Source organism: Lissotriton helveticus, chromosome 9 (assembly GCF_964261635.1).
Source record: "Lissotriton helveticus chromosome 9, aLisHel1.1, whole genome shotgun sequence".
Taxonomy (NCBI): Eukaryota; Metazoa; Chordata; class Amphibia; order Caudata; family Salamandridae; genus Lissotriton; species Lissotriton helveticus.
The window spans coordinates 111,865,053-112,009,231 of NC_136070.1; the positions used below are offsets into that span (position 1 = coordinate 111,865,053).

Here is a 144,179-nt window from a genome sequence, read left to right on the forward strand (position 1 = left end):
AACCAAGGGACACTCAGTTGCACGTAAGTGGCATTTTAAAATAGAAATTCTTTTCAGAAACAGCGTGATTTTGTTTGCAGTAGGAAATCACATTACTTTATAGTAATACTGAAAATACTTTGTGGTGTCAATCCATTTAGCAGAAACTTAGCAAATGAAAAAGATAGACACTTGATGCAATGTTAAGAAAGGCAGTCTATTCCTATGGGAGGAAATTAGTTGTATGCATTTGCAGGTAAGTACTCCACTTACACATCCAGTTTTCAGGGATTTGGGCCAAAACTTGGCAAGGGTCAGATCAAGGTAGGTACTGCACCACCAGCAGCATTGGGACGGAAGGATGCATACATCACTGGGACCAATGTTAGTCAATTGAGCCTGTGGGCACCCACAGGAGGTGCTGGATGCATGTAAGTATATGTGATTTCAGGGCACAGTCCCAGGAGGGGGGAGGGGCCACAAGGCAGCATCAACTAAACACCACCAGCAGCAGTGGGGTGGCTGGGTGCAGGGTGCAAATGTAAGTAAAGGGGAATCTCGGTCGCACAAAGAGCCTGCAGACTCGGATCAGGAGGGGGACCCTTCGTCATGAGGCTGAAGGCATCTCATGGAGTCCAGGAGAGGTCAGCCACCGATTGTGTTGAGGTCAAGATCGCTGGGTAGACTTCACTGAACAGGAGAGCAAACTCGGACTCAGGCCGTGGGCGTCGGATGCAGAGTGGGCAGGAACCACGGTTCCAGCTGGATCGGGAGTCCTTGTAGTTGGATTCTTCTGGACAGGGCTACTGTCCTTGGGAGATCTGGTATTTGTTGAAGAGCAGGCAGTCTTCCTCGGGGATCTGGCCACAGGGCAGGTCTGGTCTTCTTTGCAGGGTCTTTATTGCTGGAGACAGGCAGGTAGGGCTGGGGCTAAGTTAGTCATCGTCTGCAGGCTTTGTTGAATGGCATCTTATTTGTCCTTCTTCTTTGTAGGTTGCAGGAATCTAAGGATCAAGGTTCGGGGGTGCCCATAAGTACTTGAATTCAGGGCATTACAGGTACTGGCAGATGGTAGCAGATGGTAGCAAATGGGCTACTTGCCTTTAGGGTGACTACACACTTTGTATGCCCCCCCTTTGAGGAGGGAGCATCCCCTAACATGTTTGGCTAAAATCCTTCCATTCAAGATGGAAGATTTTCTAAGAGGGGGGTCACCTCGGTCCAGGGCACCTTTGGGATGGTCCTGGCAGAGAGGGGACACACCTCTACTGTTTACTCATTTTCCACCGGCCTTGCCACCAAAAGTGGGGCTTGGTCAAGGGGGTGAACATAACTACTAGCTAGAGAGGCCCTGGTCAACATAACAAAGGGCAGGAAGCCTTGCAGGCTCACCGCCCTGAATGCTGTTCCTGTTTGGGGGTAGGTGAGAGGCTCCTCCACACCAAGTAGACTTTTCTGACCCACAAGAGCACAAGGGCTCCCACCTCAGCAGGTCAGAAACATGTCTAGGGTGGCAGGCTGGTGCAGACCTGTCAGCTCTACGCTAGAGAGTTGGTAATTTTTCAGGGGGTCTCTCTAAGATGCCCTCTGAGTGCATTTTGTAATAAATCCAGCACTGGCACCAGTGTGGGTTTATTATGCTGAGATGTTTGATACCAAACTTCTTAGCATTCAGTAAAGCCATACTGGAGCTGTGAAGTTTGTAATGACAAACTCCCAAACCATGTACTCAATATGGCTTCACTGCACTTGCAATGTCTAAGAATGGACTTAGACACTGTAGGGGCATATCGCTCATGCATCTATGCCCTCACCTGTGGTATAGTGCACCCTGTCTTAGGGCCAGAAGGCCTGCCAGAGGGGTGACTTACCTACGCCACAGGCAGCGTTTATGGGCATCTCACACACAGAGGTATGCCATGTGGACTCTTAGGTTTTGTCTGCACCAAACGACAGAGGTTGCAATGGCAGGGTGTATGTGTTAGGTGAGGGGTCTTTGAGAGTGGCCCTTAGAGATCCTCTCTGGCAAAAGGCCCTTGGTACCAGTGGTAATTTTTACAAGGGTCTTATTTGTGGGCCAGAGGTGTGTCAAGTGTGGAAACAAAGGTAGAGTTTTGGGAATGAGCACAGGCACTGGAAACCTGATTGGCAAGGATCCAGTGCACATTCAGTCAAAGTGCATCAGATATCAGGCACAAAGTGGGGGATAACCATGCAAAAAGGGACACTTTCCTACACTAGAGTCCTGCAAAACAATATGGAGGATTCTCAAAGGAGAGGGTCACTTCAGCTCATGGCACTTTAGGGCCTGGCTAAGAGGGGACACACCTCTCATGCTTACTAATTTCCCAGATGACCATGCTGCCAAAATGGGGCTTGGTCAGAGGGCAAGCATCTCCACTAGCTGAAGATGCCTTGGTCAGCATAACAAATGATGGGAACCCTTTGAAGCTCACTTCCTTTCTCTTCTGTTCCTGTTTTGGGGTAGGTGTGCAGCACCTCCACCCAGTCCAGGCTTTGCTTCTGACCCACTAGAGCAAAAGCCTCTCACCAAAGCTGGTCAAGGCCAGTCAGGCACACACTAGCAAGTTGGTAGTATTTCAGAGGGCACCTCCAAGGTGCCCTCTGGGTGCATTTCTTAATAGATCACAAACTGGCATCAGTATGGGTTAACTAAGCTGAGGTGTTTGGTACCAGTGAAGCCTTCATGGAGCTGTGGAACTTGTGGTGACAAGCGCCCATCCCATGTACTCAGTATGGCTTCACTGTGCACTTACAATGTCTAAGAATGGACTTAGAAACGATGGTGGCATATCTGCTGATGCTGTTATGCCCTCACATGAGGCATAGTGCACCCTGCCTTAGTATTGTACCATTCACAGGCACACCTACGTCCAGCACATGTGCACAACCCATGCACTATGCAGAACTACACAGCAAATCGAAGTAGGCCAAGGGTGAGTTCAGCACATAGCAGGCTGCTTAAAAAATAAATAAAGAAAAATTGAATTTACCATGTCCCCGCTGGATCCCGCATCTTCTCTCCTGCTCACGTGTGTCCGAATCCAGGTCAGCACAGGAAGCAGGCAGCCATGCTCCCACCCCTAAGCCAATCACAACACCCCAATGGAGCGTTGTGATTGGTCTGAGTGCCTGACATGGCACTCAGCCAGGGGCCGGTGGGGTGGGCATGTTCTCCATGCAGGCTGTAATGCAGCCTGCATGGAGAACAGGGAAGTGCGCATGACTATTTTGGGCAGCCGGAGAGAGCCAACCAAACAGTCATTGCACACAGGAGTGTTCTACCAATCCTCCCCTACAGCTCCACCCCGCCCCATCACGCACCACCGTAACAGGAGGAAAAAATAAAATGATAATAACATTCCGTTATTATGATTTTATTTTCTCCCTTCTTTGCTGCTCCTGGTAGTGGGGTGATGCTCCTCCACCTTAGCGGAGGAGCCGCCACTGCTATGGAGTACATTATAAATCGTGCCACCACTGAAGAAGGCATTCAATACAAAAAAACTTAATTTAATAACCTGAATGTCTCTGAAAGAGCACAATCGTCCCAAAAAGTCTCACATGGGAAAATTAAAAAAAAAACTCAGTGTAGAGTTGCTTCTTAACATATTTGCAGCCTACCAGTGAGACAAGCAGACAGCTAGTTCCTCACTTAAACTCTGAGCAAAATGGCCGCATAAATTATGGAAAGGAAGGCGCGAGTGCTATCGCTGCATCTCTGAAATGTCACAGGAGCGAGCTCGTTACTGTCTAAATTGTCCATGAATAATTGAATTTTCTCCTGTGTGAATAAATTTGAGTATCCGATCTGATAATTCACAGAGAATGGTTTGAAACGGAAGACTTTTGAAAGACCATTTCCCCTAAGTAATCCGGACAGGTACCCTGACCTGGCATTGACAGCTCTAGTCCTTACCCTGTCCTTGAAGCCTGGAGGGTATGGGAGGGCCAGGTCCAATGCATTGTCATGTAGAATAAAGCAGAGAAGTGCCTATTTCAAGCTTGCCTCTGGTCCTTTGCAGTTTATTGTGGAAACATCCGTGAAGTGCTTAAAATAAAGTTACTCAATTCAACTTGTTCAGGAACAGAGTGTATCTAACTGCCAAGCCCTTTTTTTAAAAATAAGAGGCCTTTTTTTTTTTAAACCAAGTTTTTCATTGTAGCACCTCACACTTGATAGGATTTTAACTAAGGGTGGGCGTAGTGTGCGTAGTGGGGCTACGCGAAGCTACGCAAAGTGGGCGAGAAACTACGCCCATCTGCGCACTGCGCACTGCGGGTGGCCGCGCATGCACATTGGTTAGAAGTTGGCGTCGTGAACGAGCAGAGGGAGCCCCGGGACGCCGCGGACAAGGTAAGTGTATTTTATTTATTAAATGGGCCCATTTCATTAAATTTAGCTATGTTCGGGAGGGCGGGAGGGAGGCGGGTGGCGGGCAACTTCGCTACGCCCAAGGAGGGGGCATAGTGTTGCCTACTTCGCCTACTTTGCAAAGGGCGAAGTAGGCGACACTACGCCCACTTCGTGGGCGTAGCGAAGTTGCCCGCCAGGGTTAATTTTAACAGAATTTCCACAAATTCCCTGAATCTGCACAGAACGGCTTTATATTCAGGGGTGCATAGCTGAGCGCATTTAAAGTGAGGGCTTCCGCTCAGGTCTAGGCTGTTACTCAAATAAACAGGTATTCATAATTGCTCTGAGGGACCTACTTTTGAGCCGATATGCACCACACAACGTGGTGCACGCTATAAAGCTAAACATGTGACCTTACATGTGATTTATGAAGCTACTCAAGGCCACTTTGAGTGGCCCTGAGTTGCTCAATACATCTAGAGTAGGGCAATGCAGGGCCAATGGCTGTGTTGTCTTACTCTGCCATGGAAAGGCATTCCATGGCTGTTGCATGAGTGTTCCCATGCAACTCGCATTGTTCTTGACAGATTCCCAGATTTACCAGAACTGCTAAACCTGGGAATACGCCAAAGAGGTATGCCTTCCCAGGAGAGGCTTAACAAAGAGAGATATCCTTATTTCTCCTTGTTGCTTCCTCTTTCTATGTGTTCTGCATTCCGCTGGGCACATAGAAGGAGGATTATGCCTCTAGGATTATTTTTGAGCAGGCTTCATAAATCTTGAGTAATGTAATGCAGTGGAATTCACTGTGTTGCATTACTTTTCTCCAGGGAGGCATTTCCATGGGTGTTGCATGGGTGTTCAATTGCAACATACATGGATTTTGATGCATTCCTAGATTTACAAGAGCAGGTAAACCTGGGATTGCGCCAAAAAGATATGCCTCCCCAGGAGTGTTGTAATGAGGAGAAATATTTCTACTCATGTTTTCTCTATGTGTGCTGCATTCTGCTGCACACATAGAAATAGAAAAATACCTCTCAGGATCGTTTTTGTGCTGGAAGTTGCCCCTTCTGCACAAAAACAATCCTGCCTACAACACAAACACCCTTGCACCATGGTGCAAGTGTGCCTGCATTGGCACTAGGCCGCTAAAACTTCTGCAGAGCAATGGAAAAGGAAAGGAATGCACTGTATTTGATAAATACTGTCCATTCCTGCCCTTTCTCTGTGATGCAGGGTAGCTCAGCAAGGTGACTTAATCGGCTCCTTTTTGTGCCAGAAGGTGTCCCTTCCTGCACAAATCAATCCTGCCTGCAACGCAGGCATCCTTACAGCACGGTGCAAGGCTGCCTGCAAATGGCTATAGGCTACCGAAAGAGCACCAGTGAAGAGGAAATGGCTGGAATGCACCATGTTTCCTTAAATACAACTCATTGCTGCCCTTTCCCTGTCAAACAGTGCAGCACAGTAAGGTAATTTACTGCACTACGTGACAAGTTCGTAAACAGGCCCCCAATTGTTTTTGCCTGTGGGCATGGTTTAACAATACAGACCATGTTGTGCACTGAACAGGCATTCACCAACCTGGCATTTGGTAAAACCTGTTTTGGGCTTGAAATTTGCAAATGCAGAATCTGTGTTTGCAGATTCTGGGCTTGGGGACACTGGGCAAGCTGGAATGATAAGGAGCGCCTGCATCTGGGCTACTGCTCTAGGACACTAGCAAAGAGGAGGGAAGAGCTCATGCAATCTGTAGTCTGTTTTAGAAGCTTGTGGAGTCCTGGTGATTGACTGCTCTTTCTTGCTAATGAGAAACATGTATTAGATGGAACAGCCACACTTTAAAAAAATTATTAATCACAGAGTGTCTAGATTCTGCTGTCTTTGCTTTTCTTTGTCCCTGTGCCATGTAGAAAGTGTTCCAGATACAAAACTGGATGAATTATTCACTTTCATGCACTTTGGTGAATGCAGTGGGTCCGGAATATGGGTTGTGTGAAAGGACCACTTTTTAGGTACATTGTTTGAAGGGGGGTAAGAATAATATTTTGCAGATCAATTTCTAAGGACCTCAGGTGTTCAATTGTGTACTGTACAGACTTTTAGATGGCAACTTTTCTTACCCTACCATAATTTGTAACCAAATTCATGGAGTGACAGAAGGGTCTGGGTGACCCCCACTTCCCACCGTAACCTGTTGATGTGTCGGTACTTTCCATCCCTTACACCCTGTTACGGTTAAAAAATCCTTTATCGTTATACACTTGTTCTACGCTAAATTAGGTTAGCAGTGTGTGGCTAAATTAGGCATCAGTCATATTTATTTTATGCAACCCACTGAGTTATCCCTGCAATGTGTAGTAGCGCTTGTGAGTCCATTTTGTATTTCGTAATCACTATTAGGCTATGTCTGAACAAGGCCTCATTATTTGTATTGCTTGCCTCAGCAGAAGACTCTATTCAGTTATTATTTGCCCTTTCTGTTCAAGGTTGGATTCTGACTTACTAATGAATTGGCCTTTCTGCCCTCGCATGCCTATTCATGTGCGAACCCCAGCAAGGCAGCCTTGAGATAGTGATATTGTGTACCCATCTAGCAGGTGGTAGCCCATCGTTCTGTGCCTCCTTTGTTCATGTTCGGCCTGAGCCGGTAATTTTCCATTGTGGGCGTGGTTGGGGGTTCTTCGGAGGAATGATTATGCATTGCAGACTGTTAGAGGGCCAGTCCCTCGGCAGACATCTTAGGGTGCAGGTCAGATAGGACTCCTCTGCAGAGTAATACTAATAAATAACTGTTTGTATTCTCTACTGTCTGCCTGACTCTTCATTTATTTGGAAGGCGATTAGATGGTTCTAAATAACCCGTGTGACCTTTTTCGGGTCACTTCCTTCAGATGGCGCCCGAACAGGTACTCCACAAGGTGACCCAACTCGCCGGTAATCAGGTTGTGGGGTCGGGGTTGCGTCCAGTTGGGTGGATGGATCGGGAATCCACACACAATATGAGCCTGGTTCTCTTGGCTGCCCCGCCTTTCTGAACGGGTGGCTCCTCAGCTAGTGGCCACCGGCTGGGGTACTGAGAAGGCGAAACCTTGGAGTTGACCGTTTGAGTCAGCATTGGAGAACAACTTGACTCGACCTGAGTGCACCAGGTGGGTGATTTGATTCTTGGAAAAATGTGGCACAATGCTTGAACGGCATGAGCCTACGGGCTGTGTCTTGGTACAGTCTCCAGACTGTCGTGATGCAGTCTTCGGACTGCCTTGAAGGGCACAAACCTACAGGCTGTTTCTTGGTACAGGGTCTTAGTTTGAATTTGGTGGGTTTGCGGACCCTTAAAAAAGAAACAGAGTGTTTGCGAACAATCTACCAGGCCAACTGGAAATTCCGCTTACTCTTAAAAATGTCTGGGGCTGGAGCCTGTCTTCTTGTCTTGGTGCAGTCTTTGGACTGTCTTGTCTTGGTGCAGTCTCAGGACTGACTTGTTTTGGTTCAGGCTAGAGCTTGACTTGTTTTGGTTCAGTCTGAGGACTGACTTGCCATGGCGCAGTCTGAGGACTGCTCTTGAGAACTCTTCTGTCTGTGAGTGTGTTGTGTGAATATGGTGCACCATCAGTTTGTTTTTGGTACGGTCTGACGACTGACGTTTTTTTGTTTTTTTTTAAAAGAAAGCACTTGCTTTACCAGGCAAAATAATGAATTTGGCTCCTTTTTGAACATGCCTGGAATGAGTTTCTTGTTGTCATTGTTGTTCTGCAGATGCATGATTGGAAGAGGAGCAGCTGGCGCAAATAGTAGTAATAATATATATATATTTTTGCATAGGATGAATGGTTTGAGAAAGGAATAAGGAATCCATAAGGGGGGGAGAATGTGAAATAAGACAGTTAAAAAGCATGCTGTGATGATAGAAATATAATAGAGAAAGGCAGGGGTGCGCTGTTTTGAGCTTCAGACATGAAGTTCCATTTGAAAAGTGGCATGCAAGTAAAACAAAAAATGAATGAATGAGCCCTGCTCAGATGCTGATGTTTTTTCTGTCTGATGGGAAGAGTTAGGATTGCTCAAGTAATTAGTTCATGATCGATTTGAGTATGTTGAATTTAGTTTTGACCTCATTATAGAATGTGCATTCAATTTGAAAAATGGGTTGTGAACATTCAAGGTAGTGTATATTTGTGCTGAACAGACACGCATTTAAAATGTGCAGTAGGAGAGATTCAGTTTGGTTTGGCAGGCTTACTGCGGCCTTCAAGATAAGAAAGGAATTCCCAAGGAGGGGGCTCATTGGACAGGGAGCCACAGATTTAGAAGGAAAAAACATGATGGTATAGAGAGGGTTTGCTCAGAAAAGTTGCCTGCAGGGATTGAAAGTAAGTTACAATATGTTGTTTCACAAGCAGAAAAGGTGGTATGGGGTTTTCAAGCTCAGATGCTCCCTCAAAATATGGAGAATGCTAAAATTAATGAATAAGTTGTCCAAGGCAAGTTTAAATGCTTTTCAGAAAGTAAAAAAGAACACGTTACAACAGGTTGCTGTATTTGAAGTTGATGTTTTTATCTCTTTACATTTCCGGCATTGCCAAGTCCATTGTGGCAGTGTTGAAAGGTCCAGATTTCCCCACTTAGGAAAGAATAGCAAAGTTGTAAGAGTTTAAAAAGAGAAAATACAAAGTCAGTTTGAGAGTGGGTTGCAGCAACAATAGGTTAATTTGGAAAAGGTTACCAATTTATTATTTGTAACTTAGGCCTGACATGAAAAGGTTGTTTTTTTGTAAAAAAAAAAAAAAAAAAGAGAGAGCACATTACTGTACACCAGATGGTGTTCAATATCAGATTCCTGATGAGTATGTACAGTTTAAAAGGGCCCAGCAAGACACAGCCGTAGTATTGTTTCAGAAATGACAGTTTGGAGACTGGATGCAAATGGAGGAACGAGCATGACCTGAGGTGGGAAATGCAGAAAAGAGGGAACAAGCTATTTTAGTTACTGCTGCTAGGAGACAGAGGAGATAGTGAAGGTGTTTTTTAGATTCTAGTGGGCAGGATTTGTGTCTTAGAAGGGGGGGTTTGATTGTTTGTTTGTAGATTAGTTTTCCTGTGTTTTTGCAATAGCGATCTGGTTGTAGACATTTGGAAGTATTTGGTCTACTTTGCCTCTTTCTGTTACGTATTTAACATAGCATGATGCATTTAGTGTTTTGATGAGTGTTTCAGGCACATTAGTTGTAACGTATGTCTTGCTCTGATTATTAGTCCTATTTACAGTGCATTTTCCATTGCAGTTCATGTCTAGTTGTGGTGAGCATGTGATGGGTGTGGCATCCTACTATTACTGCTCTCAGGCAGGTGAATGTCTGATGATGTACCCTAATGTAAGTATTGAATAGTGTTTGCCACCCCACCCCCCTGAGTTTTGCAGATGTGCCATCCAATTTGTGGGCAACAGGTGATATAGAGCTGGGATTCCTACAGATTTCATGAGCCTTGTTGTGTATGATACAGGATTTGGTTGAGAAAGCTGTTGGAGAGGAGATGGAGGGTAAATTACAATATTTCCAATTATTTTGATTGCGTTTATAATTTTGTGACTGATTGGTGTGAAGTCCATGGAAATGTGGTTTTCCAACATCCTGCTGTTCTAGCCATTGCTATGCTTCTTCTAATGGTTCTTTTTGCTGCTCAATATTTTTCTTTCACTGATCTAAAATACATTCTTTGGCAGTACTATTTATTTCAATAGTAGGTCTTTGTCCGGATTCACATTGACTGATGGGAGTCATAGGCTCTGCAATGCTTCTTAGGACTATGCAGAAAGACAGAGCATCCATAAAAATCTTCAAAAGGGGTAGTTAATTGCTCATCGTTTCAGACACACAGCAAAGTTGTAGGGACAGTAAAGTTAAATAGTGTTGGACATGCATCCTTGGTGTGGTTTTCCCTGACTTTTTGCCTCTACCATCTATGTTTTTGATGCTGTGCTGGATTTCGTTTTTGCTGGCGTAGATGCTTTGGGCATTTTGCCGCTGCTGGTCAGTGTCACAGTGCAAGTGCTTCCTGTGTAACATGATATTGTGCTTGGTTCTCACTGAATTGGGAAACATCCTTTACAACGCAACTTTTACCACGCAGTGCCTTTATGACGCAACTTTTACAACGCAAACCATTACAACGCATTGCGCTGGGGGGCGCTCTAGGATAGGGAATAGGTTTAATGTACTATCCAACACCTTCCCTACTATCCACGGGGACTGGAGTTGGAATAGTAAATTAAACTATTCACTATCCAGCGCCCCAAAGCACTATGCGTTGTAAAGGCATGCGTTGTAAAAACAGCGTTGTAAAGGCATGCGATGTAAAAGCATGCGTTGTAATGTCATACATCCACTGAATTGCATATTTTGTTTTGCCTGTAGATCCCTAGTGACGTGCACCGGGTGTGCAAGGGCTGGTGGATCGGGTGCAACTGGTGGTCTTGCGGTGTTGATTGTGCCGCCCACATGAGTAGCCCAGAAAAGATGTCTCAGGCCTGCCACGCAGTGCCTGTGTGTAGTTTGTGCATAGGGCACCCTTAGGTGAGCCCAAGGTAACTCCTCTGGGCAGGGTGCAGGGTGCCACCGAAGTCATCTGCGGTGTACCACAAGGATCATCACTCAGCCCCACCCTGTTCAACGTATACATGAGCCCCCTCGCAGCCATCGCACGCCAACATAGCCTCAACATCATCTCCTATGCCGAGGACACCCAGCTGATCCTCTCCCTCACCAACGACCCCGCCACCGCCAGAACCAACCTACACGAATGGATGAAAGATGTAGCTGAATGGATGAAGAACAGCCGCTTGAAACTGAACTCAGACAAGACGGAAGTCCTCATCCTTGGATCATCAGCCTCCGCCTGGGACGACTCCTGGTGGCCCCCGGCCCTAGGCAGCACACCCAAACCAACGGACCACGCGCGCAACCTGGGCTTCATCCTGGACTCCTCCCTATCGATGACCAGACAAGTCAACGCCGTCTCTTCATCGTGCTTCAACATCCTACGCATGCTCCGTAAGATCTTCCGATGGATCCCCAGCGAAACCAGTAAGACGGTCACCCAGGCACTTGTCACCAGCCGACTGGACTACGGAAACACCCTCTACACCGGAACCACAGCAAAACTGCAGAAAAAACTCCAACGAATTTAGAACGCCTCAGCACGACTCATCCTGGACATCCCCTGTCGCAGCCACATCTCCGGACACCTGAAAGACCTGCACTGGCTCCCCATCAGCAAAAGAATCACGTTCCGCCTTCTCACCCACGCACACAAAGCCATCCACGACATAGGCCCCAGGTACCTCAACAGCCGCCTTACCTTCTACACTCTCACCCGCCAACTACGATCGACCAGCCACGCCCTTGCTGCCGTTCCACGCATTCGAAGAGCCACCATGGGGGGAAGATCTTTCTCCTACCTGGCAGCCAAGACCTGGGACTCCCTCCCCATCCACCTCCGTCGTACCCAAGACCACCTCTCCTTCAGGAAGCAACTCAAGACCTGGCTGTTCGAGCAGTAGCGGACCCCCCCCCTAAGCGCCTTGAGACCCTCCGGGTGAGTAGCGCGCTATTCAAATTTCTTGATTGATTGATTGATTGTGAGGTGTGGGATGTGTGCTGGTGTTTGTGGCGTGATCTGGTGATGAAATGTTGCCAGTTTCATTTTCTTTCACTATTGAAAGGCTATTTTGCCCATAGGACAGATTAGGGAACGCTTTGTAACATTTTACAAGAATATCTTCCCAAAGGTATACGATGGAAAATTGGGGTCTGGTATCCCTGAACTCAGAAGTTAATCATACATCTTTTAGTAAGAAGGTTTTTTAAAGTCTGTGTTTGAAAATAGCATTTTTAGGAAGTGGCTATTTTCTTTTTGTCTGTTTGTGGATTGACTGTTTGTTTTCAGTGTGACAGAGACTAAGGATGTGCATTTGGTGTGGTGTGCTTTGTGGTGTTTCCACTGTGTTGCTGTGAGTGTTGGTGCAAATGCTTTGCAAATTGCCTTTGTCTGTTCGTGCCAAGCTACTTAGGGGGGTGAGTAGGGGTTATCTAAAGTGTGTATCCCCCTTACCCTGACTGGAGGGAAGGGCCCCTGTTTGGACAAAGGTACCTACCTCTGCTAACTAGAGACCCCCATTTCTAACAAATTGTTCTTGTGTTTAGCTTTGAATGGACAGGGAGTCTGCTTTTAAAAGGGGTAAGTATTGTCAACAGGAGGTCACATGCTTAGGTCACCTACTGTCGAAGGAGGTGTAGGAGATTAGCTCCTTGGCGAACTAACACATTAAATTAGGCGCAGGAGGTGCATGAAACAGTCCTTTGGGCAACTACCAAATGGCGCTTTTCTTTGACTTCTATGCTTGGTACATATATTGTTGTGTGCTGTTTTGTGTTGTAAGTACACAGGACAGTTTGACGTGGGCACTTTCTGTCTTTGACGCTACCACAAGAACCCTCCCGAGCAGTCTAGGAATGGTCATCACAGTGGCCATCTCCATAAGACTGTGGTTCCCAAAGTGTGCGCCGCGGCACCCTGGTGCGCCGTGAAAGGAAGCCAGGGGCGCCGCGCCGCTGCGCAGGATGTGGGTCTGAGAAAAAAATATAATTATCCTCAAAATGCAGTGAAACTGCGAGCTGACAATTTTGGAGCTGGGGAACCGGATTCGACCCTCGACGTCAGCTCAGAATCCTATGTCATTCTGGGCAAATCACTTAATCTCCCTGCGCCTACCAAAACAGAATAAATGAATGTATCCTTGTGTAACGTGACTAGTGCTCTTCGGGTCTCCTAGTAACATGGAAATAAAAATAGTAATATCAGCTTTTCTGCAAATGACTTGAGATTTTCAGCTCAGAACTCCTGCTGAGTACAACTTCACTATAATAGTTAATCATTTTCGGTAAACTCCTTCAAACCTAGTTTTGTTGGTACGCATATGTCATTCCGTAAATAGAACAAGCACTAATGTTTTCTCTAGCAGTGCGTATTTGCTACATTGTCTGGGACCGTTGCAGGTATTGTTGTAAATAATGGTTTAAGTGTTCATGGAACCAAACACAATATTACCTGTTTTTTTTGCTAGGCAAAATAGCCGTAAGTGTTTTCATTACAGCACTGAACTTTTTATTTTTTTTCCGTATCAAAACATGAGGCAAAATTAAACCTGACGCCTTATACTTAAAGAATGCAGTAGGAGGAGCAGGGGGCCATGTGTTAAGCAGTAAAATAGAATGTATTACCTTCGTATTGTTGCTGCAATAGCGTCAGTCTCCACTCCATGGTAATTCATGGTTATGCTCATCTATTCAATTATGTCTATGTGGGACCTGGGTGCTTCATCCTACAGTGCATAAGCATACTTCAGATTCTGAGTTGAGAATGATTATTTCTTTGGATGAACTAACTGTTATCTGATTAACTCTGTGTGGCAACTTGTTTGAAACTGGACTCTAACTAGTAAGAGACTAGTAAGTTTAGTAAGGTTATTATTGGATGTATTTCATTTTTTTCTGGCTATGTGCATTCAACTTAATCGCTTTGGATATTTATTTTGAAGACTTGCTGTTGTATTTGATGTATTGGGTGGGTGCATGGTCAGGGGCCTGGTGGAGAGCGTTGGGTGGGTGCAGGGTAAGGTCCTGGTGGAGAGCATTGGGTGGGTGGGTGCAGGGTAAGGGGCCTGGTGGAGAGCGTTGGGTGGGTGCATGGTCAGGGGCCTGGTGGAGAGCGTTGAATGGGTGGGTGCAGGGTCAGATCCTAGTGGAGAGCATTGGGTGGTGGGTGCAGGGTCAGGGGCCTGGTGGAGAGCGTTGGGTGGGTGGGTGCAGGGTGAGAGGCCTGGTGGGGAGCGTTGGGTGGGTGGGTGCAGGGTCAGGGCCTGCTGGAGAGCGTAAGGTGAGTGGGTGCAGGGTCGGGGGCCTGGTGGAGAGCTTTGGGTGGGTGGGTGCAGGGTCAGGGGTCTGGTGGAGAGCGTTGGGTGGGTGCAGGGTCAGGGGCCTGGTGGAGAGCGTTGGGTGGGTGCAGGGTCAGGGGCCTGGTGGAGAGCATTGGGTGGGTAGACGGTCAGAGGCCTGGTGGAGAGCGTTGGGTGGGCGCCTTATGCCCTGATGCAGCCGCACTCTGCCAGCTTCTGTCTTTGCCTCACTCCTCGTTGAGGGGTCGTCACTCGTGACTGCTGCATGTTGGAGAGTATGGTGTGTTGTCTTTCAGTTTTGTGTTCCTGCTCTGCTCCCTCTAGGAAATCCTCCTGTGAATTACTTGTGTGGCCTCGTCGTCCTACATATATGGTCCTGGGCGAGGGCCTCAATCTGGTCTCATAAATTCCTCCCAATCTCCACTGTTTCATGTAGGCACACTGCGCACCGCGGACCACACACCGCTTCATATATAGCGCTGTATAAAGCGCCTACTGGTTATACGTCTTCAGAGGCTGTTTATGAATTTATGGTGATGTGAAAAGCCTCTTGCGCCGTGCTCTTTGTAATTTTACTACGTCATCTGATTCATTGCTCCCAAAAAGCAGCACAAGGCCCCCTACCAAGTATTTTTTTGCAGTTTTATATGGCGCAAACTCCACCCGAAGGCATCAGAGCGCTTTACATTAGCACCAGTTGCGTTACAGACGGACACATTCATTTTTAGGCATGGGGAGTCCATCGTGCGTTTGAAATGGTGCCATTGTTCCAGGTGGCAGCCCATTCCATTGGGTGGGAAGGGTGCAAGGGGGTGGCCGAGAAGGGTGCAAGGCAGAGGGGAAAAGGGTGCAAGGCAGAGAGGAGAAGGGTGCATGGTAGAGAGGAGAAGGGTGCATGGTAGAGAGGAGAAGGGTGCAAGGCAGAGAGGAGAAGGGTGCAAGGCAGAGGGGAGAAGGGTGCAAGGAGGAGGGGAGAAGGGTGCACGGCAGAGGGGAGAAGGGTGCAAGGTAGAGAAGGGTGCAAGGCAGAGAGGAGAAGGGTGCAAGGCAGAGGGGAGAAGGGTGCAAGGTAGAGAAGGGTGCAAGGCTGAGAGGAGAAGGGTGCAAGGCTGAGAGGAGAAGGGTGCAAGGCAGAGGGGAGAAGGGTGCAAGGCAGAGGGGAGAAGGGTGCAAGGTAGAAAAGAGTGCAAGGCGGAGGTGGAGTAGGGTACAAGGGGGAGGGGGAGAAGGGTGTAAGGCAGAGGGGAAAAGGGTGCAAGGGGGATGGTGATGAAGTTAAAAATCCCCCCCAAAACATTTCTGCGGATGCCCATGATCAGAGCCCACCTCACGTAAACTTCCTCATGTAAACTTCTTGTAACGCCACAGAGCTCCTTGAGCCTTTCTCTAGCCTGGTTACTTTTAGTGGGAGTGCTTTATGCATTGAGATGTACATTATAACATCTTTGTGATTGCAAATAAAGTTTTATGACAGTGATGGCTACTCTCTGAATCCTTCATCACGTCTAGACTTGATTCTTCATGTAGACCAGTGGTTCCCAAAGGATGCGCCGCGGCACCCCGGTGCGTGGGTAAAAAAATGGTGGGGAGCCACGGCCAACTGCCAATTAGGTCAAGGGAGCCACGGGTCAAAAAAGTTTGGGAACCACTGCCATAAGACAATCAGTTGGAATCGCTTTAGCCACTATTTTCACAACAGATGGTACTCCATGCTGTGAACATGCCCTTAAGAAAAAGAGACACAGCACCTCACCAGTGCACGTCTAATTGGCTATAAAAAAATACAGTTGGGGAAAATTGTCATGATAAAAAAATGTGTCACCTTGAAGCCATCCAAGTTACTGTCCCTCCTTTCTGTAAATTGATGGAATTTGAATTGAAAAGGAGATGAAAGGACGGGTAGACTAGACCTATGTTCCCTTATCTGATCCTTAAGGGGAACTATAGGTTGATGGCTCTTGTTTAAATTCCCAGATAGCACCACCACTTTTGCTCACGTTACTGCAGCATTACATATAATGGGTGAGACATCACGATTCCCTTATCAGTTAGCCCAAGTGACTGTGTTGTGAATTGTAAGTAAGTGTAGTGCCCACAAGAAAGTAACTGATGTTGTGGGAAGTTATAACGTTTGCAGATCAGGTATTTCTTTCCCTTGCATGTCAAGTTTCTCAATAGTAGCCAACTGTTTGAGGAGCAGCTAGCTCTACAAGAGCTTGTTTGGAAAAATACATTTTTCTGGGGAACTAATGTATTTGCTGTATTATGCTTTTTATGCTTAATTTGTCAGTTATTTATATAATAAGAATGTCTTGGCTACAAATGCAATATTTATGTTGGCTTCTTGGACACATAATTCTAGAGGTGTCTACAGACCTGCACAGCAGTGAAGTATCACAAAGTAGAAGATGTGTCTTGATCTCTATGATTTATTGAACACAAACTTGCTAAGACAAGAAATACAAAAAAGACATTGCTTTGAAATTCCATTTTTGAGGTTCTTCAGATGAATAAACTAGGAATGGACAGATGCAATGACTTAAAGTATGTCCGGATTGTTCTTTCAGAGCTCAGTAAATGAATGAAGGCTTACTCCACTACTTGGTGTTGGGACGGAAAAAACATTGTATATAGTTTTATCCTTGTTGTGAAAGTTTGAATTGTATTCACTAATAGGTCTGGGAAGCCCTCCAGTCACGGTAGAGGGGCCCGGACGTGATGCACAGCCTAGCTGCACGTTATGGACCATCCATAACGAATATGACTGGGGCGGAGTTGCAGAGCAAAGAAGTGCTAGACGAGGCAGGACCACCGAAAAAAAAGGAAGAGGAGCTATCCAGGAGCCCTAGTATGTTGATCTACCTGTGTTTGAGTCACAGCCCATTGAGCCCAACCTGTGGGCTCACCTGTGTTTGAGCCTCTGCCCCTGTTCCTCTTGAGTCTGACCCCATGTTTTCCTTTACCCCCCTGTGCCCAGAGTATTGATGCACAATTTGCGCCCCAACGGAACGACAGTGCACCAGAGGGAAAGATGAATGAGTAGGGCTGGACTTCATTGATGAAGATATTAGGGATGGACTTCATGGCTGAAGTATAGGGTACAAGTGCCCTACCTAAGGTGCCAGCGACAGAGCAGGGTAGGGGAGATTGATGCACTGGCCTGGACACCTGACGGATTAGTTGCGGGTGTCCTCCCAGGAGGGAGGGTGCCCTATCCTGAGTGAAGAGGATTTTTTCAGAAAGAGCTAGACAAGTAGCTCCACTGCCGGTGCTCAACAGCGCCTACACCAAATGAACAATAGGCGCCTGCCAGTGATGGCTCTTTGAGAGACACTGGAAAGAAGAGTTTTGCCCATCTTCTTGTTCCCTGGTTACCAATTCCATTGTTTTGCATTTCTCTCCCAATCACTATGTATTGGTTTGGTCACCCAACTGATGAGGATAATAGCCCTTTGCACCTCCCTGTCCAGAGGGGGGTTGGTACACAGAAAGTGCAATTTGCATCCATAGTTGTTACTGCACTAATAATAGTATAAGCTAGGCGTGTGCCTAGCTTCATTGAATGCTCGGACTACCTAGAGCCAAATCAAGCTGGGTTCCGTCCGGCGCATTCAACGGAGGCGGTGATCCGTGCAGTCCTGGATACCCTTAGAGCAAATGCTGACAGGGGCGACCATCAATCACTAGTGCTCCTTGATTTGTCGACACGGTCGACCATACCATCTTGTTGAACCGTGTCGAGCAAGCAGGCCTGCGTGGACCCGCACTTGGATGGATTAAATCCTTCCTTGTTGACCGCACTCAAGCAGTAAGGCTTGGGAATTTTACTGCCCCCAAGAAGCTCTCCTCCACCTGTGGGGTCCCACAGGGTTCTTCCTTGTCCCCCCCCTGCTTTTTAATTTATATCTGAGACAGCTGATTCACTCACTTAAAAACATTAACATCACTGTCTTTAACTATGCCACGATCTCCAGATCATATTTCCACTTGGCTCCCCCAATGCCGTAATTGAGTTCCAATCTACCATGCTCCACATCCAGTGCTGGATGGATGTGAACCATTTGAAACTCAACCTGGGCACTATGGAGCTGGTGTTACCTGGGAACAGCAAGAAAAGCTGGGGCATGCACTTTTGGCCGTTAGAACTTGGGCCTCCCCCCACCCCCTCTCCCTCCGTGAAAAGCCTAGGGGTCATAATCAACGCCGACCTCTCGCTTCACGGACAGGTGGGTGCAGTGATCTCCTCCAGTGTCCACCAACTTCGTAAAATCAGGAAAATTGCACACCTGCTGACATATTTAGCTTTAATACAGGTGGTGCTAGCCCTCATACTCTCACGGCTCGACTTCTCTAACTCTATCTATCTCGGCCTACCTGTTGGTCTACAAAAAAGACTTCAAATGGTCCAGAATCAGGCAGTCAGACTGATTCATAAACAACCCAAGTGGCTGTCAGCCAGACCTGGCCTGGCACAACTCCACTGGCTCCCGATATCCCTACGAGTAGCCTTTAAGACCTGCTGCCTAGCCTTTAAGGCTTTGCATGGCAAAAGCCCCAGATTCATCAGCAGTATGATTACCAAATATAACCCTCGGCGCAGCCTCCGCTCAGCCCACCACTTCCTGCTTACTACTTTGTCTTTCAGACGGAAACAACAGGGAGGCTGCTGCTTTTCTCACTTGGCCCCCAGACTCTGGAACTCTCTTCCCTTGGTGCTCAGAAGCTGCGATAACCTTCTCAGCTTCAGGAAGGTTTTAAAAAAATGGCTATTTGAGCAAGCCTATGCCTAGTATCTCGGCTGCAATAGTCTTCAGTTTGAGCGCCATGAAACCCTAGGGTGTAAGCGCGCTTTACAAGTGCTTGTTAACATAACATAACATAACATAGGGATATCCTACTCCCTGAATGAGAAGTATTCTATGTACTCCCAAGTTTGTACAGCACCTGCTTCCCTTATGAACGTGTTTCTTACTTTGGCTCCTCGCACAGTGGAACACTGGAAGACATAAACTGATAATACAAGTGCTCAGATTGGTGCATCTTCAATTCTGTTCTCCTATTCTAGATATGACATTTATAGATTTCCGCAATGCAAATGAATGTGTATTCAGCTATTCAGAAGTTATATAGAATTGCATCCGATATTCATCAAGACAATGGTTCATGGTCCTTGATAGTGTGGTTTTGCGGCCTGATATCATCCTGGGGTTGGAAGATACTTCTTTTTCTAGTGGCCATCGCAGGTGTCTTCTTCATGTGTTGTCTATGTGTTAATTGCCTTCCAGCATGTTGCAACTATTGCTTGAGTAAAATCACCCCTTCCCCTAAATAGCCAGAATATGATGATTATGGATCTGTTATGATGATGCAAGAAATACAGGACATGATGCAAATTGAGATGGGTTTTTTGAATATTAGATACATTTTGCTAAACATGAGATGATTCATTTCCCTCCTGCTTAGAATTATAAAGACCCTTACCTGATAGCGTCTATATAGTAATTTAGCCTCCACTGCTAAAAGGAGGGTTTGTTAGGTTTGGAAAATACTTTATCGTTATACACTTGTTCTATGCTATATTAGGTTAGCAGTGTGCAGCTAAATTTCAAACAAATATTCCCCTTCCTGTTCCCTTCAATTCATTTAATTTACTAATTATTCTCCTTCCACAGCATCACCTTTCTACCAGCACCATCACTCAGAGCATCAAACACCTGCTGCATTGTTTACAGCGAGTCTCCCATGACTGGACTCTGCATCTGCACTGGCTGCCTTTATGAAATTTGGTCACTAGTTGGGTGTGGGAAACCCTACTCAAACAGGAACCACAATCCGTGTCAGGATGAAGCCACAAGCAACTAGTTAACCTGTGCTCAAACCCTCTGGCAGCTTGGCACAGAGCAGTCATGCTTAACTTAAAGGCAATTTGTAATGTATGTTTGGAGCCCTTCAAACAGTAATGACGTGAAAACTCAACTGTAAAAATATCCCACACTATTTGGAAAAAAGTTCCTTCTGTTGGGGAAGTCCATACAGCAGAGGCGATGCATCAGCTCAGCTCAGGGTTGCGCCGCACAGCAGAGGAGATGCGTTGGTTCTGTAGGATCCACAGATGAGCTGGCAGGGCACCTTCAGGCCCTTTTCCAATAGTCCAGCACTGGAGTGGCACCACTTTGTAGGTTAGGACTCACAGATGGCAGAGGCCAGGTGCTGGGTTCAAGGTTGTCAGAGCCTTCTGTCCCTGAGGCTTCTGATCAGGAGGCCAGCCAACTAGCCCTTGGAGGCACTCTGGGGTCCTTAGTTCAACAGATGCAGGTGTTGTCCTTCTCAAATAGGCAAGAGGGCAGCAGATAGCAGATCAGCACAGTGGTGCAGCAGTACCATTGAGCAGCAGTTTTCAGCCAGGCAAAAGGTTTATTATTTTGCCAGGTAAAATTGGAAATTTAAAAACTGTGCACACAAGCTACATTGGCAGGCCTGAGACAAGTTTAAACTGATTATTTAAGGGGGTTGCACAATCTGTGCTGCAGGCCCAACGTAGCATTTCATTTACAGTCGCTGAGTATGGACATTGCCATATTACTAGAGACGTACAGGTAAATTAAATGCGCCAATTGGGTGTAAGCCAATTCTACCTTGTTTTATTGAGATGACACAAGCACTTTAGCTCTGTTTAGGATTGGTATAGTGCATAGAGTCCTAAAACTATCAGATCCTATGTCATCAAAACAGGAGTATTGAAAGCAAAATGTTAGGGGAGAAGCACTCCAAGGATGCCAGCCCTAACATTGCCTATACCCAAGTCATGCCAGGTACGGCTATTCTGTCATTTCTGGGTTAGCATTTTACTCTGACTGCTGCTTTTGGTGAGATGATCCACTGCACTCATGGATGGACTTTATGCAACAACTACATTGACTGCCCCTAACATTGTGTTCTGTGAACTGGAATTATATAACTTCTTGGAGCATTTGTAGACTGGCTGACTCTAACCAGTGCATTCCTATGAGTTACACTCCTTTCTTTCCTGCGTGGACACCATTAGAAAATCTATACTGTCTGCAGTGAGCAGGTAACTTCCAGTGTGTGTGTGATCCTTCTGCCTTTATCTAATATAGAATAAATATTATATTAGATAGTACACACTCATCTTGGGGGCCATGCTGTGAGGCTGTGTGTTGTGTAACGCACCCTATTTGTGTACCAGCAAAGAGGATGAACTGCAACAAACTAATGGATGGTATGCTTACATTATTGTCAGTCACTGGCAATCACACGGGGCTGCATCACAGTTCATTGTTTTTTGTCTACCATGTCACCTCAGTTTGGACCCAGCCACATGCAAATCAGTACTGACCCTGCTTCAATAGAAGCAGTCTAGCGCAAACTTCCAGGCCAGGCCAACCTTGAACAGGTTTTCCCTGATTAGGGTTCATCAATCAGTAATAGCTTGCTTCCAATGGCACAGTGAAAACAGGACCCATGTCTGGGCATGCACGTCGAACCTAGGGTTTCATCTGCTACAGCAAGATGATGATGGATGGAATGCTTTTCAGAATTGGGAGTAAAAATCCAACTTTACAATTAGAGAGGTCTTTTATTTACAATTCTTTAGGCACCAAATTTGTTCTGTCGACCCGGTCCTAATTAGAAGTTACAGCTTATTAAATGTAATAAAGTATCCACAATGTTATCCTACGGGAGAGGTGGGCCTTGAGTAGGGAAAACAACTACAGGAGTTTTTAACTACAAGGACAGGTAAAACTTAAAGCTGCATGTCCTACTTTTTAAATACACTGCACCATGCCCTCAAGGCTGTTCGCGGCCTACCCTAGGGGTGACTTATAGGTATTACAAAGGAAGGTTTGGCCTGGAAAGAGGTTCGTTTTTGCCACGATGAAATGGCAGTTGTAAGAGGCTAGGTATATGGTGCATACTTATTCAAGTGATGCACCTTGCACTAATCGAGAAAACACTTTTGGTGATTTTAGTGGTCTTTGATAACCCTGGAAAATTCTAAAAGTGGTAGCTGTGGAGAACAGCCTTCAGGCTTATTTTGAAGGACTGTAAAGCAGCTTGTTTTACCACATTCAATCGACAGTGTAGATTAGATGAAAAAGAACGACACAGTGTTTATATCAAAATAAATTTATTACACAACACTAACACGTTGGTATATCTCCTACCCGGAGATATCAACACAATACAACAAATACTTTGCAATAATCAGGTAAGTAGCACAAATATACACTGGTCTCCAGGGGGAACCAAGCCATATATTAAGAAAGTTGAATGCAAACTGCATAGGAGAACAGAAACAAAACGATCAGCACCCACTATTTTTTGATTATCTCAAATAATACATCAACATTGAGGCAGATTATTTCAATATTGATTTGGAAGAGTAGATTATGTCTCAAAAGGATTCAAATTCACATTCAGTAGATCTCAATCAAATTTATGGAGGCGCGTTTGTTGATTGAGAAATCCTTTAGTCTTGTTTTTACAAAAAATTATTCATCTAAAAGTAGCCAAGTGCGGTATTTAAGGTCTGGGTCTCCTTTGTAAATCGCTTGCATAGGAGAACAGGACTTGGACCAGAAGACCCAGAGGTGCAGGGGACAAAAGGAACCAACAAAGGTAAGTACCCAGGAACCCCACGGAGGGTGTGTGCAGAGTGGCAACACAGTCACATGCTTAATTGAGGTCAATGGAAAAGTTGTGGTTGCAGTTTTAAAGAAGAAGGGCCCTTCCCGGAGGATCCTGAGGAAACCCTTTGGAAGACAGAAGGTTGGAGAGCCACCCCACCAGTGGATGTCCCAGAAACTAAGCATGGGCGGCAAACTCCGCTCCTCCAGTGGAGATCACAGAGTTTTTGTCACTCTGCACTCCGCTTGAGGCGGAGTTTGGCAAAAGCTCCGCCTATGCCACATAGTGGAGTTGCACCCACCGCCAGTTATAACAAACCTGTGAAATAATGCACATTTAATAAAATCTTGGTAAATAGTGACTCATCAATGAGTAAGTCCTTACACTATGGGGGCGATAATGAAGGTGGGTGGATCGCCACCGCCCGGACGGGGGTTGTGATCCATCCGCCATCACATCACAATTTACCCCTGCCAAGTCCGTCCGCCGCTTTTCCGTTGGTTGACATTCGTCGCGATTGCCAGCCCGGTGTAAAAAGCCCACAATATGGTGGTGGTGCCTTGCAGGCACTGCCATCCATATTATGAAGACTGCGGTGGGCATGCCTTTCCATGGAGGAGACTCTGCCATTGAAAGGCATGCAGAGAATGACTTTTTGTGGGCCGTTGGGGCACCCGGGGGATGTGGGGGGTGGGTGGCTGCACTGGGGGGTACCTATGGTACCCCCCTCACTCCCCTTCATTACCATGCATAGGGTGGCAGGCACCGCATGGTGCCTGTCACATTGTGCATGACAATGCACAACATGCCTCTTTGGCATTGCCAATGATAGGTAAAGAGTGCCTACAAGGGATTTTGTTTCAAAGAAATTCAATGAGTAACTGTTCTCAATTTATTCTGGAGGTGGGTCTCATAAAAACATCCACCCAAGTGTCCTATGACAACAACAACGACAAATGCAATTCCAGAGCACAAAAACATGGGAATATGTTATTTGTTTGAAAATATAGATTTGTTTATAAATCAGTAGTTCATTTAAAAAGGGTACAAATGGACAATCAAATCAGCAAATAAACATGAAAAGAGGTAAAATTAAATTAATCCAACAATTCATGAAAAACATCTATTCCAATGAAATCGATAATGACATATCCCCTGATAAGAATAATGGTCATTAGAGATCAAACAAATATCTCAGAAATAGATGGTGGAGTCGACGTTTCGGTCTCCGTGGCGTCAGTCCGTCAGACCATCTACAGGACAGTAGATATTGCATATACAAAGGACCTTTCTATAATCAATATAGTAAGCATGGGCGTAAAATCCGTTACGCTCGCGGATTTTTCGTATTTTCGGGGAATCCGCAATCCGCGAACTCTCGCGGATGCGGCGAGAATACGCAAATCCGCACGAAGCGGATTTTTTGTTTGTGTTCGCACTGCTCGCGCTGCTCGCGGTCCGCGGCGCGGGCAGGAACAATCTCGCACTAGCGAAAGTACAAAAATTACTTAGTAAAGGAAGTGGCCCAGTCTCCAACTTCCTGTTCCTGTCCAGCAAGCTCCTCCCATAGGGGTGGGGTGAAGGAAGTGCCCCAGTCTCCAACTTCCTGTTCCTGTCCAGCAAGCTCCTCCATTTCCTGGCCACTTTTCGATCATTCTTGACTGGGAAGGATTACTTTTTGTGGTTGCTGCTGGATATTTGGATTTGAGGCCTTTTGGATTACTTTTGGATTCGAATTTTGATTTCACAAAGAAGTAAGTTGATGTTGTTTGTTTGTGGTGATTTTTGTGTGTGTTGTTTTTTTTCCGACTTTTTTGGGGGGAAAATCTGCAAGTTCGCGAGCTGAGGATGTTTTTGCTTGTGTTCGCACTGCTCGTGTCCCGCGCAGCAACAATCTCGCACTCGCGAAATTGTAAAAATTACAATTCTGCTGCACATGAATTGAAAACCACCAGGCTTATTTATGGGTGCATGGATGATACAACTGTTTTGTTGAAATTATTTTTGTTAACATGATTCTGGCCAGGGCATGGATGACATTGGATTGTGCTGATTTTTGTGTGTTTTAGGACTTTTTGGGGTGGTGTTGGGGGCTTGCTATGGGGGTGGGGGCCATTTTATTGTCTGGTCCCGTGTGGGTGGGGGTCTAGGGGCCATTTGTAAGTTGTGTGCTTTGTGCCATAGGCCTGCACCCACTGTGCTCTGATGTCATCCATTATGCCCAGGGGGGCCCAGAATCGGTCTGTTCGCGGATTTTGCGGGTTTTTGCCACGTTCGCGCCGTGAAGCAACAATCTCGCACTCGCGAAATTGTAAAAACTGCAATTTTGCACCGGAAAACCACCAGCAGGCAGCATAAGCCTTCTGAAAATGGATGGATGGCATTGGATTGTGGTGATTTGATTTGTGTTGTGTGTTTTCACTTTTTGGAGTAGGGGTTGGGTGTTGGCTATGTTGGTGGTGGCCATTTTGAGGCATGGTCCTGGCCATGTGGATGGGGGGGTCAAGCGGCCATTTTGAAGGCAGGCAGTGAGCTTTGAGACATAGGCCTGCACCCATTGTGCCTTGCTTTCACCCATTGTGCCCAGGCGGAGTCAGGGGTACATGAAAGCACAACCCTCTGTGTGTGTGCTCTCTTGGATCAATGTTAAATTCCTGTTTCCCAAAAATTTAGCAAATCCTAATTTTGAAAATTCCATATTGTGTGGTGTGCACGTGTGTATTCATAAATGCCTACTTGCTAACTGTTTATTCAAGCGCTACATATGCAACATTTATATTTACTGATGTTCCTCTGTCTTCGTTTGCGTTTAGGTGCACAAAACTACGCATCATCGTTGAGCATCAGTGCCAGGAAGAAGTGCTGCTGCGGCCTGTTGTTCCGACATCTGAAGAAGATGGCTCCAAAAAGAGGTGCCCGTAGGTCCTCTTCCAAGAAAGATGTCTCTACTAAGGAGAAGAAGAAGCAAGTGGCACCACTTACCAAGGCGACTGGTTGCTCAACCAAGACATTTTTTGGGCAACAACAACAAAAAAAACAAAGGCCCACCATGAGTGCTGCACAGGTAGCCTGTTTAGTTGTTGAATCACCAACGACCAGTGATGTTGGATCATCGCAAGAAAGTAGCAGCACGCCATCAACACAGGTTTTAACTCATCTCACAAGTACTATTCAACAACCAAAGCCGCAACAACAACTGCATGGGCTACTAGTACAAGCAGAAGTACATGCGCAAGGAGCTGTCCAAGAAGGAGCTGTCCGAGAAGGAGCTGTCCGAGAAGGAGCTGTCCGAGAAGGAGCTGTCCGAGAAGGAGCTGTCCGAGAAGGAGCTGTCCGAGAAGGAGCTGTCCGAGAAGGAGAAGGCCGAGAAGGAGAAGGCCGAGAAGGAGAAGGCCGAGAAGGAGAGGTCCATGGAGACTTGCAAGTAGAGGTCAGTGAAGATGGCCATGGAGCGGTGCAAGTGCCCACAATGGTTGTTCTTCCAGAAGTAGGGGCACAGGAGGAAATTGACTTTGGAGCCGGGGTATCATGTCAGGAAGACGAAGCCACTCCTCCTGATGATTCATTTTCTCCCATCTCCCCAGCAAGGAAAAGATCAAGGAGGGTGTGTAGAAGTTCCTCTTCAAGCCCCGCTCCATCAGATGATGATGTGGATCTAGATTGGCAACCATCTCTGACGTCTGAGAGGGAGGCACACCATGAGCTGCGAAAGGTATCACATGGTAAAAGGAAGGGCCCCGGAAAGCTCATACTTATGGATCCGAACGTCGGACTTGATGAAGTGGTGCATTCTGATGTTGTTGAAGAGGATGACAGCAATGACCTAGTCATCACACATGTCAGTCCAGCCACACCGGCCATGCAGCAGACAGACATTTACACCCTATCCCGACGTCATGCTGAGCGTGACCCTGGCGACGTGCCACTGGTAGCACCACCAACGCAGTCAAGTAGTACCACAAGTTCAACAAAACCTACAGCTCCCATATTTTCTCCCCAGAGGGGGACTCCATCCAGCTCGACTCCCTCAAGTAAGGTTGCTGCAATAATTGCACAACCCAGTAGATGTCTGCAAGGCTCATCCACCACTGCTTCATCTGGCATTGGCAGCAGTATCACCTCGTGCGGCAAAACCAGAAGTTTCCAGTCCCCAGTTTGGAACTTTTTTAGTGTCCATGAAAAATATGATAACATAGCCGTTTGTTGCATTTGTAAGACTAGCGTTAGCCGTGGTAAGACTGGTACCAACTATGGAACCGGAGGCCAGATAGGTCATCTTGAAAGAAAGCACGCTGTCGAATGGTTTCCGCGCCTAGCAAACGTCAAGGGAAAGCGATCCCAAAGGGCAAGTGGCCAAAATATACCCATAGTAGGTGTTTCATCTGAAGATGATGGGGAGGTAGAAGAAGCGTCAGACATGTGTCCGGTTGCACCCAGTACCCCTTGCAGCACCACACCCTCCGTAACACATAGCAGGCACACTGAGAGTCTGGGAGACACACCAATGCGGAAAATGTCAACACTGATCAGAAGTGGGTCGAAGAAGGCATCAGCATCATCCCGTAAATTTGTCCAGCGCACCATTTCAGCCATGTTCTCCTCAGATGCGCAATTTCAACGCAACCACCCAACTGTACGCCTCTATAACACTAAGCTGGCAAAAATGCTAGCAGTGGACCTTCTCCCTTTTTCGTTTGTCGAAGGTGTGGGTTTCCTTGAACTCGTGGCAACATTGGCCCCTAAATGGAAGGTTCCTAGCCGGTACTATTTTGCCAGGGTTGCTGTTCCAGCACTACACAAAGAGGTGCTTGAGTTGGTGGGGGCAGCTTTGCAGAAGAGTGCTGTTCACACTATACACCTGACAACAGACATGTGGACCAGTTGCCAAGCCCTTGATTACATGTGCATCACTGCACACTGGGTCTCTTTTTCAGGGGTTATTAAACAGATAAATGCAGGTGGTGACTTGGTCGAGATTTTTAAGGGTGCTCGTAAACATGCACCATTAGCCATGTTTGGCATGGAGAAAAGTCATACTGCAGTCAACATTTTGGCTGACTTTAACAAAAAGGTCTTGAAATGGCTGCGCCCAAGACATTGCAAGGTTGGTTATGTTTCTACAGATAATGGCAGGAATGTAGTTAAGGCCATGGAGGACGGTTTCTATTTCAGAGTGCCGTGTTTGGCGCACTGTATCAACCTTGTTGTGCAAAATTTTTTTAAAAAAGAACTTGCAGTCGACAAAACACTGACCATCTGCAGAAGAATATGCACACATTTCAACCATTCTTTTAAGGCCCGGAAGGAGCTGAGGCGCAAGCAAAATGAACGTAGAATGCCAGTGAAAGCACTTATCCAGGAGGTGGCAACACGTTGGAACTCAACCTTCTACATGCTTGAGCGTCTGCATGAGCTGTTTCCAGTAGTCAATGAGTATTTCTACAACCTGGGTGGTGATACGACAGGAATGATGCTAGCGGTGGAGCAATGGCAGCTAGTTAAAAGCCTGACAGACATGCTTCGGCCTTTTGAGGTCTTCACGCGTGACGTGAGCAGGGAGGACTGTTCTTTGAGCAAAGCTATCCCACTGTTGCTGAAGCTCGAGCACCAAGTCAAGGTGGTGTCTTCACAATTAAGGGACGTTGGAAAGAACGAAGCACATGAGTTGGCGCAGAGATTATTACAACGCCTAGATAGCAATGAACGGCTTGTAAATATCAAGAAACAACAGCACTACATTTGTGCTACTATTCTGGATCCACGTTACAAAAAGCCATTGTTTGGCAAAGTAATAATTCCTTTTGAAACATCGGATGTTACAGAGTACAAAGGTTGGCTAGCTCAGTCAGCCATTCGTTTTGAAATAGAGCGGAAGGAAACTGTAGGAGAAGACAGTACTACTAGTGAATCAGCAGGCGATCAGGCGTCCCAAAAAAGCACTTCACCATCTGTGCCTGTGGCAGAAGTGAGTGACTTTCCCTCTGAGCCGTTAAGCACACCAGCAACCGTATCATCTGCACCAGGCGCATGCGATATGTCTGAAGCGAGTTGGCTAACTCAGCTAGGGTTTCCTGGTCCTAGAAAGGACACAGAAGTGCAAAGTACAGGAATCCGGGAGGACATTCTTTCAATGGTGCAGGCCTATCTGGATGACTCAACAGAGGTCAATATTACAGAGGACCCATTGGCGTATTGGCATGGGAAAAGAAAAATATGGCGAGAGCTCACCAACCTGGCTATCAATTACTTGTCTTGCCCACTCGCAAGCGTGTCTTCAGAACGTGTTTTTAGTTCTGCTGGTGGCATTGTGACTTCCAAAAGGTCCCGCCTCTTGCCCGCAAATGTGGAGCGGCTCACCTTGATAAAGATGAACCAGCACTTCATACCACCAGATTACAGAGTACGAGAATGCACGCAGGAAGAAGAGGACACCGCCCTACCCGAGGAAAGTTCTCCTCAGTTACCAGAAGTAACCCCGACTGATGATTTAGCAGAGTATGAGGACGAGTTCTGCTTCCCTGACAGCGAGTTCTGAAAATGACTCAATCATTCATTCATTAATTGTAAATAGTCCTCCTTATTCACTTTTATTCCTGTGTGTCTGTCTTTCTTTAGCAAGTGCTTCATCACATTCCCAACAAAACTGTAATCAAATCAACCAATAAAACAACAAGCCCATCAACAGAACTGTCTTGATTTTGATGCCGCAGCATTCCTCAGGTTCACAACAGTTAGTTGACACGAACTCAGTCCTGGTCGTCTATCCTGAGTCCTCCTCCTCCAGACTCACCCTATCCATTACCCATAATGCTGATGCCTGGATTCTGCACAATGAAGAAACTTACTTAACGTTGACGAGTCCCCCACTGTGAATTCCAGGTGGAGCCAGCCCTCAAACACAAATTACAGGTAAGATAAGCGTTTGGATGGGAGGTAGTATAATGGAGTATTTGGAGAGGCGAGAGAGTGACAGTGGTACTAGCAGCAAAGTCCTAGGGCTCATGAATTAACAAACTCTGTGACAGGCATTTACTTAGGAAAACATTTGGCCTATTGCACGTGAACCAACACGATGACAGTGTTCAGTTAAATGAAATTACTGCAAAACCACCACCCACCCAGCTCAAAAGTAGTAAAAAAACAGGTATGCTCAGATAAAGTTTGAAAAAGTATATTTATATCCCTAACAAAATAATCTCCCGCAAGACCCTCCCTAACCCCAACAAATAAATAGTCCTCAAAAGTCCCCAAAAAACCCAACTCCCAATTCCCACCCCCCAAAAGTCTCAAAAACAGGGGCAAGGGACACTCTATGGATGCAAGCTGTTAAGTTTGGCCTCCAGGGCATCATGCTTTAGGGCCAGGGCATCATATTTTTCTTGGAGGATGGCTTGATCTAGGCGGAGGCCCTCCACCACATTCTGATATTTGGTCCATTTCTGGACCTCCGCCTCTAGGTCGGACACTCTGCGGAGTGCACGGCGCAAGCGACCTTTAACAGTGCTGCGAGGTGCAGCTTTTGCTGCTCGGCGGTGGCGTCTTCCGGCACGGCTCCGGTTTGCTGGAGCACTGTGCTTACCGGTAGAACGTGGGGTAACAGAGGAGGATGTAGATGTTGTTAGGTTTGATGCACTGGAGTGCGTGTCGTCCCCCTCTAGTTCCACCAGTCGCCGATATTCAGCAACAGTTGCTTCCAGCCTCCGTTGCCGGGCCAGTACAGCCAGCATACTCCTCGTTGGTTTGGAGGTTTTAGTATTGCCAACTACATGAAGAAAGAAAGACATAATCTGTAACCAATGCTCTTTAAGAATATGATTAACACAAAATGATTCAGCAGGAAGTTGTGTCACAGTACAACTAGCAACTAGCCAGGGCAGTACAAAACTATTCAGGCCAGTATCATGGGCGTCCGCAGGGAGGGGCGCTTGAATCACCATTTCCCTTCCCACAACTCACTTGTATCCTTGGTTTGGTGCTCTTTCATATGAAAGAGATCTGGCAGAAGTGAGTGATTTTTCCTCTGAGCCGTTAACCACACCAGCAACCGTATCATCTGCACCAGGCCCAGGCGATATGTCTGTTTCCCTCCCTCTCTCTCTCTCTCTCTCTCTCTCTCTCTCTCTCTGTCTCACTCTTTCTGTCTCCCTTTGTCTCCCTCTACCTCGCTGTCTCTCTCTCTCTGTTTCCCTCCCTCACCCTCCCTCTGGCTCCCTCCCTCTCTCTCTCTCTCCTTCTGTCTTCCTCTCTCTCTGTCTCTGCCTCCATCTGTCTGTCGGTCCCAGCCTGCTGTAATTACCATATTGTAATTTGTCACTGGGCCACCACTGAATACACATCATATCCTATCTAAGAGTCAGATAGTACCTCCATGATCCAGCTTACCTGTACTCGCCACCGCCACCGTCTCCTTCCTCACAGTCTGTACTTCTTGCTCTTGATCCGACTCCTCTAGCGCCGCCTCCTCCCCAGATTGACCCTCGGACTCCGAGTCACTGATGACCACCACATCTGAGCTGGCCCCGCCACCAGATGTTCCACCTACAAAGTAGATTTAAGAATGTTAGATTACACCACTCCACTAGTATTTGGTCTATGAATGAAAAAATGTGAAAACAACAAAAAAATTAATTGACTGTCTACTCTAGTCTAAAGTAAAAATGTCCCTCCTTCCAGGGAAAGCTGTTGTCTTGCTTCATTTTTTTTGTCACAATTGTTGAATGCTTGCTTAATTTTAACACACACTATTTTTCTCTGAACAGACAGAAACTGGACTTCTAAGGACAAGAGGAACATCAACTTCAAACCAGGTGAAAGCTCGGCTCGACCACAAGAAATGTGTACCAATCCAGTACTCATCAACTCAGCACCAAGCACTTTTCCATTTCCAACTAACTTTATTTTCATATATGTGTTTACTTAAACTTTTAATAAAGCTTTTAAACTTGAATTGACTCTGTGGTTTTTAGTCCTCCAGAGAGTCCAGACTAGAGTGACTGAGCGAAAAGTTTTGCAATTTTTGCAAGGAGGAGTCTGTGCTGCTGACACTACCAGGTTTATTTATACAGTGTGCCAAACACGCCACTCTGAAATATTATTACTCTGGTCTTTGCTGTCCATAGTTCGGTTTGTGGAGAATTGTCCCTGCAACAGTTGGATTATTGATTTTGCTCCTATCTAAACCCTATTTTGAAACAATTAAATTAGGAATGCTTGGACAACAATAGGTCCTCTATATTTAAATGAAAACTTACTGGGGCCAGCAAAGGAGCACTCGCCGCCCTGGCCTGCATCCTCCTCCTTTGGAGCCACTGCTGCATCAGATTTTTCGGTCCGCTTGCCCCTGGGCGGACCTGACGTACAACATGAAAGAAATAACAGAAAACATTGATGATTGCTGCTTGCCGATGTCCTTGTCAACCAAATCAAACATTTAGAAAGAACAAGAACCTACTATTTCATCCAAAAAGAGGGCTACAAAGGAAGGACTGCACCTGAGCCTCTACTCTAGGGGCAGATTTACAAGCCCCTTGCAGCTCTTTTGCTCCATTCTTGCGTCAATTTTGTGACGCAGCGCCACAAGAGAGGCGCCATGGTGTGGCGTATATTAACAACGTGACGCATATGGGAGATGCATCCCATTCTAAAACCCTGCGCCATTAGGGAGCATTCCATCGCAAGGGAGGGCGTTCCTGCGCAGGAACGCATGCTAAAAGTGGCTATGGGGAATATATAAAATTTCAATCAGTCATTTAGGACAATGATGCGTCACTGAAACCCTGCGCCTGCATGAAGCAGACTTACGGCTTGACGCAGCATTGCTGGAGCTGCGCCATCGTTGCAACGCAACTCCATCAAAGAGCCGCCTTTACGGCACCGATGCGTAACGCTTCGGTGACGTTTTGGGACCATGGTGTGCCGTATTGTAAATACGGCGCACCATGGGTGGTGCTGCCGTGCCACACACTTTGCAGGGATGCGCAGGTAATTGCTAATCTGACACTTACGGGCATACTTACGAGTTCTGAGCTGGACACCTCCAGATGTGCACCAGAACAAATACGTAACGCAAAACTAACCTTGCGTCACGGCAGATGCGCCGCTATTACAATGCGGCAAACCCTGGCGCAAGGGTAGGCAGATGCGTGACGCATCTCGTGACGAAATAGGGGCGCATCTCTAGAGTCGCGTCGCGGGCGCAATGCAACTATAGCAGTGCTCAGGGCTGCCCAATACTCTACATACCGCATCAGTCCTTACGCCTGCTTCAAGCAAGCAGGCATAAAGAATTGACATAGCAGCGTCGCGGAAGTGCCTGCGTTAAATCTTGTAGATTTCACGCAGGCACTTTTGCGAGGCACACATCTGCCTGACCGGCACCCCCCACCCCCCACTCCCCCCCTGCGTGGGAACGCACCCATTGAGGCGCAGGCCCAGGCATTCACGTGGCGCATCTCCTTAGATGCATCACGTTGTACATGACTCGCAGGGATGCGCCACGTTTACGTCGCTGTGCGTCAGGTAAGGCAGTGTAAACGTGGAACAAGGGGCTTGTAAATCTGCCCCTTTGTGTCTAGCATTACCCAGTTCTGTAAAATACACTCATACTCAGCCCAATTAAATGAACACAAAATAGATAACAAATAAGCAGTGGCACCGGCACAGAGAAGGAGAACAGTGCACCTGAAATGCACAGAAGATTTTGAAATATTAATGAAAAAATTGCTACTACTACTCACCAAGACCGGGGACCTCCACTCCCAGCACGTCTAGCAGGTCACGCTCTCGGTCAAGGATGTCGGTCCAGCGGTGGGTGACCTGATTGTAGGTGCGCTGGACCCCCGTGATCTTAAAAAGGGCCCGGCACACCTGCCCCCACCGCTTCCGTCGCTCCTGGCTGTTGGTGTAACCAGCAGCAATCCTGCCGCCTGCCGCGATGGTCCTGGGGAGACGGCGCTGCACGTAAAAAACAAGTGCGCCCACCTCCTCAGGGCTGAAAATCTCCCGGGGCACCACCATTTCCGCCCTCAATCGACCACACGGGAGCCGGGCACGGGCTGCGGTGCCCGTCTTGGGCAGCTTCACAGCTGTCTTTACCATGTTCTGGGCAGGTGTGAGCAGTAAAGAAGAGACAAAATGAAAAAGAATAAGAGTAGGGAAGAAGGAAAGTAAAAGTTTAAAAAAGTAGTTCAAAAGTAAACAAAAGTATCTTAAAACACAAAAATATAGATCTAGAAAAATACAGGGATAGAAAATAAGTTAAATAGATCAAAAAAATATTAAAACAAGCAAAGGATGGCAGAGATATAGAGAGGATAGAAACACCATACCCAGACACATAGGAATGAATGAAAAACAAGATGGCGGCCCGATCACGTGCGCGTAAGTAAGTTCGCACGCGATTTCTCTCGCGAACTCGTGCGAACTTGTATTCGCAAGGCGCGAGTCGCGCGAGATTACACTTAGCGGGCGGAAACGGAAATACGTCACGCAAACAAAATGGCGGCGCCCATACTCAACCTTGAGGTAACTCGCACGAGTTCGCGGCCTCCACGGGCCAGTTCGCACTACGACGCGCCCCGCGAATAGGGCGAAATTACCGAAAAACGAGTTTTGCAAAAGCAAAACGAACGAGCAGGTGCAAAAGTTCGAGCTCATCATTTGTAACCATTTACCTGTAGTGCTTCCTGAAGGGGCCCTCCAGAATCCGGTTGCCTACTTGCAACTATTGTGTGACCCTGCTCTGACAGTCACAGAATAGTTACAAGTATGCCATTGCATCCTGTTAAAAAAAATTATTTACATTGCATTTGCTACAAAAAGGAAAGGGAGCAGACAAGCAGGTGCCAGCCTTCATTAATGTCAGTTGGGGCAGGGCAGGTGTTGTTGTTTGCAAAACTTAAAGCACTTAGCAGGTGTTTGTTCACTCAGTGGTCAATCAGAGGGTGTTGTGATGACACTGAGGGTGGCATGGGTGTGCCAGCCAGAGGGTGGCATGGGTGAACCAGAGTGCCAGTGTTGACAGAGGATGGCAGTGCTTTGCTTTGCCCCAATAATGTACACTGGTGAACTAGAGGGTGATGTGATGACACAGAGGGTGACATGGGTGAGCCAGAGGGTGGCATGGGTGACCAAAGAGAGTGCCAGTGGTGACAGAGGGTGGCAGTGATGAAGAAAGCTTAGCAAACAGGCTGGGCACGTAGAAACAACAAGTTCGCTAAACTGGCGACCCGACAAGTAAGTTCGCAATTTGCGAAATAGTACAAAACCCTCGCGAACTTGCAGAAACCTGTGCGAACACACACACCCCCCAAAAATCCGCTAATCCGCGAGAATTCGCGGATTTCGCGTATTTTCGCAATCCGCGAATACGCAAATCCGCAAATTCGCGGATTGCGAATCCGCAAAATCCGCCCATGCTTAATGGTTAGTCCTTATCGTGAGTGTATGGTCAAATCCGCGTACATTGATGGTGAGATTATCACTGATCCACAAATCAAGAGAGTCAGATTGATGACGATGATTGAAAGTATCAGTGGCGTTAGTTTCGGGGGAAAGTGAAACAATCTTCGAGTCACCACTTATGAGTAATGTTTCTTTCAATCAAAATGTTGCACAGAGGCTAGCGTCAGTCAGAGAGTCCAGCGTAACAAACTCTTTGGCATTGCGGAGGGTGCTGCTTCAAGCATCGCCCACCGTGAGGTCAACAGGGTGCTCCAGGTCCCTGAGGAGCACTAACTCCCTTGTCCTAATCCCTCCTAGACTCAAATGTAAAAAGACCCAATCCCGGGCATTTTCTGGTAACGTTCCTACGATTTGGAACTCTCTCCCCAAAGATCTTCGCTGCAACCCCTCTTACCCTCTCTTCAAAAGGAACTCAAAGTACTTCTTCTCAACAAATATTGGTGTACCTAATGCCTTTGATCCTGAACTTGCTCACTCTTTACTCTTCCCCTACCCACTCCTTCCCCACACACTCTCCCCCTTTCATTCTCCCTCCCCTCCACTGCACCCCCTTCTTTCTCCGATCTTTAAAACTTCATCTTCCCCTTTAATGTTATCTTTGTTTTCTTTGCTCTCATTGCTCCTCTAAATGCATTGCTACATCCCTTGTAAATTCTCTGCACATTGTTGTTTGTTTATTTTCTATTATTATGTTTTACCTTCCCTGTAAAGCGCTCTGATACTCTTGGGTCCAGCAGCGCTATATAAAACCTTTGAAATAAATAAATAAATAAATATATTAAAAAAAGATGCGGGGTGCCACCGCCACCGCGGCGGTCGCATCCCGCATCTTTGACATCGCAGCGGGCGTTCCCAGCACCGCTAGGGAGGCGGGCGGACCCGCCATCCTAATGGGGGCTTATGTGTCCAAAGTGAGAGCCCTGGAGTGAGTGCAAGTGTGTAGAACTGGAGCCAAGGCTTAACTTACCCTTGTGAGTCTTATGATCATCCTTCCCATTTGATTACATTTGATTGCAGAGCCAATGATGAGGTAATACCCCGGACCACTCTGTCGCAAGCTCTCCTCCCTTCTTCCACTTCCCTCCCAACCCAGCCTCCCTCCTCTCAGGCCTAGCGGTGCTGCTAGTGAAGTCATTATCATCTAAAAATGGCAGGGCTGCAGCGAGGAGGCTTTGATGTAACCAAACAGCCCTATGTCAAGTTCCAGATGGACGTGTGGACCTGACGCGGTGAGTCACCCATGAAGACAGGTAAACATCAGACAAGGAAACAGAGCCGCCTCCATGAGGGCCCGCACAGCTGTCTGAGAGTTCAGAACAAAGTAAGTAAACAACATGCTCAACTGTCCTAGTAATGCATGGTGGAAATTTCCTCTTTGCGCCTCCTAAGGGCGTCATTGCCGTGCCCGGGGCAGCTTGTTCTCCCACTGATTTGGCTGTACACCGCCTGCCTGTCCTTGGGAGAGCTACCAATGCTGACGTGAAAATGCCAGAGGGAAGGAGAGATGGGTCCTGGATTGATTAGTCAGGGCCTGTAACTGATTTGTTTAGAACCAATCTCGAGCTGTTCTCGGTTTTGCCTTGTTAGCAGGACAAAAGGTAGTCAGAGGTAAAGGAAGGATAGATATGGTTGTGCACAGCTCAGCCTGAGAGTCAGAAAGACGGCCGGGTAGGTATGAGCAATTTAATGTTGTTTCTGCTCTCGATTAGGTTAAACTTTTTGTCTCCAGCCTGTGAGACAGTCTGTAGTTTTCCTTCTGACCCGAGAGCAGTAGCATGTGTTCAAAATAAAATGTGAGGAGTATTTAGAAAGGAATGCAGAGTGCTGTCTCAGAACGAAAATGGGCTTCTTTAGAGTCTCTGCTGAACCGGCCTCCATCCTCAACGGGAGACACAAATATCTCTGTTCAGGACCCTGCACATTTCTTCTCATTTTGAGTGTCAGCCATCTGACTGCTTTGTTTCTTTGATGGCCAGTTCCTGTAAGTCAGTGACTAAAAATGCCCTTTTAGGTGAACACAACAAGGTCTGGCAGAACATCGTGATCAAAAAATTTCTAATTCATTCATATAACTAAAACCCCAGGTTCTCATCTTGAAGAAGAGTGACTGCACCCTTTTTAAATTCATGACTATCAGGAAATTAAGAAGATTCCTCTGTGTTATGCCCCACCATTTATTTTCATCAACAATACATTCCCTTCAATGTTAGATTATTGTAACACATTGTCAAAAGTAGAGGTGGGCGAGTGGAGCAACTCAGCCTTCTTGCGGAACTCCACAGAATTCCACTGAGCTTTTTGGCAACTTGACAGAATTCCGCATAGTGCAACTCCACAAACTCTGCCCATCCTTACCAGAAATCAGCTTACCTGCACGAGGGTGAAGTGACATCGGAACCTGCTGTGGACAACAATGGGGGACTTCAAAGAAGAAGCCTCAGGAGAAGACTTCAAAGGAGTCCTGTGGAATCCAAAGGTGGATGCTGGAAGTAGAGAACCTGCAAGCGGGGGGGACAGAGTGTATGCCACTCGGAGGTGACCAGGAGGCACGGAAGCACAATGCCCACCGATGTCAGAAGGTTCAGAGGAGACAAAGGTGAACTTGTCGCTGCAGCTGCGAGGACCAGGTGGCACTGACAAAGCAGGAGCTGTACACAAGATGTCCCACATCAGATGTTTGTGTCTAGGTGGTCAGTGTCCAGTGGGAGCACCAAAAAGCCTTGGTAGCCGCAACTGGCATGGAGAACAAAAAGGAGCAAACGTTGGGACCAACCAGATCCAAGGGACTCACCAAATACAGGAGAGTCAGAGCAGACCCTGAGCAAACAGGGGAGCCCACTGAAGCAAAGGGAGACCGTCGATAGGACCCATAGGCTAGAGGCACAGGAGTCCCAAGAGGACCTCAAGCTGCTCATCAAAGTCAGAGGTCCACGATGCAGGAGATGCAGGGAGGACTCTGTTCTTCAGGAAGTGAGGTGTTGGAGGCCGGAGTTTCTTGTAGCCTGAAGATCTCTGGAGTGTAGAGCTAACACACCTTGGCAACGGCAAGTCAATGTAGTGCACAGGGGATTGGTCCCAGCGGACCCGACGAGGGATACTGTCCTCCAAATTGCTGAGAAGACAGGTCAAGCCTCTTTAGAGTTGAAGAACCACCTCCTGTGTTGCTGGGCCTCAGGAAGGGTGTAGAACGAGATGAGCAGCAGACCGGTCATCTTTGTTGTGGTGCCTACAGATGCAGGGGAGTGACTCCTTCACTCCAAGTGAGATTTCCTTGGATGTCCATTATGACCACAGGTCTTCTGGAGAACCTGGATGAAACACAGACAATGCAGCAGACTTGAAGAACAGCGAGACCAGGAGCAGCAGGAGTCTTCCTTGATGCAGTCTCAGATTCAGCCAACGTCCAAGTGTCCAAGAGATTGAAGAGCGATGTAGTTTCAGGGTTGAGTCTGCCCCAAGATGAATCTGAGGACCCACCCTAAGAGGATCCCTTTACTACCCTAAGGAAAGGGCTGGGATGACTTGGGGTTCCACCAGGAGGAGGCGTTGGACAGAGGGGAGGATAGTCCCATGTCCTCCGTCCAGTTTCACACCAGAGGAGGAACCAAGGGTTCCTGAACTGGTTCAAACAGGAGTGTGTGAGGAGGGCACCAAATGTGCCCTCCAAAGCAGCCTGGTAGCGCTGGCAAGTGCCCCCACCCCAGCCCAATACTCTAAGTCCTGTCTGTGACAGGAAACCTATTGTTCTACCTTCCTCTCCTTGAGCTTGGCTCAGCAGTAGGAGGGCAGAATTGCATATGTGGTCGGCAGCAGAATTTGTTTGCTGACAGACTCTAAAATGCTGTTCCCCTAAGATGCACCCCAGTACATGGGATCATAGTTCCAACACTGGAATCAGCATCAGGGTATGATTCCAACATGTTTGATGCCAAACATGACTGAGTTCAGTGCAGTCATTAAATAGTTAGACATCTCCTAATGACTGATGTCCACTATATGTCTTTAAATGGCTGACTGCACATACAAAGACTGGAGAATCAACTCCAGGGTTTGTATTGGGTTTTCTGTTTATGCAAGGGCACCCTCACCTTTGTAACTAAGCACCCTACCCTCAGCACTGAAGAGCCTGCCGTGTCAATTTAAGGGAAAAGCACATTTGCTGGGGTCCTGATTAACAGGATCCCAGCAGACTAGAGGAAAAACACACTGACACCAGGGAAAGAGTAGGGGTAACCATGCTAGAAGGATACTACCTTCCTACAGCAGTTTTAAAACTGCACAGTAGCAGGCCTGAGACATTTTTAAAAGGGCTGCTTAAGTGGGTGGCACAATCAGTGCTGCAGGCCCACTAGTAGCATTTCATTTACTGGCCCTGGGTACAGACAGTACCACTTTACTAGAGATTTACAGGTAAATTAAACGTGAAAATTGGGTGTAAGCCACTTTTACCAGGATGGAGAGAGCACAAGTACTTTGCCACTGGTTAGCAGTGGTAAAATGTGCAGAGTCCTAAAGCCAAACATAAACTAAGTCAGCAAAACATGAGCATTGAAGGTAAAAAAGTTTGACGAGAACAACACCAAGGATGCCAAGTCTAACACTGCCTTTACCCAAGGCATGTCATTAGTTGTTATTCTATCACTACTGGGAGAGCATTTTACCCTGGCTGCTTGTAACTTGTGCCTTTTGGTGGGTTGACCCCCTGCACTCCTGGATGAACATTATGAAATAATTGCATTGGCTGCCCCTGACATATGTGTGCTGTGGACTGGTATTATGTAACTTCGTAGGACATTTAAGTCTTTTCACTTGAAGATTATGGTTCCAGTATAAATCTTACACTAGACAGCACACACTGGGTTGTATGTGGGAACAACGATTTCCACAACCACGACTTCCCTAGTCAGCGCTCACACTAGTATCTTGTTCTAAATAGATATCAACTTCTCGGTGGCCGCGGACGGTATTACAATAATTGTGACAGTATGGAGTTTTGTGGAGGGTTTACACAACATGCTGAGAGCACATACCCAGGAGACAATGTTTAGTGTCGGGGTCTTGCTTCAAATCACTGCATCACATACATCCACACTGCGATGAACTCTGCCCTGCCCGAACACTAGACTGACCCAGCTGGCTGAGTCGTTGTTCGGGCAAGTCGTTGCTCAGCTTTCGTGACTCCGGAACTCGTTGTTACGGGAGTTGTTGTTCAGGATGTTTGCCTGCACACTCATCTTGGTGCCATGATGTGAAGCTTGTGTTGTGCAAGGCATCCTGTCTGTGAGACAACTGCAACAACAAGGTGATGGATGAATTAATCTCAGCCACTGGCAATCACTTGGGGCTGCCATCCCAGTCCATTGTTTTTCATACATCATGCCACCTCAGTTTGGAACCATCAATATGCAAATCAGTCTGGACCCTTCTCCAGTAGGAACATTCCAGAATGAACTGCCAGGCCAGGTTCTCCCTGAACCATTTTTTCCCTGATTAGGGCACATCAGTCAGGCATAGCGTAGTTCCAGTCGCACAGTGAGCACGGGAACCACATCTGGGCATATCTTTTGCACTTATGATGTCAACTGCACCAACAGCAAGTTGTGAATGGAATGCTTGAATTAATCTCAGCCACTGTCAATTGTTCAGGGCTGCATCTCAGTCCATTGCTTTTCACCTTCCAGGCCACCTCGGTTTAGACCTAGCCATGTGAAAATCAGTCTTTTGATCCTGCTCCAATGGGAACAGTCCAGTCCGAACTGGCAGGTCAGGTCCTCCGTCAACCTGAACACAAGCAACCCAAGACCAATTCAACCCTGATTAGAGCTTGGTTACAGTGGGCATGGGACCAACATCAGGAAATGACTGTAGCACTTAGGGTGTCAAATGCAGCAGCAACAATATGATGGATTGAATGCTTGAATTAATCTCAGCCACTGGCAAATTTTTGGGGCCGCATCACAGTCCATCAATGTTTGCCAGCCATGCAACCTAAGGTTGGACCCAGCCATATGCACATCAGTCTTGAGCCTCCTCCAAAAGGAACAGTCCAGCCTGAACAGCCAGGCTAGTGGCTCCCACCCCAGCACAAGCAACCAAAGACCAATTTCTCCTGATTAGGGCTCATCAGTCGGGTATAGCTTGCTTCTAATGGCACAGGTAGCACGGGGCCCATCTCTGAGCATACCTGTGGTACCTAGAGCATTAACTGCAACAAGGTGTGAATGGAATGCTAGAATTGGTCTCCATCACTAGCAATCGCTCACGGCGGCATCCCAGTCTATCCTTTTTCACCCACCATGGCACCTCAGTTGGTACCCAGTCATACGCCATTCAGTCTGGACCCTGCTCCAATAGGAACAGTCCAGTATGAACCGCCTAGCCAGGTACTCCCTGAACTAGAACACAAGCCACCCCAGTCCGGTTTCGCACTGATTACAGCTCATCCAATGGGAATAGCTTGGTTCCAGTGGCACATTGAGCACAGGACCAATGTCTGAGCATTCCTGTCTCACTGTCTCCCCAAGGATGTCAACTGCAACAACAACAAAAACAAGGTGATGGAGGGAATGCTTGAATTTATTTCAACCACTTTAAATCGCTCGAGCCACACATGGGATGACAGCAGCAGACTGATCTTACTAAGTATGACTATGTGCTGTATTTGTTGCTGCACTCCATTTAATTAAACATTAGTAATTTAAAAACGAATATGTGTTCTTACAACGAATTGCGTTGCAACGCATGCCTTTACCACGCATGCGTTACAACGGAATGCTTTTTCTTCGCATAGGCTTTTCCTCTAATACTTCTGTGGTGACGTCGTACGTCGTTAAGAGGAAACGGAAGTTTCTTACCGTTTCCTCTTAAAGGATGCCGTTTGCCTGCACATCTCGACGTTTTTTGAGGTGAGTTTCATTTTATGGGGGGGAGATCCCCCCAAGCCCCCATTTTTTTGTTACCCTTTACCACATATGCCATTACTACGTACCTCGTAGTAATGGTATGCGTGGTAAAGGCTTTAGTGGTAACCACGCATGCGTTGTAATGCATGCGTGGTTAATGTTTCCGTGGAAACGGCCGCGTTGTAGTGGCCGTTTTCCTTTAAAAACATTAAGAGGTGCACCCATCCTTGTAGTTCTCCAAGCCAACACATATTATAAAGGGCTATCAGCACTCTGGCTGTGACTAAGGGGGTGGAATTTGGGGTGTTATCACAGCAAAGTGGGCATGCTTCAGTAGTGATGGAATAGGTTTCAGTGCCATGGTGGATGACTTTGCTGCCGTGCTTGGCATGAGGCTAGATGATGGAAAACATAGTGGTGTTATGTTATTTGTATATGAATGGGCAGATATCACCCAGGGAGTTATCCCAGCAGCTTAAGAAAGAAAGGAGTTGCCCCGACAGGGCCTTATTAAATAGCTAGGTTTTCGTTTTCCAGTGGAATTCTATGATATTGCTGGCATCTCTGATGTGGACGTTGTGCCAGGTATTGTGAGCTAGGTGCAAAAAGGCACTGCCACCAGCTCTGGCTCTTCAGATGTGAGGGACGTGGGCGAGCAGGAGGCCAGCTGACCAGAGTTATCTGGGGCCGTAGACATAGTGCCCTGGGGTTGCAACAGGCATGTGTGCCAACTTTTTGTACCCTCTAGACACTATGGTATTATAGACGAGGCTGCAGCCACTTGTACAGCCCCTTTTGTAATAATGATAGTGCACATGCAGCGCCAGCCCACTCTTCACCTGTGCTATGGGCGTGTGCGCAGAGGCTAAAGGGACCTAAATAAGCGCACTGAGGCCAGTCCTCTGGAGGTGGCAAATGAGATCTCATGGTCCCCCAGGTAACTCTCTGCAGGCAGGTGCAGTTACTCACTGCACTAGGCAGCCAGTGGATCTCTTTCCCCTCTTAAAGTGTAGGCACCACTGCAGCTGCACTGTGAAACATGGCTAGTGTGTAAACAGCTGCTCAATATTTTATTGAATGAACTGCCCCAATGGCAGGTGTGGGTTCACAGCTGCCCTGATGGCAGTACAATAATTGCAATAGGGTGCACTGTCCTTGTTTGTGCCTGGTACACCTGCAGAAAAGTTCACCATGGCGCAAACAAAAACAGTGGGTCCAATCTCTAAAATGGGCCCCAGTCAGTGTGTGAAAGTTGAGACTGTTCTATGGGTGAAACATATTACAACAGCAACCAATCACACAGAGGGTGGCCAAGAAGACATGAAGTCATAAACCAAACATCTATTTGAATTCACTATGTCGGCAAAGGTCTTTGTAGCTTTGCCCCCCATTTTGAGAAACAATAAGTTGAGGAGGAAAAATTGAGTTTACAGGGAAAGGATCAACAGTTTGTGATGTCTCTGGGAGCTTCATTGCCAGATGCCATTTACCCCCTGAAGTGATCTTTGACATGGTTGTAGACTAGGAGCACAAGCTTGATACCCCTCCAGCGCACTCTCAGACCATACCAGGCCATGTCAAAAGACCGCCTTCATTCAATTTTCTTGCCGCTGGGTTTTTGTAAAGTTGTAGCATAATCATCTCATGGGTAAGACAATCTCAAAGTTTACACCAGTTACTGAGATGCAACAACAGCAGAGTGCACAGGTTTATCACCATACCACTTGCACTGGGCGAAGGGTGTCAAGGACATGTTATGCCTATGCCCACTAACCTTTAGCAACCTCCCACAGAAAACAACTTCTCTTCAATTGACACTGCTGACACCAAGCTGTCTGCAATGCCAGGGCCTGCTTCACTGAAATGTACACTGCCTATCACGTAAGGATCATTACATCTATCGTTTGGAGCTGGGGTTACATTAAGCTCTTTACCTGCTGCTGCTCACAATCATGAGACACTGCATAAACGTTTACTAGATACTGCATAAAACCTGAAAAGGTGTCCCTTTTCTGTCACGTTTTCTTTCTTATTAGATTTTGGAATCTTCAAACTTTGTGAAGCATGTGAAGTTTAAAAAAAATATGTACAAAGTTGCAAGATTCATGTCCCACTTGTCACAAACGCACTCAAGATATCTCAACCTATTCAGTCCTAAATAGGGGAAATGCCCACTAGTCTCTTAAGAGTTTTCCCTGTAAGAAGCATGCCGAGTCCATTTTTCGGTCCCAGTAAAAACAGTGAAATGTGAGACCTTACAAATGAGGTGACGTCATTGCAGATGTAATAACAGATATGTCAACAAAGCGCTGGCAGGCAGGTACCAGTTAAAAATTCTTGAAGTTTTTTTTATACCTTCCTAGAGATGTCAGGCCTCTGTGCAGGGTAAAGTTTGGGTCCCATTTAGATAGCTGGGTGCTGTTCATTTAATTTAGTAAAAAAATAGACGGTGGTCTTTACAGACACAGGCTCATACACACACATAAAAATGACTGCATTTAGAATGTAAATTATTTCAGTTTCCTGTTCTTCTTTATGTCAACGTGACCATTAAATGTTTCGCACCAACCAAGTCATATATCAATTCCCTGGCAGTCACACTGTCAGGGGAAATGATGTGACAATAGAAACCCTGCAGTACTTCACCAACACACAGAGGAAAAGCTTTTTAATGCTAATGTAATTACATTTCAAGAGATTTACTGCCAAGGACAGGCAGGAGGAGACATGTCTGATGACAGACTGTCCCGCCCCACAGAATGAGAGCTTGAAGATGCGCCTTTGAGTACTGTAAGGCTGACCTGCGAGTTACTACACCCCACAGAGACATCATTTGAAATGCTCTTCAGTGCCATTCTGAAAGTTAAAGAAGCAACTCTTCTGCATCTAGGCATTTACTGGGAGCTGTGGACATGATCCTTCAAGACGGATCAATTTACATGCCAAAGGGGGACTCTTCTCAATATATAATGCTCATTGTATATCATGCATTTAGTGCATTTTGCAAGGGACCGTCAGTAAAACCTCACTGGAAAGAAGATGTTGCCAAGGAAGTAGATTCATCAAAATGGCACGGGTTTCAGATTCTACGACCACCATCATGACATTTGAGACAAGGGCTCAGATTTGCATTGTCTGGTGCGTCACGCAAGACAACGCAAGTTCTTAAGTCAGATTTACTAAACCATGAAAAGCCACCGTGTGTGGCTCTGCAGGGATCAGTTAATCTAGAGTATCGCAAAGCATTGCAACTCGTTGCCTTACATTACTCTAGATTGGGAAGGAGTTCCCTGGATGAAGTGTGGGAGTTGCCATGCATCCATGGATTTAGGCATACTCCCACATATACTAGGAATAGAGAACCTGGGAAAGTGTCAAAATGCTATGCTATCCCAGCTGAGGTGTAACACTGAGAAATGTGTTCATTTCTTCTTGTTATTTCATCTTTACACACAGAAAGAGAAAAATGCCTCCGAGGAATGTTTTTGTGATGGAAGATGTACCTTCCTGCACTCAGAAAATCCTGTCTATAATGAAGGCACGCATGCACCATCGCACAAGAGTGCCTGTGTTTGCAGGTGGCAGCACTCAACGCGTCAGCACATAGACAAAGCCAGGATGCGATATGCCTTAGTAAATATGGTGCATTCCTCCTCTCTTCATGTGATGCATTACAGCGCAGCAAGTCTCTTGCTGCATTGCTCCAAATGTTAGTAAATCTGTGCCCAGGTGCATAAATGTCTGTTCTGCAGACTCCAACTGAGGTCCACATGTGTTGCTGACTACCAGTGCCCACACCAAAACATGCTGATGCGTTGTGACATTCTAAAATACTTGGATGCTCACAGCAGTGATCTCAACAAGTGAACTAATGAAGTCATTGGAATTAGGATAGATCACTCAACCTCAGTGTGGTGTGAGTGAATCAACTTCATAGGCCAGGAATGTGGGATTTAGACCATAAAGAACATGGGGCACATGATGTGCTGAAGAGCATATACAGGAATAGTTTTTAGGACTGGAAAGCCATTTTGGTTCATTTAAATTTGAGGTAGAGTTGATGAAGAATTGTAGACTCCATTATATACCATGTTACTTTTGAGTACGTAGTGTGTATCATAAACCTAATTGTGTCTAGGTGTTCAAAATAAGTGCTATCATCCCTCAACTCAATGGAACTCATAATATCTATTTCAGAAGCATGAACGAGGGTTTACATGATACCCAGGTAACGAAGCTTTTATTTTTTAATTTCTCATCAATTACTGAACGGATTTACACTATTTTAAAAAAGGTCACGTTCTGATCCAAGCACTACCTTTTTGCCAAATGTGGAGTAATTCCATTCAGAAGTTTCCGCTGTAGCGTTGCCCAAAGTTTCATATGGGAAATTGATATTTCGACTCCTATTTTTTTAATTTCTCAAAAACTACTGAACGGATGTACACCATTTAAAAGAAACATTGCTTTCTGAACCAAGCTCTATCTTTTTGCCAAATTTGGGGTAATTCCGTTCAGCAGTTCGGGCTGTAGCCCGTCTCAATATTTCCTATGGAAATGAACATGGGGAAAACGCATTTTGGGACCCCCTTTGTTTCTCAGGCCCCGCTTGACGAATCACCCCCAAACTTTCAGGATAGCAGCTGACCTGGATAGACTTTTTAAGGGAGAATTTCATGAAGATTCGTCAAACGGTGCATAAGTTATTATCAAATCAAAAAATGCTTTTCCTATGAAAGCTAGGTTCTAACTATAACTACCTACTGGTAGTCACACAGTCACAGGTAAGCCTAAAGCGAAGAGAAGCCACCAGAAGTTCGTAGGCATTTCACATTATTTATTTCAACTTTTGCCAGCAGACAAAAAGAAGAAAGGCGCACTACGAGGCCCACAAGTCCTAGCTGAATGCCACGCCCACTGAGGGAGGTGCTGTTAATTTATAAACGCGGGCGCCATGAAACTGCTCCAAATGCCTCTGTTGGACTATGCCTCTGATGAAAGGATTGTGATTTCCTGAAACGCGTCAGGCTGACTTTCAATTGCTGAAGATAGCAAAGGCTTTTTGTCTGTTGGCAAAAGGTGAAATAAATAATGTGAAATGCCTACGAACTTCTGGTGGCTTCTCTTCGCTTTAGGCTTACCTGTGACTGTGATATATATATATATATATATATATATATATATATATAATATATATATATATATATATATATATATATATATATATATATGTTAATATATATATATATATTCACTGAAAAAACCATAGGTTATAGACCATATATAGTTAGGAATTAGCATTTAAAAAACCTTATTTTACTCACACAAAACCATTGAAATTCCATATATAGTTAGTTGCACTAACTATATATCGCGCACCCGCAATCCACTGCTGATGATGTCACATATTACATCATTCATGACATGGTCAGTGACATCACTGATGACATCACTGATGACATCTCAAATGACATCACTGATGACAACATCCAGTGACTGTATGTTTCTGTAAAGTTAAAATATGTCTTACATATTGAAGAATAAGTGGATGTATAAGTGTCTGGATGAAGGATTTAGTAGGTGCATGACTGACTGTATGAGTGAGTGATTAAATGTGTCTCACTGAGTGGATGGGTTAGTGACTAAACTGTTTTAATTTGTGCATCATTGTGTCTGTTGTTCTGTAATCTGCTGCATGTGTTGATCATTAGCTATATGACTAACTATATGGGTTATTGATTGGTTGCCCAAGTATTTGTATGGGAGACTGAGTGTGTGTGTGGGTGGCTGGGAGGTGTATGACTCTGTGCATAGATGTGTGAGCAGTTGATTCACTAGATGTATGGGTTCAAAAGTGCACGTGGAAACAGCTGTATGGGCGGTTGACTGTGTGCATGAGTGTATTGGTGAGTGAATGGATATCTCAGTGCTACATGTCAAAGTAAGTACATATGTAAAACACAGTACATGTGAGAGTTGACATATATAAATAACTGTGCATAAGAGCCAGTGAATGTGTGAGTGGCTGTATGGATCATTGTGAACTTGTATCAGGGATTGTATAAGAGAGTAAATATGTGTTAGTATATGTTTCAATAAGTAAGGTGAGTATAACTATATAGTTGAGGAAATGGAGGTGTGATTGATTCTTTGCAAGACTGACTAGGTGTGTGAGTAACTCCATGGATGAGTGACAGTCTGTGAGTGTCTGTTTACACTGAGTGTATCTAAGGTTATATTAGAGTCTGAAGAGGTTCATCGTATCATCACATGAATGATGTCATCAGTGATGTGATCAGTAATGTCAAATGAGATGTCATCAGTGATGTCATCAGTGATGTCATTTGAGATGTCATCAGTGATGTCATTTGAGATGTCATCAGTGATGTCACTGACCATGTCATGAATGATGTAATATGTGACATCATCAGCAGTGGATTGCGGGTGCGCGATATATAGTTAGTGCAACTAACTATATATGGAATTTCAATGGTTTTGTGTGAGTAAAATAAGGTTTTTTAAATGCTAATTCCTAACTATATATGGTCTATAACCTATGGTTTTTTCAGTGAATTTTCAAGGTTTTGTAAATGCTAATTCCTAACTATATATGGTCTATAACCTATGGTTTTTTCAGTGAATTTCAATGGTTTTTTAATAGCAAATATCATAAGCTGTCGAATGTCAAGTACGTGGTAAGTGAAAACATTTTCATGTTTATGCACACTGATCTGCTTTGAATGGTGCCCCCCCCCCCTCATTTCTATTAGGAGTACTCTCTCTTTGCAGATAGTGAAAGGTAGTTAACGCAGGCCTTTGCCCCCGTTGTAATACGTCGTGCCTGCTTCTCTCTCCATTTGATTGATTGTTATCCAAGCATTTACTGTTTTAGAATTGGTTCTCTTTGGTTCATTCTCTATTTACAAACAAACACAGAGTCGCAATACTCTGTTTAGTCTTTGCAGATAACGAAAAATCGTGTAAAAAAAAAGAAAAGGAATCGAGCAAAATCAGTAGGCCACTAATGGGATCTCTTTTTGACCTCGCTAAAATAGAAACATTAGGAACAACCCCTCATGACAAATACAAAACTAGTGAGATGAACTGAACTCCACACAATGATGGCTGCAAAACAGCTCGGCTCCGCCACCAACCCCGCCCAAAATAACGATAAAGAGCGGCTGCCATGATTGGTTGCGGAATGGCCACGACGGAGCTACGAAATGGTGGTGCTCTCATGCTAACCCCAGCTTCAGTCTGAAACATCCAGAAACACTGTAGACTACCAATTCGATCAGTTCCAGTAGCGCCCCAATGTAACCCGGTAGAGAAGAACTAGCCCTCCCCTCTTTGACTGATGGTTCTTGTTGCCTGTCCCTTCTGTTGCCATTTAACAGAACTATTTAGCCTGCTGAAAGGGGTTGTGTTCCGACCGCTGGTTGGTGGAGACATTTTGACTATATTCTGGACCTGCGTTGTCGCGTAATGCGTCATATGACGCGCCGCGTTAGCGCATCCGGAAGTCATCCGGGGCGCGACGCGCAGCGCGTAACGTAAGCATAACAAGTCATGTGACTTGTTAATAAAACTTTTCATTGGTTCATTTTACTTTTCTTATTCTAATGATGAAAGGCTTGGTCATATGACCTAAAAATTACACTTTTTATTACTTCCGAACATTATTTTTTCTTAAATATATGTTATAATGTTCCAGGCTAATGTACTTTCCCGGAAAATTTACAACTGTCCTGCAAGTAAAATATTTTCTTTTTTCGAGAAAAAGAGCGTTTCTTCGTCCCATGACGGAGCCGTTGAGCAAAAGAGGGTCGACCTGCTGTCTTAGTCGCCGATACGCCTGAATATGAGATTCTTATCGATCACTTTATGTTGCAGGAGTAGAAAACACAACAGCCCTTGACCATTTATCTTTACTGCGTTCCTGCGTATTATACCTTTTACCCTTCATGTAATTGGTCTGCTTTATTTCACTTGCCTTTTAATGATTCTAAAACAGTGACTATTATTAAAAACTTTACCAATGTATATACTACTACCCTGTTTTCTTTTAAAAACCTTTATTGTGAAAATTTCATTATACAAATACGAGCCTATAACCACGTGGGCCGGCCACGGAGCAAACTGTAATCGTATATGATGAGTAGACATTTACACTGTAGAGGAACGTAACGGGCGGGCCATTAGGTTTCAAGAACTAAGGTGTCTAACAGTTGCGGAATCGGTGGACGTACATTTTATAATTAAAATACGACAGGGCCAGTTACAATAAAATTATCTAGATATACATTTGCGGGCAAGTACCATGGGTGACGTTAATTCGAACTTTCAATAGTACAGTAATCAATAACACATCAGAACTTAATATCAATAGGGATGTCGAAATATTCAATCAATTCTCGTCCCCGCCCGCCATATGCTTCAAAACTGCATACGTATCTCGTGATTTCAAGGTTCTGCAACCAGTACACAACAAGGAGTTACGAGTCCCATTTATTCCGGTGCCATTTTGGGCGAGGACGGGCAGGTCCAGGATATAGTCAAAATGTCTCTACCAACCATCGACTATGATGATGTTCATATGCTGTATTTATTAGAGTAACACTCATCTGTCCACATGAAATTAATTTGCCACAATCTAAACATGTCATTTTAATCTTTCCAAAGTTCTAAATATTTGGGACCATTTCCCTTGCCTCTGATGCTGTCAGTGCCACTTCTTTGATGAATGTACTGGCAGGTCGGGGGTTCTCCTCCAAATCTCTCTTTCATGCAGCACTATAATTAATTGGTGCCACCTCTCCATATGACGATGCATGGTATAGTTACCATAACTATATATTTTTTCGGTTCCTCTGGAGAGTACATCGTGGCAGATGAAGCGTGTAACGTACCGGGAATTTACCTTTTTTTGCATGTACAGGAAAGGAAAAAAAAAAATCGAGCGTCCGAGTTCTAAAGTGTCCCAGGGCCATTTTAGTACACCAGGCCCAAATCCAAAGAACAGGCCGCCATTTTGAGAGTCCTGTTGCAGCCGCCTGTCGCTGTAGCATCAAGAGCGGCCGAAACTCAGCTGAATGGCAACTGAAACGGTAAAGGGGTGCCCCACTACAGCAGACGAGCCTCCACCTAGGAAGGCCCGTTCACGCCGCCTCCCCCCTTCCCCCTTCGGGCACCCCACGCCGTTATTCGGAGCAGTATTGTAGGATGGCCACACCAGTGCGGCAACTTGCTAGACATCACCTCGGTGGTAACCGAATCTCAGCGCCTTCTGGTGTCTTCTCTTCAGAAAATATTCTTGCGCTACCTTTGCCCCATTCGCACATCGGTCCGCTACTGACGCCATCTCACAGGCTAATGGGGCGCCCCACGCCGAGTTTCAGCATTGTAGGATGACCACACCAGTACAGCAACTTGCTAGACATCACCTCGGTGCCATCCGGATCTCGGCGCCCCACTGCAGATGAAGTGCCTCTCAACTATGAAACCACCACGGTGCCATCCGGATCTTGGCGCCTTCTGCTGGTTCCGGCCTATTCACACATCGGTCCGCTACTGACGCCATCTCACAGGCCAACGGGGCGCCCCACTCCGACTTTCAGCATTGTAGGATGGCCACACCAGTGCGGCAACTTGCTAGACATCACCTCGGTGCCATCCGGATCTTGGCATCTCAACGCCTAGTGGTATCTTCCATACAGAAAATATTGTTGCGCTGCCTTTGGCCCCATTCGCACATCGGTCCGCTACTGACGCCATCTCACAGGCCAACAGGGCGCCCCACGCCGACTTTTACCATTGTAGGATGGCCACACCAGTGCCACAACTTGCTAGACACCACCTCGGTGCCATCCGGATCTTGGCATCTCAGCGCCTTGTGGTGTCTTCTATTCAGAAAACATTGTTGCGCTGCCTTTGGCCCTATTCGCACATCGGTCCGCTACTGACGCCATCTCACAGGCCAACGGGGCCCCCCACGCCGACTTTCAACATTGTAGGATGGCCACCCCAGTGCACCTTACTAGACACCACCTCGGTGCCATCCGGATCTTGGCGCGTTGTGCTGCCTTCGGCCTATTCGCACATCGGTCCGCTACTGACGCGAACTCACAGGCCAACAGGGCGCCCCAAGCCGACTTTCAGCATTGTAGGATGGCCACACCAGTGCTGCAACTTGCTGGACACCACCTCGGTGCCATCCGGATCTTGGCGCGTTGTGTTGCCTTCGGCCTATTCGCACATCGGTCCGCTACTGACGCCGCCTCACGTGCCAACGTATTTTCTCCGCATTTTATACCCTATGCCGCATAACAGGTCATGTGACTTGTTTATAAAACTTTTCATTGGTTCATTTTACTTTTGGTTTCCTAATGATGGAAGGCTTGATCATATGACCTAAAAACAACACTTTTCATTGGATGAAAACTTTTTTTTTTCCCCAAACGATGAAAGCCCCACCTTGTTTCTGGATGTTTCAGACTGAAGCTGGCGTCACCATGAAAGCACCACCATCTCGTGGCTCCGTCGTAGTCATTCCGCGAGCAATCATGGCAGCCGCTCCCCACCAGAAGCCTGCAGGAGTCGGGGGCCCCCAAAACTTTTGATGAATCCTCAAGGCGGAGGGAACGCTTTCGAGAATGGGGTCCAAGACCTAGCAGACAAGCGTCCGATTTCCAAGGTGTCCCAGGGCCATTTCAGTGGACCAGGCCCAAAAAGGAAACAGCCTGCCGCCATTTTGAGAGTCCTGTGACAGCCGCCTATCGCTGCACCGCAAGAGTGGGCGCAACTCAGCTGAATTGCGGCTTTTGACACAGTGGACCAAAAGCGGACGGAATGGCAACTGAAACGGTAAAGGGGCGCCCCACTACAACAGACGAGACTCCACCTGGAGAGGCCCGTTCACGCCGCCTCCCCCGGGGCGCCCCACGCCGTTATTCGGAGCAGCATTGTAGGATACCAAAACCAGTGCGGCAACTTACTGGACATCACCTTGGTGCCATCGTTCTGCTGCCTTGGAACTATTCGCACAACAGTTTGCTACTGATGACCCACCCCCCGCGACGCCCCACGCCGGATTCCGAAATCAGTGAAATCTGGACGTTGTGCTGCGTTGGGACTATTCGCACAGCCGACCGCTACTTCGTTGTTTTTCCCTATAAATGTTTATATGTTATTACTGTTTTTGTTTTCTTGTATATATTTATAAGTTATTAAAGTTTTATAATCTTACTACTTTGTTGGAGTGCTATATATTTTTAATGTGACACATAATTGTAAAAACTTTGATGTACAAAGAGTCATCCCTGGAATCTTCCGCTTCAGGCTCGGTCCCCTCCCCAATCACAATACAGGATGGTTTTCAGATAAGAGGAACGCGTCTGCTGTGACGGATCTCATCGAGTGTGGGCCTTGATCTACTATAACTCCTTTGAAGAGGGGTGATTCTTTACAGCTGGGGCCATAAACTACATCTGCAGGGCTAGCTGATAGCCTAGGACCGGCCTGGACAATCGGACACAGAGGAAAAGGAGTGTCAGAGGGTGCGGTAGTGAATAGGGCGAAAGGGAGGTGTCGGGCGGGCACAGGGTGTGATTCTCAGGGAAGAGCAGCGCAGATGGGGGGTGGTTTATTACCCATGCATAAGACAGAGAGCGGGGGTGACCACTGCCTGGGGGAGATGCTTGCGAGGGTGGGGAGCCATGCTATGGATCGACAGCGTGCAGAGAGTGCGTCTGGTCAAGGCATCTAAAATGACTGCCGTGCACGACAAAAGTGTGGCATTTGAAAAAAGGCAAGATGGCGCAGACAATGTTTTTCAACACTTCCTGATTTCCTTCCACTCGAACGTTAACAGACGTTGGGGCATATTACCAAAGTTAAGCGATATTTATCCCTAACGATGCTTAGCAACGAATTTTTTACCGCTAAGCATCTTCAGAAATTATCGCAGATAAACCTTGCTATTATCAAGGTTTATCGCAAATACGATAAAAAACGACCGCAATGCATTAATATCGCTGAAAACTCAGCGATATTCATGCATTACCGAGCTAATGCTCTTAGCCATGTTATCCACCTCCCATTTGATAACATGGCTAAGAACTGCTCAGGGCAGGTGGTAGCTTTTGGAGATATTCGCGCTTATCGCGAATATTTCCAAAAGTTGGTAATAGGAGATAGCGATGTTAGCGACTGTTTCCAGTCGCTAACATCTTGGCATGCCCACTTTGCATGTCATTAGTGATAAATATCACTCACATGCAAAGTGGGGCCCAAGATGGTCACTATCTCCTACTAGCCGTCGCTAACTGGTGTTAGCAACAGCTAGGTAATACAGAAATAATTTTATCTCCGCGAAGCGGAGCGCTGTTACAGATATATATCTTGTTTTTGAACGTTAATTTCTCAAAATCCACTAAAGCACATATATTGAGACCTAGCAAAGGCACATCGAGCTACCAGTCCCTACAATTTTGCCAAGTTTCGTGCAAATCCATTCAGCCGTTCGATTATTATTATTATTTTTTTTTTTGCCCCGCGGGGCCCTTTTAAAACCTCCACATCAAACCTAAGAGGTCAAGGAGGATCTACTATGCCCCCTTATGGTCATTTGCCCCTTCGCTTTGGCCTCCTCTTGTCTCTCGATCCTACCGAGAGACAAGATGGCGGCCGCTACGGACTGTTTGCAATGTTTACAGACGCCGGAGAACCAATCAGCTTCGCAAACCTCCGTTACGCGAAGCGGAGCGCTGTTACAGATATATATCTTTTTTTGAACGTTAATTTCTCAAAATCCACTGGAGCACATATATTGAGACCTAGCAAAGGCACATCGGGCTACCAGTCCCTAATATTTTACCAAGTTTCGTGCAAATCCATTCAGCCGTTCGATTATTATTATTATTTTTTTTTTTTGCCCCGCGGGGCCCTTTTAAAACCTCCACATCAAACCTAGAGGGTCAGGGAGGATCTACTATGCCCCCTTATGGTCATTTGCCCCCTCGCTTTGGCCTCCGCTTGTCTCTCGATCCTACCGAGAGACAAGATGGCGGCCGCTACGGACTGTTTGGAATGTTCACAGACGCCAGAGAACCAATCAGCTTCGCTTCACAAAGCTCCGTAACGCGTAAAGTCCGCGAACCGGAGCGCTGCCCGGTCCGCTGTTACAGATATATATCTTTTTTGAACGTTAATTTCTCAAAATCCACTGAAGCACATATATTGAGACCTAGCAAAGGCACATCGGCTACCAGTCCCTACAATTTTGCCAAGTTTCGTGCAAATCCATTCAACCGTTCGGGCTAAAAGTGAGGCCAACCGCCCTATGGAAAACTCAATGTTAAAAACACGTTTTGGGACCCCCCTTTTTTCTCGGCCCCCCCTTGACGAACCCCCCCCAAATTTTTAAGGGCTGCTCAGAATCAAAATGTGCCATTTTCCTGAAAATTTCAGCCAATTCCGTCCACAAACGCCAAAGTTATTAGACATAGAATTTTCAAAAATCCCATAGAGAAAAAATCCTAACTATATATACCTACTAGCGACCGCCAGTAGGTAATATATACACATATATATACACATATGTATATGTATATGTGTATATATATATATATGTGTGTATATATATATATATATATATATATATATATATATGAATAAAGGTTGCCGTTTTCGTGAGAAGCACTCGCTGGTTGAAATACAGCTGACAAGCGAAAAGCCTCTGGTTGTGACTTCAATCACCTCACTATAATGCCGACGGGTTTCAAGCTGGATGCTCTTCTTCCTGGGCAGAGTGAGCAAAGAAGGACTCGCGTTAGCCACTGGAACATCCCCTTTATTTCAGATTCCAATAGCTTTCAGGTGAGTTGTCTCACTAGGAATTCTGGGACTAGTAGGCAAATGAGTAATTCCCAACCAGGGTGAATTAAAAAGTCCCGCACAGTTCTTTTCCATATGGCAGCATCAACTTGCTCCGTGAAGTGATGCCTTCGTAGGCTGCCACAGACCCACTGAGATATCGTGGCGATGCTACCTCATGGCCCAGGCAAGACCACATTGAATGAATAAAGGCGGCCGTTTTTGGCATATATATAATATAACATTTAAAAAAACTAAAGATCACAGGAATTTTATAGGAGAGACTTCGAATTTAAAAAAAAAAAACCTTTGAAATTCACGGAAAAAAACAAAGGTTACAGCAGGGATGTTATACTTAGGCTCACATTTCATTTGTACAAAACCAATGGAATTCAGCAGTTGTAGTTACCTGAGCTAACTGTAACTTATGCTCCTCAAATGCACTGCTTGTGACCTCACATATTACATCACTCATAACATGGTCAATGACATCACTGATGACATCTCAAATCAGTGACTTCAGTGACCATGATTGTTGTAATATGTGATTTCATAAGCAGTGCATTGTGGGGATGCGAGGTATTTTTAGCTCCCATAACTATAACTGTTGAAATTCATTGGCTTTGTATGAGCAAAATGTGAGCCACCTAAAACGTACCGGTAACCTTTCCTTTCTTCAGTCAATTTCTAAGTTTTTTTAAATTCTACGTTCTAACTATAATGTCCCTGTAACTTTTGTTTTTCTCAGTGAATTTCTAAGGTTTCAAGCTTTCTGTCGTATTTGGTGTAATTCCGTTCAGTGGTTTGGGCTGCAGTGGTGTCTATGGGAATTAACATGGGAAACACACTTTTTTTACAAGCCCTTGTACGCAGTCCCCGGTTGTCGGATCACCCCAAAACTTTCCATTCAGAACAAGATTCACTAGGGTCTTTATTTGGAAAGTTTTGTGAAAAATACTTTTCCTATGGAGACATGGTCCTAACTATAATGTCCTACTGGCGACCGCCAGTTAGTAATTTATCAATTCAGTTTGAATAACCTATTTTCAACATATTTAGTCATAAAAGTAATTGTAAAATAAAAATAAATAGTAATTCATTAAGCCACAATAAAAATAATAAACTGCATGTGCAAATTGAGTGGTAGCCATAGTGACACAGCCTATTAACATGATAAAATATTTAAAATACAGTGTTTCATAGTAGATTATTAAAAAGCAAGTGGGGGAGGAATAAGCCATAGCAAAAAGGAGAAAGACCCAGATGTAGAAGCAATTTGTTTAAGAAGCTGGTCAGCCAGGATAGGGGTTGGTGAAACACAATTAATTGTTAATTTGTTTAAGAAGCTGGTCAGCCAGGATAGGGGTTGGTAAAACACAATTAATTGTTATTCACAATTGTAACCAATTTAAAAATCCTATGATTAAGACAGATAAGTTCATTCAGGCAGTTTTTTCTCTAATCACCCACATCCACCCCAGAAACTTTGCAATGGCACAGACATAAGTTAAGCTTGGGTCTTATCTCAGGATCCTCAATGCAGTCCTCAATGCAGTCCAGCTACTGCGTTTGCGCCATCTCTGATGTGGCACAAAATATCCTGGACATGCAAACTGATGTGTAAGGGCAATTTAATAGAAACGTTTTTAAAGGAAAGGTTACATCCCTGAATTGGAAGTAAGCGTCCGATTCAGGGGAACTGTGATAGCATCCCAAAAGGACTCCAGAAGACTATTTGATTTAAACTCAAAAAAATGTCCAGTTAAGGAAGAGTTGGCAACTGAAGTAATGACCGATTGTCTAACCCAGAGCCAGTAGTGTATCTTTACGGAAACTGCTGTGATGGATTTGGCAGATGGAGGATTGTGCAAAACCAAAGGGGATGATGGACGGAGTGTTGAACATTGCAAGCAGTCACCCCCAGTCAACTGATCTGGGTTTAATCCATCATCATTGTTTAGCTCACTCAGCCTCCCCAGTTCAGACATGGCCATATGCAAATCAGTCTGACCCTGTGCCTCATGGGAACAGTCCTGCTCAAACTGCCAAGCCATGTCTTCCCTGGACCGGAAACAAGCATCCTGGGACCAGTTTCTGGCTAATCAGCGGTCATCAGCCAGGCTAGCTTGAATCCAGTGGCAAAGTGAGCAAGGGACCCCGTCTGGACGATTGTCCCATAATGTATGTAAGCCAATGGATGTAAGTATTTTTTTAATCTGGCGAAGCCATGGGATTTTATTTAAGTATGGGCGAAATTTGCAAATTCACGGTCCGCGAATTCACGTGAAATCGAATTCGCGATCCTGCAAAATTCGCGAATTCGTGCGAATTTGCGGAATTTTTTTGGGCGAGTTCGCAGGGTTTTTTGCGTATTCGCGGGCCGCTTGCAGCGCACCTACCGCGAAATTACCCATGCGGTCATACAAGGGCGCAGCCATCTTGTGTGCGTTGCGTATTTCCGTTTCCGGGTGCTATTGGCAATCTCGCGTTGAGTGCGGCACGCTATTACGAGTTCGCGTGTGTTTGTGCGTGCTCGCGGGGGAAATATCTCGCGAACTTACCCACGCGGTCTTCAATGGGTGCAGCCATCTTGTTTTTCATTCATTGGTATGGTTCCGGGCATGCTTTTCCTATCCTCTCCTAATCTCTCCAATCCTTTGTTTCTTTGAACTTTTTTTTGATCTTTTTTACTCATTATCTATCCCTCTATTTTTCTACATCTATATTTTGTGTTTTTTTCACCTTTTGTTACTTTTAAAGCTACTTTTTTAAACTCTTTTCTTTCCTTTTCTTTACTTTTTCCCTATTCTTTTCTATTTTTTTTTCTTCAGCTGTCCAGACCATGCCAAAGGGAGCCGGGAAGAGCAAGGGGAAGGGTCCCGCACCCCGCACCCGTCTCCCATGCGGAAGATTGAGGGGGGAGCAAGTCGTGGCCCGGGAGATCTTTAGCGTGGAGGAGGTGGCCGCACTGATTTTTTATGTCCAGCGCCACCTACCCAAGACCATCGCGGCAGGCGGCAGGATCGCTGGCGGGTACGGGTTCCGGGAGCGTCGGCAGCTGTGGGGGAAGGTGTGCCGGGCCATGTATCGGCAGTCTCAGTTCCTGCGCACCTACAGCCAGGCCACGCACCGGTGGTCCGATATCCTGGACCGTGAACATGACCTGCTAGGCATCGAGATCCCTAGGCTTGGTGAGTAGTAGTAGCTATTTAATCACTACTCTGTTTTCTCCTGCTCTATGTTATCATATTGCAAATGTTTGTTTTTTCCGAAGAGCAATAATGCTGCCGATTACATTGTAGGTAAATTATGTTTCAAAATCTTCTGTGATTGCATTGCAGGTGCACTGCTCGCCTGCTCAGTGGCGGTGCTACTATGCTTACTTGTTTTCGATTTTGTGCTCATTTCATTGGCCTGAGTGATTATGTATGAGTGTACTTTACAGAACTGCGTAATGCTAGACACTAAGGGGCAGATTTACAATTACTGGCGCATCCCTGCAAATTAGCAGGGATGCTCCAGTAATTGTGCGCCACGCCTCCACCACCCATGGTGCGCCACATTTACAATGCGGTGCACCATGGGGTAAAAACGACACAGATGCGTCACGCATCTGTGCCATAAAGGTGGCGCATAGCTGGAGTTGCGTCGCAAGCACGACGCAGCTCCAGCAATGCTCTGGGGTGCCCTATCTCCCCAATGCTGCGTCAAGCCGTACGTCTGCTTCAAGCAGGCGCAGAGTTTTGACGCAACATTGGCCTAAAAGTGACTGAGTGAAATCTTGTACGTTTCACTCAGCCACTTTTAGGAGGCGTTCCTGCGCAGGAACGCCCTCCCTTGTGCCAGAACGCCCCATGATGGTGCAGGGCTTTACAATGTGATGCATCTCCCAGATGCATCACGTTGTTAATATACCCCGCACCATGGCGCCTCTTTTGCGCTACCGCTGCGTCACAAAAGTCACGCAACAACGAGGCAAAAGAGCCGCAAGGGGCTTGTAAATCTGCCCCTAGAGACTCCAGTCCAGTCCTTCCTTTGTACTCCTGCCACTAAGAAGAGATAGTGTTGGTGGATTGATAGTTTGAGTATATTATGATTGGTTATTTATTAGGAAACTTTTTAGTGTTCAACTTCTCACTGATCTGCAATCACGATGGACTGTGTCTGTCACTTCGCGTGCTGCGGAGTGCTGCCTGCCAGTCCTAGTCGAACCTTTTTGTAGTTGGTTTAGTGAGTTACATAACTTTCCAAGTAGACGGTCCGCGAATCCAGCAATACTAATATCCTAGTAGACCACATCAGATAGGTCAATAAATTTAGTGCAATTGTTGTCTATTTCCAAGAAATAATTTGTTATTGTTTTTTTGAAATGTTTGATTTGGTTGACAACAATCATCCATGTTTGTGTCTTTCTTTCATGTTGTACATCAGCAGTGGCACCCCCCAGAGGCAAGGGGACACAGGGGTAGCAGTGCCGGCAGAGAAGGGACAAGATCAGGAAGGCCAGGATCGGTCCGGGGAGGGCTCCTCTGCTGGCCCCAGTAAGTTTTCCTGTTAATATTAATAATTATACTTCCCTATCTTTTACAGCACCTATTTTTTCCTAACGTTCCTCATTCGATTTTTTCTAAATTGGCTTTGATCTTCTTGTAGACTGTTTCTAAATTCTTATCCTGCCTCTACTATGACTCCCTGTGGTACTACTAGATTATTATTAGTCTGTCTGTGTAGCTAACTAAGCTTGTACAGTTGGCAAAAGGTGTTATCCAAAACTCCCATTCTATTTAGCAATAGCTCTATGCACTGAGTGCAGTCCTCTGGGTTGTCCATAATGTCTTTGGAAGTCTTCTAAATGTTTATGTTTTGACAATTCCCAACAATAAAATGTCAATGGCCACCAAGAAAGAATAAGATACTAGTTTACTTTTTGATTGGATAGGAGGACAATCCATACTACTACTGTTGCAGGGACTATTCTGCACAAACAGAACTATGGACACGAAATAGTGCATTGTTTATCAATTATAATAGGCGCAGTTAGACTTTCCACATACCTCAGTCATAACAGAATTTAAACCCCCAATCTCCTTACTGACTAGCTAGTGTGTCAGAGTCATTAACTCCCGAATTAATCGATGATTGATCCCCAATGATTATACAACCCAGGACATAAGACTACGAAGTCAGAGTCCCGACCTCTCAGAGCCACGGACTCATGCTTGCAAATTGCAAACCCTTTCGCTCACTCACTCATGACCAAAAACCACAAAGTCTATGTAAGTTTTAAAGCTTTATTAAAAGTAAAAACATTTATTAAAATCAAGTTCATCATACAACATAAACGGTGGATTGAAAAATGAAAAGTGCTTAGTGATTTCACACATTAATTGTGGGCGAGCCCTCACCAGGTTGGAACTTCAAGGGTTCTTTGTGGTGCTGAATCGTTGCTGACTACGTCCAAGTGATGATGATCTCATCTTGCTCTTGTTCTTAGAAGGGAAGCTTCTGTCTGTTATGAGAAAAATGGTGCGTGTTAAAAAGCAAGCATTCATCAGTTGTGCCAAAAAGTGTAGCAAGACATGTTACGGCTAAGCATAACTAAAAAACACCCTTCCCTGAAAAAAGGGCGATTTATAGTTTAGACTAGAGAGTAACAAATTATTAAATTTGTTTGTGTAGCCATAGTAACATTTTTTCATTCCTAGACAAAATACTAGGGAGTGGTGTATATGGCACCTAAGAATCTGAAATATATTTTCTGGGCGGAACATCGGCACAGCCATCCAGTGCCCACCAGCGCGGAGGTGGGCACTCCTGGGGCGGAGGCGGTGCAACAGCCAGCAGGAACTGCTGTGGGGGATGCCACGGGAGTGGCGGGCAGTGGTAAGCTATTATATTCCTTACTTATTGAGATTGCAGACTGTAGAGTGTGCTCTCTGCACGGGTGTATATGTTGTACAGTACAAGTATACTTTACTGTTAAGAAGACTTACAAATTTAGAACTAAGTTTTTATCAACCAGGTAGTAGCCTCCTCTAAATTGACTTCAACTCAGCTGTGAAAGTTTTATCAAGAAGCCGAGTCAGATCAGAGATGAACTTGATGGATGGGATGAACGAAAAGGGAAAGAAGGGTGTAAGTGTGGAAGGACGAGCGAGTTACAAGTAATGATGACTGGCAAAGAATGATACGTGTTTTTGAATGCTGCCCTAGGTGGCTGGGAATATGATGCATGGCCGGTTGAAGGATGAAGCAAGGATGGGTGAAAGGAGAAAGGGAAGAGGACTGCCTGGGTGGGTGAAACAGAAACAGTATGTGTGTGCAATATATCCTTTGGTTCAAATTCAAATGCAAGTCAAGTACGGATGCATGGCTTGCGGTTTCCAAAATAAAATGAAAATGTTGTTTTTCCATGAGAAAAACTAAGGTTTGTCCAGTTGAGACATTAAGAAGAATGATTGACATTTTCTTCGAATGGATGGATGCCTGGATCATGGTACTATCTGACTCATAGATAGCATATGTGTATGTAGACAGAGTAGACAGTCACTGGATGAAGTAAGTGTTACTTTGAAGAGCATGTAACACCGCACCCGCACGTCCGTTCCAGTGTAGCAAGGGCAAGGAAAAGAAGTTGAAATTGTTCCGAATCCTACCATGAATAGTAGCAGTTGTTTGTATTGCAAGCACAGCATATATCCAGCGATTACCGGGGCCACTCACTACCTCTGTTAATAATTTTAGTACAACTCTGTCATTCATGTGTGGCCTATCAGTGTTTACTCAATAAAAAACAAAGCACCTAAAGGTCTCCCATATGTAAGCAAATATCCTGTGAAGGGATAGATAATCCTATTGTTTATCTTCGTCATTTTCCTTTTCTAGTAGTCATTGGCACTGTAGGGTGATAGTCAAATTCATTAAGCAGTAGCCCTTGTACCAGAGTATTCTCAGTGCCACCCGTAATAGAAAATTAAGAGCTTAACCACCTGCATGTACTGGACTGGTACAGTAACGCAAGTCTGTGTCATCATGGCTTGCGTCTGTTTTTCTCGGATGCAATTTGACTGCGCTGGCATTATGCCGGCTTCCAAAAGTTTACGTACCAATTTCGCTAAACAAGAGAGAAGAAAAAGAAGAAGACTGGTGTACTGTCATAGTCGAATGTAGTGAGTCCATATAGTGCTCGTAGAACTGATTCCTGAAACTCCCACTAATGTTAGAGCAGAGGCTGACGAAGTAGGAGGTTAGATAGATACAGGCCACAAATGTTATGTACAGTGCTTGCAAGTTGCTAGTTCTACTGTGACACAACTTTCTGCTGATTTATTTTGTGTTAATCTTAAAGAGCATTGGTTGCAGTATGTTTTTCTTTCTTCATATAGATGCTCCTTCCAAACTGACTTGGAAGGAGCTGGCTAGACGGGCCCGGCAAAGGAAGCTGGAGGCGATTGTCACCAAATATCGGCGGCTGGTGGCCCAGGAGGAGGAGGACACGCAGTCGCAGTCCACTACAACATCCACCACAACAGCTGCATCCTCCTCCGCGCTCCCTGGGTCAGCCAGTAAGCGCAAGCCTCCAGTGGTACGGACCCGTGGTACCGCAGCCACCCGCCACCGCCAAGCAGCCAAACAATCAGCTGCCCCCCACAGCAGGTGCAAGGCCTGCATCCACCGCCTAACCCTCAGGGTGTCCAACCTTGAGCAGGAGATGGAGAGAATGAAGAGCCTGATCAAGAACCTCCGCAGGGAGCAACGGACCAACCTGGCCAAAGGACACCGCCGGCGGAAGTAGAGGAGGAGAGACTGCCCCTTGCCCCTTTTTTAAAGACTTTTGGGGGGGTGGGAATTGGGAGTTGGGTTTTTTCTTGGACTATGAAGACTTTTTCATGGACATTCTGTGGGGTTAGGGAGGGGGGGGGGTCGGGTCTTGCGGGATAGTTTATTTTTGTTAAGGATTTAAATAATTATTTACTTGCAACTTAAACATTGCATATGCGTTTTTACTGTTTTGCAGGGGAGGCGGGGGGGGTTACCTGTTTGTTTGTTTTCCTGAAACTTAACTGGCTGCTTGATTCAAATTGTCTAATAATTCGCCCAAATGTTTACAAAAGTAAGTGCCACTCACAGAGTTAGTGAATTCAATTGTCCTTCTACTTTAGTAGTACTACCGTCAGTCTCTCTTCTCTCCCCCTACTCCACCATTCTTCCTCCCCCCAAACGCTTATCTTACCTGTGATTCGTGTTTGAGAATAGGGCTAGGCACAGGGCTGGCTGCATGGAAACTGGCAATGAAGGTTGGCAATCCTGGGTGGATGAAATGGTATTGTTGTGGTGGTAGTAGTGGTGGTACACAGTGGCAGCATATGAAAAAAAAGAAAATGAAACCTTGAGTGGCCTGAGCGGATCGTTACAACAGTACGATAGATAGCATAGTACACAAGAACAGTGCCATAATTTAGCCTAACAAATGCTAGTTTCCTAAGTATACTAGTTGCGTGGAGTTTGGCTATGGCTACTACAAGAAATAGTACTGAAGGTGAAGGACACAGCAGCATAATCATTCGCCACGTGTAGTAGTAGGATGTTCTTGATGATCAATACAAATCAAATCAAATCAAAATATTCTTTATTCGGTTGCCATACTTTTTTCGGAAACCATAAAAGTACATAAAAAACATTTCACCATATAAAATAATTATTTAAAAACTTGTATAAAATGAAAGCGGAATTAGTATTACATACAATCATTATAACAGTGCTGGGAGTTCGGAAACACAAATCTGGTTAAAGTGCTTGTGCGTCCGAAATTATTCATAATTATGAGGATATTTAATACAGGCCTTCAAAAAGCAAGCAATAGATTTAGTACGGAATTCTGTGTCTAAAAATTGTAGTGCAAGGAAAGCAGGGTGACAACATCGCCGGCCCAAGTGTCTCAGTAGAGGAATAATCCATCTCCTACGTGGAAACTCATAGTATCTGCAAAATAGAACTATATGGATTGTAGATTGCACTGAGATTCCATCACACGGACACACTATAAGGGTTTTTGACCAATCATTCTTCTTCGGGAAGGATATGAGGCGGTGATAGATGTTGAAGCGGAACCGTGTCAATAGGTATTTCTTGTGGTTATTCAAATTATACAATAGATACGGCTGCACCCCAGGAGTGGTCTGGATGGTTAGGATATGGCGAATGGAGATTTTACTGATTTCTTGGGTTAGTCGTAGCTCCCGTAGGTGGGATAGGCCTATAGCTTTTAGATTTTTCCTTGATATTTGTGAAATGGTTTGTGGTTGGGAAAAATAAGTTGCTAAGTTTAAATCTTTCAGAAAGTTACATACATAGGCCAACCAAGAGATCTTGTTCCAGTTTGCCAACCCAAGACAGTCAGTGAATAGAGAACGCGTCAATTTACAGTGATCCGTTGTCCAAACACGGTGCCATAGGAGAATTGGCTGGATTCTGATATTGTCTGTTATATAATCCAAGCCTAATTCAATATGGCAACCGTAGGTCTGAGAGCTCTGCGGGACTGCCAGCAAATATCTAATAAAACCGTTCTGTAGGGGATCCACAGCAACGTGACCCCACACCCCAGCACCATATATTGCTACACTGAGGCATTTTGCCTGGTATATTTTGATCATTTCTTGGGGGGGGGGGGGCGCTTCCCTAGCTTTTGTGCGAATGCTACCAGGGCACTCGTAGCTCTAAGAAATAGTAGTTTTCTTGCAGTGATGGCCTGTTGCCAATGAGACTTATTATCAATTAAAATTCCCAAATATGGATAAACCTTAGTACATTCCAATTTGGAGTTGTCAATAAAAATGGCCTTTGGCTTTTTTGCGCTGTTGCCAGCGTGCATTACAAAAGTTTTCTTTATGTTTACCATAAGGTCAAGGGATGCCATACATTTACAATATCTATCAAGGAGATATTGTAATTGTAGGGATGTCCTGGCCATAATCACCGCGTCGTCCGCATATAACAGCGCGGAGATTGAGCGATGATCAATTACAGGCAGCTCCTGGCTCTCTTCCAACATTGCAAGTTCTAAACCATTTGTATGAAGATTAAAAAGAAAAGGAGCCAGGACACAACCCTGTCCGACCCCCTTTGTCACAGGAGAGAGTTCCCCACCAAGGCCATATCTAACTCTGGCTGATGCCCCAGAGTAGAGTTCTCTTTGAAAAACGACCAACGGGGGTCCACACCCATTTTCGAAAGTATTGACCACAGCTTTGAGTGGGAGATACAGTCAAACGCTGCAGTCAAGTCTACATAGGCCAGATGTAAATGACCACTCTTTGAGCCAACATATTTATTTATTTAGTGTATTTTGATATAGCGCACAGATACCCCAACGGGGTGTCCCGGCGCTCCTGTGTGGTCTTATGCTGGCTAAGGTGTTTATTTAGACGAGAAATGGTCAGCAGAACAGGTAAGTTTTTAGGGCTCTCCAGAAGGGTTGTTCTTCCTGAATCAACCGGATGGAGTTTGGTAACTTGTTCCAGAGGGCCGAGGTAAACACTTGGAAGGTTTTTCCGCCTGAGCGAGTTTTCCTAAATCTGGGAATAGTGAGAAGATTTTTTGAAGAAGAACGAAGAGTCCTGGTGTTGTTGTAAGGGATCAGACAGGTGGAAAGATAGGCAGAGCCCTTGCCTCTCAAAGCACGGTGAGCCAGTACCAGTGCCTTGAACTCTGCCCTTTTTTGTATCGGTAGCCAATGAAGTCTACGATGGTGGGGCGGGATGTGCTCACGTAAGGGGATACCACCAACCAGTCGGACTGCAGCATTCTGGACTGTCTGGAGGCGATGACAGAGACCCGCAGACAGGCCAGTATACAAGCCGTTGGCGTAGTCCAGGTGCGAGGTAATCAACGCCTGGACTATCATCTTCCTTGTGTTACTGGGCAAGAAATTGATAAACATTTTTACCATTCTGATCTTGGCGAAGCATGCAGCGGAGACTGTGTGGACTTGATGATGGAGTGTGAGGTTGGGGTCCCATCTTACCCCTAGATTTTTCACCGAGTCTTTGGGCAGAGGTGGAGCACTCAAATCAAGGGGCCACCAGATGTTAGGATCAAGTGGAGACGGCTGGTGAAAAAAAAATTTAAAAAAATTAAAAAGTACCTCTGTTTTCCTGCGTTTAGCCTTAAAAAATTATTGTCCATCCACTGGGCGATTGTGCGGAGGCAGTTTTTTAGGGGATCAAAGGTTGTTGGAGTAATATTAGCCCATTAAAAGGGAAAGATTTAATGCTTGCTCTACAGTTCCCTGTCGGAACCCATATTGTAAGTCCGATAAGTCCGATATTATTTAGTTATCATTAGCCCAGACCTGTAATCGTTCGTGAACTATTCGGCCGGCCACTTTACCAAGGGAATCCAGGAGGGAAATGGGCCTGTAGCAAGCTGGGTTATTTCGGTCACCCTTTTTAAAGATGGGAAGCAGTGTTGAGGTAGACCATTATTTGACTAAGCCTATCGATGTCGCAGCTTCAAGGACCTGGGTAAGAATTGGTTACCATAATTCCAAGTTATGGGTAAAGATATCCATCGGTACCCCATCGGGGCCCGGAGCTTTCCCCCGTTTAGATGCTGTCAAAGCATTGATCACTTCGTCATGGTTAAACTCTAGTTGAATTGGATAAATTTGTTGGTCGAGGGGGACATTCCCTCCGTCATCCTCTGTACCCATTTGACTAACATCTACACTAGAACCGAAAATCTTTTAAAAATGGTTAACCCAGGCGTTTGCGTCCACTGCTACTTCTATTCTTGGGGCAGAGTTAGAAACTGAAAGGAAGGGTGCTTTTACTACTTGCCAGAAGGTAGTACCATCGTTCATGCGACAGCTCATATGGAGTTGTTCCCATAAACCATTTTTTATTTCCGTCTTGCGTTTTTTTATGGCCAAATTGTACTCCTTTCTTAGTTTACTTATTTCATCTTTCTCTCTTGTGGTCTTGCGTAAAACAGCTTTTACTCGGGAATAGGCCTTCGTGCATTCTGAGTTAAACCAACCCTTTTTTTGTCTATTGTTAGCTTTCTGTTTACGAAATAACTCTTCCCTTTTTGGTAATATCCAGAAAGCTGGATAGAATCAGCTCATGCGGGGATTCTAGATTAAGGCAGGTTTCCAATAAGGGGAGTGCTCGGCTCACCACTTTGGCAGTAGTTTTAAACACGTCTACTTTTGCCCACTTTATAGTAAACCCATTTAACCTATCCAAGGTCAATGCTTGCTGCTTTAATAAGCTGAAAGGGCTAGACTTTTTGGGGGTATTTGGCACTAACAGGGTGATGCTATTTGGAAAATGATCACTACTGGGATTATATGCTGTGTTAAAGTTACATAAGTGAACTTTTAAATTTTGAGATATAAATATAAAGTCAATTAGACTAGAAAGACCCCTTCCATTAAAAGTGTGGGAACAGTCGACAGCGGGGTCTGCCAATTCATTCGCAAAGCACAACTCTAGGGTGAACATAAGCTCATTAAGGCGATTCCCAATGTTGGTATGTGGGAAATTGGTTAAGTTGCTCCCAAAATCATCCTGTAGACCACATTTATTGGTGTTATTATCTTTACAGTGTGTCAAATTGAAATCTCCGCCCCAAATCAGATTAAATGATGTATTCATGTATTTATTCCGCATTTCCATTAAGAAGTAAAAAATATTATTTAAAACATGGATTGCATCCTGATGGGGCAAATTATTATAAAAATTTACCAAGAAATAAGTGGACGATTCGTTCACCACTATTTTAAGAATTTGATAGTTAACTTCCTGCTTCATTTCAGCTATTTCTTTGGTTTCTAGCTCATTTGAGATATATATTGTCAGATCTCCTTTGGCCCTTCCCGAAATAGATGGTTGAGCATATGCATTGTAAGACTTATATCCCTGTAAATGAATGGGGGAAGTTGACCATGTCTCTTGAAGACAGACTATATTGTGTTTCTTAATCAGTTTTACCCAAGGATTAATATCCATTTTTGAGCGGAGCCCTGCTACATTCCAAAATATTGTTGTGAGATAAAGATTAAGATCTTTTGGAGATTCTAGTTTTGGATTGTCAAGAGATGCACTAAAAACTAAGTCAGGCTTAGAGTTAGATACGGATATAGGCAGCTCTACCAAAGATGAAGGAGAGCCACCGTCAGCTGGGGATCCATCTGGTATTAGAATTTGAGGGTTCATAGGTAGATTAGTGTTGCCAGTGGATTTATCTGAAATTAACATCTCAGACTGGGTAATAGCCTTACTAGGGAAGGAATAGGGAGAACACCCTAACCGAATATCCGTAGCTTGCAGTCATTCATTTTCGTCCAACCCTGATAATAACTTGAATCTATTCGGGGTAAAATTCAATTGAGACTTATTTGGGGTACTAAGTTGGTTTCGCCAGTGAGGAATATTCAGGCTTTTCATAGCTGAGGGGTAGAAGAAACCTAGTGGTTAAATATTAATCCCAAGCGGGTCCAGGGAGAGGTTTGTACCTACCTACTCTCCTAACCATCTTCAATTCCTTAATTAAATGTTTACTCAAACCTACCCTTGTGCACAGCCAGTGTAAAGATTTATTTTTTAGCACTGTCCAGCTTTCATCGTGTGGGCTAGATAGTTGGGGAGCATTGGCCAATACTATGATGTAAGGGGTAGTTTCTGGAGGCAAATCTAGATGTTGGTCTGTTACATTTGATTTTTCCAACGGAAAAATACGCTGAGAGAAAGGGTGGTCTTTGCCTGGGGCAATTGTGTTCTTTTGGGAGAGACCAGCCTGAGTACCTAGTAGACTACTATCAGAGACATTTACCTGGGGGTCGGGCTGTTGATATGCCTGATTATGAGAAATTTTCTTGGGCTCTTTCTGTTGGGGCAACTTCTTTTAGTTGTTGCCTCCCGAGTGAATGGATTTTTCTTTAAAAGGGAATGTGGGGTTTCTATACTAGAAGCCTTAGGGAGCGTGGAGATAGAATTACCCTCCAGATTATCTACGGCCTTAAGAGGTTCGATTAGCTTCTTAGTGAGGAGTACCTCGATGTTAGCCATCCTTGATGTTAGTTGATCTAGCCTAACCCTGACATAAAGGTCCAAGAGTTCAACCAGGGAGACCAGGCTCTTCATTTCCATTTGCGAACTATCATTATTTCTGTGTAAGAGCTTTCTGGTCGATTGGATTTTTCTCTGGCCTGTTCGTTTTTTCATTTTTAGTGTGAGTTTACCGGCTCTTTTCTGGTCTGACTGGGAATGTACAATAGCTTGAATTATATTTTTGCCAGGCTCGGTGATGGTGCCATTAGTTTTACTGGGATTTTTTAGGGAAATAACCTCACCCGGAGAAGATTGAATACAGCCATTATTATGGGATTGATCTAGTATATTCCCTAGTTCTAAGTCGTCCCTATCTGAATGGGGGGAGGAATCCTGGGTTAGTCTTGAGGTTGTTCCCTCGATTGACTCCTCAACCGAGAGAATCTGCTTATCCAATTCTCCCACCGCCCCTGTTAAATAATTCAATAGCGTCTGTTGGGAGTTTAATAACCCCCTTAACCTTGGGTGGTTTAGGGCTTGTATGATTCCTTTTCCCCATGATAACAAGCAAGATTAACTACATTAGGTTGGAATAAAGCTAACAAGCACTAGACACCAATTACAGCTAGGAAACAATTATGTAAATTATCAGAGTAAAGCAGGGAAACATGGATTGAACCAAGAGGGAGATCCGCTTTAGGGTTTATTGACCTGGGTGAATCGCTGAACAAACCCAGATAAGTCAGAGAGTTCTCCACCTCGTTTAAAGCTAGGTGGCCCTTCAAAGGTTACAATCAGGGCTGGGCAAAGTCCATCATAATCGGCAGTAACAAGCTAAGATTAAAATGAAACCCCCTCAAAGGTGGGTAGAACAAATCGAACAGGACAGCATGGGCGAAACAACTCTGAAAACAATTGATTTTTAAAAATAAAGTGCGGACTGAACACGGGGCCAGGATCAGCAAACGAAGTTTAGATAAAAGTTACAAAGGATTGTAGACAATAAGTCAGTTTCCAGACGGTTCCGAACGGTAGAATCAAAGAACCTGGCCCAACCCAACCTCCTTCGGCCTCCGAGGGCCACAAAGGGCCCGGCCTTTGCCCGGGCTTAGCGCGGCGCTGCCCGCGCGCTTCCCGCGACGCGGGGGCTTGCCTTGCTGTTTATGCGCCTACGGGCGCGGAAGAGGCGTGTGCGGCTTCCTGCCGCTAGGAATTCTGGGCAGTGTGGTCCCCCCTCACTGTGGCCGTGCCAGGTGTTGTGAAGGCTGCGGCGGCGGGGGGAGCCTCACGACAGGGCAGGGAGCACAACGCCGACCACAGGCTGCAGGGAGCCAGAGGCCGTCAGGAACCAAGTGAGGCTGAGTTTCGCATCTGAACAATGCCCGGTGAGTCCAGTGCCAGTCTCTGGATAGTCCCCCTGCTCCACCGAGGCTCGCCTTGATGTTTATGCGCCTCCGGGTGTGGAAGAGGCGTGTGCGGCTTCCTGGCGCTAGGAATTCTGGGCAGTATAGTCCCCCCCTCACTGCGGCCGCGTCAGGTGTTGTGAAGGCTGCGTGGCAGGGGGAGACTCGCGACAGGGCAGGGAGCACAACGCCGACCACAGGGTGCAGGGAGCCAGAGGCCGTCAGGAACCAAGTGAGGCTGAGTTTCGCATCTGAACAATGCCCGGTGAGTCCAGTGTCAGTCTCTGGATAGTGCCCAATACAGTTGATGGCGGCCATGAAAATCAGATTTGATTTTCAAATAGTCCTGGGTCTGTGTAAAGCTGAGTAAGAATATCTCCTCGAATTCCTTCAACCAGATTTTCTGTTGCTTTCACCTTATCCTCCCCAGCAAGTGTGTGGAATTATTGTTGTAATTTACTCACACCTCAATGAAAACCACACAGCCCGGGGGAAGAGGGTTAGGGTTTGAAACTTGGATGGGAATGGGGTTTGTGGGGAAAGTTTTGTGGAGAGAGGAAAAAAAACCACAGCATGGACAAACAACAAATGAAGATAAACAAATCTTTGGATACAAAGCTATTCATAAATCTTTTAAGGCACATAAAGGAAGTGCATGCACTACTGCATGCATTAAGTTATTTGCTAAATGGATAGGTTACTGTAAAGTAAGTAGTACTTTCTACAATGTACCATGAAGAAACAACAATGTGACAGTACAGGGCTGCTGTAATTACGCAATTTCACTTGCCTATCTGCCCTCAGAGAGAAGAACCACTTAGTACATTAAATTAGTTTAAAAAATAGCAAAGACAAAAGTATACAATGGCTGGAGGGATGAATTGAAGCAGCGAGCAAACAAATGCACAGTGTCACACTCACAGAAGTTCACAGCAATAACATTACTTAAAAGATAAGTCGAAATGAAGATGGATACTGTAACTGTATGTTGTGGTAGTTGTCCCGTTGAATTTGGGAAGTTGCATGCATCCAGCCATTCCTCTTTCGCGGTACTCCTCCATTCCATCTGACGCTCCGCCGATCAATGTTGGGGACCAGAAGACACCTTGTCCACTGCCTGCCTGACGGATGCTGAATTGCGGGTCGCTAAGCCTGAGGCCATCCTTTTTGTCATTGCACAGGGTAAAAGCCGGCCTGTAATTGTTGATGGAAAAACAGGAAGTGATATTAAAACACCACGGAGAAAAAAATATAAGGTACGCTGTGTAGTGCAAAAATAACACTTTCAGTTTCAGAGTCGACAGTATTACAAAACATACAAGCATCATTTCTAAAGTGCGTACTCTGAGTCTCCTTTTTAAGGATAAATAAGTGTGGGCGAAATCTGCGAATCTTTCCCCTCAAGCTATGAGTAAAGTGTAAACTGCGATTTTAGAACCCTAACCCTAACCCTAACCCTAGGCCCTAACCCCCCTTTTTCACCATGGATTTTCTCCAAACCACTTGTGCCCCATATTAGACCTTCCCAGCAATGCCCCCAGACCCGCCAACCCACCCGCAAAAAAGTAGAACACCCCCCAACGGGCAAAAAGCAAAAATGCAAAATCTCACACTTAGAAATTTAGGGCCTTCCTTCGATTCAGTCAAACGCCCTCTGCAGCTAGGCCATAACTCCCCTTTTCCACCACGGATTTCCTTCAAACCACTTGCAATCAAAATTAGACTGTGCCAGCAGTGCTCCCAGACCCCCAGAACCTCCCCCAAAAAACCTAGAACCCCCCCAAACAGCACCCCAAAAACACACAATACTGCTAGGCCTCAGTTTAAATTGTGCCAAAACGCTGTCTGCAACTAGGCCCAAACCCCCCTTTTCCACCATGGATTTCCTTCAAACCACTTGCAATCAAAATTAGACTGTGCCAGCAGTGCTCCCAGACCCCAAATCCCACCCCCAAAAACCTAGAACCCCCCCCAAACAGCCCCCCAAAAACAAGGAAGTGAGCAAAAACTGAAAAACTTTTTCAACATGGATTTTCTCCAAACCACTTGCGCCCGATATTAGACCTTCCCAGCAATGCCCCCAGACCTGCCAACCCACCCGCAAAAATGTAGAACACCCCCAAACAGGCAAAAATCAAAAATGCTAAATGTGACACTTATGCATGCCATCTTCTCAATTATTCATTACCTGTTCTACTTTTCGTCCGCATCTTCTTCGGAAAGTGAGGGCCCACAGGGCAGCCTCTCCTGTCAATATCAGAAGTAACTCTGTCAGCAATCAGCAAGCATGTAGTCAGTCAGTAATTTCAGTCCCACTTGAGGGGACTCGTCTACGAGTTTCTTTATTCTTCGTAATCCATCCATCTGCCTTGAGGGAAATGGATAGGGGAGTCTGGAGGAGGAGGATAGAGGAGCATGATTGAGTTGTAAACTTGTGAACCTCAGGAATGCGGCACCTTCAAATCAATAAGGAAAATAAGATGAAGACAGTGCTGCTGATGGACTTGTTGTGATTAGGTGATTAGAGTTTTGTTGTGGTAAAAGTTGCAAAACGAAGAAAGACACACAGGAATAAAAGTGAATAAGGACGAAAAAAAGGAAGTCATTTTCAGTAAGTATGGGCGAAATTTGCGAATTCACGTTCTGCGAAATCGCAATCCGCAAAATCAGCGAATTCGTGCGAATTTGCTGATTTTTGTTTTTTTGCGTGTTCGTGGGTTTTTTTGCGTGTTCGCGGGGTATTTTGCGTGTTCGCGGGCCACTTGCATGGCGAAGTTACCCATGCGGTCGTGTATGGACACAGCACCCTCTGTTTCACCACTGCCACCCTCTGGTTCAGCCCTGCCACGCTCTGGTTCACCACTGCCACCCTCTGGTTAATCACTGCCACCCTCTGGTTCACCACTGCCACCCGCTGGTTCACCCCTGCCACCCTCTGGTTCAGCACTGTCACTCTCTGGTTCACCACTGCCACCCTCTGGGTCACGACTGCCACCCTCTGGTTCATCACAGCACCTCTGGTTCACCACTGCCACCCTCTGGTTAACCACTGTCACCCTCTGGTTCAGCACTGCCACCCTCTGGTTCACAACTGCCACCCCTCTGGTTCACCACTGCCACCCTCTGGTTCATCACATCACCCTCTAGTTCACCCCTGCCACCCTCTGGTACAGCACTGTCATCCCCTGGTTCACCACTGCCACCCTCTGGTTCACGAAAGCCACCCTCTGGTTCATTACAGCACCTCTGGTTCAACCCTGCCACCCTCTGGTACAGCACTGTCACCCTCTGGCTCTCCACTGCCACCCTCTGGTTCATCAAAGCACTTCTGGTTCACCACTGCCACCCTCTGGTTAACCACTGTCACCCTCTGGTTCAGCACTGCCACTCTCTGGTTCACCACTGCCACCCTCTGGTTCACCCCTGCCACCCTCTGATACAGCACTGTCACCCTCTGGTTCACGACTGCCACCCTCTGGTTCATGACTGCCACCCTCTGGTTCATCACAGCACCTCTGGTTCACCACTGCCACCCTCTGGTTAACCATTGTCACCCTCTGGTTCAGCACTGCCACCCTCTGGTTCACCACTGCCACTCTCTGGTTCACCACTGCCACCCTCTGGTTCACCCATGCCACCTTCTGGCTCACCACTGCCACCCTCTGGTTCACCCCTGCCACCATCTGGTTCAGCACTGCCACCCTCCGGTTCAGCACTGTCACCCTCTGGTTCAACCCTGCCACCCTCTGGTTCATCACTGTCACCCTCTGGTTCATCACTGCCACCCTCTGGTTCACCACTGCCACCCTCTACTGAGACCTTTTGTGACGCAGCGGCAGCACAAAAGATGCGCCATGGTGCTGGGTATTAACAACGTGACGCATCTGAGAGATGCATCACGTTGTAAAGCCCTGCGCCATCAGGAGGTGTTCCAGCGCAGGGGAGGGCGTTCCTGCGCAGGAACGCCTCCTAAAGGTGGCTGAGTGAAATCTACAAGAATTCACACAGTCACTTGTAGGCCAATGCTGCGTCAAAACCCTGCGCCTGCTTGAAGCAGGCGCAAGGCTTGATGCAGCGTTGGGGAGATAGGGCCCCCCAGAGCATTGCTGGAGCTGCGTCACAAGCGCGACGCAGCTCCAGCAATGCGCTGCTTTTATGGCACAGATGCGTGACGCATCTGTGCCGTTTTTGCCACATGGTGCGCCGCATTGTAAATGCGGCGCCCCATGGGTGGCGGAGCTGCGGTGCACAATAACTGGCGCATCCCTGGGGATGCGCCAGTTATTGTAAATCTGCCCCTATACATTTAGCCAACGAGGGAGCACTTACTGATTAGACAGTAGATAGTACTCCAGTTGAGTAGAGGTATTGCACAAAAAAGTGGCATCTTCGTGGACAAACACGCAGGGCGGGATTCATTCTGCCCCCTGTTAGACTCGTTTTTTGTGCCCTTCTGCCCTCTGTTAGACTCGTTTTTCCCTTGTTTTTCTGCCCTTCTGCCCTCTGTTAGACTCATTTTTCTCTTGTTTTTCTGCCCTTCTGCCCCCTGTTAGACTCGTTTTTTGTGCCCTTCTGCCCTCTGTTCGACTAATTTTTCCCTTGTTTTTCTGCCCTTCTGCCCTCTGTTAGACTCGTTTTTTGTGCCCTTCTGCCCTCTGTTATTCCCTTGTTTTTTTGCCCTTCTGCCCTCTGTTAGACTCGTTTTTTGTGCCCTTCTGCTCTCTGTTAGACTCGTTTTTGTGCATTTCTGCCCTGTTAGACTCGTTTTTTGTGCCCTTCTGCCCTCTGTTAGACTCGTTTTTCCCTTGTTTTTCTGCCCTTCTGTCCTCTGTTAGACTATTTTTTGTGCCCTTCTGCCCTCTGTTAGACTCGTTTTTCCCTTGTTTTTCTGCCCTTCTGCCCTTTGTTAGACTGCTTTTTGTGCCTTTCTGTCCTCTGCATCACCACATCATCACTCAGCGCTACCCCAGCATCACTCAGCACCACCACATTATCACTCAGCACCACCACATTATCACTCAGCACCACCACAGCACCACTCAGCGCCACCACAGCATCACTTAGCGCCATCACAGCATCACTCAGCGCCACCACATTATCACTCAGCACCACCACAGCACCACTCAGCACCACCACAGCATCACTCAGCACCACCACAGCACCAATCAGCACCACCACAGCACCACTCAGCGCCACTACAGCATCACTCAGCACCACCACAGCATCACTCAGCACCACCACATTATCATTCAGCACCACCACAGCATCACTCAGCACCACCACAGCATCACTCAGCATCACCACAGCATCACTCAGCACCACCCCAGCATCACTCAGCACCACTCCAGCATCACTCAGCACCATCCCAGTATCACTCAGCACCACCACAGCACCACTCAGCATCACCACAGCACCACTCAGCACCACCACAGCACCACTCAGCGCCACCCCAGCATCAATCTGCGCAACCATTCAACAACAACTGGTTCAAATATGTTCTCTCAATGTTTCAAACTTTATTACAAATGTCACAAAAAGATGTTACTATTTCACTTCTGTCACTGGATTTTTGTCACAATAAAATACACTGAACATAATATTCCCAAAAGTTATTTACAAAAGTTTAAGCTATTGCCATTATAAATTAAAATCACTTTTATTTAAGTAATAATTATTTTATAAACATAAAAGCCATTGTAATTTGTAATATCAATACAGCTAAGTCACATAAATACAAAACATGTTGCATTACAAATGGTATTGGTGTCACAATTGCGAAAGTTATAACTATTGGCATTGTAAATGACAAAGCTATTAATTTAGCTATTTTCAAAACCAACACATAAATAAAAAAAATTGTCATTTACAAGACCAATAGCTCAAACTTTCCTAATGCGAGACCTATTGCATTGCAAATGCTTGTTTTTATATCTGTCAGTGCTTCCTGTAATGTTTAATTTTCGTGACAGGCACCTCATTGCCTACCTGTAACTATTCTCTGACCCTGCTTCAAGGGTCAGAGCAGGGTCAGAGAATAGTTGCAAGTAGGCAACGAGGCACCAGGAAGCACTTACACGCTTACAGCAACAGGTGCCCAAGTTGAAGTTAATTTCTTTGTAACCCTTTTGTAAAAGGTTACAAAAAATTAGCTTCAACTTTTGCACCTGCTGCTGTAACCCTGTAAGTGCTTGGCTGAAAATTCGTCCCCGCTGATTCGTGGATTTTACCGCGATTTCGCGAGATTCGCGGATCGCGAAATCGCGGAAAATCTGCAAATTCCGCGAGTGTAACGAATTTTCAGCCCATGAAGGCCTCGGTGTCAGGGAAGTAGAGCTCGTCCTCAAACTCGATGAATTGAGACGGGAGTAGGTCAGCTAACAGAGAAGAACTTCCGTCACCTAAGGTGGTGTCCTCTTCTTCCTGCGTGCATTCACGTATTTTGTAATCTGGTGGTATGAAGTGCTGATTCATCTTGATCAGTGTTAACCTCTCCACATTTTTGGGCGAGAGGCGGGTCCTTTTTGAAGTTACAATGGCACCAGCAGCACTGAAAACACGTTCAGAAGACACGCTTGCGAGTGGGCAAGACAAATAATGTAGAGCCAGGTTGGTGATCAGTGGCCATAGAGCCCTTTTCCTATACCAATACAGCAATGGGTTCTGATTAACAAAGACCTCTGTTGGGTCATCCAGATAGGCCTGCACCATCGACTCAATGTTCTCCACGCTTGCTCCACTTTGCGTACCATCTGTGGCCTTTGCAGTACTGTAATGAGCAAACGCTTGATGAGTTAGCCAATCCTCTTCCGACAATATTTTGGCTCGGCCTGGTGCAGGTGAGGGTGATGATACGGTTGCTGCTGGTGTCGTTAACGGCTGTGGGGGAAAGTGACTCCCTTCGGCCACAGATTCAGAAGTGGAACTTGACGCCGGATGGCCTGCTGATTCAGTTGTACTTGTGCTGCCTCCTTTAATTTTCTGCCGCTCTTTTTCGACCCGAGTGGCTGACACAACTAGCCAATGTTTGTACTTTGAAACATCTGCTACATTAAAAGGAATTAATGCTTTGCTGGCCACTGCCTTTTTGTACCGTGGATCCAGAATAGTGGCACAAATGTAATGTTGTTCTGTATGTATGTTTTTAAGCCTTTCATTGTGAACTAGGCGCCTTAATAACATCTCCGCCAAATCATATGCCTCTTGCTTTTCAGCATCATCTCTGAACGTTGAAGACACCGCCTTCAGTTGGTGCTCTAGCATGACCAACAATGGGATAGCTTTGCCCAAAGAACAGTCCTCCCTGCTGACTTCACGCATGAAGAGCTCAAAAGGACGAAGCATGTCTGTCAGGCTTGCAACTAGCTTCCATTCCTCCAACTCTAGCCTCATGTCTTTCATAGTAGAACCCAGTGTATAGACATAATCATTTATTTCCCCCCACTGCTAAGGCAGACGCTAATGCATGTAAAAGGTTGAGTTCCAACGTGTTGCCACCTCCTGGATGAGTCCTTTGACTGGCAGTCTACGTTCATGTTGAATGCTCCTCAGCTTCTTCGGGCCTTAAAAGAATGGCTGAAATGTGTGCAGATTCTTCGGCAGGTGGTCAGTAACTTGCTGACTGTGTCTTCTTTTTTCAAGAAATCTTGCACCACCATGTTAATACTGTGCGCCAAACACGGCACTCTGAAATATTGACCATCAGTCATGGCCCTAACTATATTACTGCCATTATCCGTGGAAACATAACCAACTATGCGATTTCTTGGATGCAGCCATTCATAGACCTTCCTGTTAAACTCATCCAAAAGGTTAGGTGCAGTGTGAGATTACTGCATGGCAAACATGCCTAATGTTGCATGGTTCCGGGTAGCTTTAATAACTGTGTCCGTGTCAACACCTGCTTTTAACTGTTCTTTAACCCCTGCAAAAGGGACCCAGTGTGCAGTGATGCATATGTAATCAAGGGCTTGGCAACTGGTCCACATGTCTGGTGTCACGTGGATAGTGTGAACAGCACTCTTCAGAATAGCTGCCCCAATCACCTCCAGCACATCTTGATGTAGTGCTGGAACCGCAACACTGGCAAAATAGGACCGGCTAGGAGCCTTCCATTTAGGGCAGACTGTTGCCACAAATTCTAAAAAACCCACCCCTTCCACGAAAGAAAAAGGGAGAAGGTCCAGCGCTAGCATTTTAGCCAGCTTTCCGTTATACCGACGTACCGTTGGGTGGTTGCGTTCAAATGGCGCCTCCGACCAAAACATGCTGCTAATGGTGGGCCGGACCGTTTTACGTGATGATGATGATGATGATGATGCAGACTTCACACCAGTTAGGCTCATTGATGTAGTTTTTTGCATTGGTGTCTGTCCCAGACTCTTAGTGTGCCTCATACATGTTGCAGGGGTAGAGGGTGTGGGCACTACCACTGCAGTGCTGCTGCCAGGGGTGATGGGTGTACCAGAACAAATGTTGGTCAGTTCTTGACTTCCCCCTGCACAATCAGCCCCTCGTCAGCATCAGATGCAATGTGAATGGATACATTTGGATCAGTCCTACTTTGGACTTCCTGGATGTTACTTAAGTGCGCATACCACTGGATAGGGTGGTGTTTTTTTGAGATGACCTCTCTGGCCTCCGGCACCATAGTTGGTACCAAGCTTACCCCGACTAACTGATACATTACAAATCGAACAAACGACCATGTTTTCCGCCTTTTGGCTAACAGCAAAGTCCCAAACTGGGGACTGGAGATGTCTGCTGGTGGTGGAGGTGCGACTTTGACTTTCAATGCCAGATGAAGTGGAGGATGGGCGTGGCTGAATTCGTTTCTATTGTTCACTTACAGCACCACTGCTTGAGGTAATAGAGGTCGAGCTGGATGGAGGTCCCTGCCGGCCCTTCTGACTAAAAAAGATGGAAGCTCTAGGTCGTGTTGGTGTTGTAGTTAACTGCGTTGATTGGTGGTACCAGTGCCACGCATGCATGCCCGCTGGGACTGGAGTGACGTCTGTGATGACTGGGTCGTCGTCAGACTGTTCATCAGCAGCAGAAGACACCACTTCTTGTTCGTCGTCATCACACATAAGTCGAAGCCTTGCGGGAACATTACTTTTAGGCTTAGCTACCTTTGTCGGCTCATGGCGTGCCTCACTCTCAGACTGCATTTGTGGGTTGCAATCAGGATCAAGGTCATCAGAATGAAGGGGGCTTGAAGAAGAACTTGTAGTAGTAGTAGCCCTACTTGACCTTTTTCTTGCTGGGAATCTGGAAGACAATGGATCATACTCAGGAGTAGTGGCTTCCTCGGATGATACCTCTGCTTGAATATCAATTTCCTGATGTGCTCCTACTTCTGGAGGAACAAGCGTTGTAGGCGGTTGTGCCACTCCATGAACCTCTAGTTGCACCTCTCCATGCACCTCTCCATGCGCCTCTTCTTGCGCCTCTCCATGTGCCTCTCCATGCGCCTCTCCATGCGCCTCTCCATGCGCCTCTCCTTGCACCTCTCCTTGTGCCTCTCCTTGCGCCTCTCCTTGCGCCTCTCCTTGCCCATGTACTTGCGCTTGTACTAGTTGCACCTGTGGTTGTTGTTGCGGCTGTGGTTGTTAAACACTCGTCAGCTGAGTTACACCCGGCGTTGATTGGATGGTACTTTCTTGTGATGAGCCAACATCACTGGTCGATGGTGATTGAACAACCAAAGTGGCTGCCGCAGCAGCACTCATGGTCTTGGACCTAACTTGGCATGGTGGCACTGAGCCCAATGAAGCGGAGGTGCTGCTTCCAGCTTGGTCCCTGGTGGACACAGCTGCTGCTGCAGGCGTAGTTTTTTTTCCCCAAAAAAGGTGTCGGTGGGCACACCAGTCTCCTTGGTAGGTGGTGCCACTTGCTTTTGATGCTCCTTGTTACTGGCAGTGGCACTGGCATCTTTTTTCGCTGAGGCGCTACGGCCACCTTTCTTTGGGCCCATCTTCTTCAGATGTCAGAACAGCAGGCCGCAGTTGCACAAGTTGCAGAGTTGTCTTGTCTGTGGCCACACATGATGTCACGTGACGTTGTGCTGCACACACCGCTGCAGGACTACTTCCTGGCACTGGTGGTTGTCTTGTGCACCTTAAAACAATGGAAGCCAGAGGAACATCAGTTAAACACCCCAAAAAGTCGAAAGACACACATAAATCACCACAATCCAATGCCATCCATGCCCTCAATGATGTTTAAATTCAAGAAACCCCACAGAAAGACTTGGTCCATGCACTACTCACTACCCCTGGGCCTAATGAAAGAAAGCAAAGCAAACTGGGTGCAGGCCTGAGCACACTGCCTGGCTTCAAAATGGGCCCTTGACCCCCACCTACATGGCCAGGCCCTGCCTGGACCAGGCCTCAAGATGGTCCCCACCCACATGGCCAGCCCCAACAACACCCCAAAAAGTCGAAAAACACACAAAAATCACCACAAGTCAATGTCATCCATGCCCTCAATGATGTTTAAATTCAAGACACCACACAGAAAGACTTGGTCCATGCACCACTGTGTACCCCTGGGTCTAATGGAAGAAAGCAAGGCAAACTGGGTGCAGGCCTGAGCACACTTCCTGGCTTCAAAATGGCACCTTGAGCCTTGACCCCCACCACATGGCCAGGCCCTGCCTGGACCAGGACTCAAAATGGCCCCCACCCACATAGCCAGGCCCCAACACCACCCCAAAAAGTCGAAAAACACACACAAATCACCACAATCCAATGCCATCCGTGCCCTCAATGATGTTTAAATTCAAGACACCCCACAGAAAGACTTGGTCCATGCACCACTGTGTACCCCTGGGCCTAAAGGAAGACAGCAAGGCAAACTGGGTGCAGGCCTGAGCACACTGCCTGGCTTCAAAATGGCACCTTGAGCCTTGACCCCCACCACATGGCCAGGCCCTGCCTAGACCAGGACTGAAAATGGCCCCCACCCACATGGCCAGGCCCCAACACCACCCCAAAAAGTCGAAAAACGCACACAAATCACCACAATCCAATGCCATCCATACCCTCAATGATGTTTACTTTCAAGAAACCCCACAGAAAGACTTGGTCCATGCACCACTCACTACCCCTGGGCCTAATGGAAGAAAGCAAGGCAAATGGGTGCAGGCCTGAGCACACAGCCTGGCTTCAAAATGGGCCCTTGACCCCCAGCTACATGGCCAGGCCCTGCCTGGACCAGGCCTCAAAATGGCCCCCACCCACATGGCCAGGCCCCAATAACACCCCAAATAGTCGAAAAACACACAAAAATCACCACAATCCAATGCCATCTATGCCCTCAATGATGTTTAAATTCAAGACACCCCACAGAAAGACTTGGTCCATGCACCACTCACTACCCCTGGGCCTAATGGAAGAAAGCAAGGCAAACTGGGTGCAGGCCTGAGCACACTGCCAGGCTTCAAAGTGGGCCATTGAACGCCAGCTACATGGCCAGGCCCTGCCTGGACCAGGCCTCAAAATGGCCCCCACCCACATGGCCAGGCCCCACACCACCCAAAAAAGTCGAAAAACACACAAAAATCACCACAATCCAATGCCATCCATGCCCTCAATGATGTTTAAATTCAAGACACCCCACAGAAAGACTTGGTCCATGCACCACTGAGTACCCCTGGGCCTAATGGATGAAAGCAAGGCAACCTGGGTGCAGCCCTAAACACACTGCCTGGCTTCAAAATGGCCCCTTGACCCCCACCACATGGCCAGGCCCTGCCTGGACCAGGCCTCAAAATGGCCCCCACCCACATGGCCAGGCCCCAAACCCACCCCAAAAAGTCGAAAAACACACAAAAATCACCACAATCCAATGCCATCCATGCCCTCAATGATGTTTATATTCAAGACACCTCACAGAAAGACTTGGTCCATGCACCACTCACTACCCCTGGGCCTACTGGCTAGTGTGGCTTTACAGGCACCCCAAAATAAAAAATAAAAATCCACATATAGTGAGCTAAAATTCAATGACATAAATGAGATTAAAGTTCAACAAAACTCACAGAAACAGTTGTATCATGCACCCATGACTAACCCTGGGCCTACTGGATACTGTGGCTACCCACAATATATTTTTTTTAAAGTTGTGAAAAAGTTTTAAAATTGTAGTTGCAGCAACTGCAATGCCCCAAACAAACAACACCAACTTACTTGTAAAATCTCAAATCCAAAAGTGAAGTCCAAAAAGTCCTCAAATACAAATATCCAGCAGCAACCACAAAAAGTAATCCTTCCAGCTCCAGATCCAAATGAAAAGTGACCAGGAGATGGACAAAGCACTGGGAGGAGCCTGCTGGACAGGAACAGGAAGTTGGAAACTCTGGGGCACTTCCTTCCTCCTACCCCCCCAAAAATGGACTCCTTCCACAAAAAAGTGCAACCAAATCTCAATCTGAGGAGTTATTCTGATCAAAATCATAATTTTCAGAAGGTTTATGCTGCCTGCGGTGGATTTCTTGTGCAGAATTGCAATTTTTGCAATTTCGGGAAAGCGAGCTGTTCAAATCTCCCGCCGGATGTCAGCTGCGCGCCGCATCTAAGTGTTCGGCATTGTTTACTCCCGCGATGCGTGATCGCGGGCCCTTATGACGCACTCGCGTTGTCAAACTCTCGCTGTGCAAGATGGCGGACCGCGATGACGTAATTGCGGTCGAAAAACTCACACGCAATCACGCAGCAAGATCCAAAATGGCGCAGCACACGCAAACCGGGAGAAAAACAACTCGGCGGACTCAGAATCATGGTAAATCTGCAGCTTGCAAATTCGCAGATTTTTTGACAAATTGGCGCGATTCGCGGATTGCGAAATTGCCAAAAATCTACAAATTCCGCGAACGAAACAGATTTTACGCCCACGCTTAATTTTATTATATTTGTCAGCCTATAGAACATCAATTAGCGCCGCTCTGTATGGTGTCAATTCTGGTAGGGACTAAAGTCTTCTCCAAAACAGTAGAGGCCAATGTCTGTCCTTGTCTACAACCAAATTCCTGCAATGTCAAACATCATTGGAAGAAGGGTTGTACTATCTGGAAGACAAATCAGGCTTCTTAGGAATTTCTTCTCTGAGCTTGTAAGAGAAGGTAAATCTGAGAAGCCCCAGAGTTCAGAGCCATTAAGTGCATAACCTAGTGCTTTAGCATCATACATATGTAAAGCTGGGGCAATGGGTTTTGAATGAGAAGACCAGTACTCTTTTATTCTGGCACCTGCAATTTGTTTGTGTTTACGAGAGGAAATGTCCAATTGAGGTTTCGATGCAAGGTTTGAGGGTAAGCTAACCCCCAAATAAGTGAAAACATACACTCTATCTAGCTGGGTGACCCCAACTCTAGTCTTCCTTTAAACATTTTACATTTCTGAAGGGTCATAAGCTTAGTTTTAGCTCAAATCCCTGATATTTGCAAAAGTCTTCAAAGAGTAGCAGCACTCGCTGTAGACCACAGGGATTTTACAGATCAAGAGAGTATCATTGGAAATTAATAAAATGCATGATTTAATAGCAGCAAAAGATGGTGCATCAGTGGGATGATTTGGGAGATGCTGTACAATATCATTTAAGAATAAGCAAAACAGAGCAGGGGGCCAGCATGAAGCTTTGGCGAACCCTTGTAAGGATAGCAAATCGCTCCGTTAGCGCTCCCTATTGCCCATAGCAGACCTGCACATAGTTATGCTCATGAAGGTGGATGAGAATAGTCAGAAGAACTAATGGCATGTCCAGGCAAAGGAGGAAATGCCATAATTTCGTGTGACGGACCAGGTCAAACAACGATTTAAGATCACCGAAGGCAACATACAAGCTGCCTTCATTGATCATGACCATCTTGCAGTGTGGAAGGAGGAAGTGGAAGAACTGATCCATGGTGCTTACCATCCTACAGAATACTGCCTGGAAAGGTGTCAGAATATAATTGTAGTCAATCCAGCCCTGTAAAAACGCAAAAACGTTCTGGGCACAATGAATCAAGCTAATTGGCTTGTAGTTGTATGGCAGGGTGTTATCACCTTTCTTGTGTATTTGGATGACTCCAGTTCCCTTACAGGATTCTGGAATATGTGGTGCTCCCCCTGCGATGACATTGGCCAGAAATAGTACTGATTCCAAAACATAAGAAGAGAGGGGAGGATGAGTCTTTGAGATTTATTACTAATTTCTCATTAAAATCCGAACAGATAAGGAAGTTTATTATTAGGAATTGGAAAGTCTTATAGGCAGATACGATTATGGGGTCCACCCTACCGTCCAAACCGAGCATAACATACAGGAGATGGACGTCACTGAAAGACCTCCTAGTACACAGCCACTTCCTAAAACATCCACCTAAAACTCCAGAAGTCTCAGGTTTTTATTCCTGTACTAAGTGCAAAGCCTGTAGAAAAAGTGTCAAGGTGAAAGAGTATGTAGTACCAGGGGAAAGAAGGCCGAGAAGAAAGATAAAGCTCTTAAATTGTAATTCTAGTTTTGTAGTGTATGTCTTGCGATGCCCGTGTGGGAAAAGATATGTGGGAAGTACTGTCCACCCAACTAAGAAACAAGTGTTGGAACACTATCGGGCAATCAATAATCAGGACACCACGTACTCAGTGGTACGATATTTCGCGGATAAACATCAAAGCAGAGGTGACTTATTGAGGTACTTTTGCATTGACCAAATATTGAGAGGGGAAAGATGTGGAGACAGAGTTAAACAATTGAGACGTTTGGAATCAAGGTACATTGCGGAACTAAGAACCCAAGCTCCTTAGGGTTTAAATAGTGAAGAATAATTGTGGACACATCTGGGGGATGGGTGAGTTGAGAAACCCATTTGAAGGCTTAATAACTATAATGTGAATGAATGTATACATTCAATACATTACAATTTTTTTGTATTACACTCGTGATTTTCTGAATTTTGAGATCACTAACACTGCTGCTGGAGTATATAATCAAATGAAAAGTAATTTGAATTAGACTGAAATTGTATATAGAAAAAATGACAGGTCATTGTGGTTTGATCACTGTAATAACCATGGAATAGGTAGTAACATCAAAAATGGCCGATGAATTTACTGTGAAAATCCATTTATAGAAAAAGGCCCTCTCTGCTTATTATTTCCATGCGGCCTCAACCATCCAATCCAATGCAATCATGTTAAAAGGTGAAATCAGAACCTGAGACAAACTGACATTGACAAAGCTGAGTGAGGTGAAACGTGTTTGTCAGTATGTTTTCTGTTAGTAACTAATCCTTGGTGCAAAACTCTGCTCCGCTCACAGAGTTGTTGGATTTTTGGGAACGCTGCGTCCCGTGTGGAATGCCGAAGTTGCTGGAAAACCCTGCACTCCACAATGGAGCAGAGTTTTTTCTGTGTTTGCACGCCCAAAATGTGTCTTTGCGTGCTTGTGAGAGACTTACCGGGTGCCTGCGATCACTGATGAGAGTGCCACGAGATTTGGTAGCTGGCCACACGATCCCGCAAGAGTGTGCGATCGCGGACATGTTATTTGGGTGCACCATCAGACTTCTGGGGTAAGTTTTGTGAAGAAAGCGATCCCAAACAGGCAGAATCTGCAATCTGGTGAATGTTCTTTCCCGAGCAGCATTAAAACCCTCTCGAAATGACGATTTGTATTTAAAAAACTCCTCAGATTGACATTTGGCTGTACTTTTCTGTGCAAGGAGTCCTTTTTCTTTTTTACTTTTTTTTAAGAGGAAGGAAGTGGCCCAAAGACTCCAACTTTCCTGTTCCTTTCCAGCAGGATCCTCCCAGTGCATTGTCTATCTCATGTTCACTTTTCATTTGGATTTGGAGCTGGAAGGATCACTCTTTTGGTCTGCTGCATCATATATCATTGGATTTGAGGAATTTTGAAGGGAGATTTCACAAGTAAGTTGGAAAATTGGTGTTTTTGTTTTGATTGGGCCATTGCACCTAAATTTTTTGTACTTTTCATCGTTTTTTTAAAAGTGATTTTGATGGGTGGCCTGCAGGAGCCTAATTGTTTTTTTGTAAGTAATTTTTCTTCTTTTATAAAGGAAACATGTTGCACAGTTCACCACATTTACTCCAACTTTTGAAATCAATTTGCAATATTTATTTAATTCCCTAGCCCGTAGTCTGCCAATAGACCTTTCAGCCAGTAGGCCCAGAGCTACTCATGAGTGCACGAAACAACTGTTGCTGTGGTGTCTGTTGAATTTAAACATCATTTAGGACATGGATGGCATTGTATTGAAATGCAAACTGTGTTTTTTTTAGTATTTCACTCTTTTTAATGTGTGTTAAATAAATGCCTTTGTTGGATGTGTGTGGTTGTTGTGTAACTTGCAAACCTTTTTTAGCCCTGTGGAATTCCATTTTGACATTGTTGCATTAAAGCTGTGTTGTTTAGCATGCCTTCTTTGTCTGACCAGTGTGTGAATGTGTTTGTAATAGAGTCTTTCTTTCCTCACCACTATAGTTCTAGAAAATTCTTTAGCACTTCGTCCAGTGTGTTGGTCTGCACCTGGGCATTTTGGTGCGGCCCAATGATGAAGCATGACACTGCAAAGTGTGTGAGGGCAGCATTAAGAAATTAGATTTCTTTCCTCAGGTTCCCCCTACCTTTCTGTTTTCCAGATTCGATAATTTGAGTAGTTTGGAATGGGGACATATATTACGATTTTCTAAAAGCATGCACATTGAAGTTTAATAAACGATTTTTGTAGTTTTTTTTGTCCTTTTCTTTGTAGTGAGTAATAAACCAAAATTGAGCCTGCTGCAGCGGCATCCAGGGAGCAAGCTTGGAGCAGCACCCCGCATCAGTGGACCCAAACCACCAACCAAGGCCCAAGCCCATGTCTGTCGCAGAGGCAGACATTCTAATCACGAGTCCAAAGCAGACGAGCAGTGATGTTTAAATTGACTTATTGCAATAGTACCCAATCTCAATGCAGGAAACTCAGATAATTGGATAACAACATATGCAACCACCCCAATAGTAGTTGTTCCTCCCAAAGTAGGGTCAGTTCAGGAGAACCAACTTCCTGCAGAGGAAGAAAAGCAAGCCACTCTTTCGGAAGAGCCATTGTCTTCGAGATCCCCAGCAAGGAAAAGGAGGGTTAGTCATCAACTTCTTCTGCAAGAGACCCTTCTGATGATCTAGACGCCACTTGCAAGCCACCTCAGTCTGAGAGTGAGAAACGCCACAAGACAAGGCTAGGGAAAAGAAAGGTTCCAGAAAGCCTTAGAGTTATGAAGCTAGATGTAGAAGAGGAGGATGATGATGGGCCAGTCATCATGGACATTAGTCTTGCCACAGTAGAGACCAACATTACCCCATCCCAAATTGCTGTGAGGGATGTGGCATAGATACCACCAACACAGACAACGCCACCTCCAGCTTCCATATTTTGCCAGCAGTGACCTACATCCACCACAACTACCTCAGGAAAAAGTAGGTACTGTAAAGAGTCAAACGTAAACGCCCACCTATCAGTTCATCCGACATTGCAAGTGGCACCAGCAGCGCCAGAAAGTAGACATTCCCAGTTTGGGACTTCTTTTCGGTTAGCAGGAAGGAGGTTAACATTGCTATATGCTCCATTTGTGGACAAGGTGTTAGTCGTGGTAAGCTTAATAGAAACTATGGTACTGGAGGCCAAACAACCCATCGGAAAAAACACACCTTGATCCAGTTGGAGGTGCACCTTAGCAGACAAAAAACTGCACGTGTTGTTGGTGGAGGGGATGAAGTAGAAGATCCGATCACGGTGGAAGGTTTACAAAAGGGAGACATTTTCTCTGTTATACCAAGCAGCCCTGTCCCCAGCAGTGCAGTGGTACCGCCCACATCATCATTAGTAACATCGCAATGGCATAAGAGTCAGGCTGAGACACCAAGGGGTCACAGGCAAGAGAGTACTACAACAAAAAACATGCATTGAGCCTAACACCTAGCATCAAGAAGTCACCATCATCAGTGGCACCAGGAAAGAAAAAAATCCAGACTACCATTCTCAGCATGTTATGGTGAGAGGGGCAGTACGAATGCAGCCACCCAACGGCACATTTGTACAACACAAAGATGGCTAAAATGTTAGCGCAGGACCTCCTCCCTTTTTTTCTTGTACAAGGGGTGGGTTTTCTTGAATTTGTGACAGCCATCTGGCCAAAATGGAAGGTTCCCAGCCGGTCCTATTTTGCCAGAGTTGCTGTTCCAGCACTACATCATGACGTGCTGAAATTGCTTGGACAAGCTTTGCAGCAGAGTGCTATTTAACACTATTCACCTGACAACAGACATGTGTACCAGTTGCCAAGCCATTGATTACATGTGCATCACTGCACACTGGATCTCTTTTGTGGTGATTAGAGAAAAGATATCCGCAGCAGGTGCTGTTGACAGTGCTGAGATTTGTAATGCCGCTGGGAAACATCCAACTGTAGCCATGTTCGTCATGGAGAAATCTCATACTGCTGCAAAACATTTTGGAAAACTTTGACAGCAAGGTCTTTGAATGGCTGCAACCAAGAGGGCTTAACATTGGTTTTGTAGCCACAGACAATGGCAGTAATCTAGTTAAGACTATGGCCTATGGTGGCTATTTCAGGGTCCTGTGTTTGGCGCACTGCATTAACATAATTGTTCAAGACTTTATGAAAAAAGAAGACTGAGTCAGCAACTCACTGACCACATGAAGACACATCTGCATACATTTCAGCCATTAAAGCCCAGAAGCAGCTCAGGATCATTCTAAGTGATTATAGAATGCCAGTTAAAGCACTCATCTAGGAGGTGCCAACACGTTGGAATTCAACTTATTATATGCTTGAACGTCTGTTTGAGAAGTACAGACCAATAAATGAATATGTCATGCAAAGAGGGATGCTACTGTGAAAGGCATGATCATTGCATTGACCAATGAGCCCTAGTTTAATGTTTGACAGAGATGCTTCTTCCTTTCGAGGTCTTCACACTGAAAGTCAGCAAGGAGGACTGTACCATGGGCCAAGCTATCCCATTGTTGCACATGCTACAGGAACAGCTAAAGGGGGTCTTTGCAATGTACGCAGGTGTGGAGGATAAAAGCATATAAGTTGGTGGAGAGCCTAACTCTTCACTTGTCTGAAAAAACAAGGGTGCAAAGAGGCATTGTGTCATCCAACCATTACATTTGTGCCACAATTCTGGATCCATGGTACAAACCATTACTGCACATTTTCATTCCTTTTTCAGACAGGGATGTTCCCAACTACAAAACTTGGATAGCTGTGGAAACCAGTCAGCTAGAAAAAGAATGGCTGGGAATTAGAGGCCCACTACTCCAGGTCACAACAAGTACTGCAGGGCAGCCGGCTTCAAGTTCAACTTCAAAGCCTGAGGGCAGTGCATTTGGCTCACAGCAGCACAAACCACCTACAACACCAACATTAATATCAACAACAGCAACAAGAACAGGAGCATCAGCCCGGTAAAATCGGCACAGAAATGGTTTCTACAGCAAGGGCTTAGGTCCAGTGCTTAGGCAAAGGCTAAAGAGGCTGAGCAAGGTAGAGCGAATGGTCCAGGCCTATCTGAATGACCCAACAGAGGTCTACTTTGAGCAAAACCCATTGCTGTATTGGTATGGGAAAAGGTGCCAATGGCCAATGCTTAGCAAACTGGCGATAAACTATCTGGCTTGCCCTGTCGCATGCGTCTCTTCTGAGCGTGTTTTCAGTGTTGCTGGTGCCATTCTGACAGTGAGAAGGACCAGTCTCTCACCCCAAAATGTGGAGAGGTTAACCATGATCAAAATGAATCAGCACTTTATACCACCCTATTACAACATACCTGAAATAGCACAGCAGGAAGATGATGACGACGACTCAGGTCATGGAAGTAGTGTGTTAGCTGACCTACTTCTGGGTGAACCACCGGAGTTTGAGGATGAGCTGTACTTCCCTGACAACTACGCTCTTTCAATTTCCAATTACTTTTTTTCTTTCTTTGACACACCCCCCAAAAAAAGATATAGTCAGGGAACATTATTTACTTTATTATTTATTTGTGTGTTTATCTGTCTTTCTGGTTCACAAATCCATCCCCTCCGTCTTACTCTTTTTATTGTCGGATCAGAGTTGCAACTGTGTGCAGTCAATGAAGAAGTAAAGTTCACTCCTAACTCACCCAAAGGCCATTTCTCTCAAGCCAGATATTGGATGAAGAATTCAAATGTGTGCCTGTCTCCATCCCTGGGCCCTGACTATCTATCTATACTTTCCTAACCTAGAGGTACTGCCCCAGAAGAACAGGTAAATGATGGCATGCATTGTACGATGAGTGATTGTTGTTTATTGTGAATGTCTATTCTACAAAATGACACAAGTCAATCTTTCCTGTCTTGTTGTTCAATAATAACATTGTATTTCTACAGACCGATCCATTGCATTTTGAATCAGGAGTGGATGAGTCTGGAGGACTGACTCTGGAATCGGAAGCTGTTGGTACGGACTCGGAGTTGGACACCATGACTACAATACTCTCAGTCAGAGTCAGGTCAGGAGAATCAGAGATGATTGATGGAATAACTCAGGGCGTGCCACCAGAAGAAGATGGATTTTTTCAAATTCACTGAATTCAACTGATTCGGATGATTGATGATGACTTTGAAGTGGCCAGAGGTAAACAACACCAGAGACCAGACCTACAACAGAGTAGGGGTGGGTGGAATTTTCATAGTCGCGTTATGTAAAGTTCCGTGAAATGGTAAATATTCTCCGCGAGCTATGCAGAATTCCGTGAGCATGCGGAATTGCTTGTTCCGCCCGTTCGCAATGCTTTTTTCCTGTTCGGGGACACTGTTTGCGTGCTCGGGGGGAAATATCTTGCGAACTTGCCCATGCGGTCGGCGTTTGGTGCGGCCATCTTGTTTCACTTGTCCCGGCCGCTCACGATGCATGTTTCTTGTTCGCGACCGCAGATGTCCAATGGCGCATCCGAATTTCGTGTTCGTGATCGCACATGCTCGTGTGATTGTGTAGCCGGCTACCAAAATCTTGTGACGCACGCGATCGGATAGGAAAACTCGTTGGAGAACGCAGGGATCCCGGTAAGTCGCTAAAGCTCGCGCAATCACGCATTTGAAAGCCCGAACAAGAAAATAATTCCGCTACGCTGCGGATCACATAATTTTTGGCAATTCCACGTTCTTCACAGAATGCGGAATTGCCTAAATTCCACGAGCAGAACTGAATTTACTGCCCAGGTTACAACAGAGACTAGACCTACTTGCCTGTGTAGTGGTGGTGGGTGGCGAGTGTGGTGTGACTGACAGCGGTGCATTCATTTTTTACTTCATTTGGAAAATGCTATGTTGCTGTGTGTACACTATGTATGTGTGCTCAGTGGTGTCTGGCTCAAATCCGAAGCTAAGTGGAGTTTGGGTGTGGGTGGCCTGTTGTTGGAGGTAACTGCCGGAAACAGAGTCTGATTTAGCCATGCTGCCTCCGAAAGTCTTCTTGTTGCACTCCTCCTTCTGCAGTTCAATATTCTTTTAGTTTTTCCATCTACAGGCACTTTACCCTGTGCCATAGTGGAAAAACAACTCTCACTTACCATATCAAACAGCATCCGCTAGGCACCCAAGTTTCACGGGTGGACAGTCCAATAGGAATGCAGAGATGCAACTCCCAATTTATACAGTATCTTTTTTTTTCTTCAATCATTATGACTGAGTGTGTTGTTTATGTTTGCTTTTGACTCCTACAGATAATTTAATTGCATTTGCTATCTTTCCAAGCCTGGTTCAACAGAACATAAATATAATGTATGTAACTTGGGTCTCTCTGAGGGCAGACACACAATTACATCATTATTATACGTCCCTGTACTTGTCTAGTACCATTTATCATCAGGCATACATTTTCTTTTCCTCCCATAACAAATTTATGATGGTCGGCTGCCAAGATGAGTGTTGTCCATGTGTAGTGTTTGTCTTAGTCAAACCTTTCCCTCAATCCCCCTTCCCAACATTAATCAAACCCCTAACACTCTTACCCCAGGCTGTGTGGTTTATTGAGGTGTGACTTTAACAATTTTTACACCATTAATTGATCACATACTTGGTGGGTCGGATGTGGTGAAAGCAACACAACAACTCAGTGCAGGGTGAGGAAGATATTATTCTTAATGAAATTAATATAGCCCACACTGGCTGTATATATTATACAATATCCACCCCAGCCAGCACAGTGTATGATATTTTTTTCAGAGGAACATCTCAATGCCAGCATCATTCAGGCACTGTATTACTTTGCGTCTAAGCCGGTTAAGCTTGTCCACTTCGTACAGTTTGTAGTAGCTCAACATTGTTCTGATTTAATTCAATTTTTTATTGCTTATCATACTCTCTTTTTGTGTCTGGGACTAAGTCTATTCTAGTAGTCTAGTCTCTGGTGACTGTCATCAAGCTTGCACATAATAACGGCATTAACCTAGTTTTTTTTATTTCAGTTTGTTAACTTCCATTTTGATGAATAGTCCTCACTCTCTGAGTCCTTATCCGACAGTTGTAGGTCGCCTAGGAGGGAGTAGAACCTCGCTTCAGTTCTTTTTTTATTTTTTTATACATTTTTATTTAGTCAATCATATTAAATGAAATGCTAGTTACATACACAAGAGAATAGGAAAGAAAAATTACACATGATACATGTCATGCAAGCAAAGCAAAGCATAATGCCTGAGTCCAGTTTCTGTTTTACATTCCCCTCACCCCCCACCGCCCCCCACCCCCTTCACCCCCCACCCTATGCCCCAGGACCATGGGGAACAAAAGCAAAGAAAAGGTCGAATTGCGACAAAAAGAGTGATGAAAAGAAGAAGAATAGAAAAAACAAAAAGAAGAAGTGACAGAAGAGAGAGAAAACCACCATGTCCAAATTGTTTCCCACCAGAATAACCATTCTCCTCAGTAAAGATTCTACAACATAGCGTAGTTGATACAGGTGCTAATTGGGGACCAGATATCCCCCCCTCTTTTTCTTGCTCTCAAACCTCTGCGTTTGCATATCTCTTTCTCCCACCGGTAAGTAGCTAGAAGCTTCCCCAGCCAACAGCACTGAGGTGGGCTCTTTGTCTAGCCAGATAGTTGCAATGGAGAGCCTAAAAACCACCATCATAATAAAGAGCAAGGTCTTGCTTGGCGCCGTCAGAGCCTGGTTACTTACCCCCAGCAAGATAACTTGCGGAGTCAACAAAACATTATAGTTCATAATTTGGCTTACGTATAGTGTTATTTTGTCGATCAATTCAGTTAACCGGGGGCGGCGAGCTCTCCACAGTGAGGACAGTAGATACCTGTAGAGCCTCCCCATTTAAAGATCCGAGAAGGAGTAATATATAGATTCATCCATGTTTTAAAACATTGAACCTGTGTATTCACGGAAATAGCTGCTGTTGAGCTTAGCAGCAAGGATTCCTCACACACTCCTACGTCCGCCTGGACCTTGTCCTGCCATTTATCCATATGATTAGTGAGGTCGTCCTCCGTGGTTTCGCTGAGCAGTGTGTAGTACTTGGATATAGATACCCCTTGAGTCCCCAAGGCGGCCTCCATCAGGGGGATGTTAAAGCTCTGAATCTTCTTTCTTGCCAAAAAATCCCTAATCTGTAAAAACAGTGATTGTTGCCCCCTCCGAACTTTCCTTTTATGGCTTCAAATGATAACATTGTATTATCCCTCATTAAATCCCCAATAGATCTAATTCCTTTCTCCCTCCAAAATTCCCATGTAGCCCTCGTTAAAAATTTCAGGTAGTAGTGAATTATTTTGTAAGGTTGTATACCTATGAATCCTATTCATCTTAAGTTTTTTCATAATCGCCGTCCAGATTTTGAAGGCGCCCAGCAAGACCTTAAACTTAACTCTTTTAAAATACGCAAAGTCAATGTGCCGCATCAAGCAGCCTTGTGCCTCACTTCCAAGCAGCAGCCTGTAAATAGATGGATAAGAGCTAACTGGCACCTCTAAGGAGCCTTTCCCTAGCAGGTCGGTCAACTGGCATAGATTCGCTGCCCAATAAAATATCTGAAAATCGGGGGCAGACCACCCGCCCCGCGTCTTAGGTAAAGTCATAAATTTCAGCGCTCTCCGCGGGTGTTTCCCAGCCCAGAGAAATTTAGAAATAGCTTGATTAAAGGCGGAGAACTAAAGTTTGTTAACCTCCAGCGGGATTGACCTAAAAGAATATAGGATTCTAGGCAGAAACAGCATCTTTATCACGTTGCATCTTCCCAATAATGTCAAGTGTAAACTGTTCATTCTATTGAAATCCGCTTTAGTTTTGCAAAGCAAGGGCTCCAGGTTACATTGTACAATCTCGTCTACATTTGCAGAGATGTCCACCCCCAAGTATCTAGCCGTGTCAGTAACTCTACTATCCACCAAGGCTGCTCCAGAATTTTTAACAAGCATTGTTTTACCCCTGTTTAAGAAATAGCCAGAGACTGCTCCGAATTTTTGGGCCTCGAGTTCCACTTCCTTTACTAAAGTCGTGGGGTTAGTGGTGGTTATGGCTAAATCGTCGGCATTTGCTAAGATTTTTGACTCCCCCCCTGGCGTTGGAAATGCCCAGATATTGTTATTCCCAATGATGAATGGGCTTCCACTGTCTGAAGAGGACTCCACCAGGCTGCTTTTCCAGCTCTCTTCTGAGATGTCTGATTCATCCGTCATTGAGAAGAATTTGTCAGTCTCTCAGGTCGGAGTCCCTTTAGGTTCAGGTTGATCCTGGAGCAGTATATCGGAGGGGGGGCGTGGTTGCTTATCTCCCTCAGCTTCCACCTGATCCCTGGGTTGCCCCCCATGCTCCGTAAGAGATTCCTCAGCAGGTAACAGTTTCAGATCACAATTTGGCTTGGGGGGTGTATAAGGGGGGGGCATTGGTAAAGATGTTCGCTAATTCATTAGCGAGTCCATTGATTTCCTCAACCCCTGTGCTAACTGTCTTGCCAGAGATGCTCAAACCAATAGTGTTTTGTGCCTCATTATCCCTTTTATCCCCCTGGTCTTCGGCTGATTTCTTTTTTCCCGTGTCCTTGGGAGTTTTGGCATTTAAGTTAGTGCTCATAGCCAGCCGCAGCCCGTGGAGGGAGTTTCGGTAAGGCAGAGAGGCGGGGCGGGGGTTTGCTAAAAACCGGAGTATGGATAGTTGAAGATAAGTAAACAATTTAATTAATAAAACAAATTTCGTGGCGCGCCCTGCATGCGCTACGAAATTCGTTTTATTTATTAAATTGTTTACTTACCTTCAATTATCCATACTCCAGTTTTTAGCACCCCCACCCTGCCCCTCCCCCGCCCCGCCTTTCCGCCCCACCATAACTCCCTCCACGGGCCATGGCTGCTCATAGCGGCGCCGGCGCTTTTGCCTTTGCTAGTGGGTAGTCTGGGTTCCTGCGCTTGGAGGATGTTGTTTCCCTTACCTCCAAACATCCCAGGAACGATTGGGATTCTGCTACGGGCACCTTTCTCCGACCTCTGCTCGTTGACTCTGCTCGGCGATGTTCTCTCCCCCTGGCTGCCTGCCTTGTGCAGCCAAGCATGCCGATCACGGTCGGCGCTGGATTCCAGGGACTGCTTCTCTCCAGTGCGGCGGGTCACGGAGACAGGTTTCACTACTCCGGGCCCCTCTGCATCTTTCACAGTCTTCCCCTTTGGGGGCATGTTTATCGAGATGTCCGATGACTTGGGAAGCTTCTGTGCCATAGTCTGCTGCCTTGAATCCAACCTCAGTGCGTGTCTGACAGACACCGCCGATGCTCTCAGCTCCCTCAGCGCTCGAGTTGCCAGGGACAGCGCAGCGAGTGAGAGCTGAATGCGCATCCGTCAAGGCAGAGCCCTCTCGCCAGGTAAACAAAAATGTTTTTTTAACCCTCAGAGGGTCGCAATAATTCTCAGAGTGACCCGCTGCTATTCTGTTAAGCGGGATGCAATTTTTCCTCTTGGTGAGGCTGGGTTAGCTCCAAGTTTCCACCAAACTTAGAGCATCATATGGCTGTGAGTGGGAGAGCAGCTACCGCAAGAATCACGCAGCCGCCATCTTGCCAGACACTCTGACAAATGTTAGAACGTAGCTTCAGTTCTGATGAGTTTGCCTTCAATATCAAAAGAAATGCTAGCAATGCATGCTGCTACTACTACCACCACCATGAAGGCACCTTGGGAAACCATGAAGCCCTTGCTTCATCTAATCAGGTAAGAGAAGTGAACAGTGGTTGATTGATTCATTGTTGAACGACAATCATTCTATACAATGGTAGTTCACCCCCACCTGCTCCAAGTCATTAGGGGTTAATAAGTATTATATAGTAGTAGCAAAGTAGACTGCAGAGACTAGGAGGAGAGAGTAGTAGGACAAGGGAGGGTACCGCATCACAATTTTGTTTACACTATTAGCAGCCTTTTTAAACCTGGCTGCGGCAAAGGCAGCACTGAGAAGTAAAACAAGCAATCAATCAGCCCCCCACATTTTTTTTAAATCATTCATAATCATAAAATGTAAAGGTATGAAAAGTTTATTATTCCCTAAACAAAATACCAAACCCACAACTGGCCCACCCCTCTCGCTAACCCCAACCAATGTCCAAGTAGTGTCCAAGAAATGTTCATAAATAAAGAAAAACCCAACAAACCCCCAACAAACAAACCACCCACCCAAAAACAGATTAAAAAAGGGGCTGAATAGAGCACTAATGGCAGGTTAGGAGCTTCTGGGGGGCTCTCTACACCTATTCCTGCCTGGCTTCAATATCCACCAGCATTCGCATTATGCGGCGCTCATAATGGTAGAAACAAGGTGTAGCAGCAGTGCTGGTGGAATCGTGGTGGTGCCTGGCTGGAGCCCAGGGCATCTGCAGCAGCTTCTGCCGCATCCTCCTCTGCCACCACCCGCTGGTACTTGGGCCTGATGGCCTCCATTTTTCGCAGCCGGTTCTGGGCTGCAATCTCCTATCTGGTCGGTGGAGCAGCAGGAGTAGCTACATATCAAAAAAAAAAAAAAATTTAAATAATGCTCTTAGCAAAACACATAGAAACTAATGCCATGGGAATGGAGGGAGGTGATCGATGATGGCTGGGTAGGAAGGATGTATAATATTGTGCTTGAAAACTACTGGGAGTCCAGGGAGGAGTCTGAAATACCACCTCCTCAACTTTTTGAATAAAAAAAAATCAAAAAAAACATTGCAGGCAAGTAAAGGTGAGACGAACACCACTACAGAGGAGCACCATACTTCATTTGTCTCCTTCGCAAGGATTTTTACATTCATCATTGCATTGTTCTTCAAGTATTTTATTTTTTATTCTTCACCCTTGGCTTTGCTACTCACCACCATTTAAGTTTTTTTACATTCTCGCAAACCACTCTTCACCATTGAAACTACCCATGCATCCATATAGCCATACATCCAAAATTTCAAACATGGCTCTCTGTCTCACTCTAGTCTCATGATCTCAAGTACAAACCTTTCAGCAAAATACATTTGTCATTTGACATTTACCCACCCATGTGCCCTTAAGTTTATTTCAATCAAAAGAAACCACCATAGGATTCCAATCACCCACCGAGGCAGGCATCCTTTCACACATTAACTTTCACCCAACCAGGCAAGCTTCGCTCCTACCCATATACCAACCTTTCATCCATCCTTCACCTACCCATTCATCCTAACTATCAGCCACCTATAGTACTATTTATGCATCCGGGGCTTTCACCCATGCATCTTTCACTTTCAGTCATATATAATACATTTCATCCAACCATTCCCCTTCCATCCTTCCCTTTTCCACCAACGCTTAGTTAAAGGTTTTGTTCATGAAACGTTTTCTGATGAGTTGAAGATAGGGGCAGCCATTAGTTTTTTTTTTGCAGAGTTTTATATAGCGCGAACTAGACCCAAACCGAATCGGGTATCAGAGCGCTTTACATAGCACCAGTTACGTTACATGAGGACAGACATTCATTTTTGTTAGGCACAGGGAGATTAAGTGATTTGCCCAGAATCACAGGATGTTTGGCGTTGTTAATGAGACTCGAACCCAGTTCCTCCAGGTCCGAGGTCGAGCACCCTAGCCGTTAGGCCAACTCCTCTCCTTACTCCTCAACTTACTCAACTTACTCAGTTCAACTTCAACTCCTGCTGGGTTCAGCTGTTGTTCACTAGTCAACAAGACTACACCTTTACAGTGAGCTTATAATTATGATTAACTGTCAATAATTAGCAAGCAATGTGACTTACCAACACCCGCCACTGCCGCTGGCTCACCCCCTTCTGCTGCCGCATCCGCACACTGGCGGGCCCCGTCTTTGTTCTGGCCCCAGCACTGGTGGTTGGTAAGGCTAGAAAAAAAGTTACACATTTCTTAGATGCCAGATACAACTCCCCCTATTATTTGTTTTATAGCAAAATAAAAAAAGCACCACACACATCATTCACTACAATGTGGATACATTACAGACAGTATGTTCTATAAATAAATATCAGGCTGGGCATTTTGCTGTTGAGAAGTTTAAAAAAATCCTTGAGTCAAGACAAGAGACAAACTGTTAAGGAGTGGCTGGAGCTGTTGATTGATGAATCTGATGTTTTGTGAAAAAATTGCATAAGGCCTTGGTTGGCAACTGTACTGGGGTTGTCATCATCATCATCATCATCATCTTTATTCGATCATATTAGAAATGACCATAAAAGCACACATAATAAATACATCAATAAAAATGTTGTTACAAGAGTATTATCATTAAGATTCCAAAATTGTTCTTCATGATCCTAGAATAAGATGAGAATGCATTAAAAAACATAATAAAAGAGGCAATTCATTTCTCGAATATTAATTCATTCAAATGTACTTTTCTTCATACAGGCCCATAAGAATGTTGCTACAGGGTAGCAAACCAAGGGATCGGGTAAAGTTTTTAGATAGAATAATGCTACCCGGCACTGCTTGTGTCCCATTTTCTTTAGAATTGGCTTCAGGTATGCCTTCCTTTCGCTCTCATAGACCCCACAGAATAGGACTATGCAATTCGGATTGTGGTGATAAGCTATCACACGGGCACATGATTAAGTTGGAATGGTTATACGTTTTTTCTGGATAACCAAGCATTAAGGGAATTAAATTAGTGCGGAGTCTTAGCAGTATGAATCTATGGCATGCGCTGTTTATGTTGGCTACATAGGAAAAGTCTCCCACCATAGGCGGTGGATTAAGGTGAAAAACCTGTGCTGTGGATTTCTCCTGATAATATTCCCTGTACTTGTGTTCAGCCTTTAACATAAACATGCCGATGACTCTCTGCTTCGACACCTTCTTGCATGCCAGGGGGTCTTAAAAAGTTTGAGGAGGACTATCTCTTTTAAGACTGATTCCACGTAACTTAGCCACTTTGACCTTTTACATTTATCCATCACTATACAGTTCCTTATTACCATTTGGGTCAACGGTACTGTATCTCTCCTCCATATAGAGTGCCATAGGAGGAGCGGGGCTACATGTATATATTCTGAAATATACGGCAGGGCTAATTCCATATGTAAAATACCATTTGCAAAAGAAGGGGGGAGACCCACTACTGATCAAAAAAATTTATTTTCTATAATTTGTAATGGTGTAGATGTAACCGTGCCCACCCCAGCACCGTAGGTCACTGCGGCTTTTACTCTGTCTTGATAAATGTTTTTTAATGGCAATAAGGGTTTGGCACCCAATTTCTTTGCAAAGGTTTTTATGGCCATGATACCCCTCTCCATCACCAGCCCCTTCCATCAATTTTGCCCATGGCAAATCTTTGTCGAAAAGAATACCCAGGTAGGGAAAAGAGTATTGGGGGGTGTATAAGGGGGGGGCATTGGTAAAGATGTTCGCTAATTCATTAGCGAGTCCATTGATTTCCTCAACCCCTGTGCTAACTGTCTTGCCAGAGATGCTCAAACCAATAGTGTTTTGTGCCTCATTATCCCTTTTATCCCCCTGGTCTTCGGCTGATTTCTTTTTTCCCGTGTCCTTGGGAGTTTTGGCATTTAAGTTAGTGCTCATAGCCAGCCGCAGCCCGTGGAGGGAGTTTCGGTAAGGCAGAGAGGCGGGGCGGGGGTTTGCTAAAAACCGGAGTATGGATAGTTGAAGATAAGTAAACAATTTAATTAATAAAACAAATTTCGTGGCGCGCCCTGCATGCGCTACGAAATTCGTTTTATTTATTAAATAGTTTACTTACCTTCAATTATCCATACTCCAGTTTTTAGCACCCCCACCCTGCCCCTCCCCCGCCCGCCTTTCCGCCCCACCATAACTCCCTCCACGGGCCGTGGCTGCTCATAGCGGCGCCGGCGCTTTTGCCTTTGCTAGTGGGTAGTCTGGGTTCCTGCGCTTGGAGGATGTTGTTTCCCTTACCTCCAAACATCCCAGGAACGATTGGGATTCTGCTACGGGCACCTTTCTCCGACCTCTGCTCGTTGACTCTGCTCGGCGATGTTCTCTCCCCCTGGCTGCCTGCCTTGTGCAGCCAAGCATGCCGATCACGGTCGGCGCTGGATTCCAGGGACTGCTTCTCTCCAGTGCGGCGGGTCACGGAGACAGGTTTCACTACTCCGGGCCCCTCTGCATCTTTCACAGTCTTCCCCTTTGGGGGCATGTTTATCGAGATGTCCGATGACTTGGGAAGCTTCTGTGCCATAGTCTGCTGCCTTGAATCCAACCTCAGTGCGTGTCTGACAGACACCGCCGATGCTCTCAGCTCCCTCAGCGCTCGAGTTGCCAGGGACAGCGCAGCCAGTGAGAGCTGAATGCGCATCCGTCAAGGCAGAGCCCTCTCGCCAGGTAAACAAAAATGTTTTTTTAACCCTCAGAGGGTCGCAATAATTCTCAGAGTGACCCGCTGCTATTCTGTTAAGCGGGATGCAATTTTTCCTCTTGGTGAGGCTGGGTTAGCTCCAAGTTTCCACCAAACTTAGAGCATCATATGGCTGTGAGTGGGAGAGCAGCTACCGCAAGAATCACGCAGCCGCCATCTTGCCAGACACTCTGACAAATGTTAGAACGTAGCTTCAGTTCTGATGAGTTTGCCTTCAATATCAAAAGAAATGCTAGCAATGCATGCTGCTACTACTACCACCACCATGAAGGCACCTTGGGAAACCATGAAGCCCTTGCTTCATCTAATCAGGTAAGAGAAGTGAACAGTGGTTGATTGATTCATTGTTGAACGACAATCATTCTATACAATGGTAATTCACCCCCACCTGCTCCACGTCATTAGGGGTTAATAAGTATTACATAGTAGTAGCAAAGTAGACTGCAGAGACTAGGAGGAGAGAGTAGTAGGACAAGGGAGGGTACCGCATCACAATTTTGTTTACACTATTAGCAGCCTTTTTAAACCTGGCAGCGGCAAAGGCAGCACTGAGAAGTAAAACAAGCAATCAATCAGCCCCCCACATTTTTTTTAAATCATTCATAATCATAAAATGTAAAGGTATGAAAAGTTTATTATTCCCTAAACAAAATACCAAACCCACAACTGGCCCACCCCTCTCGCTAACCCCAACCACTGTCCAAGTAGTGTCCAAGAAATGTTCATAAATAAAGAAAAACCCAACAAACCCCCAACAAACAAACCACCCACCCAAAAACAGATTAAAAAAGGGGCTGAATAGAGCACTAATGGCAGGTTAGGAGCTTCTGGGGGGCTCTCTACACCTATTCCTGCCTGGCTTCAATATCCACCAGCATTCGCATTATGCGGCGCTCATAATGGTAGAAATAAGGTGTAGCAGCAGTGCTGGTGGAATCGTGGTGGTGCCTGGCTGGAGCCCAGGGCCTCTGCAGCAGCTTCTGCCGCATCCTCCTCTGCCAACACCCGCTGGTACTTGGGCCTGATGGCCTCCATTTTTCGCAGCCGGTTCTGGGCTGCAATCTCCTATCTGGTCGGTGGAGCAGCAGGAGTAGCTACATATCAAAAAAGAAAAAATTCAAATTTTAAATAATGCTCTTAGCAAAACACATAGAAACTAATGCCATGGGAATGGAGGGAGGTGATTGATGATGGCTGGGTAGGAAGGATACATAATATTGTGCTTGAAAACTACTGGGAGTCCAGGGAGGAGTCTGAAATACCACCTCCTCAACTTTTTGAATAAAAAAAAATTCGAAAAAAACATTGCAGGCAAGTAAAGGTGAGACGGACACCACTACAGAGGAGCACCATACTTCATTTGTCTCCTTCGCAAGGATTTTTACATTCATCATTGCATTGTTCTTCAAGTATTTTATTTTTTATTCTTCACCCTTGGCTTTGCTACTCACCACCATTTAAGTTTTTTTACATTCTCGCAAACCACTCTTCACCATTGAAACTACCCATGCATCCATATAGCCATACATCCAAAATTTCAAACATGGCTCTCTGTCTCACTCTAGTCTCATGATCTCAAGTACAGACCTTTCAGCAAAATACATTTGTCATTTGACATTTACCCACCCATGTGCCCTTAAGTTTAGTTCAATCAAAAGAAACCACCATAGGATTCCAATCACCCACCGAGGCAGGCATCCTTTCACACATTAACTTTCACCTAACCAGGCAAGCTTCGCTCCTACCCATATACCAACCTTTCATCCATCCTTCACCTACCCATTCATCCTAACTATCAGCCACCTATAGTACTATTTATGCATTTGGGGCTTTCACCCATGCATCTTTCACTTTCAGTCATATATAATACATTTCATCCAACCATTCCCCTTCCATCCTTCCCTTTTCACCAACGCTTAGTTAAAGGTTTTGTTCATGAAACGTTTTCTGATGAGTTGAAGATAAGGGCAGCCATTAGTTTTTTTTTTTGCAGAGTTTTATATAGCGCGAACTAGACCCAAACCGAATCGGGTTTCAGAGCGCTTTACATAGCACCAGTTACGTTACATGAGGACAGACATTCATTTTTGTTAGGCACAGGGAGATTAAGTGATTTGCCCAGAATCACAGGATGTTTGGCGTTGTTACTGAGACTCGAACCCAGTTCCTCCAGGTCCGAGGTCGAGCACCCTAGCCGTTAGGCCAACTCCTCTCCTTACTCCTCAACTTACTCAACTTACTCAGTTCAACTTCAACTCCTGCTGGGTTCAGCTGTTGTTCACTAGTCAACAAGACTACACCTTTACAGTGAGCTTATAATTATGATTAACTGTCAATAATTAGCAAGCAATGTGACTTACCAACACCCGCCACTGCCGCTGGCTCACCCCCTTCTGCTGCCGCATCCGCAGACTGGCGGGCCCCGTCTTTGTGCTGGCCCCAGCACTGGTGGTTGGTAAGGCTAGAAAAAAAGTTACACATTTCTTAGATGCCAGATACAACTCCCCCTATTATTTGTTTTATAGCAAAATAAAAAAAGCACCACACACATCATTCACTACAATGTGGATACATTACAGACAGTATGTTCTATAAATAAATATCAGGCTGGGCATTTTGCTGTTGAGAAGTTTAAAAAAATCCTTGAGTCAAGACAAGAGACAAACTGTTAAGGAGTGGCTGGAGCTGTTGATTGATGAATCTGATGTTTTGTGAAAAAATAGCATAAGGCCTTGGTTGGCAACTGTACTGGGGTTGTCATCATCATCATCATCATCATCTTTATTCGATCATATTAGAAATGACCATAAAAGCACACATAATAAATACATCAATAAAAATGTTGTTACAAGAGTATTATCATTAAGATTCCAAAATTGTTCTTCATGATCCTAGAATAAGATGAGAATGCATTAAAAAACATAATAAAAGAGGCAATTCATTTCTCGAATATTAATTCATTCAAATGTACTTTTCTTCTTACAGGCCCATAAGAATGTTGCTACAGGGTAGCAAACCAAGGGATCGGGTAAAGTTTTTAGATAGAATAATGCTACCCGGCACTGCTTGTGTCCCATTTTCTTTAGAATTGGCTTCAGGTATGCCTTCCTTTCGCTCTCATAGAGCCCACAGAATAGGACTATGCAATTCGGATTGTGGTGATAAGCTATCACACGGGCACATGATTAAGTTGGAATGGTTATAAGTTTTTTCTGGATAACCAAGCATTAAGGGAATTAAATTAGTGCGGAGTCTTAGCAGTATGAATCTATGGCATGCGCTATTTATGTTGGCTAAATAGGAAAAGTCTCCCACCATAGGCGGTGGATTAAGGTGAAAAACCTGTGCTGTGGATTTCTCCTGATAATATTCCTTGTACTTGTGTTCAGCCTTTAACATAAACATGCCGATGACTCTCTGCTTAGACACCTTCTTGCATGCCAGGGGGTCTTAAAAAAGTTTGAGGAGGACTATCTCTTTTAAGACTGATTCCACGTAACTTAGCCACTTTGACCTTTTCCATTTATCCATCACTATACAGTTCCTTATTACCATTTGGGTCAACGGTACTGTATCTCTCCTCCATATAGAGTGCCATAGGAGGAGCGGGGCTACATGTATATATTCTGAAATATACGGCAGGGCTAATTCCGTATGTAAAATACCATTTGCAAAAGAAGGGGGGAGACCCACTACTGATCAAAAAAATTTATTTTCTATAATTTGTAGTGGTGTAGATGTAACCGTGCCCACCCCAGCACCGTAGGTCACTGCGGCTTTTACTCTGTCCTGATAAATGTTTTTTAATGGCAATAAGGGTTTGGCACCCAATTTCTTTGCAAAGGTTTTTATGGCCATGATACCCCTCTCCATCACCAGCCCCTTCCATCAATTTTGCCCATGGCAAATCTTTGTCGAAAAGAATACCCAGGTAGGGAAAAGAGTATACAACCTCAGTTTTCCCTGTGTCTGTGCTAAAATATGGGACTTTGTCTCTTTTAGTGCTACAAGCTATGATAATGAAGGACTTTGCTTGATTTAATTTTAGGCTTACTGAATCCTTAAAAGAGACACACGCTGTTATAAGCTTTTGTAGCCCAACCCCTGTTCTTGCAATTAAAACAGCGGTGTCTGCATAAGACAGTATTGGTAACATTTGATTTTCAAAGATAGGAACGTCCCTAGTGGCCACTGTAAGTGCCTTCTCAACTCCATTTGTGTAAAAGGAGAAGAGGAAAGGGACCAGTACACAGCCATGTCTTACTCCTTTGGAAATTTTGAAATGGTGTGCACAGTCACAAGTTTTAGTATAGCGCAGTGACGCAAGACAAGAGGCAAGCTGTTAAGGAGTGGCTGGAGCTATTGATTGATGAATCTGATGTTTTGTGAAAAAAATAGCATAAGGCCTTGGTTGGTAACTGTAATGGGGCTGTCCTCCTCATACTTCCTCCCAAACATGGTGCACAGTCATCAGTTCACCAACTGCTGCTAATATTAGTAGGCCTAGCTAATAAGAAGACACAACTTTGGGGTGTCCAACTTGACCATTGGCACTCTCTTGTCTTAGTAATTAAGCCTTCTCATCTATTACATGCGTAGAATACCTTACTTGGGCAATGGGCATGCAATCTCCATGGCAGATGAGTAGTAGTAGTAGTACTATGTGACCAATGGGTTCTCTGAGTCTTAGAGTACCACCACTAGGCAGTCGACAAAAGGGTAGAGGGAAAGCTAACTGAAAAAGAAGAAAGGAAGCAACATACAGACTAGTAACTAGAGACAGTTTGACGTAAAGTAGGGAAACTTGAAATAAGTAAATAGGATAATGCAGTGATAACAAGAATTTACAAATGGATACATTGAAAAAGATTTCAAAAAAATAATATATAAACGGGTAGACGTCACATTATTCAACATGCATTTGCAATGCAGTAGGTCTCGTAATTGCGAGAGTTTAAGCTATTGGCATTGTGAATGACAAAGCTTTTTATTTAATCTGTTTTGATAATTAACACATAAATAAAAGACATTGTCATTTACAATGCCAAAAGCTCAAACTCTTGTACATGCCCAACCCATTTCATTTGAAAGAAGCGGCCGCCATTGTCCCCGGCTGCGTGGAAAGTAAAAGCGCACATGGCGTGCTTAATGTTGCAAGAAAGCACGTCGTGCCTGCAGTAGGAGATACTGATTAAAGAAAATAGTGCTTACAGACTAAATAAGACATGCAGTGTAACAACAGAAGTAAAAGAGCCAGTCCTCATGGAAGGTTACAAATGTAGACTAGGCGGTACCAAGGAGGGACCAACAAGCCTATTAACGAATCAGAAGCCAGCATTTACAAAGGACAATGACACAAGACAATGAAAAATATGGTCAGTGAGTGGGCGGAGCTTCAAGTCCATACTCTAATACAACATGCCTCACAGAGCAGCGCATGCCCTGCCCAGGTTCGACCTAAAAAAACAGATATTCTAAACACCAGAGATCTTATAATTCCAATGGGGCCGGTAACTGATATCACCCGCTCCATCGGAATTAAAAGGGCCTATCAAGTGTGCATGTTGTCAGTTTACAAGTACAGAAGCCCATTCAGAAGTGTGCATGGCGTGCCATTATAAGCATGGCTCCTATGCTCAGCATAGTGGCCACTGACCCATTTCAAATATAGCGGTGCTGATCAGAAGTCTGGCATCATTTAGTTACATCTGTAGCAGCACTCCTGAAAAGAATGGCGTTATCCAATTACAAGCGTAGCAGCATTGCTGAGAAAGGTAACATTTTCTAGGTACAAGTATAGCAGCATTGCTGAAAAGTATGTCCTGTCCTTTTACAAGTACATCAGTTCCACTGAGAGCATTTTCCCTTTACAACAATATAAATTCTACTGTGTTGTGAGCTTAATGTCCCAATACAAGTATAGCAGCTCTGCTCAGACGTATTGCATCCTGTCCTCTTAAAAGTACAGCAACTCTGCTGAGGTGTTTGTAATAGCCCACAACACGTATTGCAGCCCTGCTCAAGTGTGTGTCATGTGGCCGCATAAAAAGTATAGAAGCCCCACTGAAAAGTCTGAGTATTAGGAAATCAAAAATATAGCAGCTCTTGGAAGATTTGTGAAACGTGTACTTTGACAGTCGTGTAGTAGCCTCACTGACAAGTGCAGACATTGTTCTAGTATATCCATATCTGCTTTCCTGAGAAGCTTGCACGCTGTCCTATTACAAGTATAGCGGTCTCAATGAAAAACATGCATCGTGCGCTCTTCTGAAGAGTATCATTTGTGCACGTAAAGCTTTTAAAGCCCTGCTGAGAAATGTGCATTCTGTCGAATTACCACAGCCCCGCTCAGAAGTGTGTAGGTTATGACATTAGTAGTACAGCAGCCCTTCTGGGAAGTGTGAACATGGTCCAGTTACAAGAACAGCAGTTCTTTTGAGAAGAGAAGGCATAGTTGTCCCATTACAAGAATGTCAGTTCTGCTGAGAAGTGTGCTGATTGCCCTACTACAAGTAATGAAGATATTCTGGGATATGTGCATATTTTGACATTACAAGTATAACAGCTCTGCTGAGAAGTGAGCAGATTGTCGTATTAGAAGTACAGCGACCCCATTCAGGAGTGTGTACAATGGCTATTGCCCGTATGGCAGCTCTGCTGAGAAGTGCTGACATTGTCCTTATACACGATTAGCAGCAATGATTACAAGGGCAACATGCAACTACAAGCATAGCAGCACTGCTGAGAAGTATGTTCACTGTTCGGAGGAAGCATACCAGACCTGCTGAGAACAGTGGGGCATATTATCAAGACATCCGATAAAATTATTGCCGCTTTAGCGGCAGAAAACTGCAGCTAAAACGGTGATAATGGGCTTGATAATATGCTCTACGGAATTCCAATTGAAGCCCAATGCTAAATGTGAAAGACATCTAACTTGGGCTTCAATTTCAATTCCAAAGAGCACATCATTAAGCCTATTATCGCCATTTTAGCGGCAGTTTTCTGCCGCTAAAGCGGCTATAATTTTATCGCCTGTCTTGATAATATGCACCAGTGTCCTTTTACAAGTAGAGCAGTTCTACTAAGTAGTCTGTGTACTGTGCCATTACAATTATAGCAGCACTGCTGAGAAGAGTGCCTCCTGCCCCTTTAGAAGTATGAGATGCGCGTATATTGTTGTGCCACTATCATGACAGCAGCCCTGCAGACTTGTGTGGCCATTGGCACCATAAATGTAAAGTAATGCCGCTTAAATGTTTGCGTATTAGGCTATCACGAATATATTAGCAATGGTGAGAATTGTGCAAGGAGTACATTTTACATTTGTATAGCAGCCCTACTGACCAGTGTAGGCACTGGTCCATTGCATGTATAGCTGCTCTGCTGTGAAGTTTAAACATTGTCGTGTTACAAGTAACCCTGGCTGTAGTTGTGAAATAGCTCTACGCGTAGCTACGCGAAGTGCACTTCGCACTACGCGAGCTACGCGTAGCACTACGCGGACTGCGTAGTACCCTGTTCGCACTGTCCAAGATGCCGTTTTCAATGATTGCACAGTGCGGACAAGCATCCAGCACTGTGCAATCATTAAAAAAGGCATCTTGCACAGTGCGAGCTGTAGTTTTCTGCCACTCGAGTAGATTTTTACTTGAGCGGCAGCTTTCTCAACGCGGACTGGTAGTTTCTCATTGCGAGCACTCGCAATGAGAAACCTGACCTCCCCGCGTTGAGAATCTCGCCAGGAGGTTTATTTTCCACGCTCGCGGTCACCAACTTGACACGCGAACGAGGAAACAATTACCACTACGCTGCGCGTGTTTGCACAGTCTACATGCAATTCGCGTGGTGCGAAGTAGCGCAAACTTCGCAAACTATGCCAGCGTAGCGTAGTGCTTTGCCCAGGGTTAATTACAAGTATTGCAGTTGAAATGAAAAATATGCATAGTGTGACTTGTGAGAAGAGTGCATATTGTTCCATAGCATTTTTAGGAGCCCTGCAGCTCTTGACACGTGTACATACTGTCCAAGTATGGCAGCCCCATTCAGAAGTGTGTATGTGTATCATTACAAATATGACAGCCCCGCTGAGAATTAGCCCATTACAGGAACAGCAGTTTTAAATTCCCCTACTACAAGTTCAGCAGCCATGTGGAGAAGTGAGTGTATTGTGACAACACAAGTTTTGCAGCCCTGCTGAGACGTGTGCATCCTGTTCAATTACAAGTAAGCACCTCATTCGGACATGTGTATATTACGTCATTACAAGTATGGCAGCCCTGAAGAGAAGTGTGAGCCTTGACCCGTGACACAAGTGGCAATACTGATAGCACCTGCACAGGGCCACCAAACCCCAGGGGCCACCACACCAATATATATCCTTAATATAATAATCCTCTGAGGATGGATACATATTTGCCCCTGGCAAGGATTTGGCCACCTCCGGCTCTATTCCACTTCCAAACACCCTGACCCCCCCTCTTCACTGGCCTCTGCGCTCCGCCCGGACCCCCTCTTCCGGGGCCCCCTACCTACGCTCCCTGCCCAGGGCCGCCATGAGCCTAGAGCCGCCCCTGCTGATAGGAAGTGCAACATTATCCAGGTACAACGATAACTTTGCTGTTGAGAAGTGTGAGCATTATCCAATTACAAGCATAGCAGCACTACTGAGCACTGCTGAGAATAGTGACTTTATCTAATTACTAGTGAAAAAACACTGTTGACAAGTGTGGTCATTGTCCCATTACAGGCATAGCAGTTTTACTGAGAAGGACTTGATATCGAGGACAGAAGATCGAAAATGAAATATCAACAGGTAGGTCTAAATAGTCTATACCTTTGCACCATATATATGTACCTACGTGGTACCATATATATTCAAGGTAGGTAGATGTGGAGTTAGGAATACATAGTTGTCAACATTTGAAAAAGATTCCCAGGACACTTTGCAGCACAGGGCTGCTGCAGATAGAAAGTTCTTGTTTGCCGACAGTCTCCAATTTGCCTGAACAGTTCTTGCAAAAAGGGACAGTAGGCAACTATGGGAATAGTGAATCTATACTTCCCTATATGCACTTACTTTCCGCTATATTCTCCCTCGACATGCTTGTACCACGATGTTGTTGGTGTGGATATTCGGCAGTACTATGGCTGGTACTGTCCTTTTACAAGTAGGCCAGCAGCATTGCTGCAGCGTCAAGCCGCTATCCCAGCAGACTGAGATGATTGAGTGAGGTGGTGATAACCTTCTGTAGTAGCTCTGATAAATCTCTTGTCCACTAAAAGCTGGCATACTTTGAAGTTCTCAGCCTTACTACTAGAACTCGCGGAGTGTCTTGTGTTTGCAGAACAAAATGCACCGGAAGCAGCAGCGCTCTCTCTCTTCCAGCCTCAGGAAGGACAGAACCAAGGAACGTAGGGGCATATTAACAAGGCCATTATCTCTGCTTTTTTGGCTTTAAAAACCAAAAAAGTGGAGATAATCTTTTCGCCCTATTTACAAGTGGGTGCTAACATGCATTAGTGCATGTTAGCACCCTTTTACCCAACGCCTCCCTTTGCATCTCTAATGAGATGCAAAGTTGGCGTCACTGGGCAGTACAACCTTGCAAATAGCGCTGATGTGCACATCGCAATATTTACAAGGCTGCCCCAGCATTTAGGCAGACGTTAGTTTTTGGAGAAAACCGTAGTTTTCATCAAAAACGAACGTCTGCTAAAATGCAGACTTACCTATCCCTGTCATTGGGGGTGGATTATGCTGATATGACCACAAGGTCGTATCAGCAAGGTTATCGCCGTTTTGCAGGGAACATCGCTGGAAAACCAGCAACGTTCCCTGCAAAACGGCAATTTCCCCGCTATCGCTGGAATTCTTATCGCCCCGGAGAAATGCTTTGTTAATAAAGCGCTACCAGGGCGATAAATTCCAGAGATAGACGGCGATAAATTAAAAAGTGCTAAACGCGATTTGCGTTATTTATCGCCGTCCCTTGATGATATGCCCCGTCGTGATGTGAGGACGCTTTGGGCGATGGTTTCTGCAGGGCCTATTTTAACGTGCCTCAAAGATGTTACTGTGGTCACACTTCTTTCTCACAGCAGATATTTACCCCCTCTCAGATTTTCTACTTAATGGCCAATAAGCCACATTCACTGCTGCATCAGGCGCTGTCACGCGTTTTATTACAACCTCTTCCTCTCTCTCCAGAAGTTCTAGGGGGTCCTCTGCCAGGCCAAATGCGCACTGCTGGGACCCCAGCACAGAGCCCGGCAGTGCCAGCTTCCTTCCAGCTCCCCCAGTCTCTAGCCCCCTCTGACTGGCCCGCGTCTGGGACCGGCTGAGAGTGGAAAGAGCCAGTCACTTCCTCCCTTCCAGATGCCGGAGCACAGTAAATAATTATTGGGGCTCAGAGCTTGGAGGGACTCCTCCCAACACATTCCACATCCTTGGGGGTGAGGGGTGGGGCAGAAATCGACCAGACCCAGGACAGGAAAAACAAGAAACCGACAGAGAGGAAAAGAAAGATCACCTGACAGCAGGAGAAACAAGCAGGGCACAAGTCCTAAAAAAATAAGTGGGGGGACGCTGAGGTCATGACAGGAAGTGACATCACGAAAGGTGGCCAGCACAATCAGACCCATTGCCTCCCCTCGCTCACCCCTTAGATGCCATTGCATCAGAGAAGCCAGCGCGTGAGCAGCATTCTGAATGAGCTCCGATCTCGCCCCAGAGAGCCAAAGAGTGAATGTGTGGCTCCATTTGCTCCAGTAATCGAGCTCCTGGTAAAATAAGTGGAGGTATGCCGTCCACCCGCGTGGTACCCCGACTCGAGCCCTGGAAACAAGTTTTAGGTGGGAAACCTGCAAGAAATGTATTGGATTTTTTCTCTTGAAATGTGTTGCCATTCTATGGAGACCATGTAAATGACAAAAGTCACATGTTTAGCTGTTTTAGGTGACAGTCGTCCGTTTACAAGAAACTGACTACCTGACTTAAAAACAATCATATGCAATGCAATAGGACTCGCATTTATATATATATATAATTAAAAGTTAACAAACTAACATTTAAATCACTGAAACTCACCAGTTCTAATTTATTGAGCTAACTATAACTTTAACCTTCGCATCTATCTGCTTATGAGCTCACATATCAAATCACTTATGACACGTTAAAGGACATCATTAAAAGCATGACTGATGACAGTGCAAATGATATGGGCCCTGTGGCCATCCCCAGCGAGCGGCTAGCCCCCACCGCACATGACCTTTGTCCATTAGCAACAAGGGGACAAGCACAGAGCCTAGCCTCTGGTCAGGACCAGTGTCCAGCACCCCCACAGGTAGCCAAGCTCCTGCTGCATAAAAACTTCATAGTATGTGGCCTGAGCTTTATCTGCAGCCAGGCACTGACCCAATCCCCATGGGCGGCCAACTCTCTACTGCACACAGTCTTCCTCTGGGAGCGGCTAGGGTTTGGGCTTGTACATTGCCTGCAGCCACATCCTGCAGTCAGTCTATCATAGGCTACCAACAGGCTCCCACACACATCCTTTGGCCATGTACGGCTTGGGGCTGAGCTTAGGACCAGGCCCGACGCCCAGCCCCCAAGGGCGCCCATGCCTTTGCCACCAACACCCTTCAGCTGTGAGCAGTGCGGGTTGAGAACAGTGCTTTGTCTGCGGTCAGGCCCTAACTTAACCTCTTGTTGGTGGCCGAAGCCCCACTGCATAAGGCCATTGGTTGTGAGCAGCAGGGGCTAGATGCAGGGCATGGCCAGACCCTGCGCCCAACCTTCCACTGGTGGCCAACACCCCACCTTCAGCCATCCATGGCAGGGTCAAGGTCCTGTGCTAAGACTTAAGACAAACTTAGGACTGACTTAAGACAGATTTAAGACAGACTTAAGACAAACTTAAGACAAACTTAAGACAGAGTTAAGACAGACTTAAGACAAACTTAAGACAAAATCCTAACTTTACTACTACTAAATGCCTTCTGTGAAAACCAAAAGTAGTACATTTAGGATTTTGTCTTGAATTAGTTCTGTTAATCGGGCCCTTTATTCTTATTCCCTGCTTGACGAATCACCGCAAACCTATCCATCAACGAGCTGAAGTATGGAAGCCATGACCTTACAATAACTACACAGTGGTGCCCAAAACAAAGTGGTGCCAAAAAACAAAGGGGCACCACTTTGCTTAGCGTTGGATATTAGACCTTAAGGTATGTTTAAAAATACTCTCGTCATTAGCTACAATTGAAGGGCAGCTATGGTTATGAATTAAAACTGAAAAATCACTTAAACTCATATGTGTTGATTAGTAGAAGAACCATTAACTTGCACAAAATCCATGCAATCCATAACTCACAGACCAAATGTAATGCACTTCAAATGTGGTATTTAGGTAAATTATTCAGGGTTACAACTAATTCCAACTCTAACTTCACTTTAACCTTCGTTTTTTTCAGTGATTTTCTTTTTTTAATGCTATACAACATCCAAGAGTTCCCTCTACCTAACCCTCAAGAGGCGGTGCACCTTATAGAGGCTGCATGGTCTGTAACCATGCCCAGCACAGCCCGACCTCAGGGCCTGGCCGATAGCCAGGCCCTGATCTCAACCCTCTGTAGGGGGTCAACACCCACAGCATAAAGCCCTCGGCCTTGCTCAGTGGAGGCTGGCCAGAAACCCCAGCCTATGCCCAACACTCGATGGGCGGCCATTCCTCATTGTGCACTGCCAAAGGCCTTGCACTGCAGGGTAGACCCCAGGGTCAGGGCTCTGCAAGTGGCCACCCACTACTGCGCTTGGCCTTCAGATGGGTGCAGCGGGAAGTGGCCAGAGGGCCTTGCCTCTGCCCGTTCACTGTACCCAACTCGTTGCAGTCAGCTAACACCTCTTGCGCTGGAGGGTTGGTCACAGGCACTCTTCATTGGCCTTTGGCCAGGCCCTGCACCAGCTTCAACTGCAAATGGCTTTCTTGGCCTTGTTCACTGGGGCGTTGGAGGTAGAGCCTGGCCTCTGGCCGTCCCCTGTACCCAACTCTGTGCAGATGGCCAATACCCAGAGTGAATATCCTACAGAAACACACAGTAAAGGTTGGGCACAGTACCTTGCCTCTGTCCAGGCCCTGCCCCCAACACTGCATGAGAGGCCAACCCAACTGCACATAGCATAAGCAGCGGGGCTGTCGACAGGGCTTGACTTCCAGGTTTTCCACCATGTCATGTGCATCGTATCAGACGGAAAATGGGAGGAAAATACATTCAGACAAAGGTGTAATAAGGTTCTTGGTTTCAATGTTATTTCTCATTTAACCTGGTGCAGTAGTACTTACCATTATTTACTAAATACTTAGCCCCTGGGAATCAGAAATAGCCAGGTGCGGTATATACCTGTATGTATTATTAATATGTCTGGTGCATAATTTTGCGTCTCAGAAGGATTGAATGCTGAATGTGGTTTGGCTGGAGTTAGGCTTGTGACCTCCATAAGTCCACTGAATTGCTGATTGTTTTAGTTATTTCATTGTTTTCCCTTTCTATTGACTTATTTTCATGAGACCCAATGTTACTTGTGTTCTTCTCATTAGTCTAAAAATTATATCAAGAACGAGAAGAAAAAGTACATTTTTCAGTTTCCAAATCTTGCACTGTACTGCCATCTAGTGGTCAATTACATACAGAGGAAATGAACCATGAGTTTTTTCTCAGCCAAATTTTTATGCAAGCGGTACAATGCATGATTACGTGGTACGTAAACCAGGGGAATCAAACCTTTTCTGTAATAGGAGCTATTTATTTTCAATGAAACTCGTCGACAGCCACTAAGAAGTGTTGTAACACATTGGCACACCAGACACCTTCACATTCGTGGCCTCCATAAACTAGATTACTACCAGTAGGATTACTATCAGTAATATCCTCAGTACGTCATGTTGCCAGTAGAAATGTAAATAAAAGGCTTTTTCAATTTGGAATGCATCTACAGGGGTGATAGCTAACAGCCATAGCTGCACTGCCTCTCGGCACCTCTCGGCACCAAGGTAGTAACATGTGTGAAATGTCTCTTCAATGTTACATGATGTACCATTCATATAGCAGCTTAATATATATTTTAGAAGTCAGCCATTTTTCTCCATATATCAGCTTAAATATACACTCCTAATTTTGATATAGGTCATTAATTCAACGAAGCAAAAGCTTCGAATTTAGTAAGCTGTATACTGGTGGAGAGCTCCTTGCAGGTAACTGGAAAGCTACTGGTTGGAGAAGCCTGACGTAGACTGTGGCGTGCAGCGTTTGGTAGTAGGCAGAAAAAGATTCCCATGTCTGAAAAAAACATATAAATTGCAGTATTTGATTCGCTGCCCGCTATCGCTTCATACTTGTTTGGTGTGATGTTGTCGATTAATAGGACTTTGTCAGTAACTATATAATGAATTGCGGATCTTTTTATATTTACACTGATAGGGTTTGTGGTTCTGGATTGCAGCAGAACTGCCCGGTACTCTTACTGTAGTCGATAGTCCAAAAATCAAAAGTAATGGGATTGGCAAGAGCATCTACTATGTTCTTCAATAATGTTGCAGCCAACACCCCACTTCCATATAAGGGCCTTTCGGTGGTTTCCAGTGCTCAGTACCGGCATTATAGGGCAGATTTACAAGAAAGTGACGCATTTGTAAAGATGCATCATTTTCCCTGCTCCACCATTAGAAACCCTTGCGCCACTATGTATGTGCCGTATTTACAATCAATACGGCGCACCATGGAGCGAGGATTTACAGATGCGTCAGAAATTCTGACGCATCTGTTGATGCAAAAGTCACGCATTGCTGGAGTCGTGTCACAAGCACGATGCAACTCCAACAATCCAGGGGGAGGCCTATCCTCATTGTGCTGCGTCACTCCTTACACCTGCTTGAAACAGGCATAAGGTTTTGACGTAGTGGCGCATTGAAATCTTGTAGATTTCACTTCATCACTTCTACAAGTTTTTTTTTGCGTTGGAACGCCCACTCTGCATACATTATACCTGACGCAGATATAATGTGATGCAGGGCTTTACAACGTGACACATCTCCCTAGATGTGTCACGTTGTAAATGGGGCGCAACGTTTATGCCGCTGCCGCGTCACAAAAGTGACTCAAAAGTGTTGCAAAAATGGCGGAAGGGGCTTGAAAAATTGCCCCACAATTGCCAACACCCCACTAGGGTTAGGGAGGCATCGTAGGAGTATGCATCTTTTTATTATCATGTATTTTATATACTCGTATGATTACTGCAAGATTTTAAAGTTATACCATCCTTTTACTTTCATAATACTGCTAATCATTTATATCTTTTACTTTCTAACGATTGTGGCTGCTCATCTATTCTACACTAGAATAACAACTGTTCAATAAACACCTATTGAAAAACGCCCAACCGTTTATTCTGTGTATCTCTCTAAGACAGACCAAGTAAGCACGAGTGACTGAGCGAAAAGATGTATATTGTTTCCACGGTCCTGAGGGATCAGAATTGTCATGTTCAATGGTTGCCAAGAACTATTCTCTCCCTGGTAAGAGGAGATTCTAGTGGCACTGTGAGCTAGCTGATACAAGAGGATTTAGGAGGAGACTCAAAACCCTTCTCTTTACTGAGGCGTTTAGATAAGCTTACTCATTTGTGGGTTGTAGGCAGCTGCATGTAGGGATCCTGGACCTCTGATTTATTTTGAAGCGCTTAGAGACCTCACAGTGATAGGCACTCTATAAATGCAATCTAACATAACATACATATTCGGTGGGGGTATTCAGAATCAGTCTGACACCAATCCTACAGTGTATGCTTTCCAAACGTGCAGATCCTGTATAGGTTTTATAGGAACTACACGACAAGATAAGACAAGATAAGATAAGGTAAAATAAGATAAACACCAACAACTGTCCGGAGGCTAGCTGTGCTACATTAGCCATTAACTACAGCCTAAACCACCTTGGGAAATACTAGCTGCATTGTTAGATTTTCTCAGCGATGGTAACACTTGCTGTAACACAGACGTCCCACCTATTTGAATGTTTATCAATAGCTACAAACCAGAAAGAATGGGATGAGACATCTCATTCATATGCAGTCATGGGTGTCCCACTTAGCCTACTCCAACAACAACTCTTGCAGAACAAAGGAAACTAAGGAAGAAGAGTTGTTTGTAATTTTTGTTACAAGCTAACTCAATGAGTTAATATTTGCCACTATGAGGTGCAAATCATATGTTCCAAACTAGTCAGCCTTTCCTTCTTCCAAGTCTAATTAACTGAATACTAGATACTGAGCTGTTTTATAACATTTAGGAACAACTGCAGTGCAGTGAAAACACTTCTACTTCTTCTTCTTCTTCTTCTTCTTCTTCTCATTTTTATTATTATTATTATTATTATTGATATTATTCATATTCTTAACACCTTAACTGTGGCAGCAATTCCGCCGTGGTGCGGCGGTTTTGAAGAGTGGGCGGGGCCGCGTCGGCCAACGGGCGCAACAAAGGGGTTATTGTTGTTATTATTGAGTATTAGTGAAATTTGCGAATTCGTGTTCCGCGTATTTACGCAAAATTGAATTCGCAATCCGCAAAATCCACAAATTCGTGCGAATTTGCGGATTTTTGTTTTTTGCGTGTTCGCGGGTTTTTTTGCATGTTCGCGGGGTTTTTTGCTTGTTCGCAGGGCTTTTTGCGTGTTCGCGGGCCGCTTACATGGCGAAGTTACACATGCGGTCGTGTATGGGCACAGCACCCTCTGGTTCACCACTGCCACCCTCTGGTTCATCACTGCCAACCTCTGGTTCACCACTGCCACCCTCTGGTTCACCACTGCCACCCTCTGGTTCAGCACTGCCACCCTCTGGTTCACCCCTGCCACCCTCTGGTTCAGCACTGTCACCTTCTGGTTCACCACTGCCACCCTCTGGTTCATGACTGCCACCCTCTGGTTCATCACAGCACCTCTGGTTCACCACTGCCACCCTCTGGTTAACCACTGTCACCCTCTAGATCTGCACTGCCACCCTCTGGTTCACCACTGCCACCCTCTGGTTCACCCCTGCCACCCTCTGGTTCACCACTTCCACCCTCTGGTTCATCACAGCACCCTCTGGTTCACCCCTGCCACCCTCTGGTTCAGCACTGTCACCCTCTGGTTCACCACTGCCACCCTCTGGTTCACGACTGCCACCCTCTGGTTCATCACAGCACCTCTGGTTCACCACTGCCACCCTTCTGGTTAACCACTGTCACCCTCTGGTTCAGCACTGCCACCCTCTGGTTCACCACTGCCACCCTCTACTGAGACCTTTTGTGATGCAGCGGCAGCACAAAAGATGCGCCATGGTGCAACACATCTATTTTCCTCTTAAAAACTGGACATCTGACCCTATGACCTCTATTTTCAGAGTTCTCAGCGCCGGGACGCCCCGTTGGGGCCGCTGCGTGCTCTACAAAATTCTCAAATAAATAAATAAATAACGTGACGCATCTGAGAGATGCGTCACGTTGTAAAGCCCTGCGCCATCAGGAGGCGTTCCGGCGCAGGGGAGGGCGTTCCTGCGCAGGAACGCCTCCTAAAAGTGGCTGAGTGAAATCTACAAGATTTCACTCAGTCACTTTTAGGCCAATGCTGCGTCAAAACCCTGCGCCTGCTTGAAGCAGGCGCAAGGCTTGATGCAGCATTGGGGAGATAGGGCCCCCCAGATTATTGCTGGAGCTGCGTCGCAAGCGCGACGCAGCTCCAGCAATGCGCTGCTTTTACGGCACAGATGCGTGACGCATCTGTGCCGTTTTTGCCACATGGTGCGCCGCATTGTAAATGCGGCGCACCATGGGTAGCGGAGCTGCGGCGCACAATAACTGGTGCATCCCTGGGGATGCGCCAGTTATTGTAAATCTGCCCCTATACATTTAGCCAACGAGGGAGCACTTACTGGTTAGACAGTAGAAAGTACTCCAGTTGAGTAGAGGTATTGCACAAAAAGGTGGCATCTTCGTGGACAAACACGCAGGGCGGGATTCATTCTGCCCCCTGTTAGACTCGTTTTTTGTGCCCTTCTGCCCTCTGTTAGACTCGTTTTTCCCTTGTTTTTCTGCCCTTCTGCCCTCTGTTAGACTCGTTTTTCCCTTGTTTTTCTGCCCTTCTGCCCCCTGTTAGACTCGTTTTTTGTGCCCTTGTGCCCTCTGTTAGACTCATTTTTCCCTTGTTTTTCTGCCCTTCTGCCCTCTGTTAGACTCGTTTTTTTGTGCCCCTCTGCCCTCTGTTATTCCCTTATTTTTGTGCCCTTTTGCCCTCTGTTAGACTCGTTTTTTGTGCCCTTCTGCCCTCTGTTAGACTCGTTTTCGTGCCTTTCTGCCCCTATAGACTAGTTTTTTGTGCCCTTCTGCCAGACTAGTTTCTCCCTTGTTTTTCTGCCCTTCTGTCCTCTGTTAGACAGTTTTTTTGTGCCCTTCTGCCCTCTGTTAGACTCGTTTTCCCTTGTTTTTCTGCCCTTCTGCCCTTTGTTAGACTGCTTTTTGTGCCTTTCTGCACTCTGCATCACCACATCATCACAGTGAAGCGCTACCCCAGCATCACTCAGAACCACCACATTATCACTCAGCACCACCACATTATCACTCAGCACCATCACAGCACCACTCAGCACCACCACAGCATCACTCAGCACCACCACAGCACCACCACAGCACCACTCAGTGCCACCACAGCATCACTCAGCACCACCACAGCATCACTCAGCACCACCACATTATTACTCAGCACCACCACAGCACAACTCAGCACCACCACAGCATCACTCAGCACCACAACAGCATCACTCAGCACCACCACAGTACCACTCAGCACCACCACAGCACCACTCAGTGCTACCACAGCATCACTCAGCGCTACCACAGCATCACTCAGCACCAGCACATTATCACTCAGCACCACCACAGCACCACTCAGCACCACCACAGCATCACTCAGCACCACCACAGCATCACTCAGCACCACCACAGAACCAATCAGCACCACCACAGCACCAATCAGCACCACCACAGCACCACTCAGCGCCACCACAGCATCACTCAGCACCACCACATTATCACTCAGCACCACCATAGCACCACTCAGCACCACCACAGCATCACTCAGCACCACCACAGCATCACTCAGCACGACCACAGCACCACTCAGCACCATCCCAGTATCACTCAGCACCACCACAGCACCACTCAGCATCAACACAGCACCACTCAGCACCACCACAGCACCACTCAGCGCCACCCCAGCATCAATCTGCGCAACCATTCAACAACAACTGGTTCAAATATGTTCTCTCAATGTTTCAAACTTTATTACAAATGTCACAAAAAGATGTTAATATTTCACTTCTGTTCTTGGATTTTCGTCACAATAAAATACACTGAACATAATCTTCACAAAAGTTATTTACAAAAGTTTAAGCTATTGCCATTACAAATTAAAATCACTTTTATTTAAGTATTAATTATTTAAAAAAATTAAAAGCCATTGTAATTTGTAATATCAATACAGCTAAGTCACATAAATACAAAACATGTTGCATTACAAATGCTATAGGTGTCACATTTGCGAAAGTTATAACTATTGGCATTGTAAATGACAAAGCTATTAATTTAGCTATTTTCAAAACCAACACATAAATAAAAAAAATGTCATTTACAAGACCAATAGCTCAAACGTTCCTAATGCGAGACCTATTGCATTGCAAATGCTTGTTTTCATATCTGTCAGTGCTTCCTGTTGAGGTTTAATTTTCGTGACAGGCGCCTCATTGCCTACTTGTAACTATTCTCTGACCCTGCTTCAAGGGTCAGAGCAGGGTCAGAGAATAGTTGCAAGTAGGCAACGAGGCGCCAGGAAGCACTTACAGGCTTAAAGCAGCAGGTGCCCAAGTTGAAGTTAATTTCTTTGTAACCCTTTTGTAAAAGGTTACAAAAAATTTGCTTCAACTTTTGCACCTGCTGCTGTAACCCTGTAAGTGCTTGGTGGAAAATTCGTCCCCGCTGATTCACGGATTTTACCGTGATTTAGCGAGATTCGCGGATCGCGAAATCGCGGAAAATCCGCAAATTCCACGAGCGGAACGAATTTTCAGCCCATGCTTAGTTATTATCCTTCTGATTATTATTATTATTATCATTATAATTATTATTATTATTATCATCATACAATAATAATCAGGGTGGCATAATACATGATGCAGCCCTTAGAGACCCTCACTGGTCACAAGGTTCTTGGTACCACTGATACATTTGATAAGGAACTTATCCCTGGAAACAAAGGTACAATTTTGGGAAAGAACACAATCACTGGAAACCTGGTTAGCAACAACCCACTGCACACTAAATCAAAGATGCATCAGAGTCAGGCAAAAAGTGGGGAGTAACCAGGCCAAAAGGGTATTTTCCTACACACACAAAACCCAAGGAATTTGAAGCTGTACCAGATTTACAAAATCACGTGAACCTCGGGCAGCGCCAAAACCTTACGCTTCCCCAGAGCAGGAGTAACATGGAGAAAAATATCCATTTCTCCTAGTGTTTTCCTCTTTCCATATGTACTGCATTGTGCAGCACACATAAAATGAGGAAAACACCTCCATGAATTGTTTTTGTGAAGGAAAGTGCCCCTTCCTGCACAAAAACAATCCTGTCAGCAATGCAGATACCCTTGCACCATGGTGCAAGGGTGCCTGTGTTGGTGCTAGGCACCAAATTGTGCGCTGGTGCAGGCAGAAAGGGCAAGAATGCACCGTAGAGTTTTGATTTGAACCTTGCTATTGGGCTGTACCAGATGCAGAGAAGTGCTGACCTGTATGCTCCCACCGGGAGGGAGGGGGGCCAGTAGTACGCTCATAGGGGCTCTTTGATGGGAAGTCGGTTGCGACTGGCTCTGTGAGGACTTCAGGAATACTAATGACTATATTTGCAATGTATTTTGTCTTCCTAACTGCTACTCTGCATTGCCCATGGGACTGTTCATCTGTCTTTTTTTTCTGAAAATCAATAAAAATCTATTAAAAAAAGAATGCACCGTATTTCATAAATACAGTGCATTCCTGCCCTTTCAAGTTGGCGTAGGACAGCACAGCAAAAAGACTTGCGGCGATGCCCTATGCCAATTATTTGTAAATGTGGCACTCGGTTTGATTGACATTGAATATGCTCCCGTCACAGCCATGGGGAGCCACACACTGCTCTCCTGCAGAGGCCAGTGAAAGGAAAACACTTAAGCAAACCCTGTAAACACAGGCCGTCTATTTTTCCCTTGGCAAGAGTATCTCAACACTGTTTTCTGACATATTATTATTCAAACAAAAATATGCATTTTACTTCCCTTTGTGTTCTTAAGGTTTCTCTGATTTTTTTGTAGAGCCGAGAATCAAAGAGAATGTCTACTTCCCACAGCAAAACCATGAAAGTCATTATCTATAATAGGTCTATTTTTGCTTGATGCAATTCTGCACCATTAACTTGTCAGATGTTTGTACTCATAGACAAGAGACTGCTTTCTTTCTTCTACTTCCTCTGAAAGCAAATACCCTCGCGCCCACTCTTTCAATTTATTCTGGAGAACTTTTTATTTATGTTAAGGATGACTGGCATCTTCAAATTGAAACCCTCATTTTCAGTGGACGTTTGCTCAAATCTTTGTGCAGCATTTATACAGTCCATAGTTGAAAGCTAGTGCACGCGCCTTTAATTTTGTGCCTGTGCAGTTGTGTTTAACATACTCAATATAAAACAAAATTACTGGATACACCTACAAAGACTCCGTTTTCCAATTCACTTTAAAGAAAGTGAAGTGGAAAAACGTCTTTCAGGTGAGAAATTCTTCCCTGCCTGAAGTGACGTGTTGTCCTCAATGACTTACCCCCACTCCCAGTTCTTTATAGGTCCGGGTTCGACAGTGCAGTCACCCGCGTAGCTAGGGGGGGGGGCGAGGGGGGCGAGGGGGGCGGACCGCCCCAGGCGGCACTGTTTTGGAGGCGGCAAGCACGCAGCACTGATGGCCCGTTGAGGCGGCCTTAATGATTTATTTGGGGACACTCACTGTCTGACACTTTGTCAGTCAGTGTCCCCAGCCCCCAAATAAATTAAGGCCGCCACAACGGGTCACCAGTGCCCGCCCTCGCTGTGGCACAGTTTGATACAGTGCAAGCAAACTCACCTGCTTGCAAATGCTGCCTGCAGCGCACACACGCTGCACGCACGTTGCACGCATGGGGGTGTGGTCGCGACCGAGTCACTCCGAAGTCAGGCTGTCTCTCTACAGCATGTAGGGCTGTCCCTTGCTAATTAACATTAAAATATAAATAAACCCTCCGTGCATTACGTAACCAGGAAAAAGCAACGACGCTGATGCACAGCCTCCCCCCCGGGGCTCATGGCAAACTCTGAACGCCCCCCATGACAGCAGAACTCACTACAGCGTTTTAACCCCCTCCTGGTGTCCCAGATCAGTATGGCAAGATTGCAGACTTCCTACTGCTGCGGCTGGCTGGTGCACGCTTCAGTTCGTGATGACAAAGTTTCAAGCTGCATTATCATGGCCGAGCCGACTCTTGCCACTGGAGCAGTTCCACACTGAGGCTGCAAAACCGTAAGTTATTGATTCAATTACATTTACCTAAAATAGCCCTACAGCGCGCAGCTACCATAACACCAGTAACTCACTCACCGCATGTCCCCTTACGGAGACACTAAGTAAGAGCCCGATGTTCAGATTGGATTGGAATGACCCTGCGACCCGTCACCGCGGGGCAGGGCAGGGCAGGGCAGCAGACAGTGATGCACTCCCCATCTAGGTCCACATATCCTGTTACTAGAAGTAAAAGAGACTGAGGGAGTCAGTTTTTCTGTCTTCTTCCTTCACTCAGACCACTTTCCCCCTTGATTGAAATAAAATCTTCTGTGAATAATAGAGATTTAGAATAAAAACGCAGAAAACTTGGCTGGTCAGACGAGCTTATGTGTAAATAACTAGGACAACAGTAGTGGCCCCCTGTACCCCAGCACAGAGACCCTTTTGGTGGCAAGTGATCTTTAACATAACAGGTTCACTAAATGGATGTGGAATAAAAAAAACTAAAAACACGTGATGATTCAAAACCATGAATCACGACACTACAGCTGGCCTGAGAACTCCTGGTATGAAACGGGGGTTATTAACAAGGCTGCCAGGCAACAAAACCTCTTGGCACAATCTCCCGAGCCACTGTGGGCAGCACATAGATTCCTAAAGAATTGGCCCGAGATATCTCCTCCGAGGATCAATATAGCACCGGAGGCCCAGGCAGCCCTAATCAGTGCAGAGACAGCATGCAGTGACCACACTGGTGCCTGTCAACTTTCAGCATGGCCGGCGTCACTTGAGTTTCTCGTTGCTCAAACGGGTGTCTTTTCTGATATTTAGGTTTCCCTCATCACGTGATTTTGCTCGTGACAAAGTGTCACTCACTGACATTGAAATGTCACTCATAATTACAGTAAAATTATGAAAATCTCACACACAGCAATCTGAAACCTTGGCAGCTATGTGCATTAGCAATGGCAGTGTGTGCTGCTCATGCGTGTGTCACGGTAAAGTATATGCCGATCCAGCGAGCAGGCCCGACGATCCACCGGCAGCTGAGTGAACCACACTGACCCTGCTGGTCGACGCTGGAGTGTTTTCTCAGCAGCCCAGACAACACACCACCACTATGATTGCACTTCACTTCTGCGCAGAGCTGCGCAAAGCCCCAGAAGCATGCCAGACTGCTGTTTTTTCCGTGGGAGTCATTGCGACCTTGAGGCGGCCCGTTACTGAATAGTGAGTTCCTAATGATATCTCTCTGCTCAATAACATTCTCTTTTAAATTAATAGCGTGGTCATTATGATCGTCTTCAGTGGCCTGCTGTCATGTTTCAAGCAGGAATGTGCCAGGCAGTGATGTGTGATACTGATCCATGCAGCCATGCGTGAAGATGTAAAGAGATTTTTCAGAGCCTTTGTGTAGGTTTGTTAAAAACCTCACATCTTGGCAAAAACAACAAATATTTCTACTTTCTTATTTCTGTTAGAAAGTTATGACTTTTCAACAAATTAAACTGCACATTTACTAATTTACCATGATCTGTCAAAGAAAGAATTGCAGGAAAGAGGTTGGGCCTGATGTACAATGTTTTTGCATGATGTGTGAACTGAAGTAAGTGTGCCTTCTTACAGTTCTCTTTGCTCAAATGGGTGTAATTTCTGATATTTATGTTTCCGTTGTTTTTATTGCTTGATTTTCCTTGCAAAAAAAGTGTCACTCATAGTTGTTGAAATGTCACTCATAATTACGCTGACATTATAAAAATGTCACACTTAGCAATCGGAAATCTTGGCAGCTATGTTATGTCCGGCCTGCTGTTGTTACCTGTACTTCCAGTGCCAGATGCGCCCCTCCACGTGCACAAACCATGAGCTGAACATTGCAGGCATTGCCCTGCAACTGCAGAAACGTAGACATGGCCGCCGGTTGTACAGTGGGGTGTCGGACAACATTCCATAAAGTATAGAACCCTGCGAATGCTCGTAATTTCTACGTTTTTATTTTTTTATTTGAAATTTTATACCAAACGCAGACAACATTAAACTACTCTACAGTTATTTTTTTACAAAAAAAATTGAGAAATGATTCCAAATAATTAACATATATATTTACAAACAAATATTCAGGATGACGTCAGAGCATTTTGCAATTTGTAGATGCATATTCTGAGAAATGCATCCAAGTCATACAATCCATGTTAGCAAAGATGTGTTTTGTCTTATAGTGAACGTTAAGTCGTCAGTTTGTTCTTCACGCTACAATATTTGATTTAAGAATTGAACTGCATATGTTGCGGTGCTGGTGCTGAAGAGAGCTGCAATTAAATGTCTCAAACGTAAGTGTTAGTGTGGTGGCATTCTGTGTGTTCTCCTTTGTACTGCCGGTCACCGGTGTATTTAACTGTGTAGCCTTGGACCGTGTCATGTATGTGCATGTAACTTGCATGATCGAGGTAACTATTAGCGGCAATACTATGTGTCTCTCAGTCCTTTTTCCCCAGCCCTCTCCCCCCCTCCCCAGGGGCGGCAATCTCAGGGATAGCCCCGGGCGCCACAAGCTCTAGCTACGCCTCTGAGTGCAGTTGTCAACACAGCTCTATTGCTTCTGATATACACAAAGCAGGCTTTGGCTTTGAGTTTGACCAGCCTTTTTCAGCCATTGGTTTGAGGTTTAGTCAATCACATCTTGGCCCAGCACAGATAACTATATCTTTCTCACCTAATGAATTTGGTTTATTAGGTGTGTGCCTCCACCAATAATGGAGGGCATTGCAAAGCAAGACAAACAAATTTACTTCTCCTTGTGTCTGCTCATCATTGGTCAGGTATGCACAAATGCACACGTGTGCATGCATGTGTTTAAATGTTTATTTATCTATTTTCATTTATGAAGTTTTAAATTCCACAAATAAGACCAATTCAGGTATCAGAGCACTGTACAGCATACAATAGCATAGAATGTACAAGGAGTTATATATAAGATCACAGGGTGATGTCAGAACGCAATACAATGTTAAAAACCATATAGAGTGCACAAATAAGACACAGAATCAGAGGGTGATAACACAAGAACTGCCGGCTGGGCTATGTAATTATAGAGTATCCATAAGAAGTGTTGAGGGAGGAGCAGCAAGAGAAAAACTTGACTGATAAGGACTCTTGGAGCCAAACCATTTTAAGGCAATTCTGTGAGAAGTTGGCCTGGTATATGCTGTCCACTAATTAAAGTGGGGACCTTGCACCAGTCCAAATGACCCTTATTGATGATTAGGTCAAAGACAACCTTTAAAGAAAGGTATCCTAATGGTAGATGTGGAGAGCAACCTTGAGGCTAAGTCTCGAAGGAATGTGAAGCAGCATGTTTTACCAGATTAGAACCTCCTGAAAAAACAAATGAAAGGAGAACCACACAAGAGATATATAAAATATATGTATTTATTACTAAACACTCTCTACTAACCTCTATATGAGATTAGAGCACAAGGCACATCATTATTAATCAATAGAACAACAGGACTCCAGGGGGAGACCGAACCATATACTAAGAAAGTGGTATAACAACCACGACTTGACTAGACACAGTGCCTAGAGCACGTAGAATCGCTGGGACCCCAAGTAGTGACACATCGGACCCACAGAGGACGGGTGCAGTGTGAGAACACAGACTCAAGCTCCGTACAGCTCAATGGGAAAGTCGTGGTTGGAAAATTACAGTTTAAGCACACTTCGGAGGGGACTTCAAGCAAACACTTTGGAACATAGAAGGATCTAAGACCAGCACCCATGTGAGTACTGAATTACCCACGTTACCTATCCCAGGGGAGCTGGGTGCATAGGTGTCAATTGATGTCAAAATTCTTCGTCGTTTTCAATGGTATGACTCAAAGAAGTGCTGCTGCCGAGAAGATGAAAAGTGTCTGGTAGAATCCAAGCCTGGATCCGAGGTGAGAAGAACCTGAAAGCAGAGAGGACAGAGTCTGTGTCACTTCATGATGACCAGGGGCTTGGTAGATGAATTCCCACCGATGTCAGGTGCTTCAGGTTAGATGACTGGATGCCTGACTCGCAGCCACGCGGACCAGGAGACGCTGACGATAACCAAAGTCCAGAGGTGAGCTATACCACAAAGGATGTTGAGTGCTGAGGGGTCAGTGTCCGGATTCAACAAATTACTGTTCGGGGTCAGGACTACACATAGCCCAAAGCACTATCTCAGGGATTGCCAAAAAGCATATGCTGCTGCAAAAGTACACAGTGCACAGGGGTTCGGGTTGCACAGTCCCCATGAGGAATACTGGTCTCAGAATTGCTGAGAGGGCAGATCAACCTCAGGGATGCTCAAGAACCCACCTCCTGTGTTGCAGAAATCTTCAGAGTCCTCAGGAGCTCAAGAGATGCAAACCGTTCAGATTTGGTAAAGGTGCCTGCCTTGCAGGGGAGTAACTCCTTTACTCCAAGGGAGATTCTTCAGTCATCCAGCGTAGTGTAGATCATCAAAGTACTTGGTTTCTCCTTGCATATTTTAGTCCAGGTAAAATCCAAAGTCCTGTAGTCAGGGTTCCTACTTTATACCCAAGGAAGGGGTTGGACAAACTCTGGGGACCCACCTATGGAAGGGTCAGGACAGAGGGGTGGTTACTCCCATGTCCTTTGTCCAGTTTTGCACCAGAGCAGGAGCGAATTGCTCCTGCAACCGGTTTGAACTGGACTATGCACAGGTTCCAGTGCAGACTCAGAGTGCACCCACCCAGCCCTAATACACTAAATCCTGTCTGGGAGGTGGTCACACCTCCCTGTGACAGGAAACCTATTGTCAAGCCTCCCCTGCTCGAGCTCAGCTCAGGAGCAGGAGGGCAGAAGCGTGTCTGTGGCTGGCAGCATCCATTTTGTGATGCCCAGGTCAAGAAAGCTGGTACCGGCTAGCCCGGTGACCCACAGTAGTGGATCCACAAGGGAGGAATCATACCTCCCACACCAGTTACTAGTGTGGAGGTATGATTCCAAGGTGTTTGACACCAAACACAACATGTTTCTAAGCAGCTGTTTTAAAGTTAGCATTTACTGCGAGGTTATAATGCACTTAAATATATATGGTTGGCTGCATCACAAACAACCCAGGAAAATCAGTTCCGAAGGCTGCAGAGGGGCTCTGCTCATGCAGGAGCACCCTCTCTCAAAGAAACCAGCACCCTGCCTTCAAGATTGATAAGGCCTGCCATAGGGGTGACTGATAGGTTTATATGTGTAGTGATTTAGAATAGATATATGTAACCTATATCTAAGTAAGGGGTGCATGAACCACCTTACACAGGCTGCAGTAGCAGACCTGTGGTGTCAGTGTGAATGGTCTCTCAGGGGTGGTACAATACATGGTGCAGTCCCTAAGAGGCCTCTGGGGTACCTTTGCCCTGGGTGCATAGTGTACCATATACTAGGGACATCTAAGGGTACCCCAGTATCCAATCTGGAGTATACCTAAAGTACATGCAATCAATTTAGAGGAGAAAGCAGTTTGACTGGGGTCCTGTATAGCAGGATCCCAGTCAGTCTAAGTCAAAAACAGTGATACATCAGCAAAAAGTGGCGGTAACTATAAGAAGCAGATCCTACTCTCCTACAAATACCTGCAAGACCCATCCTGTGTTCTAAGAAGTTCAGGAGAGCCTCCTGTTTGACCGTGTCAAATGCTGCTGATAGGTCACGTAGGATTAATAGACAGGATTAATTTTGGTTGAGTGTGCGCAATATGCTGTTGACAACATGGACCATGGCAGTTTAAGTACTGTGACCCAGTCTGAACACAGATTGGTTATGGTTGAGGACTTGGTATTGAGCAATATGATTGCAGAGTTGCTGATGCACACATGTTTCCAAGAGCTTGGCTAAGGTTGGGATGCTAGATATGGGGCAGTAGTTGATGGATTCAAAGAGGTCGGCGTCAGGGTTTTTTTAAAATGGGGGGATTTGTCCGCTTTTTCAACAGTCAGGAATAGACCCTTGCATATGAGAGATTTTGATCATTCTAGTCCATAAGGGTAGTAGGAGTTGCGTAGTCTCATTGAGGAGGTTGGAGAGGAGAGCATCTTTGAAGTGGTTGGAATATTTTATGGAAGACAGTAGCTTTAAAATGGCAGATTCTTCCAGTGTCTGAAATATGGACCAAGAGGCAATCTGGCTTATTTACAAGCTTGGTCCATATTTCAGACATTTGATTAATCTGACAGTACGTCACTTTTTTCCATATAAAAAGTGACACAACAGTGGCGCAAGAGGCTTGTAAATAAGCCCCATTGTTTTTAGGTGTTAGGAGATGGCAGCCAGGACAATGGGTCCATGGTGTTGGATATAGAGCTAAAATAGTGCTTAGTGAGGTCTTGAGCGTCAACCATGTTGATGGGAGGGGACAAGAGATTGTGGCTAATGTTAACTCATAATAGACAATCCTTGCCAATGATGCTACTTTTATAAAGGCCCTTTTGGTTATGTTCCAAAGTAAAGGAGTAGGTTTCGACATTTGTGTAGACAGTACCAAACTGATACTTCTGATCAGTTATGGGGATAACACCCGACTGATGCCTGGGATAATTGTAATCACTGTTTGAGAAGATTGAATGGGGGAGTGACTTATTTGTATATCAGAGATGCCTTAATCACTCTATCTTGTTCAAATAAACCATAAGATGCTTGATTGATCTACAGCTGTACAGCACACTTCTTGTTAAAATAAACCATAAGATGCTGGATTGATTTACAGCTGGACAGAACATTTCAGGTTACCCTTGAGTAAAAAATGTGGATATAAATGTGAAATTATTGCGAGCAGGAAAAAATATTTTGAGGAACTGGAGAGGGTTACTGTAGCATTAGCCATTATTCCATTTCAGCTAGAATATTAAAATGTATTATTATATATAATTTGTTGACATTACACAGGTTGCCATTTGGTCGTAAAAGCAGGTAGAGAGCCCATTTTATTGTGCATAGTGCCATTCACTAGGACTGTCCTGTGCAGTGGGGTGTCCATATTTGGGCTGCCGGTTGCAATCAGAACCATGGGATCTATGTTGTTTAGCCTTTTTGTAGAAGTTCTGTGTACAGAAAACAGCACCTGGTATTGCGGCACAGTTGCTGATTTAACTTACGAATCAAAAAAAAGGGGGAGGAAGATGTTTGGTTCGCTGTGGACTCATCCTTCTATCTTACATGAATAACAAAGGAGAGTACACCCGTACTTCAAATAGCTATCCTCACAGTGATCTTGATAGTATTTAAGGAAAACTATAAGTTTGTTTAAAATAACCCCCACCCACTAAAATGTCCCTGGGTGGCATGGTTCATCATCAGGTTCTTCCCACTGCGGGACGGGTGTGCTACGACTGACTGAGACGTGGGAGCACTTTGTAGGGTGTGGACTATAAGGTGATTAGAGATATGAGAGTGGCAGGGTCAGACTTGTAACTTAAAAAATACCTGGCTATGTGGAACCTAAGTTTTATTAAATCCTGTGGCTGGTATTGTTAAAAAGGTCCGTCCATGGAACACGGCGACCGGGAACACTCAGAGGAGGGATTCCAAACAACAGCGCACCGCTTATGCTACAGCAACCGAGCCAACTACTCCAGCCCTTAGTATTGGATCCCCTCCCGGTACAATCTGACACGTACACGTATACAGTCTCTTTAACCATTCATCTTTGCGCCTCATTGAGCGCGAACTTTGAAATTCCAGTCGTATTCCAAACCCGGAACTGGTTTTCTTTGGATTACTTATACAGTGATCTTCGTTTAGATTTTTACAGGATTCAGCGCCATACAACTTCAACGCTTTTGCCTTAACGAATAGATGCCTGGATCTTTACCAGCCCTGAAGAGTCGTGTTGACTCTACTTTTGAACACGACGAAACACGTGTCGGCTGAATGTGGATCCAAATAAACGCTTGGGAATTTGAAAATACAAGATCTGCTGTTGTTCTCAACTTTATTGCCAATACTGTTTTACATGTCATTTTACTGCCTTGTGGTTGCGAGAGCTTTGCCTTTTTCTCATTTTGAAACTCTTTGAGTTCTTTGAACGGTTAGGGTTATCCCGTTTGCTCTTCACGCACCACACTACAAGTACTATTCTCTCAACACACTATAACGTTTACTATAGGCAGAGCGCCTTCCATCTGCACCTAAATAACCCTCATAGCTGTCTCCTTGTTAAAAAGGGGATGTTGGAGAAATACACTGTGATGGGTGGGTGTCTCCTGGTTGAAATGTTTCAAGCCTATCTCCTTAGGCTTTCAATCAGGGCCAGACTAAATGATCCCTTGTACCACTCCTAGAGAAGTACTGTATTGGTCTTCTCAATAAATATTAAGGCGAAGAAGAAATATATTCATACAAATACCCCAGACCCTCGGCCAGAGATCAGCTCTTCCCCCGCATCTCCTCCGTGCTGTCCTCTGCCTGTGTTCCTCCCAGGCAGGGTTTGAGGCTGCACCCTGCTGGTGCCTGTCGCCGGTACTGTGTTTTTTTTACTCCCCCGCATTTCTGCTCACATTGTGACACTGTTTTTAGCCTTGTCTGCATTGTATTTGTTTGTTTTTGGTTTGTCTTGACTGTTTTGGTTTTGCCCCCGCTGACTCCTCTCTGAGTCCCCGACGTCCATTTCACCCTCTGCTTCCCGCCCACGCTGCTCCCGCCTCCCAGCTGTTCCTCCCTCCCCCCGCCCCTACTCAATCGAGACCGCTGGGTGGCCGCGCTGCGGGTACACCTAAGGCAAGCCTGTCTGCGCTGGTCTGTGCCTGGACCATGCCCATCACCATACCCCCTGGCCCCAGCAAATGCCACAACACCCGTTGCCAATATGATGCCAACTCCCTCCATGCACTCAAAGCCCGACAAAACTCCAACTGCTTCCAGGCCACTCCGAAGCTCAGCCACGGACCCTTTACCTGCCGAAACTGCAGCTACACCAACCAGCGCATTGCAGCGCGTCCTGCCCATCCCAACAAAGCAGGCCACACCAATCTCAGATGCATACTACTCAACACACGCTCAGTCCACAAGCACGCCGTCAAACTCTGGGACCTTCTCGATTCTTCCTCCCCGGACATCGCCTTCCTGACGGCGACCTGGATGAATGCCTTTTGGCACCCAACATAGTCATAACCATCCCGGACAGCTACAAGATCACCTGCAGGGACTGAAACAACAACAAACCAGGAGGAAGAATCGCCATTGTCCACAGGAACACCATCAGAATTTCGACCAACACCGAAGACTCCATCAGCATGGCCGAACACCTACACTTCCAGATCCACGCCGATCACAACACCACCCTCAGAGGAACCCATGTCTACAGACGCCAGTGCCCCCGACCACAGTTCAGCGACTCCATCGCTGACCACATCAGCATGCACGTCCTCACCTCCACAGACTACGTCCTCCTCGGAGACCTGAACTTCTACCTTGATAACGCCAACAACAGCAACTCCACAACCTTGATCGATAACCTCACCAACCTTGGACTCAACCAGCTCTTGACAACTCCCACCCACTCCGGTGAACACTCGCTTGACCCAATCTTCTCTGCCAGCAATCACGTCACCTTCTGCCACATCACCAAACTCCACTGGACCAACCACCACTGCATACACTTCTCCTTCGAGAAAAACACAGCGCACAGCCAACTGCAACGAATCTCACACCGAAGCTGGAACAAAGTCACCGAAGACCAGCTCCTCACCACCCTCGCCCGAGACCTTCCATCCGAGCCCACAGACACAAACGCAGCAGCCCACAACTTCAGGCAATGGATCGACAACTTCGCCAACACCCTCGCCCCATTTAGGAGAACCTCAACAACGCGCACCGACACAAGAGCCATCTGGTTCAACGCTGACCTCCAGACCTATCACTTATTCATACACATATGTACTGTTTTTAACAATTAGTGACATAACCACATACTTATCCATGGACCCACTGTCACAGTCACTTCCTGTGACATATACTCACTTAGATACTCTAAATCTATAAAATACGGCATTTTACATTTGTAATTACTTACACATATATCAGTAACACATTGTTGCATTTACCAACAAAACTATACATAAGTTCAGTCACCAATACAGTCCTCAGCTCATATACTCATCAATGTGTACCTGCACAGATTTATTCAGTCACACATCCATGCAAACAGTCACACACCGGCCCACACATACAGACACTTTAGCACATAATCAGGTTCTAACACAACAAATCACTCTTGAATATACATTAGCATATAAACATAAAACATTATTTACCTTTTTAGAAACACACAGTCTGTAGATGATGTCATCAGTGATGTCATTTGAGATGTTATTAGTGATGTCATCAGTGATGTCACTGAGCATGTCATCAGTGATGTAATATTTGACTTCAACAGCAGTGCAAAAAAAATACTAATGACAAATAGCAAAGTAGTAGTTCCATCTTTAAAAAACCTTTGAAATTTACTGAAAAAATCATAGGTTTCGGGCACATTATAGTTAGAAATAAGCATTTAAAAAACCTTAGAAATTCACTGAAAAAACCATAGGTTTCTGGCATGTTATAGTCAGAAATGAACATTTTAAAAAACCTTAGAAATTCACTGAAAAAAACATAGGTTTCAGGGACATTATAGTTAGTTGGACATTACTCTCTTACAAAACCTTAGAAATTCCCCTGTTATAGTTAGTTCAGCTAACTATAACTCGCGCACCTGCAATGTACTGCTGATGACATCACATATTACATCAATCATGACCTGGTCAGTGACATCACTGATGACATCACTGCTGACATCTCACATTACATCACGGATGACATCATTGATGACATCATCCACATGATAATCTGATGCATCTCCCCCCACACTCTAATATAACCTTTAATACACCCACTGTAAAAAACAGTCTACCATTTTCGAAACCGTAGACACACCAATACCAGTTACTACATACGCACTCACTGATTCCTAGGTCTACACGCACATCCACTCATTCACCTATACAGTAACTCATACATGCAGTCACTCATCAATACAACATTATCATATGCACTCATATACCTATACAGTCACTCGCACACCACCACTCATCCAGAGTTACTCACAAATGTAGTCAGTCATGCAAAGAATCAATCACACTCCCATTTACTCACCTATACAGTTATACACACACATCACTTATTCAAAGAGAAACAAATGCATACTTATTCTCTTATACAATCACTGACACAAGTACACACTCATCCATACAGCCACTCTCACAATAACTGACTCTCACGTATAGTCATTTATGTACTTCAACTCTAACATGCACTGCCTTTTACATATGTATTTACTTAGACATGAATCATTGATTCATCCATTCACTCACCAACACACCCATACACATACTCACCCACCCATACAGCTGTTTCCACATGCACTCCTGAACCCATACACACAGTGAATCACCACTCAAACATCTATGCACAGAGTTACATACCTGCTACCCACACACACACACACACACACACACACACACACAGGCACCCATACAAATACTCAGGCAACCAATCAATAACCCATATAGTCACTCATGTAGCTACTGACCAACCCATGTAGCAGCTTATACAACAACAGACAGACTGATACAGACATTCACACAGTTTAGTCACTAACCCATACATTCAGTAAGACACATGTAATCACTCACTTAAACAGTTAGTCACGCACCTACTAAATCCTGCATTCCAGACACTTCTACACCCAATCATTCTTCAATACACCTTGGCATATATATATAATAATTATTTAAACTTTACAGAAAAACAGTGACTTCTACACCCAATCATTCTTCAATACACCTTGGCATATATATATAATAATTATTTAAACTTTACAGAAAAACAGTGACTTTTGAGATGTCATCAGTGATGTCACTGACCATGTCATGATTGATGCAACGTCATCAGCAGTGCATTGCGGCTGCGTGAGTTATAGTTAGCTGAACTAACTATAACAAGGGAATTTCTATGGTTTTGTATGAGAGAAATGTACAACTAACTATAATGTACCTGAAACCTATGTTTTTTTCAGTGAATTTCTAAGGTTTTTTATTGCTTATTTCTCACTATAATGTGCCTGAAACCAATCGTTTTTTCAGTGAATATATTTATATATTTATTTTTTTCACTGAAAAAAACCACAGGTTTGTGCACATACACGTGTTGGGAAAAGTTACAAAATGTGAAGCGGTAAAGGTTTCGCTTTCGATCCTCACAAGTACAAGTTACTTAATATGTACATACGTTGGAGAGCTTAAAAACTGTTACCCGGCAAACCTTGTAATTTCCTTTCTTGTGACTAAAAACATCTATTAATTGCCGTAATTCTAAATAGAAGATATAAAAAAAATATCGTTCAGAATAGAAGAAAAAAAAGTATGTGCTAATATTTTTCATCACTATGGTTTTAAATTTAAAAAATGCCAGCATTTGTAAAGGGTGCAGCTACCTCACCTATACAGTTATAAACACACATCACTTATTCAAAGAGAAACAAATGCATACTTATTCTCTTATACAATCACTGACACAAGTACACACTCATCCATACAGCCACTCTCATAATAACTGACTCTCACGTATAGTCATTTATGTACTTCAACTCTAACATGCATTGCCTTTTACATATGTATTTACTTAGACATGAATCATTGAGTCATCCATTCACTCACCAACACACCCATACACATACTCACCCACCCATACAGCTGTTTCCACATGCACTCCTGAACCCATACACACAGTGAATCACCACTCAAACATCTATGCAAAGAGTTACATACCTGCTACCCACACACACACACACAAACACACTCAGGCACCCATACAAATACTCAGGCAACCATTCAATAACCCATATAGTCACTCATGTAGCTACTGACCAACCCATGCAGCAGCTTATACAACAACAGACAGACTGATACAGACATTCACACAGTTTAGTCACTAACCCATGCATTCAGTAAGACACATGTAATCACTCACTTAAACAGTTAGTCACGCACCTACTAAATCCTGCATTCCAGACACTTCTACACCCAATCATTCTTCAATTCACCTTGGCATATATATAATAATTATTTAAACTTCACAGAAAAACAGTGACTGGATGATGTCATCAGTGATGTCATTTGAGATGTCATCAGTGATGTCACTGACCATGTCATGATTGATGCAACGTCATCAGCAGAGCATTGCGGCTGCATGAGTTATAGTTAGCTGAACTAACTATAACAGGGGAATTTCTATGGTTTTGTATGAGAGAAATGTACAACTAACTATAATGTATCTGAAACCTATATTTTTTCAGCGAATTTCTAAGGTTTTTTAATTGCTTATTTCTAACTATAATGTGCCTGAAACCTATTGTTTTTTCAGTGAATATATATATATATTTATTTTTTTCACTGAAAAAAACCACAGGTTTGTGCACATACACGTGTTGGGAAAAGTTACAAAATGTGAAGCGGTAAAGGTTTCGTTTTCAATCCTCACAAGTACAAGTTACTTAATATGTACATACGTTGGAGAGCTTAACAACTGTTACCCGGCAAACCTTGTCATTTCGTTTCTTGTGACTAAAAACATCTATTAATTGCCGTAATTCTAAATAGAAGAAATAAAAAAAATATTGTTCAGAATAGAAGAAATATTTTTCATCACTATGGTATTAAAATTAAAAAATGCCAGCATTTGTAAAGGGTGCAGCTACCTCCGGAGAGGTGTCTCGGCACTCAGAGGCATCGGAAAGATTAGGCAACGTGTTGCACACAGTGACATAGTGGTGGGCTAGTGTGCCGCCGGAGACGGTAATCAAACTGTGAACGCTGTTGTTCGAAGTCAGGTATGATAGCTGCTGCATCACACTTTTGCCACACTTATATGTTAATTAGTGTTAATTAAATTTTAAACATTGTTAAATTATAACTTATAACAGACTACTGTGACAGTTAGTTTTTCACTACAAAAAGTATGCACGTCTTTTTAAAATGTACTTAAAAACAATATAGGTTTCAGAGACATTGTAGTAAGAAATTAGCATTTAAAAAACTTTTGAAATTCACTGAAAAAAACATAGGTTTTACAGACTATATAGTTAGAAATTAGCATTTAAAAAACATAGAAATTCACTGAAAAAAAACATAGGTTTCATGAACGTTATAGTTAGTTGGACATTTCACTCGTACAAAACCATTGAAATTCCACCGTTATTGTTAGTTCAGCTAACTATAACTTGCGCCCCCGCCAAGCAACGCTGCTGATGACGTCACATGTTACATCATTCATGATATGGTCAGTGAAATCACTGATGACATCACTGATGACATCTCAAACTACATCACTGATGACATCACTGACGACATCATCCACATGAAATCTGATGCACCTACTTACACTCTAATATAACCTTTGATACACCCACTGTAAAATGCAGACTACCATTTTCTAAATCATTGACACACCAATACCAGTTACTATATATGCACTCACTGATTGCTAGGTCTACACACACATCTACTCATTCATCCATACAATCACTCATACATGCAGTCACTCATGAATAGAACACTATCATATCCACTCATACACTATACAGACAATTACACACCGTCACTCATCCATGCAGTTACTCACACACCTAGTCAGTCATGCTAAGAATCAATCACACTCCCATTTACTCACCTATACAATTATACACACCCCACCTCACTTATTCGTACAGATACTAATGCATACTTACTCTCTCATATAATCATTGATACAAGTAAACACTCATCCATACAGCCAGTCTCAGAATCACTGACTATCATATAGAGTCATTTATATACTTCAACTCTCACATACACTGCCTTTTACATATGTAGTTAGTTGGACATGTACCTCTGTCAGAGTACTACGACGTTCCTGACCTTAGTTTGCTTGCAAAGATGTTGCTGAATTTCGCAGGGACGCAAGGGACCAACTTCCCAAATGACTAACTTAAATCTTGCGATTTTTACTCACAACAAGGTATAAATTAGAAATTAGGGAGGAGGGCTGGGGTACTGGATGCGGTGGGTTCTTGCTGTCGACCTGCGAAGCAACAAGTGAAGGACTATAAGACTTTTTAGGTTTTCCTTACTATTCTGCTACAGTCTTCCTACTTGGTTTTATGTCTTTTTAGGAAAAGAAATGTGTTTTTCCCCTACCTGCAATCAGTAGTTGTCTTGCCTGCGCCCAGTATTTGTTGTGTTGATTTAGGAATTTTTCAAGTTGACAGGTTATTCTCTAGATGAACGTCGTCTGTGCTTGTAATAGGTTGTATTATAGGCTGAAATATAAAACAAGGAATCATTTCTATGCTCTAAACGTCTAAACACATAACTCCTAAAACTGTCATTTGTAACCTATTGTTTCCAAAATACATTAAAACTTACTTCCTTTTTACATGACTTGTTCTATTGCCTGTGTTGACTTGTTTTACCTTTCAAAAGAAAAATGGATAGAGAACATACAACAAACTTCAAAAGCACATTGCTCAGCGAATATCCTGAAAACTCTTACTGATTGATTACTTCAAACATTTCTTGTGAACTAACATTCCTTAAATGAAGTCTTGTACTGTCTCTGAACAATTTTTGGAACTTCTTTAAATAGAAGAAACGATTTTCTATTTTACAGAACTATTTCACAAAGACTTTGATGAACCTTTCTTGCAAAGGGCGCCAATAGTATTTTAAATGTACTTATCTCCTTCTCTCTTTTTTCATCGTAGGTTTGGTTTCTATTTTCGTGGGCGAAGTGAAATCCAAGGCTGGAACCAAAAGCTGCTGATGAATGCTCTCGAGATCCCAGGTTAGTTTCAAGAGAAATCCAAGCTGCTTCTGGTCCGTGAATCGAGTAGAAGGCAAAGCGCCTTCTAGAAGAGTGGGTGTGTCTTTTATTGCCAGCCGCACCCAAGCGCTAACACGTACAGTCACGTCCTGCGTGCAGTACGCGTAAATCAACCTACATGCATTTGCTCCGATAGACATCAGAGTCCAGCGGCTGTGGCGAAGCACCCCAGAGTCAGGCTGTGCACAGTGTGGTGCGCCGCAACAGGGCCTCACACGTGGTATCCCCGGCCCCCGAAGAACAGACACAGACACAGTAAGTGAGGGCTAGCCGGAAAGACCCCGAGCGGTCTTCCACCTTGTTTATTTATACCCCGGCACGAGCCCGCCCTGGGGTATGCGTGGATGCGTGCATAATGGCAACATAGTATAGGAGAGCCCGAGTGTCTCTACATCCCTCCTTCAATTTAGTCTTTTCTACCATGCATCCATTCACCCTGAGGTGAGGTCCACGCAAAGTCTCTGGCTGGGTACTGGATTAGGTCTCAAGTTGTATCTCTGGCTGCGTGCAACTGGAGACGCCGACACCCCGGCCGGAGCTATTTACACATTCTCATTCCTGGACACTGGCCGTGGGCTGCTGGGCTCGGCTCTGGTATTCTGACTCGCCCCCCATGGTGAGTTGTCTCCATCTGGTCTGGCCAGGAGTGATCCTGGGAACAAAACCACACTATCCTGATCAAACTCCTCCACAGCCTCCTGGTCCTCTTGTGCTCTTCGGACCTCCGCGGGTACTGACGCCTTCTTGAAACAGGAGATGTTGCGGGTAACCACCTGTCCGCCTCGCCGGGCGGTGACCATGGTGCCTTGAATTTTGTCTATTATCCATACTTCGGGTTCATATGGGGTTTGGAATTTCCAGCCCGGGTGTCGGTCCCGTACCACCACGGTGTCTCCTACTTGCAGCGTCGGCTCCTGGGCATGTCTGGCCTCACTCGCTTTTCGATTGGTGTTCCGCCTCCGAGCTTGAATGGCCTCGTCGTTCCTCTCTTCGGGCCTCCACGTGTGGACAGTCGGGATGCTGTCACTGGGTGCTCTCTTGAATAGCACATGTGCTGGGGCACATTTTGTGGTACTGTGTGGTGTTTGCCGATATGCCCCCAGGAACTGATCAAGTGTGGCTTCAGGATCTTCCCCGCCGTCCACAGCAGTCCTCAGAGCGCGGTTGAGGGTCCTCATAAGTCTCTCGACCTCCCCATTTGCCTGGGGCCACTCCGGTGGGCGATCTGGAGACTCTGAAGGTAGTTTTGAAACTCTCTACCTTGAAAAGGTGGTCCATTGTCTGACCTGATTTCCTCCGGGATCCCCATGGTGGCGAATATGCGACTCAGGGCTTTCTTGACCTGGGGAAATGCTGTAAAGGATAGTACTTCCACTACCGGAAACTTGCAGAATGAGTGTACCAGGACGAGGGTATGTCGGCCATCTGGGAAACTCCCGAAGTCGATGCTGAGATGAGTCCATGGCCTCAGGGGGGCCTCTTCTGTGATCACTGGCGCTGGGGCTGGTTCGCTGGCGTTGATGGTGCAGGCATGGCAGGAACGCACCATCTCGTCTACCATGCTGTCCATGGCTGGGAACCAGACCTTGCTTCTCAGGCGTGCTTTTGTTTTGGCCATCCCCTGGTGTCCCACATGCGCTCTCGCCAGTATCCTTGGCTGGAGACTTTCAGGAATTACGATCAGGTGTCCCCTCAAGACGACTCCTTCGTCACCCACACTCAACTCATTCCGGACCTGCCACAGTTGTTGGTGTATGTGACTGACTTCCACTCAAAGGCTTTGCGCTCCATCTAGGAGGTGGGCTCATCTGTTCCCTTCTAGAGCATGGCGGACTCTGGACAGCGTTTCATCCATTGCAGTTGCCTCTCCTATCTCCGCCAGTGTCATCATTTCCGGGCACGCTGCTTGCGAGATCATGTGAACGAACGCCTCTGCTCCCGTTCCGTCTTCCAGCGGGTGGATTGGACTATTGACATCCGGATGCCGGGACAGGTAGTCCACAGAGTTATGTGCCCCGGGCCTGAAGACCATCTTGAAGTTATATCCTTGCAGCTGGACAGCCCAGCGTTCTATCCGTGGGGGTGCGAGCCTGGCCGATCCTGCGAATAGAGGTAGTAGTGGCTTGTGGTCCGTCACTACGCTGAATTCTTGACCGCACAGATAAAGATGAAAGTGTCGGCACGCCCACTTTATTGCGAGGGCCTCATGCTCGATTTGTGCGTATCGGGTTTCCGTGTCGGACAGAGCTTTACTGGCGTAAGCCACTGGCTTCCATACCTCCGGTCCATGTTCTTGTAGGAGCACCGCTCCTAGGCCCACCGGGCTGGCGTCAACTATTAGCTCCGTTCTGCGACGGGGTAAGAAGTAGGCCATCACGGCCGTGTTTAGGAGACTTGCCTTTATGTCTAGGAAAGCTTTGTTGGCTGCAACTGTCCATTCCCACTTGTGGTCTTGTCTCGTGAGCGCTCTTAGCGGTTCGGCCAGGGCAGCTAAGTTAGGGATGAAGCGGCCACAGTATGTGGCCATGCCCAGGAAGCTCCGCACTTCGGTGGGGTTCCGCGGGGTGCAGGCAGCCTTGATTGCTTCTGCTTTCTTGGGATCGACCTTCAGGCCTTCTCTTGTGAAGGTGTATCCAAAGAAGTCGATGGACTCCTGGTAGAAAGAGCATTTCGATTGGTGTAGGGTTAGGCCGCTGTCTACCAGTCTCTGCAGGGTTTCCCTCAGATGCGCGTGGTGTTCCACGAGGGTTGCAGAATAGACCAGGATGTCATCACTTAGGTTGATTACGCCACTCAGTCCTGACAGCACCTCACGTATGGCATTTTGGAACACCTCGGCGGCTGAGGACACGCCAAAACTCAGTCGCTTATACCGACGTAGTCCTACATGGGTGGAGAAGGTGGTTATGTATCTGCTCGCTGGCTCTAGCTCGAGTTGATGGTATCCCGAGTTGAGGTCCAACTTCGAGAACCATTTTGCCCCATTTAGGTCGGCCACTATGTCGTCCATGGTCGGGGTGATGTCGCTCCCTTTTGACGGCCA

General features: G+C 45.4%; 1 protein-coding gene across 1 annotated transcript; it reads right to left on the minus strand.

Annotated features, from left to right (window-relative positions):
- Positions 1 to 30,206: 30,206 nt before the first annotated feature.
- LOC144783141 (uncharacterized) lies at positions 30,207 to 97,410 on the minus strand. The gene is made up of 3 exons (XM_078662274.1): positions 97,128 to 97,410; positions 31,347 to 31,502; positions 30,207 to 30,726 (listed from the first exon to the last, which is right to left on the minus strand). The coding sequence occupies exons 1-3, from the start codon at positions 97,408 to 97,410 to the stop codon at positions 30,275 to 30,277; spliced, it is 891 nt and encodes a 296-aa protein (XP_078518400.1). The 3' UTR covers positions 30,207 to 30,274.
- Between the last annotated feature and the right edge of the window lie 46,769 nt (positions 97,411 to 144,179).

Excerpts from the sequence above, each read along its gene's own strand:
- LOC144783141 (XM_078662274.1), bottom strand. The coding sequence starts at position 97,410 with ATGGCACAGAAGCTTCCCAAGTCATCGGACATCTCGATAAACATGCCC. Across the intron at positions 31,503-97,127 it reads CGTTCCTGGGATGTTTGGAG|GTGGAACATCTGGTGGCGGG; the intron begins GTAAGGGAAACA and ends TCTACTTTGTAG. Across the intron at positions 30,727-31,346 it reads GGTGGCGGTGGCGAGTACAG|TTGGCAATACTAAAACCTCC; the intron begins GTAAGCTGGATC and ends TTCTTCATGTAG.